Source organism: Mytilus galloprovincialis, chromosome 9, assembly GCF_965363235.1.
Source record: "Mytilus galloprovincialis chromosome 9, xbMytGall1.hap1.1, whole genome shotgun sequence".
Classification (NCBI taxonomy): domain Eukaryota; kingdom Metazoa; phylum Mollusca; class Bivalvia; order Mytilida; family Mytilidae; genus Mytilus; species Mytilus galloprovincialis.
The window spans coordinates 43,044,017-43,156,885 of record NC_134846.1 but is presented as its reverse complement, the minus strand read 5'-3'; the positions used below and the strand labels follow the sequence as shown (position 1 = coordinate 43,156,885).

Below are 112,869 nucleotides of genomic sequence, written 5' to 3'. Positions count from 1 at the left end.
CTTTATATTTTTCATTTGGTAAAACATTATTTTGCTCGTTCATTGATTTCAAAAGTGCATTTGATACAGTTTGGAGAGCTGGACTTTGGCAAAAGATGCTACAATATAATATTCAAGGCAAAATATTGAGAGTTATACATAATATGTATCAGAATATCCAGACATGTATTAGAATGGGAAAGGATATTTCTGCATTTTTTAGTTGTAATATAGGAGTGAAACAAGGGGAGAATTTATACCCCTTTCTTTTTTCTCTCTTTTTGAATGATTTGGAGAAATTTTTTATGATATAATGATGTTAAAGACCTTGAAAATATATCAGATTAATGCAAAGAAACCTTATTATGTTATGTAAAAATATTTATAATATTATATGCAGATGACACAGTTATTTTATCTGAGTCAGAGGAGGATCTGCAACATGCATTGACTGTTTTTGAGCAATATTGTAATGAGTGGAAACTCACAGTTAATACTAGTAAAACTAAAATTGTAATTTTCAGCAAAAAGAAATTCAAGGTTAAATCAGATTTTGAAATCTATGGTAAAAATATTGATGTATTAGACTCATATACTTATCTGGGTATTGTATTCAATTATAACGGCTCTTTTTGTTCAGCTAGAAAGAAATTATTGGAACAGTCCAATAAAGCATTGTATGCACTATATAGAAAGATAAGAAATATTGCAATACCCATAGATATACAGCTAAAGCTTTTTGATTATCTTATTCTACCTATAATGATTTACTCTAGTGAAGTATGGGGATTTGAAAATAAACAGGGATTGGAACGGATGCACTTGCAGTTTTGTAAACATATTCTGCACGTGAGGAAAAGTACGCCAAATTTTATGGTTTACGGGGAACTGGGTCGTTATCCCATTGATATTACTATTAAGCTACGTATGGTTATGTTTTGGAATGATATGCTATCAAGTGAGAATAAGTTATCTTATACTTTATATAGACTTATGATACAACTTCACCAGAGTAAACCCACACATTTTAAATGGGTTACGTACATTAAATCCATTTTTGATGAATGTGGTCTTACTTTTATATGGAATGATCAAATACCTATGAATAGAGAAATATTGAAATCTCTTGTCAAACAAAAACTTGTTGATCAGTTTATACAACAATGGTTTTCTGTAATTAATAATTCTTCAAGAGGAGAATTCTATGGTAAATTCAAAAGTATATTTGAATTAGAACCCTATCTTTGAATTAGAACCCTATCTACTTCGATTGGGAAATACTGATAGATTGTATATGGCTAAATTTAGATGTTAAAATCTTAAATTCCCAATTGAAACGGGAAGATGGAAAAATATTTTAAAAGAAAATAGGATATGTAATCAAAATATTGGCGACGAATATCACTATTTGTGTGTTTGTTCACATCCTAGTGTATCACTTCTTAGACAAAATCTTGTACCTAATTATTACCTACAATATCCTTCAAGGCAAAAATTAATCGGTTTACTTTCATTTTGCAACATAAAGGTGTATAGGAAAGTATGTACTTTCCTTAGAAAGATTACTTATTTTTTGTAGATGCAATTTTTATACATTTATATATATTTATGTACTCACAATCACTGATTAATAAGAAAGAATTCTGTACATATCATATGACTGTCACATGTAATCCTCTAAACTCAATAGGTATTATATCTATAATACTAAAATTACGAGGTGAAATTTGTCAGCCGTCATCACGTAATAACGACGAATCACAGAATTCAACTTTATATATAACTAATATAGTACAAAGGTGTAGATTAAAAATTACACCACTCCAGGCCCTTTTGTTTTCTTCCACGTAATTAATATTGCCAATAATTAAGAAGTTCCGGGTCGAGTCCGCTACCGATACCAATAGTATATTCACCTGTTACCTATTACCTTATCTGTACGTTCCGCATCTGACAGGCGCACCACCAAACGTTGTATTCAGGACTAATATGCTATATACACGGGTCATAACCACAGGGTTGACATTACTAAATTGTCAAATTGTTACCTATTGTAGTATTTTAATCAGTAAAACTTTCTAAGATAACAATACGAATACTAAAAATCTGGGCTAAAAATAAGGCGTATAGGTACAGTTTTCAATTTGTTAGTGGACATGACGTAAAACAGCAAAGCAAAGAATTCAACTTTATTTATAACTTATATAGGACAATGCTGTTGATTAAAAAATACTCCATTCCAGGACCTTTTGTTTTCCAAATAATTAATATTACCAATAACTGATAAGTTCCAGTTCAACGGGTTCAAACAGAAAGACTTGACAGCAGAGAAAAACTGTGTATCTTATAATCAACATGACTTTATCAGATGACAATACTAATACTAAAATAAGGCTTGCGCATATTTATATACTTTAATTCAGCCACGGACCCGTGATATCACGGGTGTGTTCTAGTATAATGTATATGTCTCAATGTCATGAAAATCACGTGCTATTATCGTACACTACTCTGCTGTCGATTTATATGTATACTTTATCATGTTTTGACCTCTTGTACACGTTTGTGTCTGAGGAAATTAAATATTTTGTCTTTGTCTTTGTCTTGACAAGAGAAGCGAAACATACCATGGGACATTGAGAGAAAAAAAGGGTAGAAAAATGTCAAACTATCAAAATTAATGTTTTGCTCCATCTTTCACACGCTATGAAACAGCAACAACGATTAGATGTAAATGTAAATATTGAAATTTTAAACATTAATTCTGTGAATGCATAGTTTACAGAAGTCTGATATAACGTTGAAATTTTATATCCAGTTTTATATTGAATTGAATGATAGTAGCTTGCTTTGTAACTTTTGTAAAGTCATGAATGAGATGAAAATTCAGTGGTTATACGTCAATGCGACAGAAACCCACCGACAAAAATAAGAAAAGGACTTCAGTCGAGTGACTGGTGCCAATACATCAGGTAAAAGTGTTAAGACTAGTTTCGGACTCAGTTGAAATACTGCTTATAGTTTAGGAGTCCATGTTGTACTAGTTACGTACATGCAAAGAAGGCGTCTTTCATGTACAAATTTTCTTGGCCGGCCTAGTTTATTTTTGTCATTTTCAACACTAACATCATAGATTTTCCACTTTAAATGATAAAGAAGTAATTATAAATATAAATATAAGTATACAACTTGCATACCTGTTTGCTCTTATGATTTTTTTTTATAAAGCGTAATACAAACACAAAAATCGGAGGGCATTTAAAACTAAGTTGTCACATCATGTTATCATGATAAGCCATAAAGAATATAAGACTGGGGGTCAAGACTCACTTTGTCAAGACTCGTATTTGCGCAGTGTCAAAAATCTATCTTAGGTCCGGATATTCACCGTCAATGGATCTAGATATTATATTTACACGTCACGTTTTTATTGCATGCCGTTGTGTTATCTGTTGACACTTAAAAAGACATTTCAGGTAAAATTGTGTATTTTCAGATTATATCTTCAAATCAGGTTTCAATTATGTTGCAGGAAATTGACGGCAAATCATACCAACGAAGCATATTCCTTTGTGTGATCTCTGTATTGATAATTTACATGTCATTCAAAATCCCGATGTTTAATTTTTGTTCTTAGAAATTTTGAAAATGACGTTGATTCAGTAGACTGTACTTTATCAAAATGTAAAGAGTAAACAGTTTTATCATTGTTTACTATTTGATCAATAGTAGAAGAGGATCCAGAGGGATGGGGACCCGGCCCCGGCCAATGTGAAATTTGATTGATTATAAAGGTAATCAATGAAGCATAAGTTAACTGTAGCGGGACCCATCTTATGGCAACCAGTAGTCCCCCCCCCCTTTTTATAAAATGTTCTGCCGGGATTCACCACTAAATAGTATACTGGGACAATTGAGCGGATATCATTTATGTACAACTTGAGGGTCTGAATGGGAGTCCTTCATTTCTGTGTTATATAAAGTTTTTTTAGTCCAAATAATTATGACGTTTTGAAAGGCTATGCTATAATTTTTTTCACACCTTACATCGACAGGAAGGCGTCAAAGCAAAAATTTAAGATAGCCTTCCAAGACGTCATAATTATTTGGACTAGTTTTTTTTTATGTCTTTTCTCATAGATTTTTATATTTTTTTTGCACATTATTTTCTATTCTTAATATTTTGGTCGTTATGTTTTAGCAACCCGTATTCTCTTTATTATATTCGCCGTGGACACAATTTCGCCGTTTTATGATTTTGAGGTGTAAAAACTTAAGAGGATGGTTGAAATGGAAGAAATATGCCGGTAAATTATATTTTTATAACAAATATGATTATTTTTGAAAATGAGAATAAATTTCGGCATTTACCGCAAAGGACCGAAAACGGACAACGATTTTCAGCCAATTCCCTGACTGAAAAAAACGATTTAAAAGAAGTAATTCTTTGACTGGTTGCCCTAAACTTCAGATATTTTACAACTTTCAAATGTCTGCTATTCATCTATAATGAAATTTATTTGATAAATCTATACTATTAAACGAGAAGACCTCATTTTGGGTGTCGCTTCTCTTCCTTCCACAATAAATCAATCATCATGCATCTATGTCCTATAGGTACATTGGATAGTCATATTTGTCATCCATTCATATGGTTATTCAGATTGAGTTATTTTGGGAGAAAAACGAGAAAAAAGGCGTCCGGATATGTTTCCGTCATTGGACGAAATTTTAAGTCATATTAGACTTCCGGTTTGCGTTTTTCTGTATACCTTGACCATAGTGTATATACTACGAATAAAGAGTATTTTCTGTCTGATATCATTTTCAAGTTAACTATCCACGGCGGTCACAGAGTTTATTAGATAGAGATGGTCTGTATAATATATCAATGACCGCCGTGGGTCGATTATTAAACTGAGAAGTAAAAGTAAAAACAAAATACACTTTATAGTAATGAATGAGAAAAGGGGGGGCAGGACCTTTTCGGGACGTCGGGATCGGGTGCTTTTAAGATCGGAATTTCGGGATGACGGGATATTTAATTCTTATTACATTCGGGACCTCGGGATTTCATGTTTGTACATGTAAGCCCGGGATATCGGGATCAGGAACCCTACGACACCACCACCCCCCTTTATGAATGTTCATAATATACAGTTAAGCGCTAAAATTATTCATGTGTTATTAAAATTAATAGAGAACATTTTTGGGGGGAAAAGGAGGAGCCGGGCTAGAAAAACAATTGTCCTGTCCCAAAGTACCTATGACTTTTGATACCTTTTCTGAAATTCTCCAGTCTTTAAATCCTTTACAAAAATTCATTGATTACAAAAAAAAAAGATGTGGTATGATTGCCAATGAGACAGCTCTCCATAAGAGACCAAAATGACACCGAAATTAACAATTATAGGTCACCTTACGGCCTTCAACAATGAGCAAAGTCAATACCCATAGTCAGATATAAAAGGCCACGAAATGACAATGTAAAACAATTCAAATGAGAAAACTAACGGCCTAATGTGTGTACAAAAAACAAATATATAACACATAAACAAACGACAACCACAGAATTACAGGCTCCTGCCTTGAATGTTCATAATATACTAAATGTATGTTCATAATGAAATAAATAGAAAACCAAAAATTGGGAATTTTGGAAATAGGAGGAGGGATACAAAAAACTTTTTCCTGTCCCCAAGTACCTATGACTTTTGATACTTTTCCTAAAATTCTCAAGTCATTAAATATTTTACAAAATTCTTCCTACAACACTTTACATACTTTCAACCACGCTCTGAATGCCCGCGATTTCGCGGGTGTGTTCTAGTATTGTTTAAAGCTGCAGTTATTTGGTTTAAATTAGATGTGTAAAAACGGCGAATATGTGACCCCCGTTGACAAAACATTAGGAAATTTCAAACACCCTTTAATCCAACTTTTCAGATGATTTTTCTCAAAACAAACACATTTTAAAGATAAGAATATTTTGCATGTGAAGTTATCTTCATATAGAAATATCAGTATACTTCAAAAACATAAAGACCTGAACATAAACCGAAGAAAACATGGAAAGATATGGTGAAAATGAGCACCCCACTCTAATATTATTGTTTTTGTCATTTTTCTGTACATTAATCATGCATAACACCCTATTCTGTAAACCCCGTCAGGCCATGCAGTATTATTATTTTTTTTTAATTTTTGGTTGAATAATCGGCCAAAATTACAGAGAATCAATTCGACGATTTATATTGTTGTAATTGTATGCATTCAGTAAAACTTCGTGAAATGAATTAAAAATATAACAGTGACTCAGTCGGAGTGTGTTCATTTATGATTAAAAATTACAATTAAAACAAAACTTAAAGCATACGGACAAAACTTTAAGCACACGGTTAATAAATGCAAACAAAACTTACGACTCCGCCCCGCCCCCGGTCTAATCTATTGATCTTTTATTAAGCTTATTTTTTTTTTGGCTTTTCCGGTAATTCAGTTTTTTTTTGTATATGTGGTTATTCTCCTCATAATTTACACAAATGTGTCATTTTAGTTTGGTAAAAGATAAAGCTGAAAAATATCTGTCCTTAAATCTACATTATATGAACAGAACAGTAAACAGTGAAATAAATCCAAGTAAAATTCAAAACAATGTCCCACTCCCTTATCAAATGACAAAGTCAAAAGCTCAAACCAATAGGGAACTACTATCATAGTTCTCACTTGGTACAAAAAATTATGTATGAATGAATAAAATAGTATTATAAATGAAATTGTGTTTCATTATCAAGAGCTTGACATTTTTGGAAAACTATAGTGCTGAATTTGAAATTTTCCTCCTTTTCTTTCTCTGAATAAGAGAATATTTACGACTTTTGCTGTATAAAAACTATATTTGTTAATAAAACTAGAAGTAAAGTGATCGAAAATAATAATGAAAATTCCAGTTCAATAGAGGTGCAGTTTTTGGATGCATAATTTAATAAGGTTCAGCGTAAATCCGACCGTTGTTTATTTTCTTTTGGACTGTATCATCATGTCTTAATCGTGCCAGGTCATTTTGTAGAATACCAGATTATACTATTCATATGGTATGGGCTTTGCTCATTGTTCAAGGCGATACAATACAGTGCCCTATCCGGGTTACTTGCAGCATTGCCTTTGGTCTATGGCGGATAATTGCCTCATTGTCAATCATACCACGATTCTTTGGTAACAAAATTATATATTTTTTTATCATGTTTGAAATGTTTTTTTCTCTCTCAACAGAATGAATACATCTGCATGGCTTCTTGTTGTCTCCCTTTTGATGTCTATCGTACATGAAGTTATGGCGGGAAGCTGTGTACAGTCGTCTGGTTCGATCAGTGGATGTAAAGATATTGGCGGGAAATGTGAAAATATAGGAGGCGTTTGTTTTCAAGGCTTGGATGAGACTTGTTGCTGCTCAGAAGCATTAGAGGAATGTGAAGCCGGTCAACCTTTAGGAGGAAGATTCGAAACAAGAGAAGACAACCCTCATTACCAAGAACAAAATGAGTTGAACAATAAAAGAGTTGAATTGAAAAAGAAAGAAAGTGAATTAGAAAAGAAAGAAAATGAATTGAACAAGAAAAGAGATGAATTGAACAAAAAAGGAGGAGCAATGAATAATAAAAGAGATGATGTACAGAAGAAAAGAGATAAATTGGAAAAGAAAAGAAATGAAACCAATAAAAAAGATGAACTTTAAAGTAATATAAACAATATTTACAGAGTTTATATGCCTTTCACTTAAATTTCAGGTTATAATGTTCTGATCATGACCAAATTCACTGACTAGTACATGATATAGTTTTTAACATGTTATCATCACACTATATTAAAAGATATTACAATTTTAATTCTTTTTTACGTCTGAGAGTTAGTAAACCAAATCACACCTATTAGTAAATTTGAGCACTCTGTATCTTTTGTGACTCTTGACGTTATTTTAACTACAGTAACTGCTCTACATAGACTAATTTTTGGCAACACAATAAACTAAAAACTAAAAGAATGTGTCCCAAATACACGGATGCCCCATCCGCATTTTCATTTTCTATGTTCAGTGGACCGTGAAAATAGGATAAATCTCTAATTTGGCATTAAAATAAGAAAGATCATATCATAGGGAACATGTTTACTAAGTTTCAAGTTGATCGGACTTCAATTTCATCAAAAACTACCTCGACCAAAAACGTTAACCAAAACTTTAACCCGAAACGGGACGAATGGATGGACGGACGCACAGACCAGAAAACATAATGTCCATAAATGGGACATATAAATATGGCTGACATCAATCAACGACACAAACTGAAATACAGGCTCCTAACTTCGAGCAAACTTTCGAAAAAGAGTAGGCTAATGCCGCTACAAGGCAGCACTCGCACCCGCAAAGTGGAAAGGGATTAATATAAGTTGCAAACACTTGTTCCCAATCCACTATAAATAAATATGTTTCAACTAACTTCGAGCAGGCACATGCAGACTGTTGCGTAGTTTTTGTGAGCGCTCAAGTTCTTTATATTTGTATTCGTAAAAATAGTCACAGCTATGTGTCTGGGTCGATGAATGGATCTATTTTTCTATTTCAAAAGAAGTAGATATCGAATTTCATGTAAGTACCATTCTGACAATAGAATTCAGATAACACTTACATTATATTATAAAGTATTACAAATACGAATGAACATATCCTATAATAGTCATAATGAAACGAGCTAGGTCACAGGCACTTGGAGAATGGACCTCCCATTTTCCACATTCATGTATAATATATATATATAAAAGTCTATAAAAAAGACCAACCAGCAAATTTACTATGTACCGGATCGTCTAAAATAGTTAATATACACAGTCACGTATATTGAATTATAGTGTTTTGTTTATATTATGATATTCAGGATTTTGGATTAATCGACCAAAACTTACCTGTATTATTACTGATCTATTTTTACACCTTATACATTATGTATCAATATAGTTAAAACTTGTGACACTTGAAGAAGGCCATTTGTTGAGCCGAAATATTTGTCAACACGAGACTGATAATATATTTACATATTCTCCATAATGTTTTTACTTATTCAATATGTTCCTGATCTTATGCATACGATTTTTACATTAACAGAAGTTAATATTATATGATGACGCCCTATTCTTATTTTTCAACGATAAACGCCTCTCCCCAAGAAAAAAATTAGAAACTGGGGAGTCAATTACCAAAAGAGCACATAATCCAAGTCAAACTTAAAAGATGTTTGAAGAATATTTTAATTTATAACTAATTATGGGTTGCTGTCAATCAATTAACACTCGTCGTCCTACATTATGTCCACACTTATATTTTGTCATACTTTTCTCCGACTGCTTATGATGTCTATACACTAAATCATTTGGAGATGCTCTGGTTGATATAACTGTCTCAGATGACATTGTTGAGCTGTCCGATGAAATTGAGTTTTGAACTAGATTTTACTTAATGTGATTTCTCTTAGATTGCTACTTAATAATTTTGGTCTTTCTGAGAGATGTGTATGTGCGTATTTCAGATTGGATAAATCGAACTCTGCCCGACTGATTATAAAAGTTTGTTATTATAGGTTGCTGTCAATGACTAAGGGAGGGTTAAGCGCCGACAAACATATTGATGTGCCAGCCGTTTGTTTGATGTTGTCTGCCATCTTTCATTGTTTAAAAAATCCTACGTCATTTTGTCATGACAGGAAACTTTTATAGTTAACCAATATGATATTATATTGTATTGGTTAAGCTCATTTGGGGAAAACCGTACCATGACCTGTTGTTGCTATGTCCTTCGGTCTTTAGTGGACAGTGTATCATTGCCAATCAAACCCCATATCAGACGAGTGACTAGATATGGGAGACTAAACTTTGCTGTGAAATATTTTAATTCAGCAGAATCTTGATAATTGATACTATATTTAATGTTTTCGTCCTGCATATATGCATGAAATATTTGCCAAATGGATATTTATCAAACAACAATCCATTATATAATCCCAAATCAAAGCAACCTGATCTTGACAAGGGTAGTGTCGTCTGTTGAGGGACACATATATAGAGTTCACTTTTGGTGAACATATCTTTATAGACAGATACCAGTTTTTAGCAATCGAGTAAGGTTCTCATAGGAACGATAAATAAACTGAACTCGTGTATACATTTTGCCCTTAAGAGCCAGCTGAAGATGGACTCCCGGAGCGTTATTTTCTCTCTGAGTTGAGGATCTATTGGTGACCTTGGACTGTTGTCTAGACCATTTGGTCGGGTTGTTGATCTTTGACGCATCTGCTGTATCATTCTCTATTCTATTCTTATATTTGACAGCATAACAAAAAGATGCATATGTAGGATCATAAGAAACAGATGCACCTTATATAATGGGATTAACTTGAATAAATCTGACGTTTATATCAAAAACAACAATAAAATAATTAATCGCGCTAATTGAGCATGACGCTTCTCGATGGTAGAACAGAAGATGCAATTGTCTTATACCTCTTCAATTTAATAAGGTTAGACTTTTGCCGACCAAACTGTTGCTTACTTAATCAGGATCACCTTTATCGCATGCAGTCAAGGTCAATATGTTTTTATTCCTTTCCAGGGTCACAACTGTGTTTTTTCCCAATGGTAAGCAATAAAAAATACAAAATTAACCAATGATATCTTATCTAATATTATGATAGCCTTGATAATACATTTGTTCTTTTCTCTTATCTTTCTCACTCTCTGTTAATTGATTTCAAAGGACTTACATGAACAATGGCTTCGAATGTACCTTGGCCCTGGTCAACTGCTGATAGTAATGCCATGAACAAATATCAAAAAGCGGTAAGCGCACTTTACGAGTATGATGAAAGAAAAAATGCGGGTTTTTAAAATTATTGTTTTTTGTTGACAAGATCAAACGAAAAAATCTTATGAATTTAAATTTACTTAGTATAACATCATAATATGGACCTAAACTGTATAACGCTTTCAAGACGTATAAACAATGATTTAAGGAAATCATATTTTTCTAAATTAAGTATACCAGAAGTTTAACTAATCTATATCCAAAGAAACCTCAAAGCTAGATATAAAATAACCAAGCTTAAACGTGTTTTTGAACAGATGTCTAATTAAATAACAAAATCATTATTTCAGCATTACATCATACATGTGGTCAATTTAAGAAATTTTCATTTGGAAAAAACAAAATACCTACAACGAACTTCCTGCAACGCGCTTGAAGTATACATCGGTATGTCTTGGTATCCGTCGGGTCTTATTCAAATGGTAATGATCGTTTGTATACGTTGTGTTCAAACTGTTGACCAACAACCTCCCCACCCCCCCCTAATTTTTTTTAAACTCATGTTGCGTTTTCTTTTAAGCTCCATCACTTTTTTACTAAAATTTACAGTTTGTTTTATGCAGAAGAAACACGAAGTGGAAAACAGTTGTAAGAGAATTTAACAAATCTGTGATCATCTGTAAAATGACTAAAACTGTCAATTGATTCATTTGTCTATGATACCTCTTTGTCTAATTTGGTGTACAGCGCTTCGTCTTTTAAACAGTGTATTTTCAATATTTTTTGACTCGAGCAACAAGGAAGAGACATAGGTTGTCGAAATGCGCATCTGGTGCCGAAAATTGGTACCATTTATGTAAGACCATTTGAGACCATGTTATACCATTTGTTACATCCGTTGGTTGCTGTCTTATTGACGTACACCAAACATGTTCTTTTATTCACACGGAGTGTGCTCTACCGAAAACCAATTTGACATCTATTCTGTGCTAAATTATTGATTCAAAGAGAGATAATTTAAAAAGTTAATTCGACTTTTCTATAGTATAAACAGATAGGTGGGTGGCATCTCCCTCTAAACAATCCGTATTTCTAGATCTCCTAATGAAATTTGATTCATCCCCATATTTTACTTCATGTTCTATGATACTTAAAGTCAGCAGTCATTTTAAGGAAACTGGCACGTGCATTAAAATAAATGTATCGCATTGGAAATTTGTACTATAGACACATTTAAATGTACTGTCTCTATTATCATTCAAATGAACATGAAGACTGAGACAATGAAATTTCGATCTTGTAAACACGGATCAACAAACCAACAACAAACAGTATGGAACCGATTGCTTATTTCTTTTTTATAGATATTGAAATATTATTTCGTCGATATTTTTGCTGTTAACATTACAATCTATCTGCTATAGTTTCCACCAAAACGCATTACAGTGACCTGACTGCTAGTGTTGCTATCCGACTATTTCAAATCATTCAAAATTCTGACCAAATTGCAATTAAGAATTGAATGCTTCTTTTTGTAAATTTATTGGGGTGTAAAAGCGTTGACCGAATTACATTTTGAATAAAGACTTTTTGAAAGTAAAAATGATTATCTCCCATGGAAACTTCCTACAAACATATTGTAATTTCACACATATTTTACTGAAAATGAAATGTTTTAATTTACATAATGTATGATTCTTGTGAATTTAGAAGACTTTTCGAAAGAAAAACTATATGAAAACTTAGTTTGGACATGTTTATAGGAATTCAAAATTACATTGCACCTTCAGCATGAAAATGACTATAAAATATCTAAACAAACTGATAGACAAAATTTCACATCAACAGTAATGCGGAGTTAATGTGATATAGAACTGTAAGTATATTTTTATTGTATCACCTTGCACTATCACGACTTGACTGATTAGCTACAGCATTTAGATCAAACTCCTGACCAAAAGAACAGTTTGGTTTTATAAAACAAATTGCAATTTGGTCACAATTTTGAATAAGTTGCAATAGGTGGAGAGCAACACTAACAGTCAAGTCACTGTAATAGTGAAACAGTAAAAGTCTATAACTATAAGGAGTTGGCTTCCGATTTTGGTCATGTTTACATATTTGTAGATACTCTTTTATTTTGCTGATAACAGTTTCATTCGATCTAATAGTTTTCCCGAGAAAAAACCCATAACATGAAAAAAAGGCATGAGAGGGCAATTATTATTCTTTAGACTGACGATCTCGGTCATGATGACTGATTGATAGATTTTATCCTGATGACCTGTTTGCCACTAAAAATGTATGTCCTTCTATCAGAACTTTCAAGATGATATAGCCAAAAATGTGAAATATAGGTAAAACAACTAGCAATTAAGGGCAATAACTCCTATATAGAGTCGAATTAATCGATCAAGATTGTAAGCCTCTCGATAAAAGAGGGACGAAAGATACCAAAGGGACAGTCAAACTCATAAATCTAAAACAAACTGACAACGCCATGGCTAAAAATGAAAAAGACAAACAGAAAAACAATAGTACACATGACACAACATAGAAAACTAAAGAATAAACAACACGAACCCCACCAAAAACTAGGGGTGATCTCAGGTGCTCCGGAAGGGTAAGCAGATCCTGCTCCACATGTGGCACCCGTCGTGTTGCTTATGTGATTACAAATCCGGTAAATAGTCTAATTCGGTAGGTCACATTCATGATAACATGCATTAATTGGGTTGGACTATTTAACGAATGGTCAATAAATCAACTATAAATCGATAATATAGATTTTTTTTTATATTTGCGAATGATTTGACGACTGTACTATACGTTCTTTTGAATAACAGTTACCTTGTTTGATTATCGTGCAATAACACATTGACAATTTGAACAAACTCTTCGTATATATCATACATATATATCATAAATTGAAAAAAAAAACTACTTTTTATACTTGAAAACAATATTAAGTGTTTAGTAACAGAGAACAGGTATGCAATACAGATAAATATGTTACTACCTATGATAAAGTGATTGCAGAAGAAGTTCTATAATACATAGGATTGCCATGGTAACTAATTTTAAGTTTGGATGCTTCGAGTTGTTTCATTGCACACATAGGGGTTGCGTAGGATAGTAAATAACTTGTATTATTTGTGACATTCATTACGAATAAAACAAAGGAATTTTCTTCCTTCTGCTGTGATAGACACTACTTCTAGAGAACTACATGTTAAAGTCTTGCCAAGAAAATTAGTTCTTTCTCTCTGTAGCGTAGCTTGGAACAATTCTGATTTTTGCTGAGTTGCTGTTCCGCTAGATAAAGTAAGATTTTATTACTTTTTTTCTGTAATTTTTCGTTTTGCTAAAACAGTGTGGTCACTATAAGTATTTAGACTAAAATGGCATTACTTTTGTTTCACCCTATATTTTTTTTTAAGAGAATTTTTGAAATATATCAATTTCGTTAAGGATGTAACTCGAAATTTTAAGACTGAGCTCATTTTACTTAACACTTATTAGCAATTTGATTTAATAAATTATAAAACTAATTTTTGTACTAAACGTTTAAACGAAAACTGCTGTTTACCCTCTAAAATGCATATACTCGGTTCAGCCTTTGTCTTCAATCAAATTCTTATTTCTTCTTTGATAAATATCAGTTTTTCATTTATTAATAAACGATTTGATATTTTGGCTGAAATCTGTTTAACTTTTATATTTGTATGCAAACCATCGAAGGAAACGATTCTTTTTTGAAAATGTGCATTATGCCTGCGAATCTGTTTGAAGGGCATGCTTACGGTGAGAGCAACCCACACATTGCACATAAATCAATAATTTAGATACATATGAAGTTTTGTTTCCAAAAGAACAATATAGCTGGAATGTTCCATATCATTATAAAGTATGCATGTCGTGTACAAAAAAATGCCTTAAGAAATGAAATTATTGATTTATGTATGGTGTCTAATGTATACTCTTGGCTATATCGTGGTCTCCAGTTTTGATAAGTGGAAGAAGACGGAGTGCCCGGAGTGACCCATTCACCTAGTTAGAAAACTGGCAATACAAAGTCAATACAAATCCTAAATAGGTCAATGGGTCTCTCCAGGCACTTAAGCTTCTTCCACCAACCACAGATACTTGTACATAGGCACTTGTTTCTTTCCATGGGAAGATGGACTAAGTCTAGTATTTATATCATACGGATAGTCGAACTTCACTTGAATATATTAAACAAGTCAAGTGCCCGGCCTGTGCACAAATACCAGACTTATAATTTTGAACAGACTCATTATGTACCCTTGAAACATGAAAGTCAAAATGGCAAAAATAAAGTACCATGTTGAAGAGCATAAGGGACAAAATATTTCGAAAGGTTTTGCAAAGATACCAGGCTTAAGTCAATTACCTTCTCTCCCGCCTTAAACATCAATAAATCTGTATATAGACCGATAACGGTTTATTGTAAGCCTGGAATCCTGACTGACGCAAAGAGGAGGTTCGGCCAGGTTCCCAGGCTACTGTTAAATGAGCAAGCCTTTTATCAAAATATAAAACAATCATAAAATATATAAATTAGTCTATTTCTGCATGTATTCATATGATTAATTGTTTTCGTCCCTTTGAATTCCATCATTTACTATTCTATAGGTAAACCACGTACAACTCTGGGTTTTGGTATTGAGTATAAGTACGAGTTCGCTTTGAAAATCTTCAAGTCAATCTCATAATTTCTTTATATTAATGTACCTAATCTGAAGGTATGTTGCTTAACTGATTCTTTATTTAATTTTCATTTTAACAAAGTTTCCACCATTTTTATTTCGCACGTGTCTGAAAAAACATTAAAGTGTGATTGTTAATTAACTGTTTAATTACATTTTTCATTTTGTTTACTATTCCAACAATAACATCTGGATTTATTTATAAACATAAGTAAAGGTCGATGAGGTAAAGTTAATACTAAATTTCCTGATATATTTTATGGTAGCAGACTACCGTTGAGAGCGCGTGCCAAGCTTACGTCGTGTGCTCTACATACATACTTAGGTGATCGACTAATATATTAATTTAGTTTATTTTGATAAGTAATACAGTATCATGTCTGCTGATGCATTACAATGTTTTCGGACAACACAAAGTGCTTATTAATAATAATCAAAAGATACAACAATAACCATTGTAGACAGGGATATATACAAGGTTGTGTAAGCATACATTGCTGATATTTGTAAGCGAAAAAAAAAACCAGTATTATAATGAAATTGAGACAGGAAATGGGGAATGTGTCAAAGCGACAACAACCCGACCATAGAGCAGACAACATACAAGACTGTGCCAGTGTGCATTTTTGATTTTCAATAAATTTAATCAGAGATTCACGCGTGTAACTAAAGGCATGCGGAAGGCGTTTTTTGAATAAAAAGTGTATTGGTTGCTAATGAAGCCAATTTAAACATAATCTGCTCTTCCGAAAAATTAGATAAATAAAAAACAGAACATGATAAAATACATGTAAAAATTACTTAATAAAAAGGGATCAAGTCGTACAGCTTTCTGTTAAAAATATTAAAAACCAATAACGTTAGAATAACATTTTCTACACCCCCCCTTTTCACGTTTTACATACTATGCACATTATATTTCTGCATTTTTTTTTATAAGTTTTTATTTCTTCTAAGAAGTATATGCTTATAGCATTTCCGGCTTTACCTCGTTAGCATAAGTAATTTTTTTAATTTTTGACAGATAAATATGCATAAATTTAAGTTTTTTTTTTCAAAATGTTAGAACATGTTTCAATTACTCATACACTGCTCATGATGTTTACAAAATCACAAATAAAAACAAACAACAACGAGAAGAAAATAAATAAAACTAAAAGTAAAAAGTAAGCACTCAAAAATAGAATATTCCCTTAGATAATATAGTGAAATGCTACATATATATCTTTCCTATGTCATTATGTAATCTAATTTCATGGCTAATTAAAATGATTAGAAACAGCTACAAGTAGATTGAGATATATAGAAATAATTGTTTACTTTTCTGCTTTCTCTCTTCTTTGATTTATCCAATTAAATATCATGTCAACTTCTAAGAGGAAGATCCCCCATACATCACGAGGGGCCACCGAAGTAATGTATAAATGATTGTCAGTTCTGTGTGAACGTCACATTCCGAAGAAGCAGTCGGAGGGTAAACAAGTAGTGCACACGTTAATAGGTATGTCTTGTGTGGGTTAATTTGGTTTATTTTGATTCCATCAATATATGATAGGAGAAAATAAAGTAATAATAGAAAATACAAATAAAATTGTAAAAAATGTGTGGGCGACTTTGTTGTAATAGGAATTTGCAAGTTGTTTACTGCGTATGAAAGGAACATTGAACTTTTTTAATTTCGGGGCATACAAAAATTCAAGTAAGATTTATTTTTATTTTATTTCTAAGCACAAAAATTATGATGACCAAAAAATTACATCATTATTTGCGTCAATAAAATTCAACTATGCTACTGTTATTCAAACTTATTACACTTTAGCATACAATTTTATTTTTTTAAAGTAGTGTTCGTCTAAATGCGTGAACAATACATTGTCCAGTTTTATGTTAAGTATCTAGATGATAAGGAGACGTAATGTTGGAGGTTGTTGATATCTGTTTTACACTTTTACTTGCAATGGAGATATCTTTTTGTTCGGACTTTGCTTCTTGCAACTGAACGTCTATACCTTTGCGGATTTCACTATCTGAACTTCTGAAGTAATCTGAATGCATGATGTTTTAAAAGATTGAATGCATTATGCATTATTTTTAAAAGAAATACTTTAGAGCTATTTTGGAGTTTTACATGTAACTCACGCATCTTCTTTAAAACCAAAGTAGATTTCATTGACGAAAATCGCAGAATGCTTTTTTTTTTAATCCCAAATTCTTAACTTTTTCATAAGCAGTTAACATGTTTAGGTTCATGCAATATGGATAGGTCATACCAATATTATTCGTTCATTAACATAATAGTCAAATCTCATGGATTTGGCTGTCTTCATATACCATGTATACTGACTACAAATATATGCATCATTCGATTACTAAGGATGAACATGGGCTACTTTAAAATGATAAATTATGTTTCGTTTTCCTAAAGTAAATTCCCTTTCCTGTAAAATTTTACACCAAAGTCTGTACCCCGGTCATTTGCGTGCTGTAATCCTATTTTCTATTTCATCTTCACCATTTGCAAAAATCATCATTTAAACACAGCTTCGTCCCCCTGTCTACTTTTTTTACATTCTGATTTGACTGATATTTACCTACAATGTAAGTGTCCTATTCCAACACCGAATTTGAACCATTGTACATGTAGTATTATATTTAAACGTAATGTCCTTGACAAATTCTGTACAAGGAATTCTAAAGAGTAAAATTATCTTGATATCAACCGACTGTTCCATATTGCCTTGACTATATATTTTCAGTATTTTCTGCTGCATCCATATACGGGTTATTGTTTTTATGTGTTTTAGTGAAAAAAGGGTCCAACCCCAGCACACCCATTTATTGGCAAACAATGTCACATACGGTTAATTATGTGTTAAGTTTTTCGACCTCACACTTCTGATACAGTAATTTTTCCAACTCTACTGTTGATCTTGGCAAATGCTTTAAATTCCGTGTTACCTAAGAGAATTTTACGTCAAGATTTAAAGTGAAGATTCTGTTATGTGTGACCGTATATTTTAGATTTACGGATGTTATGCAATGTCTCCCACTGTTCCTTTATATTTTTGGTAGAGTCATCATCAATCATTCGTTCATTGATTCAGAGGTTAATACGACAGGAATTCCATATATACATACAATTTCTATAAATAAATAGCTTATTAGACTTTTTCTTCGTTATTTTAGCATTTGATTTCAATTAGCAGACGAGGAAATTAGCGTCACTTTGTATTACTGGTGAACCTTAACTATAGATCAAGCTTGATCTTATTAATCTTCCTAAGTGGTCAGTTAATTATTAGTGACCAGTGAAGTAGATAATATGTTTGAACTGGAATGTATCTATTTAATGGTATACACGTTTATCATATGCAGAAATACTTTACATTGCTGACAATTTTCTTGCGATTTAGATCCCTCGTACGGACCAAATGACCTGGGTCAGTTCAAAAATTGAGAGCAGAAGAATGAATATTGTTACAAATATTTTCTTTGTACAATGTTGTTTTACTAAATATGATGCTAAATTACTACAACAGTTTTAATGAAAACATAAGATAATAAGCAATTGCAATTGAAGTTTCCTAAATATTTGTCTTTGTCAAAAAAAAAAATTAACGCGAGCAAATTTAAAGTTGCCATTAAACTTGTGGCCCATTCCCCCCAATGTACATTATATGAAAATAAAACGATCTGGTGTAATAGCCAATGAGACAACCCTACACTAAATAGAAGTTGTTAACGATAGTCTTCAAACTATCTTGGACAATGATCAAATACCGATACCACATAAGGAACATGACCATATCATAACCGTTAACATTTTAACTTGCACCGACTGGGTTTTGCACAAATTGGAAAATAATCAGTCAATAAATTTGATTCGACTGTACGGGACTCCATTTTATACATTAAATTGGTTTGAAATACTCAATGCGAAACGAGTACCACAGCAAAAGAAATCAGGCTACATTTATTACAAAAGATAAGTGCATACATGTATAACTCTTGCAATGATATTATTTTTAAACATCAGAATGACAACATGATGAGTCATATTTTTTTCTATCTTCTGCAAGAACATACAAAAGTTCTTTTCATAACCGGATTTTGAAGACGGTTATGAAAATAACTTTCTTATATTCTTGCAGAAGATACCAAAATATACAAGAAATATCATTTTAAGGAACATAAAATCATTTTGAAGATAAAAAAAAAAATCAGAACAACAGATGACTCAGCCACTTTTGCTATTAGTTTCTTTTTAAAAGATTTTCATCTTCTAAGAGTAAGAACATCCAATGCATTATACAATTTGTTGTATAATCAGTATTTTGTATTAGTAATTGTATTTGGATGTGTGCCATAATATAACGAGCCACAACTCAAAATGAATATGAAGTGCCTTTGCTTCTTTGCGGTAGAAGCGAAAGGGAAATCTCCTGTTTTCTGAAGATTAATATCAACTCAAATATCAAAACAAGCAAATGTTTTTTATTCATTGAATATTCCAGTTCACCCGTTAACTATTTCAGTGTCTGTTTAAATCTAAACCAGTCTATCTTAGAATTTTGTAGATTTTAAAAATAAAGAACAAAAACTATTGACTGCATACAAGCTGTGCAATATGTGTGATTTTGTTTAATCCTGATCACAGCTCCGATAAATGTGCACCTGTCTGGAACTAAGATTAACGTGTTTCCTTGACAAAGTCGCAATTACGGTGACTTTTAGATAACTTGCGTTTTAGAATGAATTGTGACTGACGTTTGACTAACAACTGTACATAATATTAATACATATTTTACTGTAGTGCTAAACTTTTTTTTAACAAATCTTATATAACGCTTCACTTTTGTACCTGTCTGTGTCCTGTATTCAATTGACGTGCCTGTTCATTTGAGAAAAAAGTTTGCATACTTTTGTTATCTAACAATTTTTACTAAGTTGAACCTGACAAAAAATGTAACAAACTAAAGGTTAGGAACTATGAATAGTTTGCGGGCACATGTGCCTTTAATTATCCGGATACTCAATTAATTATACATCGGTAAAACCTGTAAAGCTTAGTGTATCTGCTGAGTAAGATATAGGTATGATAATATCACAAAAGACATTAACTGTCTGCATATACAATATATAACAAAGTCACAACGAGCTTCTTCTATAGTATATTACAACACTGTGTCAGATGAAATTATGTTCATTTTTGATCGAGCGCAAGTCTTTATTTGGTGATCTTGTTTGATAGGATCGATCGAGATTTCATGCGTGAAAAGCTGAAAATGATCTATGCGGGGTGACACTGGGTGCTCATTTCCTAAATCACGCTTTTTTTGTGTTATTTTGTGTTTTTTTTTGTGTTATTTTCCTCACTTTATACTTTTCTGTTCCTTCTTTTTCCTATATCCTATCCCCTCTTATTTAAACAGTACAAAATCGTAGATCGCAGGGAATCTGTCTGTCCCTCCTATTTTTAGTTCACCTTGCACACTGAGCCAATGGAGCTTTTCTCCTCATTTGGCGTCCGTCGTTCGTCGTCTGTTAAATTGCTCTTACTAGTAATGACAAATTTGACCTTTTTTTTCATTTTTGCATATTTTCTTGAAAACTGTGATAGAGAGAAGCATTAAATTGCAAAAATGATTAGCTGACAATTTCTACAAATAAGTCTGCCATGGTCGAAATCTTCAGTCGGTGCCTTTTAAAGTTATTGCCCTTTAATTACGACTATTACATTTTTGCCATATATCTACGGTGGTAATAGATAAATGGAAACTAAAATACACATAAATGATCAGCAAGTCATGAACTACAATGTTCCGACGACTCCTTATTGACGATTGCATCATTGATTTTGCATTTTGCCTTATATTATTTAAGGAATGAATGTAATATTTTTTAATCTTTTTGAAATAACATAAAAAATGTGGTGCACACTGAATAACCCGCGTAGCGGGTTATTTTAAAGAGTGCACCACATTTTTTTATGTTATTTCGAATAGACAGATAAAATATTACAGTAACTGTTATTTCTTATGATTTAATTCTAAATTCCATTTTAAACTAGAGCAAACCATGAAAAAAACGTTGATGACGTCACGGTCACATGACTAAATTATGTCTATGAGCTGATAAACAAAACAACGTCAGCCAATAAGAAGACGCGTTACATTCAAAATTAAATTATTAAAATAAAAGAGATTTAAAATCGTATAAAGGATCATCAAATCAAAATCTTCAAACAAGATTAATTTTTTCTGATTAGTTAGTAGACTGTCAATCTTTACAGGAGTGATTGCCCTTAAATGGGTATTATTTTGTGTTTTGAGCAAACACTTAAGAGGATAGAGAGACGGAAGCATTACGTGATTATCTTAATCTTTTCTTTCCTTATTGATATGTAACTTACTGTCCTAGACAGCACGTTTGCTTATTATAAAGAGCTATTAGGACCCTTGAAAACATTTGCCTATGCAACAAAAGCACAGTACAATTTGTAGCCTTGTTTAGAAATAGAATATATACTCCACTTCCTTTCTCGAAAGGTTCTATTCAAAGTTGTGAATTTTTTTCTTTAGACTTTATGTGTGTAGCTTCGTCACTTTTACTTATTTTTTGTTTTTGTTGTAAATAAAGGCAACAGTAGTATACCGATGTTCAAAACTCATAAATCGAAAGGAAAAAAAAAAAAAAAAAACAAATCCGGGTCACAAACCAAAACCCAGGGAAACGCATTAAATATAAGAGATGAATGACGACATAACGTTAAAATGTAACACACACAGAAAAGAACTAAGCATTAGACAAAATCCGATGAGAATAACAAATATAACATAAAAACTAAATACAAGAATATGAGATAGAAAAGTACCGTGTCACGTCTTATAATAATGTGAATTCACACTCAAATATAAGAGGAAACAAACGACACAAAAGAAACTACGCAAAAATGTAACACACACAGAAAAGAACTATAATATAACAATGACCATATTCCTGACTGGGTACAGGACATTTTTTAAAGAAAAAATGGTGGGTTGAACATGGTTTTGCGGCATGTTAAACCTCCCTCTTTCATGGCCATGTTAAATATAACATCAAAATGACAACACAACAGTACAGGACTACAATACAAATACATAGGAAAACACATTTGACAAAGAAACACACGAACAATAGCTAACATAAGGCACCAGTTTTAAAATTTAATACGCCAGAAGTGCGTTTTGTCCACACAAGACTTAAAACATCCATGTACAGGTCTGATAGTGGTTAAAACTATAAGGTTTTGCCATATATACATTTAGTATTTCCTACGGTTTAATATGTTTTGTCTATATATTTGTGTTTATGTTCAACGATGATACCTTTACTGTAAAGAAAATCAGATGAAAAAAAAACACCAAAAAATTCTAAAGTTTTTGTTTTTGTCCATGATTACCAAAAAATAATAACCATACTGTTATCTTAATGATATGTTTATTTGTAAATATTTCTTCAATATCCCGAGCTTTTGACTTATTTTTTTAAAAGGCCCTTGACATTATCTTAGGCGACAGCGAAAATTGTTCAAGCGCTTGTGAACACTTTTGTATTGGACGTAGGTCGTTCAACTTACCACTATGCTTTTTACAATTCAAAGCTTTTCATTATTTCGTAAGATAAATTGAGGTAATAAAGTTATACAATCCATCGGTGTGAAAACATTATTTCGTTTGATGATGACAGGTCATGACATATTGAGGAGCCTCTATATCATATCAAGTGAACTGATAGAGTATTATTTTCAGCAACAAATTTCTTTGATAATCTTTTTATCGAAAGTGATAAAATTAATATTTTATAAGCTTTCATGTTCTAAATAATAATTGAAGAGTGTTAACGTTTCGATTCTTTTAAACTCTTGGCGTGTAGTCTTTAAAGATAAACTATGAATTATCAGATATACACAATGAGTTGCATCTGTTCAAATTATGATGGAGGGTCTGCATGTCCATGTTCAAATTGAAAGTATGGTTTAATTTTAAAAACAGTTTTTTTTTCTTCAAGTTTCCATTTCCGTTATGATAAACTGCTTATGAAGATGCTTTAGATGTTCAAAATTTCACTTGGAATTTACTAAATTATGTTTGTTTTCCTTATTCTGTTATAGTAATAATTAGAATAGCAACCAAATATATAAAGAAGAAGATGTGTTAAGATTGCCAATCGACAACTCTCCACAAGTGACCAAATGACACAGACATTAACAACTATAGGTCACCGTACGGCCTTCAACAATAAGGAAAGCCCATACCGCATAGTCAGCTATAAAAGGCCACGAAATAACAACGTAACACAATTCAAACGAGAAAACTAACGGCTTAATTTATGTACAGAAAATGATTGAAAAACAAAAATGTAACACATAAACAACGGCAACCATTGAATTACAGGCTCCTGACTTGGGACAGGCACATACATACAGAATATAACTTGGTTTTCCTTTCAAATTAGTATTGTACCGGAATCGACATCGGAACCTTTGACGCAACAAGCAACACTCGCCACGCGAAGCCACTGTTTCGATCCCCTCCTTAAATCATGATATTCTGTTATTATGTTTGAATCTTAACTGAAACAATCCACTGTGGATCGTTTGAATTGTTTAAAATTTTCTCATTACGGTGCCTTTTACAGCTAACTATGCAGTATGGGTTTGCTCACTGTTGAAGGCTGTACGGTGACCAACAGTTGTTAATCCGTGTCATTTGGTTTATAGCGGAGGGTTGTCTCATAGGTAATCATACTCCCATCTTCCTATTTTTTTTTATACCGTTTACTCTTGCAATTACTCATTTTGTTGTTTTTGTGGTATTCATGGAAGATGACTCTCTCAAATTAGGGAGATCTGTGTAGCGTAGTGCCCTTGACATAAAGATTTATGTCGGTCCTTCATAAATTGAGTAAGTATACCGAATAGTGGCTTATTAGAAAATACCAAGCTAGTAAATCTTTCGTCATACAAAAAATAAGTTCATTTTTAAAGCCACACACAGGTGACATAATTCCTACACAAGTTAATTTGAAAAAAAGGTAAACATAGTGCTGCAAATATTTTTCATTATCTTCCAACAAACATAATTGAATTAGGAACAACACTTTCAAAACTTAAACTGTTTAAATAAAGCACACGTAACTACAATTTATAATTCTCCACTATATATATATGCATTAGGGATCCCAAGGTTGCAAAAAAGCCAAATCCCGTAGAAAGTTGATTTCGAATCACGAACTTAAAATAAAAGATATGGTTAATGAATGGAATTCTTAGTTCATAATATTTTTTTTTTAATATAAAAATTACCTTTAGACCCTCTATCATAATAGCTACTAGGCGATCAACAATGCTGCATAGCGAATCTAAATCCTACTTGTCTATTATAACAATATTTATTTTGTTTTAAAGATGTTAAGTCTTTTTATTAACATTAAAAGAGAAATGATGAAAGAGATTTTTTTTATGTCGGAAATAAAACTTTCGGGTGAATATAAAAGCATCAACAATTCTGTAAGCGATTATTTTGTCTAAATTTTGCTAGGATTAGCGCTTTGTCTAAATTAATTGATAATAATTGAAATATTTATTAACGATGTGGATAAGGAAATATTGAAAGAAATATATTAACGGAATTTTAAGTGCTTAAAGTTGATTTAAGTCATATGCATGGAAAATATGGATTATATAAGTTTTTTGCGATGCAACTCTCGTTACTGTCTGCGTGAATTTGTGAGTATTTTAACATAATTTGCACATTTCATCTTTTTTTAATAAAAAATCTTCATTAAAAGATAGAGCTGTGAATACAGATATACTTATCGGTCGTACATCTTCGTTTATTTCTTGTTCACAACACATTTTTCTTCTTCTTAAATTTTCAAAATCAAGGTATGATAAGGTCTAGTGAAACATACATTTTTTGTGTTTACTTTTAATCTTTAGGTTTATTTAAACAATCCTTAAAAAATAACAAAATAAAAGAATTGAAAACATCTAAAAACGTTCCATCCCTTTTCCGTATACCCATGCATATTTATACCCACATCGGCTATAATTCTCTAGGAAAGACAATATATCTGACATGATTAATAGCAGAATGTTCTAATGGATTTTATCGACAATGCTACGTTTCATTAGTTATGTAAGCCACAGTTCCTCAGCGTTTTGCCTTTATATTTAGAGAAAGAGGCCAATTTTCTAAAAAAAAACAAAAAAAAAAAAAAACGTCGACTCAAATCATATATGGCTAATGCCATACGATACAGTTTTAAGATGATTACCTCGGAAATTCAGATATGAAATAAAAATATTCTTTTATGTGCTACTTTTAGAGTTGGATGAACGAAAATATCAGATATTTATCCAAAATTTATATCTATTTCTTAGGTCTTATTTTAACGTTTTTGTTTTAAAAAATATTAACACAGACGGATTTTTGAAAACCAATATAAAAATCTTCTATATGTTAGTATGCTATTATTTTGTGTCGCAAATAATTATTAATTTTTATTAAATTTTCCTGATTTCAGTTAATAACTTGAAAAAAACCGCCTTTTTTTGCTGTCATATGTCACGTGATATCAGCGGGAAAACCAAGAAACGGATCCACATTTCTATCATGTTAGAATTAATTAATGGAAAAATAACATTAGATCAAATCACTTCATCAAATTTGTTTATCTTGTAAATGAGATAAACCATAATATTTATTATGAATATAGAATGTAATACTAACAGAAGACTGATAAGTTGAAAAAGCGTAAGATTTCTCTCAAACCAATAAATAAGACACGAAGAAGCAAGATTGCAGAGAGTAATACTTCATTAATCATTGAGTATTGAATACCTCTTCAATTGTAGATAAAAGAGATAAGTTTATCATTACGATTGCACATTAAAATGAGTTATTACTCTATCACCCGACATACGGTATCGATAAAAGTTCGAACATATGTAGTGCATTTTCAAAAGTGCACACGAACTAGAATAAGGAAGAGATCAAAGACGGGAGGTAACCCGTTGCTAATGATTTTGACGACTTGTGAAAGCATTGATGCTATATTTATGAGAAATTAATGCCAAAGACATGATACAACCCGGTGTAGGAATGGCGCTATGTCTTTATAATCAACGTTCGTTGCTTTTATGGATATTACATAAAGGTGTTACTTCGCATTTTTGCTTTTTGGGTTAGAGATTAATAAATAATAAAGATATACAAAAAATGTATATAATGGATCACTTATATAATGCTATTACACCCTTTTCTAAATTTCAAAAGATAATTAATATGTGGGTTTACACTCTTTAATTTTAATTTTAATCTTAAATTTATTGTTAAGTAACTGAGTGATTTATGTAAGGTCTCATATTCTGTATGCCAGTTTTTATGTTATGTATTTCATAAAGGATGGAACTACATAATATACAGCAGCTTGTGAGGGTGTTGTTTCCCTTTTTGCGATCTTATTTCTTCTTCTATAATGTCTGGCGATAAAAGTATGCTACTTAATTATGTGTTTGACCAACTCCTACTTATAACAAGTCATTACTCAATGAAACGAGTAGATCATGAGCTTACGAAAGTTTTATTTCCGAAAATCAAAAAAAATAGATAATCATAGACGATATCACAGATCGCTATCGTCTTATCTCAGGTTTTAATGACTTTCGGGTATCTTCATGTGAAACCTTCAAATATATAACGTAAACAATTTAAGGGCCCCGGTGGCTGAGCCATATAAGTAATGCTTCTACAACACTGTATGAGTGGCCTATTAACACTGATATATTGTGAGTTTGAACACAGAACGTAACAGGTGCCTATTTCAGACTTAATTAACTATTAACTTCGATTGGCAGTTTTCCTGATGAAGGGATGTGGTCCTCTCTAAGCACAAGATTTCCTCCACCATAATATGTCGCCATGTCGTCACGATATAGTTAATAGGACTGACAATGGCGCTTAACAGTAACAATCAATATTTAATCAAAACAATTTACAAAATCTTTAACAACTTTTTTATCCAGTTGGACAACACCACTTTTCTTCATTTTCCTTAATATCCTGGAAAGTACACTTAATTGAAGGAATATGTTTTGAACTCTGACATGTAACTGTAAATGTAACTGTAACTCTACTGAAATGATCTCCAGTCTGATATAAGTAAAAAGATGATGTCAGATAGCTTGATATAATAGTGATAGGATATGATACAATAGTGATAGGATATGATATAATAGTGATAGGACTTGATATAATAGTGATAGGATGTGATATAATAGTGATAGGATAATTCAAATATCATGTACGCCTAGACTTAAATTGTACTATATGTAGTAAATTTGCCTTTCAATTTAACTAAATTGAGACATGTAGGTTTGTAATAGGAATAGATCATGTTATTTCAGACAAGACCCTTGTTTGAAGTAAGACACGACACTTGTTTAAAGTAAAACACGACACTTGTTTGAAGTAAAACATGACACTTGTTTAAAGTAAAACATGACACTTGTTTAAAGTAAAACTTGACACTTGTTTAACGTAGGACAAGACACTTGTTTAAAGTAAAAGTAGTGTTGCTCCTATTAATTGAGGATGAACCGAACAAACATTTGCAGAACTGCAAAAACGATGTAGACATGTGGTATGCCAAGGACAACAGTACAATAACGATGTATAATCACTTAGTTATGTAAGCATTCTCTTTGGAATCCATTCAAACGTACTGTCAGCAAATTTGGTTGTATCTACGAGGGGTTGATTATATCAGTGAGTGATGACTTCTTGAACTGACAAGAATGAAAACAAACCAAGAAAACCACAAGACGAAAAGGTTGCTTATATATGCCATACGCTTGTTATGACACTGTAATTAAAAGATAGATAATGATTTTAATTGAAAACTTGTTCTTCACATAGTTTTTTTACCTGGACCATGAGCAAATCTGTCATTTATAGTAGAGAAAAATGTACGAAAGAAATGCCAAATTCGAAAATACTGAAAATATTGTAAATTTACCAATTATAATTCCTTAGATAACCATGGGTGTTGAGTAAGATACATGAAATGATCCGATTTCTCAGCGGCGTTCTTTTTCTATAAATAAGATTGTTACGTAATTTTATTTGATATGTATGCTTTCCTCCCTTAACATTGATCCATTGAAGAACATAATTATATTCATGTATAATTAAAGTGTCCAAATAACACAGTTGATATGATATACTAGTATATATTTGAGGTCTTGATCTACTTTTTACGCTGTCATTAAATCCGTTCCAAAGTTATGATGTAATACACATATCAATTGTGCTAAAGATGTTTTCTCTTGCTTCTAACCTTAAAATTATCAAAACATATAACAAAACGATATGCAACAGTTGTTACATTCATGTGTTACAAGAACGTACGAATCTACTTTGAATACTACTACAACTGTACCATGGGAATCTAACCTACAATATAAGATCAATTGTACAGTTAGGGATTTTTTTTTAATCAACCGTGTTTGGTTTTAACCGTTTGTCAATGTACCAAAGTACTCATCCCGCCTCAAAAGTTATTTGATGACGATACCTACAATTAAAAACCTTGTTAATTTAGACCCACTATCGTATGTTCTGAGGTTTGGCTCTCGATGAAACACGAAAGCTTGAATCTGCTGCCAAATTACTTTTTTTCAAAATGAAGAATGATTTGCAGGTGATAAGATAAAAATGGCGTAAGGTTAATGAAAAAAATATAAATACACGTCAGTTATCTGATATGAACATTGATAAACATGAAGAATTCATTACTTGTAATTTTAAACGTATTTGAATAACGACATTTCAATATCGTATAAAATGAATTTATCAATTCGCAATTTCAAAACAAATTACCTACAATTTTAATAATATGATAAACAGAAACTCGATATTTTGAATAAAAACAAGAAACTGATATTTTGAATAACAACAAGAAACTCGATATCTTGAATAAAAGCAATTATATTCGGGTAATTTATGTATCTGTGTGAAATAAGTTTGTTTAAAAAAATGTTTCTGATAAAATAAATAAAACATAAGTCTAGTGAACAAATGGCACAGGTGAGGGATGTTTCCCTTAAGCTGCTAACAATACATGACATACATAGTCAAAACATAGCGTTCACGTCGTATGATGCCAGATATCTTACAACGCATTGTTTTGATATATATTTATATATTGAAGCTTTATGGTTAACATGAGGTCATATGAGGTCATATGTCTAGAAGTTCTATACAAATATAACATTTTAGACCATATAGTAAAGAGTAAAAAAGAAAGTCTTCAAACTAATATGAATTAATCAAATTTTTCATTTTATTCTGTTTATGTGTGATGCTAATTCATGATATTTGTCAAATTTAATTGCAGTTAAGATTTCATATACCCGTGACTGTCTATCCCTTTAATTCGAAAAGATCTTTTAAGTTTCTTGTCAGCGTAGCAACTAATATGTGCCTGTCCCAAAGTCTTGAGCCTGGTATCTAGTGGTTATCAATAATTGCTGTTTCTTATATTTGTTTTTCGTTCATTGTTATGTATAGTTTGTTCTTGTGTTGTTCCTTTACACCGCTGTTGAAAGTTAGGAGAGATGGTTATCACCTGCAAACATGTTTAATACCGCCAAATTATATATGTGCCTGTCCAAAGTTAGGAGCCTGCAGTTTTGTGGTTGTCGTTGGTTCATGTCTGTCATTTTGCTTTCCGTCAATTGTTTAGCTGTAAACCGTAATTTTTCAGCCGAGTTGTTTCATATTTTTCACGACTATACGGTATGGGTAGAAGACCGTACGGTTGCCTTTAATTGCTATCGTTCACTTCATTTGAACTTCGTAGGATAGTTGTCTCATTAATTATCATAACAAATCTCTTAATTTTTATAGTGTATCATATTTTACTTTTCCTTTCGTACAAGAACTTTTTACTTTTAAAGTGGCCAACATTCATTTGCAATTCGTTGTCAATAGAATGAAATTTTATGTGACTGTCCTTCAAGTGACAGGTTTAGCTAGCTATAAAACCAGGTTTAATCCACCATTTTCTACATAAGAAAAAGTCTAATAATAGTTAGGAATATGACAGTTGTTATCCATTCGTTTGACGATTTGAGCTTTTGATTTTGCCATTTACTAAGGGACTTACTTTCGCTTACAATTTTCTTCGGAGTTCAGTATTTTTGTGATTTTACTTTTTCCATACATTTCAAATATAAACAACTGTCTTATTATTGCCTTTATTTATTAAGGTCATGGTGTACGAGGATAAGGTCATTGACTACTGAACGTTTTCTTACTTTTCTGTTTCCTTATTTATTTTAAAATCATTAAACACCAATGTATAATATTTACATTTTTCTTTTCTAGTACAAAATGCCGACAGCTCAAGGCCTTGCTCCAGAAATCAAGGATTGTGACGATGGGTCCATTATCGTACAGTACAAGCCATCCAAAAGTGGGACCCATGAAGTACAGATGTCATACGAGGGGTCTGCAACCGAGGGTAAGTAGTACTCACCAATAAAGGCATTCTCTCAGACTTGGTGGCCCTTGACTGTTTTCTGGAATCTGGTAGATAAAGGCAACAGTTGTATACCGCTGTTGTAAAGTCATAAATCGATTTTGAGAAAACAAATCCGGGTCACAAACTAAAACTGAAGATAACACATCAAATATAAGAGGAAAACAACAAAATAACAGAAATACTAAAGTGCAACAACAAAAAAAAAAAAAAAAAAAAACAAAACAAAACAAACGACATTGCAACACACACAGAAACGAACTATAAGATAACATTTTTTTCTGACTTTATAGAAATGTTGTCTCTTGTACACATTCCCCGTTTCCATTCTCTATATTATTGTAAACAAAAAAGTATAATACAAATACTGAATTTTAAGGTAATTAAAAAAGGGAGTGCATTATCAAAGCTGAAAAAATCAAACGTTATCAATCAACGGAACGGGTGAAAATCAACCATGATTATATGTCAGGAGGGTAAATACCTCTTCCGAATCAGACTAGATATATTATGTAATATATTAAATCTAATTAAAAAAAACAAAAAAAAAAACGATAAGAATTATATCATAGCATTTAATAAAAAACACGTTTCAGAAGAAAAATAAATGCATAAATTTCAAACTGTTTTATCGCAACAAAAGTGTATTCCAATTTTAAGAAGTATTTTCAGTAAATAGATATTTTATGGATATCATATTGAATATACAAAACTCAACCGTTTTGAAAAACTGGAGTATTTATGCTCGCGTGCATTATTGGTTTAGGACCAATGATCAAATGATTGGTTTCGGACCAATCATCAAATGTTTTATCTTTACTGCGGATTTTGATTTATGAAATGACTCTTTGCTAACTTCGAAGTTAGAATGATTAAACATCATTGCTAATCTCAGCAGCCATTAATAGTTCCATGTATATCAAATTTGGGATGAATTTAATGTAATGAAAAAAACAAAACTAACAAGATTAAGTAAAAATAAAAACATTCGAAATTCACAATTAAAATGGCAGAATACACATACAGTCTTTTCTCATTTCCATCATCACTCTGATGCATTCCAAATATTTGCAGAAAGTGCAGTTTGAAGTAACTTCAATTTTATGCACCAGAATTAAACTAATTACTGACAGCTTGTCTGTTTTAATTAGGGTTGAAATGTTATCTTAAAGAGTACAAATAACTGCTTACCTAATTCATACTTAACTGATTTGATGTTCGAAAGGTCACTTTGTAAATATTATCAGCGCAATATTAAATAATGGGTTTATACCTATACATCATACAATAAGGATGAATGAATTTAAAAAGACTACACGTCGATTAAATATCAACCAAATATTGTAGAGGTCCACATAGTTTGCTATATTAGACCTGTGTCTATAAAATTCTTATGTTCAGCTCTAAATTGCTCTGAGTATAAAAAATGGATGAAAAGTTCCTGTTTTTCCCTTGAGCTGGGCCAAAGGGAGATTTAGGCATATATAAACTCATCATAGATACCAGGACTAAATTTTATATATACGCCAGACGCGCGTTTCGTCTACAAAAGACTCATCAGTGACGCTCGAATCCAAAAAAGTTAAAAAGGCCAAATAAAGTACGAAGTTGAAGAGCATTGAGGACCAAAATTCCTAAAAGTTTTGCCACATACAGCTAAGGTAATATGAGCATGGTAAAATTTGGTAATTATCACTAGAAATGTAATTCTTTACATACTTTAATGGAAAGATTGAAATGTTTAGATAGAAAATTATAGTGCGAGTGGGGCATCCGAGTACTTTACACAAATTCTTGTTAAATGCTCCTTTACCTAGAACATCAATATTAAGCAATACGCTTCCCTATCTTCAAACTGCTGAAAGGTTAACGAGTTGGTACATTTTTAAGCAACATATAATTTAACACACGTTCAAATTCATGCTGGTACAAATATCTCAATCTGACATTTTGTAATATTTGACTGACAGCGGAATTCATATTTTTCTACAAACTATCGAATTCAACTATGTAAATGACGTTCTTCCGTCACTGGTTCACGCACACACTACTTTCAAATTTCAAAGTCTTTATTCATACAATTGAGCAGTACTTGAGAACAAAGCTATGCTCAACTTTAGAAAGATAAGAGGGAACACAGGCATCATTCATCAATATGAAGCATCCTTTGAATCACTGAAAAAAACTCGGATGAGTCAATTTGCAGACATTTTTATATGAAAGTTACGCCTAATTAAACCTTGTTAACCATCTCAGACAATATGGTGCATATTTCTTCTTTGAAAATTCTTCTTTGGAACAACAAATATGCATAGTTAGGAGAACAACACGCCAACCTGTCATATAGGATTACAGAGGCAATGTATTTTCGTATAATTATTCATCTAACTACACTTCCCGTTGATATAAATTAAACGAGTACAAGAGTAATAAGTATCTTAGCACGTATCTCAAAACCTATTACTGTGGATTTATTTATTTACGTGGGCATCAATTTTCGTGGATTGCTTAAAATTTGTATTTTCGTGGATATTTGATTTCGTGTTTTGGACAATATCTGTATACAAAGCCTATTAAGAATAAGTATTTCGTTAAACATTTGAATTCGTGGTTCACCTGTACTCATGGAACCCACGAAAATTGGTATCCAACGAATAATAATGTATCCACAGTAAATATAAAAGGAGATATACTGGTCGAGGACCAGTTATAGTCTTTTACCAGCTGTCGTCAAATGGCCTTTTATCATAAATAAATAATGATATTCTCTGTTGACATAAAATAGCATTAATATGGTCATATTGATAATTTAACTGTTTACAAATTTTTGAGTTGTTTGAAATATAAATAAACTCATCATAGATACCAGGACTAAATTTTGTATATACGCCAGACGGTTTTCTACCAACGGAGGAATATATTAGATAAGCCGTATATGTTAAAACCGTTGGAATTTGAGTCCCTAAAATGCTCTTCGACTTCGTCATTTATTTGGGTTTAAACAATTTTTTATTTGAGCGTTACTGATGAGTCTTTAATAGACGAAACACAAGTACGATGTACAAACTTACCAGCCTGGTATCTTTGGTGAAATTTTTCAAATGTTTTTTTTAACGCTTTTTAGTAGGGTAATTTAAAGTATAGTTCATACAGCGTACACGTCTTTCCAGGTAATGCCTCCTTAATAATAATTACATAATGATTAGTGCAAGTACGCAGAAAACAATTAAAATGAGAGTAGAACGTTGCCAGGGAAAACAAACCTTGTTGTTACATAATACTTCTGGTAGGGTAATTGTTTTCCGTTAATTTCCCTCTTAAGCATAAAAACAAAAACTAGCACAATAGAAGATCATATTATACAATTGTTTCGGGTAATTGTTAATGGGCCTATTAATGTGTTTCATGCGTTAACGCTTATATTAAATGTCACATTGTACTCTTACCTAACTGTAACTGTTGGTTAGTTGAACAATTTTCATAATTTTATGTCGATATTCAAGATGACATGACAACATAGACATTTCATGACACAAGCCAAATTGAAAGGAGGTTACAAGAGATTTAGCAATAATCTTGGCAGATTCTGAGGAAAAGAGAACAACATGGAACGATTATTAATTTTGAAAAGTTGTTGATATCACAGATACAAGAATCTAAAAATAAGAGAAAAAAGTTTCAAAATTTTTCTATGTATCAATTTTCTTGTTTCGGGGATTATCAACTGAATTAGATGGTCTTGCAGCATGTCAATTTATGAAAATAAAAGAAAGATAAAGGAATGCGATATAATTTTTCAACGGTCACTCTTATTTTGTCTCTTTTACTTGTAATCTGTCAAGCGTATTGTTATCCCGTATGTAAAATCTATACAATTCGCAGATCACCTGAAATTTAATTTATATTTTAATTTTTTTTTTTATGTAAAATTAACATTTGAATCAATCGCTAGTAAATGTACATTGCGACATTTCGTATAAACTTTACCACATGCCAATATATGTTAAACTTCAGTGAAGTATGGTAAACCACATCTATTGGTACATCATCACATACCCAAAGCATTTATCTGATATGATCCGTAGTAATGCAAACAAATGCACATTTCAGAAAGTGATGGACATTTTCCAAATAAAGAAAGTTTTGACGATGTTCTATCTCTAGGAATGTCTAGAATTACTATATTTTTAGTATGTAAAACTATAGTTGCCTTCATATTCATATCAAACAGGTGATCATAAATCAGTAATGTTTTCATTAGCTGAAACTGTTTTACACTAGCATATTTTTAGTTTGAATTGTTTTTTTTTCAAATAACGTTTTAATTATACGCTGTTTCCTTGGTTATACAGCCAAAAGACAAAATAATTATGTTTCCTGTGTGAAGCTACTGTGAAAAAGAAAGGCAAGGCTATTTGTGCATGAACTTGCATAATCAGAATATGATCAACAGATGTAAAACATGTTTGAAAAAGATCAATCGGTTCTTAGAATGACGTCATAATTAATTAATCAAAAATTATGTAATGTGTTTTTACAAATATCTGTTGGTATAATTCAACACATTTTCTTTAATAAACAAAGGATAGGTACACATGTATGCGATGTTTAAGCAATATAAATCTGTAAATCAGAAAAAAAATCATATATGCACATTTCTCAAATAAGACTTGTATTGTTATCAAATTTCAAACAACGTATATGCCTGTAACAGGTCAGGAATTTGACAGTTGGTATCCATATTATTGATGTGTTTGTGATTTGGTATTTGTTATTTGTTAAGGGACTTTTTGTAATGAGTTTTCTAGAAGTTCGGTATTTTTATTTTTTTTTACTTTTTATATGAATTGTCCAATAACATATAAGACGAGAATGAACAAAAACGTTTATTTTGACCCGACAATTGCTGACAATTGAGGACCATTGTAAAATTAAAAATTCCCCAAATAACATTTTTTCTCAATTATGTTATTTATCTGTTCCGTCTTAATCTGCTTAATGTTATAAGACCCAAAATTCATCTTCTTATACTTCCAAAGGGTCAACAAGAGTTTAACAAACACTTACTTTAAGTAGGACTCGCTTTTAACTCTTACAAAATCTTAAAAAGATGCATTAAATTCCCATTCATAAAGTTGGCCAAAGCAAGAAATTGTCTTACATAAAACTTATGTTCTTAAACAATAGTTTAGCATCTCGACATTAAGTGTTCGCTAATTAGTGACCCTTACGAACGGAAACAGTAACAATCTTTCCCTTTTTAATTGTAATGCATGAAAATATCGGCGAACACCCATTTCCAAAAGAAAATAACATAAAATGAGTCCAATGCGCCAGAAATGTCTTTCTAAATTTATCTTCGTCGGAGACACTCAAACTCGGAAAGCGAACACCAAATAAAATAAAATACATAAGAATTGCATTTACGAAAAGTGGTAAAAAGGAACACAACAAAGAGAAGTTTTAAAATTGTTTCATAAAGGAGTTGTAATCCTAATTATGCTTCACTATGATTTCATAAGCGAAAAACATTAATTCTATGTGTTTTATGCGTAATCGAAACCTTCTCAGATAATAAATGTTATATCTTATTTATTAACTTATGCTTCCCTTACAATAAGCAAAACCAGTCTACCGGTAATAATACTTGTAAAGTATATACAAACTCCCCATGTTAATTTCTTTGCTTAATTTATTTATGATCTACATCTATCAACGAATTATCTCAAATCGGTGTTAAGGGCAATTTGAACTTGCAGCGCAGGGTGAGCATTTGTTATTCATTGTTAAAATAAGAAACATAATTTAATGAAATGTAGAGTAACAGTTAACATGCTGTTCATTTTTTGCTAGAATTAACTATAGCGTATTAACATTATATCAGGACGTTTTCACCATTTGTTAATTTTGTTTCCACTTATATCAAACTACAATGATGTCTTCAATAAGAATTCTCATCTATATTTAGCTAGGAAGCCACAATAAGTATCTTATTTTCAAGGGCATATGATACTAAAAATGTTTTCATCATTTCATCATTGCTTTTTGTTTTTGTGGAAAATAATGCACATGCAAAGCTAACAGTTTCCAGAGCAATACATTATAAAGTCTTGCTTTGATGTGAAATTGTTGTTTAGATAGTAAGCTGTAAAATGCATCCACAATTTCTGTTATATCTCAATACCTGCCCCTGTCTGAATTCAACTAGGATGTTGGGAACAAACTGTTGTGTAATAGTGTCGTCAATTGGAAAAGTTTTTTTAGCACCTTGATGTCAGACGTTGCTGCATGTTTCGATGCTCAACTATTGTCCCAGATTTCCAGAAGTTTGAAACCACTAGTTTGAGAGGGAGTCCTTAAAGTTGAATTGTTTTCTTTTGTTATGGTTTTTAACGCATTTATTCTATTCGTCTTTTGACCTTTCTTGTCTCTTTTATATATTGAAAAGAAGATGTGGTATGATTGCTAATGAGACAACTCTATACAAGAGACAAAATGAAACAGAAATTAACAACTATATGTCATCGGTGGTGGTTAAAACTCGTCAAAGTTACGAAGCTTGTTATTTATTACGCTTGACACCTCTGTGCATCATTTATATTTGATATTTGACAGAGAAGAATTTACATCTAACTTTTAAAACAATTTTTCGTGTAAAAAATAGATGACAAAATGTTTAAAATTCAAATATTGATATGATCCTCTCTTTGTTATTCAGGAAGTCCATTTTCATGCGTTGTCGACGAAATCGGCGGCGCTTACGTCACCGCCTTTGGTGCTGGTCTCGTTGGTGGCATGAGTGGACAAACGCAAAGTTTTACAATCACAGCCAAAAAAGGAACACTTGGTACGTATTTATTCAAAAGATTCGACCATACTGATAAATGACAGATATATACGTTCTTTTTTACAAACCTGACGGACATGCATATGATTTAAAAGATCTAAATATTTGTACAATCTAATAAGCTTTAACCTAAAAATGGTTAAGAGTTTACTCGTTTATTATTTTATATCAATACGCTTTGGTTGAAATTAAATTTATTCTTACAGTGAAAATAAGCTATGCTGGTATTACTTAAAATGATACCTCTATGATAACGTTTTATATATGTTTTAGGCGACATTAATATCAACATTGATGGACCAACAAAAACTGATTATAAAAGACAGGACAGTGGAGATCGGTGTGACGTCAAATTTATGCCAATGACCCCAGGAGCATACAATATTGATATCAAATATAAAGGAAAAGTAATTAAGGGATCACCCTTTGTATCCAAAGTCTCAGGTAAGTAAAGGCGGCTATGATCTGTCTATTTGTATTTATTTTTCTAATGCACATCTCACTTTGGATTTTTCAATGTACACTAATTACCATCTTCTTAGCCAATATTTAGTAAAAACGTATTATATAATTCTTCTTCTAAATTGATTTGCGTTCTCTCGTGTGATGTGATTCTAAATTTAACTATAACGTAAATATGTCCATTATTGTCATAAAAAGGCGACCATGTCTAATTAATAACGTCAGACCCGAGATAATCATCGCATTTTTTGGTTCGTTGAAAAATAAATTTTAATCGACGTTATTTGAATTCTGTTGCATTGTTATCATTCGCAGTTACTTACACCTTATCTTCTAATTAATAATCTATCTAATTTAGTATACATATCGTTGAAATCTTTTTTTCTATATGAAAAACGTTTTCGGTTGAATGAAAATGGAGTATCTAACTTGATGTCACAATAGAAATGTTTATGCCACATTCGTTGAAGTATTACCATTTTACAATGCCGGAACTTTACATATGTTCAAACATATGAGAAATATCTATTTACATACCGACTGGAATCTCGTGATATTTATAAATAGTATTATCAAAATAAAAAAGTGCTATAGAATGTCAAGAAATAAACAGTATGCCATATAACATCTTGGAAAAAATGTCAGCTAAAATCGAATGACTTGTTAACCTTCAGTACTGTTTATGATCCTCAACAATATCTCTAAGAATATAAAAATCACAGAGAGGGATTGACTGACACTTTAGAAAAATAAGATTATAAATGAATTATCAGAATTTTTCTGCCATGTAAACATAACGCGTTACAGATGCCATCTGTCTAATAACGAAAGAAAATGATGAATTTAGAAAATAAGAACAAATAAAAAGAAGAAAATGATGAATTTAGAAAATAAGAACAAATAAAAAGAATGTATACTCAGAACTTTTTGTTTTAAATTTTTACTCTACGCTTCTTAATGGCATGCTATTAAGTCTAAATATTGAGTGTATCTATTGAAGATAGGTTCAATTTCAAATATTCTTTCAATACTATTGACCGGCGTGTGTGTTTTTTCTTTGATTTGATCACACTTAATTATCATGCGCTCTATCGTTTCCAAATTGCAGCTTCAAACTAATATGCTGTCTCCTAAAATGTTTTTTTAAGAAGAAGAGATACCTACCATTTATGTTCGGCTTTCTATTCTGACTTTGCTATTCAGCAGACAAAATTATCTTTCTGTTCATTATTTTGTATCAAAGTGTGTAGTTTTAAGGAATTTGTTATAACACTATGAAATAGTTTCATTTAACGATTTTAAATTCAGTTTCAACTATATCTAACGATTTCACGTCAACATTTTCCCTTAACATGTCTTATGCTGTTGTGTTGACCTTAACCTTTTGAAAATCTTAATGTTTTTTTGTTTGTGTCACATCTTATGCTTATTCTTTCTTTTCCTACTTTCCTTCGTTAATATATTTGCAATAACCACACCAACAAGTATAACTTTTTTTCTTATTAATCAATATTCAAACCATCAAACCATTTCCTATCATTTGATATTGTAATCGATCCTTTTGTTTTCCATCAGTTTGTACAGGTGGTCTTTATCATAATGGTGTACTTCTAAGACCCGGTGAGTTATACTAACATCCTCTAAGATCAGGCTGGATACAAAAATCTTCTTTCCCAATCTATTTTTTCTCCATCTACAACAGAGCCTTAGATATGAAGTGTCTCCTGTCGAGAACTGATAACTTGCAAATTTAAAGTATTTAATTATTTTTTTTCATATTTTTTTTTATACTATTCATGTGTTATTACTTACTGGAATAGTTTAATATAGTTTTCTATCTTAACTTAGTTTATAGCTCTTCTTTTTAAACTTTTATTTAATTTTTCACAATTTCTCATTGCGCGCACACTTGTGTGATCTTGTGGTGTGGTCTTTTATTCCAAGTTAAACTATTGTCCTTTGAGTATATATAGAATAAAATACATTAGATAGATTGATATATCTTTAGTTCCTTTGTTTCTTTTCTGAAATAACTAATTAATGATAAGCAACATTTTTTCTAGAGATATTTTATAATTTTCATGTTACACACATTCTACATCCCGTAATAAATCTCACTAGTGAGGAATATGATCGTTGTTTTATATTCGTATGATGGCTCTGAGCGTTTGATTTTGCCATTTGAGATTTTCCGTTTAAATTTTCCTTGTTCTCGTGTTACATACAAAGAGTTGAGGTTATTTCTCCAAACTATGTTCTCATGTTCTCATTCTTAAAATCTTTGACTTGTGGTAAGAAATGTAGTAAATGGTCGACATACATATACTTTAAGGGTCTTTGTATTGTGGTAATGCTTTTATCAATCTGACTAGGCACAACTTGTTATCCAGCCTCTAATATGATAACCATAACGTATAATACTCACAACTGTATCAATATTATTTGACCATGACCCTATTAATTCATTATAGTTGATATAGTCATATATATCATATTTTTCAAAAACATTGCCTATTTATAACATTGTAGCATTTTATTGTTCATTTGAGTTTAAAAAAAGTCAAAAAATAAATTATTAAAAAACAAATTTTCGAAAACCGTCTATTAGTATCTTTGTTAGCCTATTGACGAATACTGACAGTAAATTTCTGATTTTTAGTTAATGTTGTTTGAAGTTATTCATTAGGTCTAACATGCAACTTATTTACAAAACAACTAATAAGTAATGGTTTCAGGGAACATTAAAATATCCACATGTATACGACGAAATGCGAATTTCAAAATAATATTGATGATTGCGCGTTAATAGTATTGGCTAATTATATGAAATTTTGAATTTTAATAATTAGTTTTAAAGAACTCAAATGTACATAATCCTGTATATTCAATATTTCCGTTATATTTTTCTATATTTTCTATAGATATATATGTAATTATAATTGCATGTTGATTTCTTTACTGTGTTTGGTAGCACAGATTTTTCTTTATTTTAGTAACATACAATTTTTAGAATGAAAATTAGCAGCGTATTTCTTATTGTATATTAAAACTCATATCGTATATGAATATGCAGCGCAAAAAATCCATTGTAATTTTGAGGAACAATGTAAAGAAAACGCGACCAATTTCATTTTCATTTTGTTGTTAAGGCTAACTAAAGTGTTGCATTGTTCTATTTTCGCCTCCTTATATGTTCTATGTACATGTAATGATACCCAATAAAGCATTACCAACATAAAACTATCACACAATCATTTATGACGCCGTTTTGGACGATTACGCGTTTATTTTCTCCTATAAGAACAAACCTTATTGCCTTAGTTTTTAGTCGATTTTAAGATCTGTAGGTGTTATGTCTTTAAAGTTTTTTTCCTAACTCGTCGCAAAATTAGGACGAAAGTATGACATGTACAATTTAAAGCTTTTTCAAAACCTCATACTGGTTATATTTCTGATTCCAAACGTAAATAATCGTTACAGCCCTATCAAACTGATTTTTGAATATTTGTTATAATTTGTTTTACAGGTGAAGGCCGAAAGAGATCACAAATTTCCTTAGGGAATGCTAGTGAATATGCTTTGAATGTAATGGAACCAGATATTGTCGATCTCGTAGGTTCAATTAAAGGCCCAAAAGGAAACTTTGAGCCATGTATCCTAAAGAAATCTAAAGATGGACATTTATGTGAGTATGACGAGCTTATCATATAACCATCTTCAGAATCAAATTTTTAATCTTTATTCGAATATACTACAGCTGAAGTGAAATGATTCTCTCAAAATCAGTTTCATTTATCATAAATTTGGTACTTCTAACAGTACATTCACATCTTAAGACAGTTGCAACACTTGTTCGTATTCCTTGTTAACTATATAATGCAAATCATATGTTTTGTGGAATTTTATCTTTCTTGTTTCCCCTACATTTTTTAATTCTTATAATATTGTTGTTTTGAGATGGACCGTCACCTTCTCCTACATTTTATATTATTCACGTGTGATCTTTACTGAAAACTTCTCATTGTTGTTTTGACAGGTATATCATCGTTTTCTCCAAAAGTAGCTGGTGATTATAAAGTCCAGGTCTACAGAGATGAGAAAAACATCAAAGGAAGTCCATTCCCAGTGACTGTACACGATAACGAACTCGCCCATGCAAGCAAGGTCAAGATCAGCGGGGCACTAGAAAAAGCGATTGCAAATGAGTCAAATGTTTTAAACATCGATGTGTCAGAGGCAGGCAAGTATAGATATGTAGAAAACACATTTAAAAATAAACCAAATAAACTTTAAACTGGATGAATAACAATTTGTAATTTTCGATTTCATTTTTTGTTGTTGTGAAGCCCAGCGAGCTTGATAATATTTAATTCATGTTTGCAAAGATGGCAATATCAGTTTCTTGATATATTGTATTTTTAAATATCTAGTGGTGTAAATTATTCGTAAACAAAAGAAACGTGTATTATAATAGAAAAACAAAGGATATGGGGTATCCATCCATGAAACTAAATCAGTTTATGCACAGAAAATGGATAAAACACACAAAAAAAAAAAAATGCAAAGAAACGGCTCTTTTATTGCTGATCGTCATCTCAAAGTCACAGTGAGGACTTCGACACGGAACAAAATACTCTCACCTCACTGCCAGTTTGAGACGACCTCTAGCACGGACTTGAGCGGAATTCTTTGAAGAAAATTTTTATGGATAGAGTTTGTCCAGTGTAAAACCCCTTAGTTTTTTTCTTACACACGTAACTGTATGGTATAATTAAATGAATCTATTTCACAGGGTATGGAGGAATCACAGTAGTGATTGAAGGGCCTCATAGGTCAGAAGTCGATTACGAAGAAATCGGAAACCGCGCATTCAAGTGCACTTACAGTCCACATGAACCAGGAATATACATTCTAAACGTTAGATTTGCTGATGAACACATTAAAGGTAAAGATGGAAGCTAAAGGAAGTTTAAAATATGTATTTACCTTGTCTTAATTATCTTTAAACATATGTGAAAATATGTATAATAACAAAATTGAATTATGACATGTCAGAAGCAACACGAATGTTTATCACTCACATTCATTAGGATTTTCTTTGTATGGAGCGCGGGAAGGTCAAAATGCGGAAATGCGTATAGTGTTATTCAAAATCAATTTCTCAGCCATGCCCTAAGTGCACCAATGAAGGATTGACAGGCACATCAGCAGCTGCCCTTAGTCATGCACTACTTTTGTGGTCGGAAAAAAACTTGTCACGTGTTGACGTAAAGCGAAGGTAGCGCTCCTCCCCTGACGATAGTTTTTGTGGTCTACGAGATATCGACCTATCCTGTACAGTTGCAATTTGTCGATATCTTTTTGTTAGTCTCTAAACTGTTGCCTTATGCACATTAAATCGAGCCAAGATGTCAGCAACACTCCTCCCGGCATCAACCATTCCAAGAGCTTTCTGGCGGTCATTTTCGGGATTGCCTGGTTGAGGGCCCATGCAATTTTTTCAAAGGTGTTTTTCTTACCAATGGTGTGTTTCTGAACGTTAGTAAAAAAGAAATTTAAAATTTCGTTTTAAAAGTACAAGTACAGAAGGTAAAACATCAATTACACGTGCAAAGCTGAAATGGCGCCAAATCAATCATCAGGAAAAAAAGTAAGACTGTTTTTAATTACAGGTAAAACTAAGGATTATATCAATGATGTTTAAATATTTTTTTTCCAGAAACAACAAAAAAAAAAGTGTTGCTAAACTTTTTTGGCTCGGTATAGAGATGATTTTAGTATATTGTTAACTAATGGTATCATTCAATTTAATCTCTAAAAGAAGACGAACATTAAATTGTTTTTTTGTGAAGAAACAACCATGGCATTGTCAGTATATTTTCGACCTATGAGTTGGATTGTCCTTTATGTATCTGTCGCTTTTCTTTAAAAAGGAATGGATTTTACTGATATTTGTTTCAATTTACACTTTAAGTCATCATGCTTACCTTCGGGGACCAAATGCCGTCACCTGCCATTTTATGCCACCGTTATTACTGCATACTAATGGTAATGTCCGACAAATTTGTGTCTTTCATTTGTTAGGACTCAGTACTGTTGGTTCATCTGAAGCTAGGAAATAGCGAGTTTTCAGTTTTTTAAACATATCATTGGAAGATTTATAATGCATTACATTTAAGAACTCTTAACGGTCGAGACAAGAACATATCGTAGTGTTCTTTAAGGCACAATTTGTTTTGCCTTGTTATGCAAATTAATTTAAGCGAAATATTCAAACTTCAAGTATTCTAAGCATGTTTAAAGTGTATACCAACTATCTATATTTAAAGGAAGTCCATTCTTGTTGAACGTTGGCGGTGAACCTTCTGGTCGTCTCAGAGAAACAATCGAGAAAGAAATGGTCCAAGCAGAGCCGGTGAAGAAAGGAACTAAATGTGAATTCCTATTGAAAATTCCAGGTAAGAATTTCTTAAGTCATTTTCAATAGTTTTAATGATAAAATTACATAGTACGTAGACATATATTAACACATCTAAAGACTATTCCACATTACAATGCATATTTTGCTGATAGAAATTTTAAAATGGTTTCATATACTCTGGTTTGTATATATTTAACATTTTTCTATAATTTTGTATAGATTGTTTTAACATGCGAAGATTTTGGTAAAACATATTCAGATGAATAATAAAAATGATTTAATTGATACTGTGGATTCGTTGTTTTTAGATGCCAATGTTTTTGGATTTCTTTCGTATAAGGGAAGTTAAATGTTCAACGAATTAAATCTTTTCCGAAGTGTTGTATGAAGACTTCAGTAAAACCATGACATTTAATATTCAAGAAAGTGTAAGTTTTCCTCAATCAATGAAAATTGATTGCCACGAAAAATGAATGAATCCACAATAAACATTTTCACATGTACCCTCGAACTACTGTTCTGTACAAATGTCAAACAATAATTCTAAATCTACTGACTTGTTTGTAAAGTTTTTTTTTTCTCGAAAAGTGTGAAATTTAAATTGATTATTAATTTAGATGAAAATATACAAACAAAAAGTAGCACACAATATTCAGTTATTCTAACCTATATAAGTGACATACAACATTTTGAATTATTTTAACATCATTGTGCATCTCTATCAACAACAACATGAACAACTCATACACAATAAACGATGGTTTAATTTGATTATATGCCATTTCAGGAACTAATCCCTTCGACATGGAAGCATCAGTGACCGACCCATCTGGTACAACTGAATTGTGTGAGATTATGGATGAAGATGACTTCCACTACCGACTGAACTTCACACCGCACAAAGAAGGACTTCATACGCTTAGTATCAAGCACAAAGCTCTTCATATTTCAGGTAATTTTTTTATTTAAGTCGAGACCATGTAAACTACTAAATATGTTTTGTATGCAATCTTTTTGGAAATTTAGTGATGATTTAGTTTCATTTTCCTTTTTTCCTTATTTTATTGAACTATTTTTCAATGTTCATGTTAAGTTACCGACTTACTTCATCATTCGTAGCATTAATAGAGTTGTCCAAAACGCTCTTTGTTTTTTCAGTTATTACCTGACTAAAACTTTGCTTGGTTTGCAGTATACAAAATAGGATGGAACACTAGGAAACGTATTTAATTTAGTAATTATTTTTATAAATCGTTTTTTTTTATTCTGATTCAAATGTTAAGATCCTTACTTCCAAAAATTATTTTCTTTCTAAGTAGATTTGTAAAAATATTTTAAATATTACATAAATACTTTTTTTGCAGGCTCTCCATTCCAGTATTCTGTTGGGCAGCTTTCCTCTGGTGGATACCACAAAGTACAAGTAGGAGGACCCGGGGTAGAGAAAGGAGAAGTTAAAAAAGAAAGTACGTCAATATTTTTTTTGGTTCTTTTTATCATTATGTCTCTATAACTTTTACATTACATCTCCTATTATTACGTGTTTCGTTATTGTGAATTACACGAAGCAAGTCATAGTTTTAGACCTCAAACAAATAACGTATGAAAATTTTTAGCATTTTTTGTTAAAGATTTGGGTGAATTTTGCCGGCAGATAGCGCAATGCTGTGATACCTCATGTTTAGATTAGTGATTAAACTATAACAGATATATATATAAGAAGATGTGTTATGAGTGCCAATGAGGCAGCTCTCCATCCAAGTCACAATTTATAAAAGTAAACCATTATAGGTCAAGGTACGATCTTCAACATATAATCCTGTTTTTATCGAGTTACTGATTGTAGCGTAAATCAGAGAGAAAAATGTAGAACACTGAATGGAATATTAATCAGATTAAAGATAAATAATGTGTTTGACGTTATAGAGTAAGAAAATCACAGTAATTTACTGAAATAGTACGTATTTTTGTTAAGAGGCCAGCCGAAGCACGCTGTTTTTGTTCTTTGATCGGGTTGTTGTCTCTGTGACACATTCCCCATTTCCATTCTTAATTTATTAAGCATGCCTAAAATACAGTGACTAAATGCTAAATTTTATGTATTACCTTTCACAGATCACTTTAACATCTACACAAGAGAAGCAGGTGCAGGCCATTTGTCATGTGCTATTGAGGGTCCTTCAACTCCAAAAATGTTTTTGGAACAGAGACCCAATGGATTTTTAGGTTTATCATATAAGGTTGAAAAACCAGGTACGTCATGTTTAATCTATTGTCTTGTAAATTGTTGATAGATGTTTACACATTGGACAAACAAAACCAAAAATAAAAAAAATAAAAAATTCAAAAAAGAAAGAAAAGGAACGACATTTTATTTTTGATTTGATTTCCTCTCTTATTGTCCGGTATATTTTTTTTTGTCACAAGTGTGTTATTTTATCATGTTGAGTATATACTAATTTTAATCAGAATAATATTGTTAGTATTGAAAATCACCAGGGAATTCCCCTAATTAGATTTGTTATTTTGGACGAACATCTTTTTTTTTAATCAATGTTTTTTGTTTTATTACCAACAATATATCGTTATGTGTTGTAAATATTTCACTAGTAAACCAACTTTCATTTGAAACTGTCATTTTGGTCTAAAAGTCCTTAAAAAGTTTAGCAATACAATTATTTTGTCGTTTTCAATCTTTCAGTCTTTCAATCTCACGCTTATCATAAGCTTATTCAATACTATTCTGACAATTCGCTTACTGTTGATTAGTTGTGTTTTACCGGTACTCATTAACAACATTCTGAATGCCTGCAAGATACACACATATCGAAAAGCCTCTTCTATCCATTATACATTTTTCATTATATCAGTAAAAGTAACTACACAATGATATTAAAAATAAAAAAAAAACCGTTCGCAGTTCATCAAAGCACTCTGAAGTATTTAAGTGTACATTTGTCAGGTAAACCTTTAATAATTTCCATTTAAAAGCAACACTATTCAATGTAAAAATTTTTACATGTTTAGACGTCAACAGTGATAATGAACTTGATGCAAAATGATTTATATATTTTCATAACTGAACTGAATGCATTTTTTTATATTTTAAAAGGAATGTATGGTATTCACGTTAAATTCAATGACGAGCACATACCAAATTCACCTTTCATGGTCAACATTGCTCCAGACAGTGGTTTGGCAAGAACTGTTACAGTACACGCTTTGAAAGACAGAGGACTCGCGGTATGATATATGAAAACGTTTAAAAGGAGCAAACTGCTACCAAAACTAAGTTTTTGTTCTTTTTCAATATTTGTCTTTAATACTACGAACAATGTATTTTCCCTTTAACGCTTTTGTCTGTCGTTACATTAGTCTTAAAACTATGTCCCTTCTTTTAGAATTCATTAATGGACGCAGCAAATTGGGTATATTCTACTTAATAGGTTGATTTGAATAGATGTCTGATAAACATATGATTAAACAATGAAGATGTATTTTGATCAATGTTTCTTTAATAATACAAAGAAAAGTGCAAATTTGATTTCTTTTTATAAAACTTTATCCATGGCTATAGCTCGATAATTATTTATACCAATACTCATTTGCGGAATTGTTTTTACATCTCAAAGTGAACTTTAAGTGTTGAATTCGACACTTCTAAATCCGTTCATTTCGAGATATCTGGTTAAAAAGGGAATTAACTATACCTTGTAATAATTGAACATAAACCATGTACGTCTGTGTAAATGTATGAATAAAACAACATTGAATCGTGTATATCATAACTTCAGGTCGACAAGGCTTCCACATTTACAGTTTCATACAACGGCGCAAAGGGTCGTTTACACGCATATTTACGAACCCCATCTGGCGGTCATGAGGACTGTTTCGTACAAGAAATGGATGACGGAATATACGCGATTAGGTATATTCCAAAGGAAAATGGTGTTCACTATATTGACATAAAACTAGATGATCACCATATTCCTGACAGTCCTTTTGCCGTCATGGTGGGTTCAGCTGCAGCTGATCCAGCTATGGTCTGTGCCAATGGTGAAGGTCTTGAACATGGAAAGACTGGTAAGGAAACATAATTGACTTGGGATAATTAAGTATTGTATGTCATTGTTTGATCTGATTGTTGAAGTCAAATCACTTTCACATGTGGATTTTTTTTAAATCAGTTAAAATAAATTCATTGAAAGCACCGGTACACACAATGTAGAAGGAGGTTTTTACGTTGTCAAATAGACAAATTTTAAGAATAAGTTTATTCAAAAGATAAATTAGTCTACATTGATCGAATCTTTTTTTTTCGTTTTTTTCATTGAATATTAATTTACTGGTTATATAATAATAAGCTTAACATGAAAAATATTCCATACACATTATACATTCAACACACACTAATAAAAATATACTGTAAGCTAAGCTACAATATTGCCATGTTTATATAGGTATAATATTTTTGTGTACGTAACGCAGAATCACTGTCAGAAAGAATTTGAAAATACAGAATTATAATATACAGAGTATGTTTAATATTTTTAATATTGTTTACTGTACAAAATTTTGTAAGCGGAAAATTCATACATGTGAAAGTGATATTGGTTTCTTTCGGGCAATGGTTATCTCGCGATAATTGCAAATTCAATTTATCGCCAAAGTACCATTTCCTTACCTCTCAGTAAAAACAGAATTTCTTTAATATTTATGCTTAGATTTTTAATCATATCTTAATACATCATTATAAATGTCTACATTTTTGTATTTTGTAAAAACACTCAAAGATTTGGATACTTAAGAATTATAAAGGCAACTTTTCAGAATAATTTAATGATATATTTAGGCAGCTATTTTGATAGAATGGGTTTCTTTTCTTTAAAATAATCATTCCTTCATTTGACAAGATCACATTTCCGAATGATTACAATCTATGATCAAGTAGAAGGACACATTAACGAAATATCAACAATATAAACGGCAATACTGATTTCAGTGTGCATGACAAGTCCTTTCTTAACTTACCATATTTGACATTGACACGATTTGATGTTTAGCAACAGTTCGAGAGGTCAAGACGTTGGAACGTTTTATATCATCAAACGGTACAAGCTGATCGAATTGTAATCAAACTTTAGAGTTAGGGATATATTAAGGGTTAGGATAGGGGTTAGGGTTAGGGTTAGGATTAGGTATAATCATATTTGTTTATTTAAATTAAAATGTAGCTTTGAGGATGATATTACCAATGATTAAAACAAAAATGCTTTATGATTATTGCATGAATATTTATTGAATAGCAAGAATTGTAAAACTGTTTCAAGTATATTGTTGTCAATGATGACGTAAATGATAAGAAGCTTATTTAAATATTTGAATAATGCATTGTGATATGAAATATAGACAGAAACGGGGAAATCAATCTGAAGAAGAAAGGTAAGTAACCGTGTGGTGACAAATAAATTTGATTAGAATATATAACTTCAAAAAACATTTCATATTTAAAATATAATAGAAAGTATAAGTGAGACTTCTACCGGAGAAATCCATGTAACATGATTTTTTGTTACGATGCTGAAAATCAGTTTAGTTTTTCTCTTATGCATCAGTTCTAAGTAAAAGACGTTGATATTCTTGATGCAAGTAAACTACAACAACATAGACATTCATTATATGTCTCGTATTAAAGAAAGGTTTGATGGTGGCAATAGTTTTTTTTTTAAATGTTATTAATGCATATGTATAGCATATAAGCGTATTTTGTAGTTAACACATACAGTTCTCACTATTATATTGTATTATTTGAAACCCTATGAGTTAAATCATTATATTTATTATCAATTCATATTTATTTCTTAACCTTAGTTGCAATGTCATTTGTCAACATTATTACTGACTTTGTACTGTTCTGTAATATAGGTGCAAAGAACAAATTTACAGTCAGAACGGCTGGAGCAGGATCAGGTTTCCTTGCTCTCACTATTGACGGTCCTTCCAAGGTGGCTCTAAGTTGTAAAGAAGTTGACGATGGTTATGAGTTCAGCTACACTCCATTTTCTCCAGGAAAATACCTCATTTCTATTAAGTATGGAAATATTAATATAGCAGGAAGTCCATATGTTTCTGAAATCACAGGTACACTATTTTCGTTATTTCTAAGTAGTGTTTTTATCTTACATAAGTTGAACTATTTATCTTTAAAGTAAACACCAATGAAAAATATCTGATCGTTTAGCTTTTGTCCAGCATGTGACAATTTGTCGAGGGATACAGATATTGTAACCCTAACTTCCTTCGTCCTCGTCGTTGTCGGTGTTATAATTAATGTTTAGTCTGTGCTCAAAGTTATTATAGATATCAATTTGACGAACTTTAAACAAAAAAAGGAAACTAAAAGAAGCTTTTATACATGAGCGAAAGACGTACATGTTTATCACTTTTTCGTATTTTCATGATAAACGATAGGCATTTTTGCGGTTAACATTCAGTCAAAGATGTAGATGTAAAATAATTTTGTAATAACATTAAATATTTTGAAACATGAAAATAAGCTTCTCCAAGAACACAAATTTTGTTTTTGTATTTTACTGATGTTATTCTTTGTCAATCACCATCAAAGTTTAAGACTGACATATGTTATAGCAAGTAGGACACAGGGTGCGGTTGAACCGTTTACAATTTGTTTCCTATTGTTCATTTATTGTCAATATGAAAAGTTATCAATTTGTTTTTATATCTGAATATATTTTTAGAATTCCACATAACTGTAGTACTTTTAATAAAAATTTTCAAACCATATCTTGAAAAAACATTCTTCAACTTTTGCAAATATTAAATGAATTATAAAAAAAAGAATAAGCATCGGTCAATCCCGAAAGATGACATACCAAAACATAAATGCCCCACATATTCATAATGCAGTAGTTGATTATAATATTAACTAGATTTTAATCTTTATTTTCTTTTGGTGGATCAATGAAAAATCCTTACGAGGAAGAGGGGAAAGAGGAGGGGCAAGGTACGGTACTAGCAATGCACCGGATTTTGGCATAATGTGCAAGTGACGCACTACTTTTATGGAATATTTGATGCAAAAAAAACCTTTAACTGATCATAAGCTATTCAGTTTGGCTTTTTTGGTTTGTAAATATAATGACAGGTTTTTTGCTTTATTCTTCCTCATTAATTATTCATTATTCAATCCCAGTCTGTTGAGGTATATTTTTAATAGAAAAGGACATTTCGGGCAATTTGCATATATTACTTCCTCGTATGAGAACTAAATCTGGTGTAGTAGTTATCTATGTTTTTACCTGCTAGGCGCATTGAAGTCAGATAAAGACATACATAGTCATATATATTCGTCTCCGGACAAATAACTTGATGACATAAAAACCAAATATCTGTGAACAGACAATTTTGGGGTTGACATTTTTTTGGGGGAAATTTTCCAATGCAACATCAATTATTTACCAATTAAAGATGTTGCCGGATAATTCACATGTACATAAATGAAATTATGTTGATAGATATGTTAAGATGCAAACATGTATTAAAATTCTTTGAATAAATCAAGTATGTTAAAATCAAGTATATTGAAAAATCATTAGGTCATCGAAAAACAGGTCAGAAAAAAAAATGATGAAATTGTTTTCGGTGAAAGAAATGGATTTGTTAAAATGATGATGGTATACACAAAGAAATTTAAGTGTTGTGTATTCAGTTCAATATAATACATTTTATTGCCAATTATTGTATTTTTCCTCAGCTCCTCCTGGTAAGGTACACAAATTTCTATCGCTGTACAAAATAAAACAATAATTTGAAACTCTGGTTTGACAGAACGGCTTGAATCACAACAATGTAATTGTTTGGAAATGTTTATGTATTCTCTGAAAAATACGAATAAGACTTTTAATTATCAAAGATTGTAGTAAAATATTATAATAATTATTTTACCTTGAAATCTCTTCTAATTAAGATAAACTGTGTAAAACGTTTTATTTCTTAACCATCTGGAACAAAAAGTACTTATTAATTGAAATATCGATTTATTTGTGATATTTGCTATGTCAAGCCAGGGATCTGTCTTTGTTTACGTTCCTACCATTCTATTTTCGAGGTTGTACTGTTCTGAATCCATCAAATACATTCCATCATTCCTCAGAGCTGCACAATCTTTATAATTGACAGGAACCTAAATAAATGGTCATAACTATAACAGCTATAGCTCAATTACAATGGAAACTTTATGAAACAAACTTAATCATATTACATGCATCATGCGAGATATAATACTTATAATTATTGCGCAATATATATATGGTCAGCAAAAGTCCTTGTCATAAAACATTGTCATGTATTGTTCGCTATCTGTCAGCATTTAGTAAACCTAATTCTTAGTAGTTTATTCATTACCTAACAAAGAAATGCGATCACCTTTTGGTCAATTTTAACATTATTCTTTATAACATCTAATAAAGTATGTTACTTTTGTTGCTTATCGCTTCTTTTATAGCTCACTTAATGCTTATCTTATTTATTCAAAAAAATAATTACTTTCAAATTTCAATGAATATTAGATGTATAAAACGTTCTCGGACGTTATTCATAGTAATAAAAGACAGTTAATCCTGGTATCTATGTTGAGTCTAATAATAGTATCAGTTTTTTTCAATTTCTCTTATGATAAGAATCCAATTTGAAAGCTCTTAAGAAGTCTTGTTTTAGACCAAGCGTTTAATTGCTAATTTTAGTTAATTTATCTTCCCTTTACTCTTAAAACTGTTGCTTTGTGTTGCGTGTTTTATTGTTTACCCACCTCCTCTTGTCTTGTTTTGTTGTTTTTTCATGTACTTCTTTTTAGAATACATTACAGAATGCAAATAAAGAAAACGGCAATTCCTTTTTTTCAAGTTTATTATAATGCTGTGTTGGGTTCATTTAAAATTTTTAGACAACCTACCAATTTCACACGAATAAGTCATTAAAAATAGTTTTATTTTCTCTCAAACTTTACGAAGAATGTATAATGAATATGGTTTAATCGTGTATTGATTTTTTTATTTAGATTTCTGTTTAGAAAATATATTTTACTAATTTTGTGTACATTCAACTAACATTTACTTTCTTATATAAAATCATAATCCTTAAACTAGCTTTTAGTTGTATAGTGTATCATTGATTGTTGTTTAGATGATGGAATGTCAAAAGTATTGACATATTGATATACCTTAGGCAAATATCTTTTAAATTTTATTCGTCTATCACCTTGTTACCATGAGTGTATTTTTAACATAGTAGTTGCAACCCCGATTACTCTACTGACATTCTACACTATATTCAACCTCCTTCGTATTGCAAATCATAGATTAAACAGTTCATCATCATTGCAATTTTCCTTACAATATGGAAAGGGTACTTTACAATAATATCTAAATGTACTTTAACTCTATTTTTTGGCATAGACAACTTATAGGCAATTGAAAGCTGTTGAAAATGAAAACACTATGTATGTGAACATACCGAAACACAGAGATTGGACATTAAAAGTGTACGCTTTATCTCATTACATTATTTGTTATTATTCAGGTCATTTTTATTTTTGCTATTGAGTAAATCATAATATTAAGTTATAATTTTTTTTTTGTTATTGACTACAGGTTCTGGACGTAAGCCATCTCCGGTAAATGAACAGAGTACCATGGTGGTTGAAACAGTCGAGAAACAACCAGGTCAAAAATCACTAGCAAGATTCAAAGGTGACGCAGGACGAGTTGTTGTTCGTGGTCCAGGACTCAAAAAGGCAGTTCCTGGCCGTCTACAAAGCTTTACCGTTGATGTAAAGGATGCTGGTAAGGATATGTGTTCTTTCAACAGAATTATAAATCGTTTGTTATACTGTTTACGTTTTAAAAGATGTTTGCGCTCATTTCTTTAGTCAACACATAATAATCACACTACAAAGTTTGCACTTACTTTGCTAGAGAAGGTAAATTATACATCTTATATTGGATTGGGATTTGAAAGACAAATTAAAGCTTTTATTGATTTTCTACAGAAAAGCGGTTATTTCTTCATAGCATTTCAATTTAACGCTGATATGTGTGTGTGGTATCTTTCTACTTGCACAGATAACGATTGTTTTCAAATCAAACGACCCGCATTCGGTTATTAATATTCCATTAAACTCTGTTTATCAGTTTTTGAAAGTATATCATTGATAGATTGCCATCAGCTGGAAATGCATTAATTTTTGAAAGAATAGAGATCATTATTCATTATATATGATTGAAAAAAGACCAAATACACACCTATACAATCATTTGTAATATGAAATACTTCTCAGTTTTCAAACTATTTATGTAGTGTACTTATATATTTACCTTTGTTAATCCACTACAGATTGAATATAAAATAATTAATGATTTTAAGTGAGTTGTACATTATTTTAACAATTAAATACGGTTTTACATACCATTTAAAGTTATAAACGTTTTTACTTTAGGAGCAGCCATGCTTATGGTTGGAATGATTTCACCAAGTGGAATTGCAGAACCCGAGCTGTTGGTCAAGAAAAACACTAAAACTGAATTCACTGTCAGTTTCAAAGTACAGGAAGTCGGAGACCATACATTAGTTGTAAAATATGGAGATGAAGATATTCCAGGCAGTCCTTTCATTCTTCACGCAGGATAAAACATTTCAAATCTATTTACAAACATTTGTTGCTTTTTCAAATTTTCAAAAAGTTGTAATTATACAGAAATTTACGATATTTATCTTTTACCAATTGACAAAGACAACCGTGAGAATTCAGTGTACTGAAATTGTTTTATGAAATTGTACATAGAAAATCTTTTATATTCGTAACAATTAATTTATTGTATGACTATTTATATCCCTCTCCTTCCCTAGACTAGTCCCTGATTTGACATGTTATTAGAAGTTGATTATTTATATATTATATGTAAAATGATAACTAAAGCTAAATTGCATTATATTTTTGTTTATAATGTATCACTTAGTTGATGTTATTAAAATATGTGATATGAATTTTCCACATTTCAATATAAACTTTCCCTTGTGATAGTATGGAAGATATGTTGGCAACTGACTCAGATTTGAGTACAAGGATTGTTGTACTATTAACACGAATAAATGTTTACATCACCATATTATAGTGTTTGTTGAATTAAAAGAGGATTGTTATCATAAAGTCACAGTTTAGAATATTTTTTTTGGGTAGTTTGAAACAAAAAATTTAAGTATGTTTAGTTTAACTTCACATACCACATCAATGTATTACTTGGGAAGCAAAGTAATTTAAGCAAAACATTGCTTTTCGATTAGTTGGTAATAGTATATATTTGTTTACTTCAGACTAACACCAATACGATGGAGGTTAGAGAATTTAGTCATTTTGAAACATCGCAGTGACACTTGATCATATTTTGTAAAAAAAATAGTTAAACAAGGGACACCTCCTTTTTTCTTTGTTTTACTGAAAGCCATAACAACATTAATGATGAAAAACCAAAACAATCAACTAGTCTTTAGTAAGAGTATTGGACTGTTGGTGACCTTCTGCTGTTGTTTTTTTTTCTATGGTCGGGTTGTTGTCTCTTTGGCACATTCCCCATTTCCATTCTCAATTTTATTTGTAGCCCTTTTTTTAATTTCATATGTTTTGGAGTTTAGTATGACGTCTCTGAACTATATATAAGAAGATATAGTATACATGTTTTATTAAGGGCCTTCAGCTGATGCCCACCTCCGGGTAGAGGGATTTTACCGTGTTGTTAAAGCTTCGTCTGTTATCTGCCCTTTGGTCGGGTTTTTGTCTCTTTGACATATACTCCATTTCCATTCTCAATTTTACGTGTATGACACAAAATAAAAATATATGAGCTGCTTATACAAAAATTTTCACGTTTACTGCACATTCATTTGATATTTGTTTTCCATTTTACCTTTCTATTCCCAAGTGTTTTCATCAATGAGTTTCATCAATGAGGTTCAATAACTATGAATTACTCCACTCAGTAGAGATCTCATTCCGTACCATACCGTATAGTCAGCCTTCAGGTTGCAGTCTTGTAATTGACTGCTCCATAGGCTTACATGTTAAACAGCTGATCTTTGAAATAAAATAAAATAAAAATGCTACATAGAAAAACAAATTCATGTTCATATCATGTATGTTCTAATGTGAAATTGTGATTTAATCGAAAAAAAGTGGGTCTTGCCACGAAGAATAAAAAGTTACGTAACCCTGAAGTCAAAACATTATTTTTCTACTTTCTGTTTGCTGTATTTACTTGGCCGCACCACTTCCAGTGAACATGATATCCTTCCACTTTCCTGGGTTGATATCCCCCAAAAGATGCAAGATTTTTTTAAAGTCTATATATTTGTTTCAATTCAGCATAAACCTATAATCAAACAGAAAAAATTGAGTTCAGAAAAAAATTCAGAAAAAAGGCACTATTTTGTTTCCCTCCATGTTTTGACATGCACCGGAAACTGGAATTGTAATACAAGACTGGTACCTATAACAATAATGACATGTCTTAAAAAAAAAATAATCATTTACTTAGTTTCATTAAGTAGCCATATTTGAACATAAAAAATGCTATTAAAAGAACTGTTTGGCTGTATTAATAAAAATAACCCCACTATTATAGCAGTACCCCTTTCTGAAAACTGGCAAAATTTGGAAATCAGTCATGTCTATCAAATGATCTGTAAATCTAATTCTAGTCTATCTTTATGAATGTTTTCTTATTATTTGTATACTGTAAAGCTAAAAGAGTATTCTTATCTATCATTTTTATTTTTTTCCTTCTGTTTGATTGAAGCACATTCAATAGTTTACCCCTCCCCCTTTTTTTCAATGAAATCTACCCAAGTGGGCCTCTTGTTTAAGTCAAAATTGAAAAACTACCCAAAACTTTTTCATATTGAAGAATTTGCTACAATACAACTATCTGAACACAAGAAAGACCATACCTTTCTCTTTATTGCCTATACTGGTCTTTATACATGCCTACTATATCATGGATTTTAGACTGTACTTGACACACCAATGCATATAAAATTTGAAATAAAATTCAAGAAAAAACAAAATGAATACTCAAGTTGTTGTTTTTGTTAAGAATATTGATTATGTGTTACACCTAATCACAAAAATCCTTGTCACGAAGGATAGTTTTACTTTTTAAACAAATTTTTAACCCAAATATGGAAATTTCATTTAATCATGCAGTGCCGCAGACAGGAAAAGAAGTATAGACTCATGAAAAATTAATATTTTTTGAAAATCTTTTCACCAAAAGTTCATTTTATACATATTCTACCTAAATGTAAACAATTGAGCCATACAAATAATAACCCTAAAGAAAAATATTACTTTTGTATGTAGCTGTCTCTTTAATTTTTCACTAATTTTCAATAAAACAGTGCAACTAGAATTTTCATCACAAGAAGAAGATTTCATGGAATTTTTTTTATTTCTATGTTCTTTTTAATTGAAAATCATGTATGTAATTCCATCAAAATCTCAATTTGCCTAAAACTGTTGTGCTTTATATCTATAAATACTTTTGAATGGTGTCTAGTATAAAATAGCATAATTATTACATAATTTCAGTTTTTTCAGTATAACTTGATACCCCATGATTTTTTTCTCTTAAGAAGTCCTTAAATCGTGATGTTTAATCATTCTGGGCACACAAAAGTCCACATGAGCTACTTGCAATGAACATATGAAAAAATTACTCCATAGGCTTACATGTTAAACAGCTGATCTTTGAAATAAAATAATTAAAATAAAAATGCTACATAGAAAAATAATTTCATGTTCATATCATGTATGTACTAATGTGAAATTGTGATTTAATCGAAAAAAAAGTGGGTCTTGCCACGAAGAATAAAAAGTAACGTAACCCTGAAGTCAAAACATTATTTTTCTACTTTCTGTTTGCTGTTTTTACTTGGCCGCACCACTTCCAGTAAACATGATATCCTTCCACTTTCCTGGGTTGATATCCCCCAAAAGATGCAAGATTTTTTAAAAGTCTATATATTTGTTTCAATTCAGCATAAACCTATAATCAAAAAAAAAAATTGAGTTCAGAAAAAAATTCAGAAAAAAAGGCACTATTTTGTTTCCCTCCATGTTTTGACATGCACCGGAAACTGGAGTTGTAATACAAGACTGGTACCTTCAAATGTCCCGACATGTACAAATTCAAACGAGAAAACAAGTAACGGCCTAACTCATAACTATACAACTTACCAAAATATGACCAACATGAACTAACGACACCCTATAAACTACTGACATCTGATTTAGGATAGGAACATCAACATGCGGCGGGGTTCAAAATGTTTGTGTTTACTCAACCCTACCCATATATATTATGGTGTTTAACAAGTCATTAACCCAAAGACAAAACCGTGTTATACTAATAACACTGAAGTAAAAAACTTTAGAAAAAGATGAATGCATGTTGGGTGAATACATTCAAATTTTATATAGTTTGGGTCGCATTAAAAAGTAAAATCACAAAAATACTGAACTTAGAGGAAAATCAATTTGGAAAGTCCATAATCACATGGCAAAATCAAATAACAAAACGCATCAAAAACGAATGGACAAGAACTGTCATATTCCTGACTTGGTACAGACATTCTCAAATGTAGAAAAGGGTGGATTAAACCTGGTTTTATAGCGCTAACCCTCTCACTTTGATGACAGTCTCATCAAATTCCGTCATATTTGAAATGTTCATAGACATTTTCCAAGTCATTTAAACGGACATTCATACCGACAACGATTCCTCCACTCACTATGAACTGGACTCCTGATATTGTTTTGTTCGTATTGACTCGTGACGATTGGTAAATTTACACTGAAAAAAAAAAATATGAGGGACCGCATAAGAGTGTCTTAATATACCAAATGAATAACCTTGTAAACTCGGGTTTAATCAGCAGAGGTAAAATACAAACAATTTCATTATACTGTAGTTGGTTGATATAGCTTTTTTTTCGGAATCTAAGATTTTTTAAAACTTTATGAGTGGTCATGGATAAACTCTTTTCTACATTTTTTTAGAGACCTCCCTCCCCCCCAAAAAAACCCCAAACAAACAAAACTGTACAGAATACACTTTTGAAACATCTTTGTAGATCAGAGCGTTGCTGCTTATCTTAGGAAATGTGGCGAAGTTGAATTCATTACTTTCGAATATATTTACGCATGCTATTATGAGTTGGTTGACTGAATTTCAATTACGACAACAGATATGTTCCAATTGTCATAAAAATTATCCTGTCATATTTTCTTCTTAAGTGACGTACCTTTTTTCGAAACAATCTGTTTCACGCACGGAGCAGTATCAGTTATTCTTCCGGAGCACCGGAGATCACGCCAGGTTTTAAGTAGGATTCGTATTGTTAGGTCTTCAGTTTTCTATGATAGGGTTTTTGTCCTTTTGTTTGTCTTTTCATCGTATTTGTTTTGCCATGGCAGTGTATGTTTGTTTTCTACTAAGAATATTTTTCTGCACTTATGAATTATGACACGAAGACAAGATGAAGTCTTAATGAAACTTTTTATTAACTATTTGAATACAGAAACATTTAAAATATCTATCCATTATAAAGAAAAAGACTATCCATGACATTTAGACAAACTACAGTACAGATTTGTTACAAACTGATGTGATATATTTTATCATCAACAATCAACTTTAATGCCATTCAAAAATTCAGGTGTCCAACATTCCCTCTACAAGATTGACTGCTCATTGTCATCCTCCTCACTAACTTCAAACTTTGAAACAATTTTCGCTTCGTCTTGTTCCAGTGTTGTTGGCGGAGAAGAATCGTTAACTGGACTTGGAGAGTTTACTCCCAATGTGATAGTGTCAAAATCAAACCCTTCAATAGATGCTCTGAAATAAAAGAATATCGTTACAAAAGTCCTTTTTTTAATTTACAGCTGAAAAGATAATTAAATAGTCTTGAGGCAAACAGATCAAAACATTTGGATGGTTTACGTTGTATATCACTTACCGCCACTAGAAATACTACAATATATTAACATCACAAAATTTATGCAATTCTCTAGAAATAAAATTATTATTTTCTTAACATTTGTGTACTTGTCAGATTTTCTCTATCTATAATGGTTTTAAAAAAAAAAGGATAAAATTGGCACTTTCCATACACTCCTTTTTTATTCAAGAACTTCTTTTGATATATTGAGTAACGTTCATGTATTGGTAATTTAAATATGCTCATCATGTTTCTTATCGTATACTCACATTGCTGTTGGGTCTAATACAGGCTTACTAATATTATAACAGCCATCGTCCATTATATAGCCACTATCAAAAACATTACTCATTTTATACGAGCTACAAAAAACTAAGTCGTATGTAAATTAATATATAATCGCAGATCTTGAAAATACAATAGGCTTGATATCTTGCGCGTTGACCTTATTTCCGCTGTTGTAACCAGTTAAAAAATGAATTCTATAGACTATCCATGATGTCTGTAGTCAATAACGTAATACTCCAATTTTTTATCATATCATGCCGATCATTGGTATTTATATAAGTAAATACATCATTTGGCTACCACGTTGTCAATGCACGAAACTACTAACCTTTTTGTCGGAATACAACATGTTATCTTCATGCCGTCTATGACGTAAGGAAACTAGAACTAGCAAGGCGACTAACATTTTCTTAACATACTTAAATGAATTTATTGACTTATAGAACATTGTAAGGTTTGACGTATCTCGATCTCTGAACCTGTCTAGAACAGCCAACTTAGTTGAAATTGATATTTAGAAAATTTCTTTTAATGTATAAGTGAGGTGACAAAGCGACACGAATGACCCAGTTTCAAAAAGTTGAAAAATCTGTAATTTCAATAACACATGTGAACACAAACATGATGGTAGTCTCACATATCAAAAATCAGCTCAAAATGTGAAGACGTTTAGAAAAAAAGTCTGTTTAACTGTGATTTTCAACAATTTTCAAAGTTGTAAATTTTGGCCAAAATTAACGGAGCGGAACAAAACTTAAACTTGATCTGTAACTCATCTTGGTTAACTCACATGCAAAAATTCATCCCAATATCTAAAAGAGTTTATATAAAAAAGTCCGTATAACTGTGATTTTCAACAATTTATCAAAGTCCAAAGCCCGTCATTTCAACAAAAATTAGCGGAATGACGGAATGACAGAATGACAGAATTTCGGAATGACGGAATTTCGGAATGATGGAGTTACGGAATTTCGGACTTACGGACAAGGGTAAAAATATATGGCACCGACAACTTCGTTGCGGGGTCATACAAATCAATTCCGACATAGATATTAGTTATCAGTGAATTTGTTAGATTTATATCCCATGGTTTTATAATATATTTTATAGGATATCATGCACTTTTTGAAGGTTTTTGAATTAAGGCCCTGGTTCTGGTTAATCAGGAAAAATGTATATATGAGCAAGTCCAAAAAATTGAATGGCATGGCACTTTTTACGATTCTAAAATACATGTTGCTTATTCCGGAAAGAAGAATTAGTGTTCTCATGGATTCTTTGACTTATGTAAATCGCATTTTCCGCAGATTAAAACATATCGTTTTATTTGCCACAATGCAAGTGTAAATTAATACTACATTATTTAACATACCCCTTTTGTCTGCAATACAACACAATAGCACCCACCAAAATACCAAGTATAGTACAACTTGTACATACTGCTAATATAATGCTCACTGAAATGAAATTATAAAATAACTTTAATATCAGCATCTGTTTTTGTACTGTAAAAACATAAATCTTACTTACAGCTTAAACTAGTTGATGTGGATCTTGTCATGTTCAATATATATCTAAAGCTCTAATATAATAGTTAATTAATTGTGAAAAAAAAATCAACGCGTCTGAAAATTACAAATATGTAAATTGTCGCTAAACTCTAGTACTGTTAATTTTTTTTTGCTCAGATTAATTAATTAACGTTTAATAAGATCAACAATTAAAACTTAAATTGCTTTAAACGTGTGTCCCTTCAGCTTGCGTGTATATGTCGGGATTTTATATACTATTCAACGGTCACGAACTACCTAATTTTCATAACAACAGCTTTGATAGTCATGATTGCTGTTTATTATTTTACGACACGCCATAACGCTCACTAAAATGAAAGCCATTCACTAACACGGTCGGTTCAATAAACACCTGTAGGTAAAAAAATAATATGTAAAGACTTCTCTGTGTGTTGTATTAAAAAGGATGTACACAAGTTTATAGATTAAAGACATATTAAAAAAAATACTCACAAGTATTATCTTCATCAGATATTGGTAATGGTACTTAAATATAAGAAACAAAGTCATTTACAACATACAAAAGAATGAAATTGCTATCACGAAAATAAGAAGAAACCGTTTAAAGTTTTAATAAGAAATTCCGTATAGAAGTTTTCATGAACTTTGTTCAATATCTAATGTCTCTTTAATTTGATAATATGAAATACCTCAAACGCCACTGATGTCACAATATCGGTCCAATGTAATAAAATGTGCCTTGGTAACCCCAAATTGTACCCATTGTTAAATTGCTAAATACATTAATGAATGTTAATTTTCTACCTTTTCTACTTTTTTTTGATTTTTGAATCTTTTAAAATGTTATTCTTTTATGTATTTTTTTGTCAATTTATCCATTTGTTATAACCAAATATAAACAACATTTAAAATGTTGGTCACTGTTAAAGTAACTACTAGATTAAAACACTCCAATGATTTCCAATTGATGTGTAAGAATTGACTCCCATTCATCGGTATAATACTCTTCTCAGCAAAATTCAAATGTTTTAAGAAAAAAATCGCCCCGAAAAAACTACTACAGCTCATAAAGGTATGTCTGCGTTGCCAACACAGGTCTACTTTCATCTTCAGCAATACACAATACAAACAATGTAGACAAGAATAGACTTATTGCCAAAAATCTTTAATATGTTTAACTTGTTTCACTGAATATATTTTACGGTCGGCACTTTTTTTTTACACTTTCTATCTTTTTAAACTTTGTCAAAAACACAGAAAAAGTAAGCCATTGGCATTTCAATTCAATCATATATGTTTGAATCACATAACCACATTGTACTAGTTGCTGATTTTGGCTTTTTGATTTGTGTATCAGTTTTTTTTATGGTTCACAAAATAGGCAAACATGCAAATTGTCATATAAGAGAATGAATCACCTGATGTTAAGGCCTTATTTGAAGATCTTGTTGTGCTGATAATTTTTTTCTCTTTAACGTGACTACTAGCTATAGTATCTTTGTGTTCCAGTTTTCGAAATTTTTGGCAAAACACTCAGAATGGGTAAAATTTAAAAATCATCATTTTAAGAAAAAAAAACTCCAATGAGGTGTCGACTGATGAAATTTGCAAAACTATTGACTCGTAGTTTTTGTTTTCTGATTTTTATTTGCTATCTATAGTGTTTATTTGTCTATCATGGGTTTTCTGATGAAATACAAAAATGCAAATACAGTAAAGTATCCTTCCTTTGACTGCATTATGCCCCAATGTTCTATGTTTAGTCATGTTAGCCATGTTGATTGGCAGGTGGGGTCATTAGTACACATCTTTTGACAAAGAGACTCAAATGATGAGTATGGATGAGTTTGATTCAAATTGAACCAATAGATTTACAGGAGTTTTTTGTATTGTTTTACGAAGAGCGACAACTTTCTGTGACACACTACAGACGACTGATGCCAAGTTTTGAAAGAAAATGCAGGCGAAGTGAGCTTATAAGGTCGTTATGTTAAAAGAGCAGAGAAAAACTAAGCAAAATCATTCATATTTGTTTTATCATACATACCACAACAGTCATCAATAGAAACAGAGTCCGTTCCTTCTGTAGTCATTCCCTTAGGACATGACAGACAGAACGTTTGGCCATCTTGATCTTGATATGTGCCTTTGTTACATGACAGACATTCATTATTTGAAGCGAAATGGCCAATGCTACAAGGTACTATAATAAAGAAGCAAAGAATTGCAAAGTGGAGTTTATTATAAATTACAGTTACATATAAATGCGTGGAAGAAAGACTATTACAGTTTAGTAAAAATAAAAAAAGTTAAGAATACGCTCGTATGGTTACATTGTATAATGAAATTTCGAGCCTAGCTTCATTTAGGCATTCTATCCGATATAACAAATAACCGGAACCAATGCAGAACAAACAACACTTATTTTTAACACTTATATTGACAATAAGCTTGATTTTAGGGGAAAATAAAATACTCTTCTTTGATCGAACTAGTTGTTTAAAGACTGTATAACAGAACTGTTTCATGTCTGAAAAGAACTATCAACATATAATGCCTATCGCAATAAATAATTTCGCCTTTTTTATCCGTCATAAAATATTGAAATAATAAATGCACGCAATAATTTCTGAATTTAAGGTCAGAAACTCATCAAAGATATCATGATTGGAATTTTATATTTGTGCGTCTGACACATTTCGTCTGCAAAAGACCCAACAGTGACGCTCGAATAAATAAAAAGATAAAAAGCCCAATAAAGAACGAAATTGAAGGTCATTGAGGACCGAAAACCCCTAAAAGTTTTGACAAATACAACTAAGGTAATCTATTCCTGAGGTAGGAAAGCCTTATTATTTCAAAAATTCATTCAAAGTTTTGTGAACAGTTAATTCATAATTATGACGGTTTCCGCTGGCGATTATAATTCGTCATTGAAAGAATTTGGCGAAAGAAATATATATATAACAATTTATTTTCAATCATCTTGTTTATTTACTTTTTTCGGTTTCTCGGAGTTTACCTGATCGGACAATACTCGGAATTCACCTTGAACTCTTTAAGATTTTGACAGAAAATCAATAATCAGCTGATTGCGGTTTATAGATATCGACAACAAAGGACTAATTAATAAAGGTGTTGATTGTATTGTTTGACAAAACGATATGGTTAAATGGCGTCCGTCACATGTCACATAAAGAATGTAATAACCATTTTGCGACGCACGTGTTTGAAGCAAAATTTTGACGTCTCCTCTCCTTCTTTTAATGATAGACCAGAAAAGAAAACTATTATTATGTCAAAAAATGTTCAAAAGCAAGAAAAATCTGATTTAAAACTTTATCCTTTGACTTTGATATAGATATTTGATTTGAGTGGGTACTTTAAAGTCGTTTCAGTGACACAAGTGTTTCAAGCATATTTTTGCTTCTCAACTTTTTCCTTTACAATGGTCTAGAAAAGAAAACTGTCGTTATGAAGAAATCTATTCAAAAGGTTGGGAAGATCTGGGATCAACCTCTCGGATGAGAGTAAACCCTTTAGTGTAATGACTACACCTTAAATGAGGGATCAATTTCTAGTGATAAACACTTTTGTTTTGTTGTAAAAACCACTTCTTAGTACAAAAGGGCACATATTAATATTTTGAAGAAACTTTCCCAAAGAACTTTACATCTTTCTGGTGTAATATGGTTAAAACATGTCCAAGAATTTTGTAATATTCCGGGACTTATATCTTCTTTATTTTTAAAAGTAAGTGGCCCCTTTCTTTTAAAGTTGTTCAAGATATAACAAATTTTCCCCGTTATCAGTTACAAATAAAGTTCTTCTTTTTAAAAGTAAGTGTTTAGTGTTACTCGTTACAATATAGACTCTAAGATAAGTTTGAGAGAATAATAATGGACAACAATAGGACAAACTCATCTTATTTAGGGGGTGGGGAAAAAAAAAATTTTTAAACAAAAATATATATATGTTACTTGGCGAAAAAAATAATAAAGTGGCGAAAGAGGTGGCGTAAAAAATAATTGACCAAGGGGACACCCTGATTATGACAATGTCAACGATAACAAAAATGCTGGCTACTTACTTGGCTGGTGATAATAGACATAAAATAAAGCGGTATTTCGTTTTGCAAATAGATGTGCTTTATCTAAACAATTTACCAAAACACCTATCTAAAAAAATATAATGAAATATCTAGGGAAAATATTTACCGCAGTATGCAATAACAGGAACTGTGCCAGATGGACAATTTAAACTGATTGCAGATGTAGAACTATTCTGAACAATTTTATATATTATACTATTTTGTTGAAAATCTAACTCAGTTCCGTTTTCCAATGATTTAAGTTCGGTGACGGCGTCTCCAAATCCATAAACACAGGTCTCCAGTCCATCTGAAATTTAAATCATACATTTGTTACATCGAATTTGTTTAAGTAAATTCTTCCTGTCTTGACGTTATTCATTTAAAAATAAGGAAAGGTTTTATGATTGCAAATGAAAAAAAAAAAATCCACCGAAGTTCAAATATAGTGGAGTCAAGCAAATATAGGCAACCATACAGTCTTCATCATGTTCAATAATGAGATAAATCCATACCGTATAGTCGGCTACAAGTTCTGACATAAAGAATATGAAACGACAAACACTGTTGTGATATTCAATTGTTAGCGGTTAGTATTGATAATTATAATCTTAACTAAAACAAAAATGTCACCGTTTTTTTGAAACTGGTCTAATAATGACATACTATACATTTTGCTATTTACAATACTTACGTGTAGTTGTATCGCATGTTAATTTCACTGTAAAACCCACAGAAGAGTTAGTGTCTAGATTCTTTAGTGGAATGTCGCAATTTATAACTTCATTGCTGGTTATGGTACAGATGTTTGACGTCACACATGTAAGTTGCAGGGCAGCTGACTCAATTATAGCCGTTATGTTGTTTTTGACATCGGCAGTGGAAGACGTATCACATCTCTCCATGTCATAATATGCTGTATGATTGACGTGAATTTTTGTTGATGGAATAATCTCTGAAATTATAATCAGACAGTAACACATTTTTATTTTGGGAAAATTATGCAATTTTTTTTTTAGATCGCTGATTATTTAAACATTATACGGAGTCCTCCATTATGTATCATACTTGCATAGATATAACTTTCATCACTGTTGTAATTATATATTACAAATCATTTTGTTTTAATGAATTACCTCCCTTTGTATTTGTAGTATATCTAGTATCATGATCGGACATAACTATTAGCCTAATCTTTGAAATGATTATTATATTTTTGTGTATAAATAATTTAAACAGCATTCTGGTTTAGTCAGATAAAAGTTTTAACAATAGAACCTTAGATACTGCCAATCATAAAATTTTCAAACCATTCGGATATAAGAAATATAGTTCTTCCTTAAACTATCTCTTTGTCAACAAAAGTCTTGATAATACATAAGAAAAATTGCAGGATTTAACAGAAATGTTAGATATCATAATAGACTTCAACAAACTTTTTAAGATAGGTACCCCGAAACTCCAAAACGTTAGTTTGATTGACAACCATAGTATTAATCATGTTAATATATTTCGTTTTTTAAATTCTACAATCCTATCAAAAAGGTCAAATTGCACATAAGTTCAAAGAATAAGACAATATATGTACCTGTACAGTAAGGTAGTCGACCATACGGGTTATCACTTGTCTGAAAATCCCAATAGTAGTACGTTTCATTTCCACACACATATTCTTCTTTAACGTCATGGTCAAAGTCAAATCCTTCGTCGCAACTAAGTACACAAGTTATTGTGTTGCTGTTATTAACACACGACAATGATGAGTTACCTGGTTCAACTAACTCTGTACATACTAAAGAAAAGACAGAGGGCAATTATTTTATCATATAGCATATATCAGTTCATAATTTCAGAAAAGCAAATCATACAATTAAGAATGATTTATATTTCTTTCTAATAACTTATTTTACTTTTTGTTGGTGCTGGTGATTTTATATCTTTAACCCTTCGAATTCTCAACTGGTGCTACATTTTTAGAATATTTTATTTCCAAGCTAATGTCTTCAGATAAAAAAGATACTTGCCAATATGATCTACAATATAAAAATGTACTGACAACTGACGCATTTATTACTTTTCAATTTTTAGAATTTCAAGGTCAAAGGACCTGGCAGTACCTCGACAAGGTTCTAAGCTGCATATTTCAATTTCTGTATCTGATCCTTCACACATTTTCCCTCCATTATCTGGAAGGGGATCTGCGCATGCCCGCCAACGTTGGATTGTACCATTACCACAACTTACGGAACATTCTGTCCAGTTATCCCAGTCCGACCAACTGCCGTCAACTTAAACAAGAAATTTATCATTACAGACAATGTATCGAGAACTTTCTTAAAAATTAAAATATCACTTGATGAAAGATATGCACAATTTATCATAAAATTTCCTTCAAAATTAAAATATCCCTTGATGAAAGATATGTCACCAAGGCATTCGGTTTGTAAACACCTTAATCAGGAATTGTCGAATCAAAATATATTGAGGCCAACAATACTGGATGAGCCGTATGACCAAAAAACCTATTTATATAATATCATAGATTCGAGGAACAAATATGGTAGAAATTAAGTTTACACATAATGAAGAAATATATTTAGTAAATAAAAAAAAAACTCAGTTCTGTTTGAATTACTTCAATCATATTTTGCATTATGATATATCCTCTTTTGAAAAATTAGGAATGGAATAAGTTGACCATAAATCTACTGATTCAGTTGTCATGGTCATGCCTTCGAAAAGATCTTACCCATTGTAATTTCACATAACTCTCCTGTGTACCCATATTCGCATGAACACGTATAATAATTCACTTCATCTATGCAGGTTGCATTATTCTGGCAGACATGTACAGCACAGTCATCAATATTTATGTCACAGTCACTGCCCGAAAAACCAATATCACAATCGCAAGAATATCCCCCAAGTTTGTCAGTACAGCTTCCATTTAAACAAGGATTTATTTGGCACTCATCATAATCTGTAAAAAAATTACCACATGTTTCATCGAACTGAGTTCGATCAAAGATATCAAAGTGAAAAAAGTAAGCGATGGAACTATTTTACACGTACCAACTAAAGAATATGAGTGCGTCTTTCTGAAAAACATTAAACAATAATAAATCTGCATATACCTAACCAATTTACCAACAATGTATGTTTTTAACTAAAAAAAGGTTAAAGAAGAAACCACAAGCATTCCTCTGGTCACCTTTGTTTTAGCTGTTGTAAAATACGTTTTGTATTTTATGTTGTCTCTTTTTGAAGAGTTTCTTTTTTTTTGTCAGATATGGTGTACGAATTATTATAGACGGACTTTCAGTAGGAACTAAGTTATATAACCATTACCCATAACAACACTATACATAGATATATACTTGCCATCACATTTGGAGGGAATATTTATGTACGCATTCATTAGATTGCTATAAACAAACTCATTCCAGTTGACGAATCCGGAAGACACACCTTCACTTTTACATTGAGAATACCTATGTTCATTATTCATATACTCTTGCTGGGGAACTATGCTGAACTGTGAAATAGCTCCCATGAAGTCATCACCTGCAATAATATAGAATCAGGACTGTAATTCTCTTGGAATATCACTATTTTAAATTGAAAGTCTTTCAAAAAGATAGGGAAACAATGATTGATCATACAAGCTAGTCAATTTAGCTATAAAATATATTTATCGATTCAAATAAAAAGCGAAATATAACAAAGGGAGAAAGTTGAAAATAAAAGCCATGGCTTAAAACAGAAAAGACAAACAGGCAAACAACAGTTAAGAAAACACAACATTGCTAACTATATATTGAGAAACACGAAACCGAACACTGGAGGTAATATCATGTGCTCTATAAGAGTAGGCAGATTCTGCTCCGCATGTAAAATCCATCGTGTTGCTCAATGACGCAAATTATCCAACAACGCAAATGAAGGTAAATATAATAAAAATGAGAAATTGTATGATTGCCATTGGGGAAAATATCAACAAGTTATCTAATAACGTAGATATAAACAACTTAAGTTCACTTACTGGTTCATTGTGGCACTCTGTTAATGGTTTCATAGATAAACAATGCTATTGCTTAAAAACTTGTTTCTCTATGCAATACCTGAATTACCTAGCTTATTTTCCAAAGAATTAACAAAGACTGACATTATTAACTTACAATAATGTATTATAATGATAAGAAGATGTTCAATGATTTAGATAAATGCTCTGTATTCTAAATAGCCCCGAGTCCCATTTAGTTTAGTGTTGAATCGTAACTAGTACTGCACAATAATTTCTTCAACTGCAAGACGATTGTTGATTTCACGGTTATGTTTTACAATCGAATGCAGTCAAAACAATATCTTGTAAACTATGCTTTGGCATAACTGTATGAATACTTGTTGCTTCCAAATATACAAAGTAAATTCAGAATGTTGTGTACAATTTTTCAAAAAGTCAACTGATGATATGGGTACTTTCATAAGGACAACTAAAAGTTTTAAACATCATTCTATTTTTAAATCTGCTTACAAAATTAGACATACCTCCTAAAGTTATATTCAAGTCAACATCTTGGGAAAAGTTAACGTTGCTTTCATATAGTTTATGCAGTTCTCCATCAACAAATAATGAACTATCATTTGTGCTTATATGTAATGCAATGTGAAACCATTTCTTTGACAAATCAAGACCATCAAAAGCTTCAGATGAGTTTCTGTTAAATAAAATAATTATACATACATAATACAATGTAAATCAATGTATCAAATAAAAACAATGTATTTCCCCTAAGTTTTTTTTTAATGTTGACCCTTACCGAAAACGTGAATCATGGTTGGATTCGTTTACTTTTCGAATTCACGTGAAGATGCAATAAAGAATATGGTTCCCTTCATTGGTACATCATATCATTTCGGGTTTTTATGCACGTGTGCATAGCCTATCAATTTAGGTTGTGTGATCAATATTCATTTTAATTTTAATTTTTGTTTTTTACTGATACTTTAAACTGTCTAGCTGCATTTAACAAATTCTCAACTAGAAAATATTAGATTAACATATGTTTTTTTTGTGTAAAATAACGGGAATGCTAGAATCATACATACATGTTAATAGTTAAAAAAGCAGACGTCAATTCAATGTGGTCAGATGCAGAAGAATCTACGGCGAAAATAGTTCCTCTGCATAAAGTTTGACAGTGTATATGAAAAGTCAACACAAATGGTGTTTGAAGTGGAATGCCAGTTATTTGCAGCTCTGTGTAAGCAGATTCTGTGCTGTTTGGAAAAACAACATCGTAATCTGAAAAAAGGTCATTTAACATGATCTATTAAAAATCAGTTGGACAATGGTATGATAAATGTGAAAATTATTTAACAGCTAAAAATATATGCTCATATAAACGAAAAACTAGTGTTCAATGCTTTGAATGACATAATAAAAGAAACTTAAACTCTCATCAAATTCGACACTTTCGTTAAATATTTAAATCTAAAAGTCATTGATTCAAGTTAAGATCAATAAATCTTAACATCTTTAAAGAATAGGAATTCGTATTCATTTTCGATTGTTATAATAGTATCAAAGTGTGTTGAATTTGTACTGTAACAACTAATATTGTAGATTTTTGAAAAAATTCAATAATAAATTAAAGCCAGTAAATCCGATATCTTACCAACACAGTTCGACACATTGTCACTTTTCTCCATCAATGTGATGCGATTTCCTGGACATTGCTTACAAACTGTAGAACCATAGTCGCTCTCGTAATAACCAACATCACATTCTACACATGGTGGGATACCAGTCAGAGACCAGGTACCAGGTTCACAAGCATCTGCAATACAACAAATGCTTTAAATTCGTGTTGTAACAAACCTATTTATTTGCTAAAGTCTTTTAACGATGCAAACGAAGTAAGTGAATTAGTGTCTAATTATCTAGTTTAATTACTTTGATTAAAATAACAAAACGTAAACCAAAAAAAAAAAACCCAACCTAACCGATGCATTGGCTAATATTGTTCTCATTCGTTACTATTTTGGTATCATCGCATATGGTATTAGGCGATCAAACAAACTTAATGTACGTTGATCAATTTAATTCGTTTTTTTAATTGAGCGTTTATGATAATAATCGGTACCATATGAGAATAGAAACATTTCGGCCAATGCGATGTATCCTTATTAACCTTATAACTACATGCTGTCTTTTGAGATAAAATAATCTCAACAAGACAGATGTTCAATCGATACAATTTTTTTGACTGCAGCTATATATCTTAAAATAAAATATACCCAAAACGTAACCTCACAAATAAAAAACTAATACAAAATTAGTTGAGAATGTCATTAACGCCTAACCTAAGATTTATTCAGGTAAATCTTACATCAAGACCATGTGCTAAGTTTGTTAAAAGAAATATGACTAAAAGAAAGATGTGAATTGTTCTAACATGTCGTTTCCTTACATATTAGTTTATAATATATACTTGGTAATAAAATATTAAAAAAATATGTTTGAAACATTTGAAAACCAAACTTATGACAATTGTCTGATTAAAGTATACAAATTTGCTATGGCACTCATAATTATTCTTCTGTCATACACATAACAGTACCTTCGCATTCGAATAAATCTTTAGCACCAATTCTGGCTGTTGTCTGAGTATATGGACACGGGATACAGTCATCCTGAGCAAAATGTGGTTGGTAAGATCCTCTGGAACATGTACTACAGGCATTTGAACTGCCATCATAAAACGTGCCTTCTGGGCATGGTACTTATAAAATATAAAAGGATCATGCTTAAAAGGCAAAATAGGGGAAACAAATGCATGTCTTTTAGAATAAACTTCATAATTACATATATTATCGATTTCAATACATCTTCAGTGGAGTTATTTTTCAATTAGTTGATCTCAAGTCACAGTCATAAATTATTAGAATATTCAACGTTTTAAAAAATAGGACTGGTTTAAAGGCATTATAAAGTCGCTGCAATTTGTGTACCGAAACTTGCATATTCTGGAAAATCTCTATTAATTTCTTATTTCAAAAAACCATGATGAAAAAAATCTAATTGTGGATAACTCAAATGACTTTATCAGTATTTACTCGTATCACTGTGCAAACAAATTTAGTTGTATGTAAAGAAAAAAAACATCATAATCATAATATCATTTTTTTATGTTTATACAATAATTTCTAAAATTATATTTCAAGCAAATTCTGTTAATCGGAAAGTGACTTTTTTTTTTTACAAAATATCCGTTTACTTCATGAATGGAAATATGAAGTAAGTGGTCATATTATCTCGTCAGCTGTTTTGTTTTATAAAGAATGGAGTTTATTTGATATTCTGTAAATTCATAAAAGCTATTATCAAAATTGGACTTACCACAGGCAATAAAAGTATTGAATACAGGAACAGAATTTGCAGGGCAATCTAAAAGTAATTCATTTGATGTCATTTCAAGAAGATTAGCGTACTGGTCATCGCTGGTGAGAGTAAAGTTGTCCGATTTTAGATCTGTTTCAAGGGAGGTAAAAAACTCTGTAAAAGTATTCACTTCAGCTTCATATTGCTGTGATGTAAAAGTATCATTTCCGGACTCGAAATAAATTTCTGTACTGATGATCATGGTATCTGTTGTTGACCTTTTCTTCTGTTTTTCTGGACAAATCACCTGTGTTTAGAACGATTACACAAGTTGAAAAACGCAAAGTTATCCGGGAATGCAAAATAAAAAAATAAAAAATATTTGTGGATGTAAACATAATTTCTGATGTTCTAAAGCGATACCACGTATTATTTCCGACGATAAAGCAGACGTTGGAATTTGAATAGAGATAAATTTATACGATTGGTGGCACATGAAAAAAAAAATTGCCTATCTTCCAGAGCACCTGATACTATACTATAGAATATATATAAATTGGGAAAGTTTCAAAGTGTCAAAAACCGACCAAAAAGCAGTTAACAGTCGATGGCCGTTAACAGGTCTTCAACAGAATGAGAAAATCCAGCACCCATAGGTTGACTTAGCTGGCTCGTAGATAAAAATCTACACTAGTTCAACGAAAATGCACGTCATACTAAACTCCAAAACATATGAATGAACTCAAATTAAAAATGATAGGCCAGAGGCTCCGGACTTTGGATAGGCAAAAGAAAAGTGGTGTAGTTAAACATGTTAAGTGTTATCAACCTTATACCTCTAGTCAACATAGAAAAAAAAACTCACAGCAATACGCACAGTAAAACTCAGTTCAAAAAGCCTAGTTCGAATTCGTAATTCCGGTGCTTTGGTTTTCAGAGTTTTACTTTGTGCTTTTATATTTCTCATTTAATTTGATCAATCAGTAATTTCTACTCTAGACTTTGTCATGAAAACTGCTTATCAATTCTTTGCATTTATTTTAGAAAATTAAAATTCAAATGACAGATGTTTTACCAATTTGTACATTGTCTGAGGGCTAGACTAGAGATTATTGCCAATTCATTAATACTAGATGCCAAATTATCTAATACATATTATCACCGAGTAAGGTCCTTTTTAAAATTACTCGGTTGTTTTTGGCTTCGTGTTGCTCAGTCTTTAGTTATTGTTAAGTTATTTTTCGCAATTTTTATCGAATGCCATCTCGATTATTTTGTTCGACTTAGAGTTTGAACGATCCTTTTGTATCTTTTACCTATTGATAAACTGCTCCAATAGATATATTAGGGACATTTTCGAAGTAATTATGGTGACAATAACGAATTTGTACTCGATAAAATGTGTTTTAACTAATCACTAGCAGCATATTTGGCGGTCTTAGATACTACTCAGACACGAAAGGAGCCATCTGCTTTGCTATTTTACGTATAGTGTCCTTCTCCTTATTGTGATAATTGGACTGTGTAGTCGTATAGTAGGTGAAGTATTCATACAATGAAAGGTTTTCCATGTCGATACTTCCGGTTTTGTGCCTTCTGGAGCTGAGTAATTCCACAGCTTTCTGTTTATTGCTCTCATGTGTTTTCTAAATTGATTTTATGAGATTTTAACATCACTAAATTACTGAAGCCATGATTTGAAGATCAATTGGCATCATGTAAAATCATAAAAATATCGAACTCCGAGGAAAATTCAAACGGAAAGTCCCTAATCAAAAGATTCATGCGTTTCAGAACAAAAACAAGAACAATCATAAATGCAAGAAAAAGAGAACACGGTCTACTTCAGGGACTCCATTTTTGCAACCACTCGAAAATGAAGTTCTGTTCAATAGGAAGAGGTAAAAAGTAAAATAACAAAAATATCGAACTCCGAGGAAATTTGAAAACGGTCAAGGACAGTCTATTTGAAGATGTGTGTTATGAGAATGATTGCCGTTATAATTATAATTGATTTATAATCACCTATCAGTGTCACTAAACTGGGATGCGTTCAATATAGTAGCAGCTACGTAGTGATGCGTAGATTTTGACTATTGAACGTGTAGCTATAGTCTAGCTGTTACATATATATTGATAGAAGCTACGTAGCCGCTATTTAGATACAATGATAACCTCATTGGTTGATATCTTTGGCGGAAGTACATGTGATACATCCTCATTCTTTCAATATCCAAGCTGTGGGAAGGTCGTGCTCCACGTGTTGTCGGCAAAGTAACTATATTCTTTAACTTTTACTTACATTTGCCTTGGTGGCAATATAGCCTTGGCGGCTTTAAGACCTTGGTGGTCATATATATATGCCTTGGTGGCAATAGACCTAGGTGGTCATTTATAAATGCCTTGGTGGCAATAGACCTAGGTGGTCATTTATATATGCCTTGGTGGCAATAGACCTAGGTGGTCATTTATATATGCCTTGGTGGCAATAGACCTAGGTGGTAATTTTTATAATTTTTTACATTTGCCTTGATGGCAATATTAAATTAAAAATACTAGCATTGGGGGCGTCAAGACCTTGGTGGTCATTTATATTCGCCTTGGCGGCTTCTTGATAGAACTAGATGGTAATGTTTGACCTTGGTGGCAAAATATTTTGGGATTTGGACCTTGGCCCGGTAGTTATTATCAACCCAGGTGGTCAGATATTTGTTATGCCATAAACGTAGGGCAAAGTGCTATCGCTATATAGAATATATGTGGAAGTGGGGTCTCTGGCCATTTTGGAGACCTGTAATTGAAAGGAGAATAATAAATTGTTTATAGCTGAAATAGTTTCTTTTGAGTGTTGTGGACTTTTCATTGATCATTACATCGTACATACTGATAGAAAATGCTCTTTAAAGACTTGGTTAAAAAGGAATAGAAATATTGAGAAAAAAAAGTGGAATAATTTAGTGTGACATGTCACTTGATATTATTGTTGTTAACCAGAGTGATGTGTATTGAATTATGAGGTGTCTTCGTCGAGGTCCGCGTTCAGCGGTCTGTTTGATTGTAAAAAAATTTGAATAGAATGTATTTGTTTTCAGATGTTGTTACCTCTGATGACTGAAGGAGAAGCAATATGACATTGCACGATAATTCATGTCAATGAGTTCAAATAACCTAAAAGGAAAGGATTTTTCTGATCAGATATGGTGAGAACAAATTGCAATTAATATTGAAGTAATGTTTTGATTTCTGAAGATATTAATTATATAAAAAAATAAATTAAAAAAAAATGATTTGGAAAAATACGGATATAACACTAAATTATGTATGTCTGTGTTGAGAAAGGCAGAAGATGTCAATATGGCACGGTATTTAAAAAAAATGTGATGGAAACAGCTTTATCAGTAATTCTAATAATTTGTCCGTAATTTCATGTTTACTATTGGATGTGTATATAATTTCATTGATGTGTTAAAATATCAGATAAATCTTTTGTCTTGGAAGATTAAATAATGTACTATTTTTTGTTTTGTTTTATTTAATAAATATAATGTTGAATGATTTTGTATACTAGTAAAAATGTATACTAAAATTTTATTTATGGTTGAATTTTTTAATTTAAATTTCTTTGTCTACAGTTCGAGGGACACTGATTCCCTAGTGGTTTTCCACGTGGATTGTAGGCAAAGGGATTTTTCCTTTTCAAAGTGTGACTAATGCTGTCTTAAGTACAAATAAACAACTTGTTATTGGTTAATATATTTTCAGCAGAGTTGTCAAGAATCAAGTGGAAATACAATTGCCAATGTTCCTGATTAGGAAGTAAAAAGTGTGTTTGATTCAACAACACTTAAGAAAGAGACAAGCCAGCATAGTTTACACTTGGAGGTGAAGTCCCTTTGCTTACAAGCTTTCCATATGCCGAAGATGTTATTAAATGACAATGTTCATTTTGATATGACTTCATTGCCTTAACTCAACTTTTAAAAGTCCATGTGGTCAAATTCATGAGAATTTATTGAATTATGAACTATTTATAAAGAACTGTGTACATGAATCTTGAAATTTTTAGAAGTGTTTTAAAGTAATTAAGGAATAATATTTAATAAAAGTGTTGAAGATATTTTTGTTTTGAGTATTGGGAATACTATTCCTTAAAGGAAAGCCTTGCTAGTGGTGTAATTTGAGATTGGCCTGCAAATATGCTGTATGGACTATAGAGTTTTATATGCCCATAACTTAACATGAACTGGATGCAAGATTATATCAATCACTGAGGATATGTGTATAACCTCATTGGTTGATATCTTTGGAGGAAGTACATGTGATACATCCTCATTCTTTTAATATCCAAGTGGTGGTTGGTTTAAGGGCTATGTTTGGTCAGGCAATACATATTGCCTGTTTGGGTTGATGAGGTTCTTGATAAGTTCCCCCCTCTCCCACCCATATTAAAGTACCAAAATGTGGATTTGTTTTTATATTCATATTTTAATATTGGTATTACATGTATGCATTTTGGGTTGATGAGCACGAGACAACATTAGAAAAACATAAGCATTACCATGGGATCAGGTTGACAAAACAAACCTTCGCTTTATCGATTTTCAAGGGAAAGGTCAAATAGGGCAAGTGTATTGGTATGTTTGTGCTTACTGTTTTATTACAATGGTAAAAATAAGATTATATATCTCTAATGACAATACTGTTGATTATAATGCTTCATTTTATGAGCTCCAGAGTAGTTATATAAGAAACAACTGCACACTTTATGCAATGAGCTCTTGTGCATTGCATTGCGCGTAGTAGTCCACGTTTTGGTTTCTGAAACGTAAAGATATTATCTTGTATTCGGTTCTTTCCTCTAGAGTTTTCTATGCCCATAACTTAACATGAACTGGATGCAAGATTATATCAATCACTGAGGATATGTGTATATTGAAATTAACCCAGCTGATATACAAATCAACTGAGCGCATGATATGGGACGAATAACTTGACACTTCATTGATGAGTTCATCCCGAAACACCTGTCTTTAGATGGACTGGTCTTAGATAAACGAATCGGTTAAACTCCGCCCAGTCAAGTGAAATAAATCAAGTAATACATGGAAACTTTAGAAAGATTCAGATCAATATTTCCTAAGAATGCATGAAGCCTAGTTTGTAATTAAGATAATTTAAGAACCTTTGAAATAGCCCTGAAATATATTTGTACAGAAAATCAACAATTTGATCCAACTGATTATAATACATCGTAATCAGTCATTATAGAAAAGTATTAACACAAATATTATGAATGAAAAAATAAATACCTTTATGTTTCCAATATTACATTCAGGACTCCTGCACATTTTCTTTACCATATACGATCTGGAATTTTGAACTGCAGCCATAAAGTTTTCCTTTATTTCTGTCTGAGTTTCTGGATCGTTGCAGTTTCCAGTGAAATAAAACTCAGCTGCCATTGTAACATATCTACGTGTTGAGTTTGCTGTTTCTAATGGTAGAATAACAAAAAACTTAACATTTTATTTAGATAGTATTTTGTTAAAAAAGAGAGGCGAAAGATACCTAATGGACATTTAATCTCATGAGTCGAAAATAAACTGTAAACGCCAGGGCTCAAAATTAAAAAAAGACTCTCATACAAAAAAAAAAAAGAACACAAAATACAACATAGCAAACTAAAGAATAAACAACACAAACTCAACTGAAAACTGGGGGTGATCAAAGGTGCTCCTGAAAGGTAGGTTGATCACGCTTAACTTGTGACCACCATCGGGTTTCCCATGTAAATACAACCCGATAATAAGTGTTAATCGGTAGCTCAAATTCGGGATAAGGGGACGGGATTGGTGTAACGACATAATGAACATATCCGCTTTTATAAGTGAAACGGATATTCAATAACGGTCAATCAACACGTGATGACTTTCATTAATTTTACGTAGGGGTCATTTCAATTTCACGACTTTGAACTCATGGTTAATAACTTTTTTTTAATTTTGAGCAGCAACCCTCTATTAAGGAAATTATGTTTGGACATACACGCCCTGGAATATCAGATCAACTAGGAAAGTATACTCCGTATGAAAGCACTGCTGGAAAGTTGCTACATAGAAGAAGAAAGTTCACAATTATAAAGGTGAAATTATCTTTTATTACGTAATGCCATCGCTGTCAATGCATTTCATGCTGTTTTTTTAAAAAATTACATTCGTTTCTTCATCTTTGCGTTCTTATTTTAACAAATTATCCCACATTTCCTTTAACTAATTATCTGTGCGTATATACATTTTGTTAAGCCATACTTACGATGACAGTCAGACAACTTTTCGTGATTCGTCCAAGTTCCATCTTCTATGCAAACCATGAAATTTGGTAACGGTAACGACGCAAGTACAGAATATCCCTGAGAACACAAGGGATGACAGAACCGTCCACCAACCCACACGTCACATGCCATAGCTCCATTGTCCGGTGGAACAATATCTGGACAACCGTTAGATGCTGAAATTTGAAATTTGTTGACAATCTCTTTTAGCATTAGCAGATAGATTAACGCAAGTTTTCCTGTATATTCTGTTAATGCGGTTCTCAATTTTCCGAATCCATTTCTTCTCATAAATTATCGTACTTTCATGTAAAGCGTTTAAAGTTTTGAACTTACATCAAGGAAATCAATTTAACATTTGAAAAAGATAGGCGGAATAAAGTAGAGGGACAATCAAAATCATTAAATAAACATAAACGAGGCCCCTCATGGGGGGGGGGGGGGTCCTAGTAATCACATAATCACCATTTTTTTGCCAATATAATCACATAATCATTAAATATTTGCTTATCTTTAGTAATCAAATAATCATAAACTAAAAATACAGTCCTAGGTAATCAAATAATCATGAAATATTTGGCTTAATAATCAAATAATCATTAAAAAAACGGCCAAGTAATCACATAATCAAAAACCCCATGAGGGCCCTCATAAACTGACTACGCAATGGCTAAATGAGAAAAATACCAACAGACAAACAATTGTACACTTGTCCTTTTTTTAACTTATTTTTATTCGAGCTTCTCTAAAAATTTGGTATCTATGATGATTTATTCCTGCTTGGTACAGGCATTTTACAAGTAAAATAGCCTCCATCGAAAAAGGCTGTAACAGCATATTGTGTCTCAGTGGTATCAAAAAGGATGGAAAATTAAAATACTTTACGAAGTGCAATTTTGAACTTTTAATGTCATATCCGTTTTAGAGGTCAATAGCTATTTAGGTCGTCAGATGAATTAAAAATTTAGATTAACATTTGTTTTAAGATAGCACAGTAGTCAGTGCATTCTGGAAATTAGCTTATGCTAGAGAAATAACCAGAACGTGATAGAAATGGATTATTTACCTGTAATTGCCAATATATATATTATAAAACCATATGTGTACAATGTGTTTGTTTAAATATTTGGATTGTTGCCTAATTTATTTTCAAAGTTATTTGAACAATAGATGAAATCTTACGTTTACAGAACGGATGGAAATCCATAGCCCAATTTGCATAAGGATCGCTTCCATTTCTATAGCAGTAGGCATTTTTTGTTCCAATTAAAGCCGAGTTATCCTGACATGAAAAAGCACATTCGGAACCACGTCTTGTTCCTGTACAGTTTAACTTCATATAAGGAAGGGGATATAACTTAGGACATCTCAGTTCTGTAAAGAAACAAAATGGCATAAATGTCTGCTGTGTTAATAAGCAGAAAGAAACAATATTAGACATAGTAACAAATTGTATAATAGGAAGATATACTTGAATAAGATATACAAGTGGACGGAACTTACCAAACATCAAAACTATGTTTGTCTTATACAAATAAGGTTATGGTTTTTAAGTTCTTTAGCGCTGAAGAAGTACAATCCAGGGCTAAGGAAGTATAATGTAGCGCAGAAAAATGTACGGAAGAATTCAAAATGAGTGCTGAATACTAATGTCAAATCTTCAACGCTAAATAAGTTAAGTCTATCGATTTAGATGTGTTTTAGATCGTGTGCTGTAAAATTGACTACATTATGGAAGATGTGAATTTAAGCGCTAAAGTTTCAAACGTTCGCTCTAGATGTTGTCCAGAATTTTCATTGTCAGCGCTTAATTTAGAACTTATTTAAAACTAGATTTTACACCTTCAGTTCTTGAGTTTACATATTGAGCGCTAGAATTTTAATCATCAGCTGTGGATTTTGCATATATAGGACCAAGCTTTACATCTTCTTTTTTGCATTAATAATACATATTTTTAGTTATATTAATACGTCTTCTAATTGCTGATTTATGGTCAATCTTTAAATAAGATTTCAAAGAACTCAACTAAAAAGAGCATTCCACATTTACATTTTTTAATTCTATCAATATAAGTAATTAGCAATAATGAGTTATTTTCTTACGTTTAATCACAATGTCGAATGAACACTCCCTTCCTTCATTGCCTGCTAAATCTCGAACTGTATATTTGACATTATACGTATTAACTCCTAGTTCGGAGGCTGGCGGTGGACCTAGTACTTGTGTAGGTTCCAATCCCTTGTCTTTGTTGTCTAGAACTACTGGTTTGTCCCATGAGATAAAGGCAGTGTCTTTATTATTTCCAGGATAAAACATTAAGGTATTTGGACATTGTTCGATAGAAGGAGGCTCAACGTCTATAAAATGAACAAAAAATATATGCTAGGCCTTTATAGTTTAAAATGAAAGATCTGTGAAAACTTTGTGTTGTTTGTTTTTTTCTGTTTTTTTTCTATATTTATTTTGCTTTTAATCAAACTTATATTAAATGGACATTGACGGCTATTAATCAATTTACACGAAATTTAGAATAGAAAGACAATATTAGAGCACGATCCGCCAGTTGTAAATCTTGTTAGTCATTTGATAAATTTGGAACACTTATGTGATGTGTATACATGTACCATGATACATAGTACAAAGTCTGACTGTAATGAAAATACTTTGTTATGACATTTTTCTTTGAAAATTCAAATAAAAGTTGTCAAACAGTTTTACAAAAAGCTGCTTTGAAGACCCATTGTGGCCTTCGGCTGTTATCTGCTCTTTGGTCGGGGTGTTTTTTTTTTGACAGATTACCTATTTCCATTCTCAAATTTATTATAAAACAGTTAAAAAAGAACGAATATTGACGTTCAATTGAAGTAAAATAGGTTTCGTGTTTACCAGTCTTAGACTTGTTAAATGACAGTGTTATTTACCAACACAATCCGGATCGTCTGTGTTCCAAGATCCTGAGGCCAGACAAACTTTAGTTCTCCTCTGATTTGTAGGGATATCGAAACCTGCGTCACACCCAAATGTACAAATTGATCTGAAGTAAAAGTCTTCTGTGCACGTAAAACTAAGCCGACCATATTGTACAATTTCTAAACACTTCTTTTCTGTAAACATTAGAATATAATTCATTGATAGAATCAAGAACGTCAACACTATAAAGAATTACTTATACTAACAAAATGTCAAAATAAAAACACGATATTTCACCAATGTGTCGAGCTCAGACGATTATTTATCGAATAATAGTCCTTGTTTTTTTTAAACGACAATTTATAGCTCATTTACTTTTCATGATAATTAAACACAATGATCAAGAATTGAGTTCAAAAATCTTCTAACACCAGACGTGTTTGACCAGACGCTACAGATGTGGTTGAATGGCTAATTGACGTTTAGCCGAACTCGAAAGCCTAGAAACCTCGTGTAAAGCACATCTCTTTTCTAAGGAATTTTGAATTTTATAAATAAGCGCAAGCATTATACACGTATAAAAATGATGACTGTTTTAATTTCTTAAAAAGGTGCTCTCAATTGATACCAATTTTTATTTATAAAAGGCAACATCATCCTAAGTTAACAGAAACATGATAAGTTGAGAATCATTTTGGTATCATATACTCTTATACAAACACAAGAGTTGATTATAGTGCTGATAATTTATTGGCTAAGACGAGTTTGATTCCTCTACGTGCGTTTCGAATGAAAGTAATCCATAATGTACGAAAGTTACTAATGTCGTATGAAAGCAACACAACTTCATAATATTATAATAGGTCTGCAAATTCAATAAATAAACAATATTTTTATGGAAAAAAATCGAAAACCTCATTTACGAAAAAAAAAGAATGTTGGACTGTATAATAATATATGTTCTTGTTATACATGTACAATATTTATTGAAATTGACACATCAAAATTGATTTCAAGTGGAATGATGATACGCAAGTGTATATTTATGTTGGGAAACAGTATACGATCACGAGATATATGTTTTAATTACATGTATGAAATATGAACCGAGGAACCAGGAAAAACAACAAACAAGAGTTTCCTGTATGTATCTTCCTGATTGAGACTTACTTTCACAATATGGCTCGTTTTGACTTGACCATTGACCTGTTTTTAAACACTCTATTCGTGATGGTGCTCCCTTTAGAGTATGTCCCTGGTAACAGCCATACCGACAGACTGCTCCGTACACCATATCACTACTCGGATGACAGACTCTATATCCATCTGGTATGCTGCCCGAACGCTTCGGACATCGTATGACTAGATGTTCAAATAAAAATTCAGAAAATGTGAATTATAAAAATCTCCTTTTTAATTCTTTAAATTATCAAGAATATTTTCATATTCAAATTTATCTCTATATAGTAATTTGTATTGCATGCTTTGCTTATAGATAAAATAATTCTATTTCCAATTTAAACTGTAAAACAGTTATGTAAATGCACACATTCCAAAAGTTAAATTTCAGGACCCATTAGTGTTCTTTAGGTTATTGGATTTTTGTGGAAATGTTTCGATTAAACTAGACTTTTCGTATGTACATGTTTCTGTGAATACTGTAGATTCATTGATTTTTACGAATACAAATGTTCTTAGATTGATAAAAATAATGTAAATGCATGAATATTTTATAACGAGGTCTATTTAAAGTTATATTTGAACATTTAAATTCGTGGTTAACTTTACCCACGATACCAACGAAAAATGATGAAATCACAATTATATACTTTTTGTTCTTTTTTGTCATTACTGTATAAGCTGTTCATAGAGTAGCAAATATGATGGCTCCACAATGCAAGGTGGCATTGACAGAACATAGGATAACTTCCAACTCTGGTTTGGAAGGAAGAAATGAATTCGACTTACTCTTACATGTAGTTTGATTTTGTAGGCACTTCATATGCTATGTATTACCTTTCACATAAATGTTAAAATTGCATGTAGCCATATTGCCTGCATGATCTCGAGCATAATATCCAACTGTAGTGGGTCTACCATCTCGTTCAAAGAAGGGATCACCCGATCTATAGGGCCCACTAATATGGACGCTATCAATAAATGAAAAGATAGTCTTCTATCATTTTAAAAAATGTAAAGTAACATTATTGTGACATGAGTTGGTATGAAAAACTACGAGAAAGACGGATGCGTACAAATGCCATTCTATGAAATAAAGATTATTCATTCCTTTTATTGAAATAACATGTATCGCGTAAAATATTTCGTAAAATGTGGAAGATTTATTTAAATTAAGAATGTTTGTGTGTTAAATTCAATTAACTTACAACTAACATAAGTTTGATAAAGAGCTGTAGTATAACTGCTTGTTTTAATGTATATTTTAATATGCCTATTATATAATGTATAATTGATATGTGACCCAATTATAGAATGAAATTAGTTATAATTCATAATTATATATATATAAGATGCAATCAAGTTCGGTAATATTTTAAAAATAATTTGCTTGCATTCCTTGTCATTTATTAGAAAACTACGGAAGCCGTAAGGGGACACACAGAACATTAGAAAATATTTTTTTTTAATTCGAGATCACGATAAAACATTACCGTTTTACCGAGATCTCGATAAAAAATATATCGTTACCTCGATAAAACGAAATTGTTATATCGAGATCTCGGATTATTAAATCGTTATCTCGATTTATTATATCATTATCTCGATTTATTATATCGAGATCTCGGATTATTATATCGAGATCTCGGATTATTATTTCGAGATCTTGGATTATTAAATCGTTATCTCGATTTATCAAATCGAGATCTCGGATTATTATATTGTTATCTCGGTTTAATATATCGTTATCTCGAGAAAACGAAACTGTTATATCGAGAACTCGTATTTTTAAATAGTTATCTCGGTTTAATATATCGAGATCTCGATAAAAAATATATCGTTATCTCGAGAAAACGAAACTGTTATATCGAGATCTCGGATTATTATATCGTTATCTCGATTTATTATATCGTTATCTCGATAAAACGAAACTGTTATACCCCTCTTATTGTCATTGCGGCACAATTTTCAATTTTGTCAATTTTGTTGAGACAAAAGTCAATTTTGTTAATTTTGTTGAGACAAAAGTCAATTCTGTCAATTTTGTTGAGACAAAAATCAATTTTGTTGAGACAAAAATCAATTTTGTTGAGACAAAAGTCAATTTTGTTAATTTTGTTGAGACAAAAGTCAATTTTGTTAATTTTGTTGAGACAAAAGTCAATTTTGTCAATTTTGTTGAGACAAAAGTCAATTTTGTGACGACAAAATTCATTTTTGTGACGACAAAATTCAATTTTGTAACAACAAAATTGACTTTTATGTGACAAAATTGACTTTCGTGAGACAAAAATCAATTTTGTTGAGACAAAATTCAATTTTGTCAATTTTGTTGAGACAAAAGTCAATTTTGTCAATTTTGTTGAGACAAAAGTCAATTTTGTTAATTTTGTTGAGACAAAAGTCAATTTTGTCAATTTTGTTGAGACAAAATTCAATTTTGTCAATTTTGTTGAGACAAAAGTCAATTTTGTCAATTTTGTTGAGACAAAATTCATTTTTGTCAATTTTGTGTAACAAAAGTCGATTTTGTATGCAAATTAGTTCACAGAAACCAAACTAAACTAATTTGAATACAAAATTGACTTTTGTCGCCCAATTTTCAAATTAGGTAACAAAATTCAAGTCTGTGTAACAAAAATGAATTTTGTCATGACAAAAGTGATTTTTGTCCGCTGATAGATAATTTTGTATGACAAAATTTTAATTTGTAGTATGATACAAATTTTGTTAAACTGAACTTATTTTTGTTGAACAAAAGTCACTTTTGTCCGTACAAAATTGAATTTTGAGTACAAAACCACAAGAGTCCCATTCGGCGCCCCGTACTTACGGCTTCCGTAGAAAACCTATACAAACGCACGCATAAAACAGAACGTAAATAACAATAAAATCGAGATCGACTATGTCTTTTTATGCTTTCAGTTAACAAATTGGGATTGTAACTAGTGGGTGTATTTAAAAGACTATTAATTTTGACGATATGTTATTTAAAAGGTCTTTAAAAAATATTATCCTTTATGATTTTCAACAAATGATTGCAATGCAAACTTAAACCAGCATTTTATCAACCAAAAATAAACAATGTTAAGATCATCCAGTTAATTTAATAAAACCTAGTATGTCTGTCTATGTCATCCCGGGCTGTAGGAGGCTCCCAACTGACAAAAGCATGATGCTTAAATGGAAGAGCTGAAACTCTTTTGACATATGGACAGTTGATTATTTGCGGTCTAATTGAATCTCCTGTTAAAAATAGAATCATTTACAAAATATTGAAAATGTCTTTCGTGCGTATATTCAATAACATATTTTAAATTATAGTACTCTCTTTCTCTGTCTCTCTTTCTCTCTGTCTCTCTGTCTCTCTCTCTCTCTCTCTCTCTCTCTTTGTGTAAGCTGTATTAAAAATACTAGTGTAAAACCATTCATACGGAAAACCAACGGTAGAATCTATTTAAAAAACGAGAAACGGGAAACACCTATGAACCACATCTACAAACGACAACTGCTGATCATTCAAATAAAATTGAGAATGGAAATGGGGAATATGCGCAAGAGACAACAACCCGACAATAGAAAAACAAAAACAACAGCAGAAGGTCACCAACAGGTCTTCAATGTAGCGAGAAAATCCCGCACCCGGAGGCGTCCTTCAGCTGGCCCCTAAAAAAATATATGCTAGTTCAGTGATGATGAACGCCATACTAATTTCCAAATTGTACACAAGAAACTAAAATTAAAAGTCCATATTAAATGTGGATATTGTTACTTTTTTATAGATATCTATCTATATGTGTGTATATATATGTGTGTGTACGTGTGTGTGTCGTACGATGCCTACAAAGTTTTACAATATCTATGAACGATCATATCTTATATCTGATACAGGACCATTTCCGTCTTTTTTTCACACCCGTTCCTTTTTACGAAAACTAAGAGATGAGAAAAAGAAAAGAAAAAAATAACTAACGTGGTATAAGTGCAGGTAAAAGGAATAAACTGAAAAGTAACATAAAAAGTCCAACAACCAACTGTCTTTTTTTCCTCTTCAGAGGTTTCGCTAGTCCTTTGGTATCTGCTGCTAAAGAACCTAATAATGGAAAGAACAATGGTACACAAATTGATCAACACTGAATTATATGGTAGATTTATAAATATTATATATGTGAATGTGTGTGACGTTGAATGAAGTAAACTATAATTACCAAACAATTTTTTTCAGATATTACTTTGAAGTTTAAATAAGAAATATTAAAAAAGATATAGAATTTTGTTGATGATTATTTGAAACTATGTAATACCTGTGTTATAATACATAATGTACAACTACCGGTATTGCAATAAAAATATTCTCTGACGATCGTACATGCTTATTCTTTTTCTTTTATAATGTCCTTGCTTTATCAAAGCACTTGCAGTAACGATATATTACATTTATTTTACAATATCTAGTATGTTGTCTATCTAAATTTATTTCCTAAGGATACAGATAAATAATTGGATGCTTACAATCGTCATCTTCTACTATCCATTGTCCGTTATAACACAGTGCTAAGGAAAACTCTTTCGTAGATTCACATTTAACTTTTAACAAGATTCCATGAGGAAGTCCATCGTTAACGTTTGAATGAGCTGGTTGAACATGAAAATGGTCTGTCAATGTAGATACCGGACACTATAATAATATACATCTAAATGTTATGTAAAGACAAATACTAGACACAAGGGGTTGAAGTCATAAAACTTTGATAAGCGCTCGGAGCACAAAATCATGTTCGAAACATATTACTCAACATGTTGGTTTGTGGATTTTGGTGGATGAGTAAACCACAATATAAGACATTGCAAAACGTCCTCAGTTAGTTTAAATAAAGGCAACAGTAGTATACCGCTGTTCAAAACTCATAAATCCATGGACAAAAAACAAAATCGGGGTAACAAACCAAAACCGAGCGAAACGCATTAAATATAAGAGGAGAACAACGACACAACATCGAAACGCAACACACACAGAAACAGACCAATCATCAGACAAAACACCACGAGAATAACAAATGTAACATGGAAACCAAATACATGAATAGGGATAGACAAGTACCGTGCCACGTCTTATCTCAATATCTCAAAAATAAGAGAAAACACAAACGACTCAACGTTAAAATGCAACACAAAGAGAAACGAACAATATATAACAATGACCATCTTCCTGACTTGGTACAGGACACTTTTAAAGGGGAATAAAAGTGGTGGGTTGAACCTGGTTTTAAGGCATGCCAAACCTCGCACTTTAATGGCAAAGTTAAATATAACATTGAAATGACAACATAATATTACAGGACTACAATACAAATAAATAAGAGAACATATTAGACACAGAAAAACATGATTAATAGATAACAAAAAGCATCAGGTTTAAAATTCAATACGCCAAAAACGCGCCTTGCCCACACAAGACTCACCAGTGACGCCCAGATATAAAAGATCGAAAGTGAAAAAAGTACAAAGTTGTACAGCACTGAAGATCAAAAGTTGAAAAGGTTTCGCAAAATACGGCATTGTTTTTATGCCCGGGATAAGAACATTCTTATTATATAGAACAATTCATGCTATTGCAAACAGTAAATTTTATCAAATGAATATGAAAGAGATATACACAAAGAAACTAAAGTATTAACTAATTACAGAAAACTAAACCTGAATACATAACGCCTAGATATAAAAGATCGAACGTGAAAAAGGTACAAAGTTGTACAGTACTGAAGATTAAAAGTTGAAAAGGTTTTGACAAATACGGCATTGTTTTTATGCACGGGATAAGAACATCCTTATTATATAGAATAACAATATTAAATATATATATATATTAAACAAAGACACATCGTATGGATCAACCAATTCGTGATGGTGACTAGACATTGGGCCTTTTATAGCTGCTGTTCGGATCGGGCCAAGGCTCCGTCTTGAAGACCAAAATATTACCAATAATGATTTACTATTAAACATACGCATGAATATAGTTTGCATGTCAAGAAGGACACCGGAAAATATAAGCATTTATACAAATGAAAATGTTCTGCAAAGACAATACTGGATACTAAAAAACATACAACCGAAAACGATTTTTCAAAGCAGATACGGCACGCTGTAACCATATAATATTTTTTTTCACTGCAAGTACGGGACACCGTAAATGGCACTTAAAAAGTTTTGTCACGGAAAATATTGGCCACAAATAACATACGCATTAGAATAAATGTATGAAAATTTGCCTGAATAGATGGCAATTTTGAATAAATGGTCTCAGCAGATACCAAACACTATTTTCACACACACACAGCCAGATAAGGGACACATAAAACAAACCTATAAAACTTCATTCTTGACAGATACGGACAAGGCACAAACATATTAAAGGGTAAACAAGACACTATTGTTTAACATGTACAGATGTTTTCCAATATTATTGCTTACATTTGCGGTCCTACTAAAATGTGCACATGAGCGCCAGGAGAAGACATAAAGGCGCCAAGTACAATCCATCGCAACATTTAAAAAACAATCTGAATTATAATGCAGCCATATAGAATTACATACTAAAGTGCAAGTATGGTCAGTTTTGATTGATACGGTAAAATAATTTTGTTGTACAACATGTACAAGTCAGCATACGGTATCAAAACTACTGAAATTTTGTTACGTATCAATATTTTGAATAAAAGAAGGACATGCTTGCACCCTAAATTTATGACAGTCAAGAATTATTGCGAACAAATAATTGTTGTTATTGTATTGCAATATTGCTGTCCATTGTATTATACATTGAATCCTGACATAAAACATGTTGCCGGTTTATTATGCGGGTTTATAGATTTACAAATTAAAGTGCATATATGGTCAGTTTTGGTCGATGCCGTGAATTAATTTTGTTGTACACAAGTCAGCATGAGGTATTAAAACTATTGAAATTTTGTTACGTATCCATATTTTGAACAAAAGGAGGACATGCTGGCACCCGAAATTTATGCGATAAAAAAATTGTTGTTATTATATTGCAATATTGCTGTCCATTGTATTATACATTGAATCCTGACATAAAAAATGTGGCTGATTTACTATATATGCGGGTATATAGATTAACTAATTAAAGTGCACATATGGTCAGTTTTTGGTCGATGCCGTCAATTAATTTTGTTATACAAGTCAGCATTAGGTATCAAAACTACTGAAATTTTCGTTTTTGATGCGTTTTGTTATTTGATTTTGCCATGTGATTATAGACTTTCCGAATTGATTTTCCTCTGAGTTCAGTATTTTTGTGATTTTACTTTTAGTTACATATCAATATTTTGAATAAAAGGAGGACATTATGGCAACCTAAATGAATGCTAAAAAAATTTGTTGTTATTGTATTCCAATATTGCTGCCCATTGTATTATACATTGAATCCTGACATAAAAAATGTGGCTGATTTACTATGTGAGTATATTAGATTTACAAATTAAAGTGCACATATGGTCAGTTTTGGTCGAAGCAGTCAAATAGTTTTGTTGTACAAGTCCGACTAAGGTATCAAAACTACTGAAAATATGTTATTTATCAACATATTGAACAAAAAGAGAATATGCCGGGACTCTTAATTTGTGTAAACAAAATTTTGTAACTGCGAGTACTCTCAAATCGTACTTTCTTGTTTATTTGACCTGTTGATACTATTTGTTACGCTTTTTTCGTCATTTTATGTTAATGTGGATCTTGTTTATATACCAGCAATTGGAATATCTACTTATTTTCACTTCTTCGTACCATGACCATCAAAATTATTCCATTTATCCTTAAATACTGTTCTAGCACTAGTACAGGAAGTTTTATCTAGCTCTAATTGTATAGTTTTATTGTTGATATTCACCCCATGTGTACCAAGTGTTAGATTAGTTTTATTTATATTACAGAATTTTCTTGGTATTCCTAATCGGAATTTTTTGTTTGAACTTTTTTATTTACTTTTGACCTTAAATATTCATCCCAAATAATTTTTATTAACTTTGTATTTGCATTCAGGTATCAAATTTATTAGTTCATAGTGTGTTAATTTATGTTTTTTGATTGAGTTAAACCTAACAATTGATATTTTATCGTGTGTTTTTCTAAGTTGTGATGTTATACTATTGTTTCAGAAAAAGGGAGAAGGTTTCGTACCATTAAAACGTTTAATCCCGCTTTAAATGTTTGCACCTGTCAGGAATCTGATGTACAGTAGTTGTCGTTTGTTTATGTAATTTATTAGTGTTTCTCGTTGTTTCTCGTTTTTTATATAGATTAGACCGTTTGTTTTCCCTTTTTTGAATGGGTTTACACTAGTAATTTTGGGGCCCTTTATAGCTTGTTGTTCGGTGTGTGCCAATGCTTTGTGTTGAAGTCCGTACCGTGACCTATAATGATTTACTTTTATAAATTGTTATTTGGATGGAGAGTTGTTTCATCGGCACTCATACCACATCTTACTATATCTATATACATGAAAATACACTCAACACGTAATTCAAATATACTGTCTTTTTTTTTTAGGTTAATTTTAATTTCTCTGAATAATATATTCCAAATATTAGAAATCAGCTGATATATAAAATGCCGTATTGTAAAATGTTTTTTTCATATGTTTGCTCAGGTGACCTTATCTTAATTTATCAAAATATGTTTCTATATTTCAAATTCTATGAGGTATTTTCTAATGATTTTGTTTAAATTACTTACATGTTTCTTGTTATCTCTAAACACATGTACGGTAAACAATGTAACAAAAAGAACTACCATCTTTAACGTCCACATCCTGTATCTAAATCATAGATAATTGACATGAAAGTTAATAAAAGCATAGGTTAATATAAGGTTTGAAAATCATAGTTTCGATGGACGAGTTTTGGTGGGTTATATCCCTTGTTCAGAGGTATGCTCTGTAAATTATTTGACGAAAATTTAGGGATAACCTTTATACATTTCACTGAAACAATGAACTGCGTAAATTCTTACAGAAATAACTGTTGCTTAATAGATTACATATAACTTTACAATTTTAAAATAAACAAACATATTAATATTATGATTATAAAGTTCTAATATATTAGAAGCCATGAATTATATCTTTTAATTCAACTTACCCTTAAATATCACAGGACTGGTATAACATATTAATTAACTTCCAAAATGAGGACGTCGTCTCTTGTAGGAAGTCATATGATGCATAATGCAAATATGCACAAGTAGATATAATATGATATTATATTTTCCAAATGCACCATTGATTTGTGCATACTAATATTCGTCAACAGATCATGGTAAGTTAACATTTTACTTATTAATATTTAAAAAGGCAAATGTGTATTGGATAGATATTTATTCAGATACACTATATGAACATTAAGATTTCCAAAGCTACATACAATTAAATAAATGAAAATGTATAAATTGTCTTGTTAAATGTTGTCAAACCTAAAAAAAAGTCATGCAGATCTTTTTCTTCTTGTAAACGCTTTGGCCGTATATATTGAATTAAATCACATTTCTAAATAAAGTATTATATTCCCAGGCAAATATTTTAACATTCATTCCATCTATATCATATCACAGATTCTTGTTTCTTCTTTAATGTAATAAGGTTTTTCTAAACATATGACGTATTATAATTGTCAAGGAACTGCAGAAAACTTCAAAAGTTGGATAGATTTAAGAAAAAAGAGCCACATTAGCAACCAACACTTGAAATCCTCCATAATATACCCTATAAAACAACAATGTTTTTAACAACAGTTACTATCAACCTGATCGTGATATTTTTGGGAATGTGCCTGACCACTGTGATTGATATTGAAACAAACTGCAAGTGTTTCACTCTTACGAAAACGTGTGAAATTGAGTAAAAAGTAAATATATTTCAGATTCATCGAATTTATATTGACTGTGTTCGGATGAAAATTGGATTTGGGGAGGGGTTGTGGGGTTTAACTGTTTATAAATGTGTATAATGAATAAAACATGTAACTTTTCAATGCATTTTCACAATTTCCTATATCAATATGGGGCACCGATTTAAAACATTGATATGCAGATTGAAATCTATGAAATAGTTGAACAAAAATAAATATATCATATAGAAATGTTCACATCAAATTCGGAGTTGCTTTCAATGCAATTTTTTCTCTTATTTTTACTCTGTGTCTAAAAATATAATATACTAAAAATTTTTTTTTACTGTTCTGGTATATCAAATGTTCCATGTATTGATTATATTGATCTTTACCGTTAATTCTGCCATTAGACTTTTTCTACCTCACAAAGTTTTAAATATTCAACATTCGGTTTTTTGTCTTCGAGAAGGATAAATTGTAACTAACATTATCAAGATGCTTAAGAGAAGTGTTTTTGAATAAAAAGTTGGCACTCTTATGGTGACCAACTACAAAATGGTTCCTGCCTTTGTTCATAAGAGTTTGATTTCATTTGATACTTATTAAGAAGAAGAAAAAATAATTTCAAGGTAGCAGTATCTTTACTTTCCGCTGTATTGATGATGTTCTTTAACCGAATAATTCAAAAGTAATTCACTAGGTTAAACGCATTTATGAAAACGAAAAAGTATACTAATGATATATATCAACATAAAAATCTTATGAGCGATGTCGTAATTTGGAGATGAATAAGAAACGCACAACTTTATACGATATAATTTTCCACATCCTATTTCAATTAATTATCCAAAAAGGTCTTTAGATATACTATCTCTTGAAATCTCTAATGTTCAATTTGTACACTGGGGACTGGATAGCAAACGAAATACTTAACACATTTCTTTTGCACATCATATTTCAATTTATTATCCAAATTATAAGTTAATAATTACTATCGCTCGAAGTAATTTTTACATGAAATATTGCCGAAAATAAAACATTGTACTATATGCAATTAACCAAATGAATCAGTGATAGAATAGAAATGAGGATCTTTTAAAAGTGAATCAGTATACCTATATCTTAAATAGCTTTCAATATCATTAAATGTAACGGAAAGAACCATCAATTTTGATCGCGTGCAAAAATTGTAATTAAAGACAATAAATATAATCAATGACAGTATCTTGTAAAGGCTTAATTAAAATCTTCGATTGAAACTCAGTGTAGAGTCTCTGTAATTTAACATTTATTTATTTGATTTAAGATGCATATGGATAACTACCGAGCTCCAAAACGGAAAGTCTCTAATAAAATAGCAGTAGATGTATTAAACAGTTATATACATCAAGCGAATTAAAAACAATTGTCATATTACTCACTTAGTACAGGTATTTTCTTATATAGACACTAATGGATTACACCTGGTTTTATAGCTATATAAACCTCTGTCAATCATATATAAATATATTGACTACAATGTGTGTGAAAACAGACATAAACGGTGAAATGACAAAGATAGGGGTACTACTGTTGACAAAAGCTATAAAACAAACAATTATGTCTGAAAAAAATAAACATCATATGACAATGCACATGAGCAAACATTAAAGACAGAGATATCACAATGATGCAATGGCATAATGTATACATGTAAGTTACGAGCCACGCCAAAATAATACTACCAAAATGAACTTAATAGTAAAGGTTAATAACTTACAAAGATAAATAAAACAACACTTTAACACGTAATTAAGATAATAAATAATGTCGGTATCTAGAATCTATACTTGTAAAGTATACAAGGTCTTTGGATCATCTAATGCAATTTATTGCGATGAAAGGACGAACCCTGCTTTGGTTCATCAATTTTTGCTTCTCTAAAAGGCATAAACATCACCTGGGCATGCTTTGGAGAATGTTACAAGAAAAACATGTATGCTTCTTGATACCTTTTTATTATAATGTGTTTGTTCAATATTTTTCATGTTGTAAACATTGCTTAAGAAAAAAGTTCAATCTCAATTATACTTTCAAGATCTGAAGTTCGAAATAACAATTTTTTATTGGAGGAGCTGGTAGGTGGTATTTTTAAAACTACTTCCTGACAAGGATTAGAAATAAAAACCTTTTAGAAATATATTTAATCAAGCAATAATATCTAGTGTTAAATTAGGTATTTTTTTGACAGAACTTTCTTGGTATTCCTAATTATTGGAAAATTTTATATACACAGAATTAGTAAACCTAAAACGACAAAGTAATTTTTCATTTACCTGTATCTATTATGAAAACCGTTTTTTTTTTCAAAAGTGATTTTGTTTTAAGGGTTATTAAGTATTTCGCGGTGGTGTCTTGTCATGGCTTTATTTGGACTTGTTTGTTTGCTTTTTGGCCTTGAATGTTTGTCCCTAATATTTTATTAACCATGTATTTGCATTCAGGTATCGCATATCAAATTTATTCGTTCATAGTGTGTTAATTTACGTGTTTTTTCATTGAGTTGAGCCTTTCAGTTGATATTTTATCGTGTGTTTTTTTAGTTGTAATGGTATGCTATTGGTTCAGAAAAAGGAGAAGGCTTGGTACCATTAAAACGTTTAATCCCTCTGCAAATGTTTGCACATGTCCTAAGTCAGATTAGGGAGCTGTTAAGCCAAGAGTTCCAAATGGTGGAGTTGAAATTATCACTTCGTAAATTTTACGGACGCGATCACGAGTTGGTTGACCGTTATGGAACAAACGTTTCACAAATGATAGGATATGGTCCTTTCGTCGTAACTACAATCCCCTTACCTTTAATGAATGTGACCTACCGAATTGGACTATTGCCATATGAAGAGCAGAATCTGCTTACCCTTCCGTTTTTGGTGGGGTTCATGTTGCTTATTCTTTAATTTTCTATGTTATGTCATTTGTACTATTGTTTTTCTGTTTAATGTTTTTTTAGCCATGGCGTTTTCAGTTTATTTTTGATTTATGAGTTTGACTGTCCTTCTGGTATCTTTCGTCCCTCTTGTATGTGCATGTGAAAATACAACATTTTAAAACTAGTGAAAAATATAAGTACCTGTAGTTTGTTTGAAGTCTCTGAAAAATGTATTCCCTATACTAGTATTTCACAATATATTGGGTTGTTATTGAGGTGACCGTGTGTAAGCTAAAAAAAAATATATGAATACTTTAAACATTTTTATAAATTTTCTGATACAATGGCATGTTTGGTTTTTTTAAATGAAATTAGGAACGTATATGGGGAATGTGTGCAAAGAGAAAACAACCCAACCAAAAAGCAAAAAAAAAAACCAGCCTAAGTCCACCAGTACAGCGACAAAATGCAGCAACCGGAGATTGGCTTAAGCTGGCCCCTAAACAAAAACGTGCACTAGTTCGATAAAAAACGTCACACTAAACTCCGAGACATATTAATAAACTAAAATTAAAAAAGAATACACAAGACTAGCATAAGCAAGAATGCAGTGGGATGAATGATGTTTTGTAAGATCTTCGTCTCTCTCTTCCTCTCCGTCTTTAACGCTAGCCAATGTAGAATAAACAAACACGCAGCAATTCATACAGCGAATCTCAGTTTTGTAGAAGTCCAAGTCCGATGCTTTTATAGTAAACAGAAGAAAATATACAAAACAACAATGATACATAAATCAATAAATGACTACTATAAAAAAGAAGATGCGGTATGATTGCCAATGAGACAACTATCCAGAAAAGACCAAAATAACACAGACATTAACAACTATAGGTCACCGTACGGCCTTCAACAATGAGCAAAGCCCATACCGCATAGTGAGTTACTGACATGCCCGCTCACGAATTCATAGATTGAAAGATCAAACATAATCTTCCCACTTGTGATTTAATAGCATCCCTTCAAAAAATATATACATTTTATTTAAGGAAATATTAATCCGAAGCATGTCAATTACTTGTTTGAAAATAAATATGTGTGTTTCCGATGCAAAGATCCTATGAGTTAATCAATGAAAAGTAAAATATATACCATTTTTCTTGACCTTACTATAGGTTTGTAAATACATCCCTTAGTAAATAAAGTCATCATAGATACCAGGACTACATTTTGTATATACGCCAGACGCGCGTTTCGTCTACAAAAGACTCATCAGTGACGCTCGAATCCAAAAAAGTTAAAAAGGCCAAATAAAGTAAGAAGTTGAAGATCATTGAGGACCAAAATTCCTAAAAGTTTTGCCAAATTCAGCTAAAGTAATCTATGCCTGAAGTAGAAAAGCCATAGTATTTAAAAAAAATCAACATTTTGTAAACAGTTAATTTATAAATATAACCATATCAATGATAATTCATGTCAGCACATAAAGTGCTGACTACTGGACTTGTGATACCCTCGGGGAAATAAATCTCCACAAGTAGTGGCATCGACCCAGTTGTTGTAAATAAACTCATAGGTTATAACCATAAAGAATTGAATATGAATAATTTGATCATACAAGATGTCTGTTTATTGAGTTATGTACACGAATGATGTCCTTGTACCGATGATAACAAAGTAAGTAAATGAGATGACGAAAAGGGAACGTCAACATCTAAACATGGATAATTAACAAAAAATATGAAAAATAATCTCTTGCATTGTAATTTATATATATAACAACCGAAAACTCATGGTTCAGATAACGTAAGAATGGCCCTTGATACAGTGATTGTCATTTAAAAAAAATAATAACAGAACTTTTTACTGATTATTTTTTCGGAAACATATGATTATTGATGAAACGAAATTAGTTTATTTTTTAACAAGTTACCATAAAGAATTGGATGTGAAATATATCTTAATATTATTAATTCGTATATTTTAACAAATTTGATTCGTTTAGAGATAGTCACATGTTAAACTATATTTTCGAAGGTAGAGAGAAAACGGCCGATAGCAAAAAACATATTGCACAGAGCATATTGCACGATTATTTTTAGAATATCTAAAAACTGATTTACTTTGGGACGTCATGTTATCAATTTCATGTTATCGTTAAACATTTTGATACAAATGATATCTGTGATTGAATATTTGACGAAAAAAATCATCAAATACATAATATGTCAAACAAACAAAAATAAATAAATTAAATAACAACTAATATATTGTTGTTGTCAAGGAGACAATATGATATCTATAAAATTCAAACAAAATCAAATGATGATTTTGATACAAATATGCATAATGGTCTGAAATAAATAATACAACAATATAGACTTTGTATGAGGTCAATACAGGATATATCGACCCAAAGAAGTATATCGACCTCGGACTTCGTCATCAGTCAATATACTTCTTTCAGATCAATATATCCTTGTATCGACCTCATACAAAGGCTATATTTGTATAATATTCAAGATGTCTGATGCAATCAATATAATACATGTTGAAATAAATCAAACGTTTTACTAGCTACAAATTGTAAACTAATTGAGTTTATCGTAAATCACTCATAACTGTAAAACTTTTTTTCAATAATAATTAAAAAAAAGCATTTACTTTTGTCGTTTTCCCCGTAATATAATAAATGTTTTATCAAAATATAGTTTGTTAATCTCTGTGTCATAATTTGATGCAAATCTTATCGGTTTTTTTTTCAACACTTTCAAAATTTAATATGGTAAAATTTGTTTACTTGTAAAAGTGTTTTTGTCATATTTCAGTTTTATGTAACAATTAAATTTGCTGTTTTGATAGATACTCACAATGATTTCTAAAACAATAACCATAGTATGACTCGAATTGAAAGATTACAATATTTGTTTTAAGTTTACAAATTTAAACCAACCAAAGTAAGTGACTTTAATTTTTCTTTTATTATTTCATCCACACGTAGATCAACAGACTGAGTGTTCGGTAAATCGAATAACATTGTTAACCTTACAAATTGAGATTGATTATAATGAATCCATCTATCTTTTATTGGTTTTAGTTAAGAAGACAATCTAAACATTATCATGAAAATATATTCTTCTTTCAGGGGTGTATTCATTGGCTTTTGGCTTTGTTGTTTTCGTCATTTGGTTCTATAGAATGTGAACGTACCTCAAAATGGGATAGATGCAACTGTAGATGGAAAGAGTGGAGAGCATGGGGGACGTGTAACAGCGAGTGTAATGGCAAACACAGTCGATCACGAATGGTTTCTCATAGTACAAGACCCTATGGGTGTGACGACGGATTCGAAACATGCGCTACACCTGGCTCGGGATGGGACTACTCGAGGTGTAATACATTTTGTTATAATGGAGGAACATCAGATGGCTACAATTGTAGATGTGTAAAAGGATATTATGGAGACTGCTGCGGATTGCGTAAGGATTTTTCAAAAGCTATATGATAAACCCTAATTTTCCAATAGATTGTAAATTCTGCAAGCTTGATATAAGTACTGAAAATACGAAAAATATTGAGTGCATTTATTACTCCGATTTTTGAAGAATTTACTGAAATACAATATAGACGTTAACTTTTGCGATTTCAGAAGTATTTTTTAAAAAGTATAGTAAATGTGCACTCGAAATAACTCATTGCCTTACTAAAAAAAACCACCGCAAGGTCATGATTATGTATTGTATGCATTTTACCGAGAGAAAAATCTGACCTTCTCGAAGTGCGTATCGGGTGCAGCAAAATAAATGCCAATGGTATTGAACAAATGTAGCGCAATTCATATAACTCTTAAAATGATTAAAAATTGCATATATTCTTAATATAATTAAAAATTAATTTTAAGAAATAGACAAGATTAAAGATTCAAAAATATATTATCCACTTCAATTAAACTATGACGCGGAATTATATATGGTAATATATATTGAATTAAGCATATGCCTAGTTGAATTTAGGAAATGATTAAATCATTTTAGTGTATGCTTAAATAAATTTAGCATTTGCTAAAATCAATTTAGAATATCAAGCTCATCAGCCAATGAGTGCAACCGTTACATAAGGGAGTAACAAATTCAAGTACAGAGGGGAGGACTAAAAAGAATATTTTTATCCTGACTCCTGCCCCCCTTCGAAATAGGTATCCTTCAAAAAGCACACTGTCTCGCGCTGTTCTTTATTCAGAGAATATCCTATGCTAGGTGGGCCTCGGTTAGCCACTTAACATTAATGTATGATATTCAGCAAACGTTGTCGCCTATGAGAGAATCAACTTTCATATAAAAAATGTTATCTTTAAATACTAGACACCAGCATCGTACATGTAACCCCTTCTGAATAAATATGTGGTTTTTTTTTCGGTTTTCATATCATAACAAGTCCAGTCTTTTGTGTGTTGTTACTTTAAGATAACATAAATGAGCTTGAACATATTCATTTTCATTCTGACATTTTAAATGCCAATTTAATTAGATATTTATTTGATTTTTAGCTGAAATAATGAGACGAAGTGGTACACAGAATAGAAAAATTAGAACTTTGAACAAATTCGAAAACACCAATTTGAGCATGCAATTCAACAAATACAGTCAATGAATTGCTGAATTGCTGAAACTTCAAAAATTATTAATTCCATTATTTTCGTGGACCTTATTTAAAGTTTATTTACGCGTTATCGGTCATTTGTGTTTAAAAAAAATAGTTGAGAAATCGTTACGAGGTGTTTACCAAAGCGAATAATGCGACTGGGCGAGTATTGCAACAATAACTTACAATCTACGTGTAGTATATGAAATATTTATATATATGATTACAGTTTTTACTGAAATTTCTGTAATTGATCTTTCTTTTTGTTCATTCTTAAAAAATCAATAATATCGGAATTAACAGTTAATCTCACAAAGTAACTTTCTAAACAATCCATTCTTTTGTTGTTTATATCATAAGCTAAGTTGTAACAAAATAGAATCAATGAATCAAACGATTTGATCTACTAATAATCAACTTGACCAAATGAAAAATCTTTATTATGAAAAAAAAATCCCGAAAATATGGCTAACTGTTAAAGGATTTAAGTACTCATAAGAAAAACTGACAAAGGCATAGCAAAAAAAAGGAGGGAAAACGACCATAGGACAAACAACTGTTTTCAAACCGCAACACAGAACACGTAATACTGAGCAACACGAACCCCTTCATAGACCGGGGCGATCGCAGATGGTTTTGAAGGGTGTGAAATCAGTCGTTTTGCCCATGTAGGTACAAATGCGATGATGTCGCATTTCTTGAAAAGTGATGGAATTGAGGTCACGACAATTTGAACATACCCGTGTCTATGAAGCACATATTCCATAATATTCAATTATCTCCGTAGATGATGTACACAACATTTTCGAAGGAGTGACCTCATTTGTTTTTTAAACAACATAAATAAATATTTATTTCAAATATTGGGTTGTTACAATATCCTTCAGGAGTCCAAGCTCCCCCTGATGTTCCCTGTTACAATCCACTAATCACTTAGGGTAGTGATTAGTTATAAAATACATACTACATTTTGTTCATCAAATATATATGAAATAATATCACTTAATCACTTAATATGACAATTCATTTGTTTTCTAATAGTTGCTAAAACATTACTTTTAATTTTCAAACATACTCTTTTATTGAACTCATTGAGAAAAATTGAGAAAACATTGACATGTTTTGTCTTTTGATCAGATATGTAGTAGGCTTTGAAAACTGAAAAACCCACAATTGTTAAAAAATAGTTAAAGTCAAAATATTCTTCTTCAGATGTTTTATATCCAAAAACTAAGTGTCTTAGTTTTATCTTAAAAGTTATTTTACTGTTCTTTAAAACTTCATTTATTTTATTCCAAAAAGGTTTTAAATACGGACACAGTATAAAGAAGTAATCATAATCTTCTCCTTGTGTACAAAGATTAAAAGTTTCTTTGTAGGTAAAATATGTTGTAGTAATTTCCATCTAAAAATTCTAAGTTTATTTTCTTATACAGTTCTCCTATAAAAGCATGCAAAACAAAACTTTGATCGACTTGCTTGCTATGTTTGCTTGGATGTTTGCATTCAATAGGTAGGCGGAGTTTCAGTATATACTGAGATTTGAATGGACATGAATTGAAGTTAATGGTAACTGTCCAATCAAATTCCCGTGTATAGTAAACAAACTACATACTTGCTGTTTAGAAACACATCATCTATATCAAATATACGCAGCCATTTTTTGGGTCCAATAGCTGGTTCAAATGTTTTATTTATCAGAGACTTATATAAAAGTTTATTTGTTAATGCTTCTAATTTTATAGGTAAACCATCCAATATAAATTGGTTTCTTTTTATATAAACAATACTTTTTATAGAATTTTCCGATTTTAAAATTGCTGCCCAGTCTTTTGGTATAGTTTTTTTTACTAAATTAATTTCAGTTATCCAGTTTGATTTATTTTTTAGTTTATTCAAAATGATGTCTTGTGAAATACAGCCTTTTTCGTCTATGATATCATTTACATAAATAAGATCGCTTTTAATCCAATTTTGTAAAAATCTAGCTTTATTTTCAAATTTAATAAATGTATTGTTCCATAATATTTGTTTTCTTATATCTGTAAATGTTTCTGTTTTTTTTGTTAGAATTTCACCAGTTGATTTCCAACATTTAAAAATATCTTTATAAAAATCTGGGATATTTTTAATGCTTTCGTCTGTCTTATCCCCACTGTTTGTTTGAAACACTAACCAGTTTGAGGTATAATTGTCCACCCTCCTTCACAATCATTTTATTAGTCTTTTTACCCACATAGCTTTTAAAGCAGTGAAATAACTTCTTATATCTATCATATCCAATCCCCCTTTTTCATATGGACCAATAATTGAATTTCTTTTTACTTTAACTGGTGACCTCACCTTAAACTGTTGGAACCTTTGATTTAAAAGCGACCTCATAAACAGCGAAACGTAGCAGTATTCTCGTTAATTCTTGTTTTAAATCATTATATATAATTGTCCCGAAAATCTTTTAAATTCTGTCCTATATATGTTTTAAATCATTATATATAATTGTCCCGAAAATCTTTTAAATTCTGTCCTATATATGCACTTCATATATGTAATTGTTCAGTGTTTCGTTCATACCTGGAATAACTACTACAATTAAAAACACATCATGTTGATGATTACTGTCGTACAACTTGGAAACGTTATGAACATTATAAAAAAAAATTAAATTGGGGCATATTTTAGAGGTAAACTGTGGAAATCCTGGATCTATATCGAATGGCAACTTGCATGGTGGTACCTTCACTTATGGTAGAACTGTTAGATACACCTGTCATAGTGGATACTTGTTGGTGGGCGGATATTCTAGTAGACGGTGCCAACTGTATGCTCGATGGAGTGGAAGCAAACCACGGTGTGCATGTAAGTAAAGTAAATCAACATAGAAATATCAGATACGAAATTCAAGTTCGGGCACTTCTGCTAAAATTAAACGTCATATCATGGTTCACGTATGTGGCCTTCCATATGATTTAAAGGATGTGTTTTAATTTGTAAACATTCCAACGTTGCAAAAAAGAAGTTTACCTTCGATTTTCAAAAAGAAATAGATGCATATTTTTATTTCAAGATCAAAATGCCTCGAGTCTAAGAAAGGGGAGAGGGGGAATATGTTCAGTGTGGAATCTTTTTGGTAAATTTCAAAATGTAGGCTTTGTGTTCAGTTCATCGTCTTTTTATCATTAACACTAATATGCTTCATTCTTAAACAGTTAAAATAGCTACGGACATATCACGGACGTTATTAAATACGTCCGTAAAACATTCGTCTCCAGAAAGTTTTCCGAAGAAATAATATCACTTCCTATAAACGATTTTTTCTGTATTACAAATGTTCTAAAATCCAGATTGTTGCATACCGTCATGAATTAAGGATAAACTGCCTTGCAAATATAGCATAACCTTGTCTTTTTTTTGTTTGTTACTTATTGGCCGTCTCATAGTAAAGGTGCCAAGCATGATGTATCTTTAAAGGTCTATACAAGTAAGTGTCATATGTAACGAGCGATTTGCACAAATCTCATGATCTTCACAAGTGCTTTTCAAAGTATTTTGATTAAAAATATTGTACACTCTACAAATACGTATAAAGAGTGCTAAAAGTCGTCAGCAACATACAAGAGTCTATATATAAGGTATGTTAATCTCTAACTTGTTACAACTACAGCTGTGTATGCCAATCTCTTACTTGTTACAACTACAGCTGGGATATGAATGTCTGGTAGGGTTAAGTTACCTTTTGATGTGTACAAAAAAAGGAGAAAAACAGAAAAATTAGAATTTTTGGATGATATCTCAAACAAAGACTTATTGATAAGAATAAGTTTAACACTGCGGAAATACATAAAAGGACGTTTCTTAGAGTTTATAATCTTTTTACAATATCGGCGTCTGTATCAAAACTTTATCATCAGAAACAAATGTGGTATGGATTTATACCTGTACCATTTTTGGGAAATCCAAACACAATAAGACATATCATCCAATTTTTTCTTCACTCTTGAACGTTTTACGCTATTTGACATTGAGTAAGCATATGGAATATCAAATTATACCTACTTATTATTTCTTTTATTCTAACATGGTATGACATAGAAGTGTTGGACAGTCAAACATTGTAATCAATATAGGCCGAGGGCACCCTCAAACTAGTCAATGGGTCCCTTGAAACTTTTTAAACCCTTAGTAATACTGAAAAGGTCTGGCTATTTCGAAAAAGAATATATATGGTGTTAAGTGTTGACATTTGACATTTTGACAGATAAAAGTCAAATGTCACACGACTTTTAAAAATTGTAGGTGACTCATCATATGTAGATGTTACATTCAAGTTGTTATTGAGTCTATGTCAATTGATTGAATGTTTTGTTACGGACAGAAAATTTGAAGAAAAAAATATTATTCTACATTAAGGTCAAAAGTCAAGATGAGATAAAGATCAAAGTGATTAAATACACACAACACTGTCTCGTAATAATATACCTACACACTAAATATTACAAACCATGGCCAAAGGATAAAACAGTACTTACCCAGAGGAATAGGAAACACAAATTGCAATAAATTTAATAAAAATAAAAAATGACGAAGGACAACATTTGAGGAATGAAACATATAGCTAGACAGTAACATTATATGTTATTCAGGTCTCAAACATGGTATATACTGTGACATTCCCGGCTTAGAGTTTATATCCTCTGAGCCGAAGCTGAAGGAGATATAAGCCCTAAGCCGAGAATGTCACAATTTATACCCTGTCTGAGACCTGAATTACACATATTTTACGGATTGATTACGGATTACCCCTGGTGTTTATTGTTTCTTTTAATATTTTGAAAATCCATTTAAATGCACCTTTTTTATCTTGACAATTCTTTTTCCATTAAAAAATAATTTCAATAAAGTTTTTAGATATCATATTTTCTGTTTGTATGTTTGTGTGGCTTGTCTTTTACAACACATATATTAAAAAACCCAACCTGATATGTTAGGCATACGTGAAGGATTTTCTAATTCGCTGGGAACATGATTTTATCGTGTATTTAATAATATATAATAACACTTTTAACATTAAATTTAAGTATTAAAAGTGGAAATTGCGTCATTTTGTATTAAAAATGTTTTATTGACTGAAGCACGTCATTATTTTCCCTCTGTGAGCCTCTGAAATTCCTTAGTGTTCTGTATAGCTTTGACTACGTCACATAGTAACCGTTGTTATGATGATGTTTTTGAGGTTCCAATTGGGGATAAAAACGTCTTATATACCCCGATAGTTTCCTGAATATATACTGACATCTTTGTGTTAACCTTGACACATTTGTAATCCGTAATATATATCCTTATTTATGTATGGGAAAAAGTGGTGAACTAAAAAAAACCAACAAAAGTGCATATATACACTGAACGATGTCTGCTTACTTTCATTTTATTCAAATGTGTTTCGGAATACTATATTTTCTATCAATGGTTATCATATTCGTTGTTGTAATATTTTTTTTATTCAGATTATAACTCCTGTTCAAGTGGTCCCTGTAAGAATGGAGGAATTTGTAAAAACATACCTGATTATTATCACTGTACATGTATTAATGGTTGGTCTGGTAAAAACTGTAAAATTGGTAAGTACAAAATGTATTATATAGAAAATGGATAAAATTTGATTTCTCTGGTTACAAATAGTTCATGGCTGTAGCTAGCAGTTTTTATTCAAAAGGGATAATAGCAATAACAAACGGTATTCGACAGTATAATAGGACACGTCAAACGCAAGCAAGCTCAAATACACCCTTCGAACCCGAAATTCGGGGTTATTTAAAGTTTGTTTCGATACAAACATTTTCTTATTTATATTTTCATTCTATAAAATAATAGATTATTTGTCTTCCTTCCATGCTGTTAAAAAATGTCTCTTTTAGGTTCCAAAGGTAATAAAAATAACCACCGTTAATGCAAGTATAAGATAGACATTCATCATGTGCAGCCTTTTTCTCTTTCCAATAAACCGAATTTTCAAGTAATAGACCACTTTCGAGATTGCCCTTCACCGGAAAAAACTCCTCAACTATGTGCGCCTTTATGATGTCATTTATCAGATACAAGTGATCGCCTGTATCCCTGCATTATGTACGTTCATCAAGCGTCTAAGTGTTCGTCAGTGAGCATGATAAACTAGAAATAATGTTTGTTCTTTAGGTATTAATCACAATTCCCAAATGAGAGCAGTGCTGATTGTCACTTATGAGAATTCAATTTGCCGAACAATTCGTACAATATAGCATCATATTCTTCCAACCACTCGCTCAACATAGGAAGTGACGATGCCCCTAAACGCACGAATTATGTTTCCTAAAGGCAAAGTTTTTGACGAAAATACATCGTACTCGAAAGTTGTCTATTGTCTCGTGTTTTGGTTAACTTTTCTTTTTATTTCATTGGTAGCAGGGACATACGTTAATGATATATCACAATATTAAGCTCTATCCTCCTCCACTTGTATATCCTCTTCCCGATAGCAGTATTGCATTTGCAAATGCTAAATCAGTTCATCATTTCAGTATGTGTACAAATATATGTAGTTGTCTCTTTTTAAAGTACAATTTATTGTCTATCCTGCCACTAAATGTCTCTGCATTATTATACAAGAAACGTGCTATGTTGAAGATTTAAGTTGATTTGCGCTTTTTAAATGAGCACTTACTAGTGCAATATTCATGGAGAGTATAACATTGACGCTTGATTTAAGTAGAAATAATATGATTGACATAAACTTCATGTACGCGGATTGAATTTGTTTGTAGATTTTTTGACGTAGAGTAATAAAGATGCTGCGATTTTTCGTTTGAGTTAAAACTAGTATTCAAATCATGTCCCTTTTGGGATATCAGCAAAAAGGGACACAATCATTTAAAATGTGTAACAATGACACTATTCGCACAAATATACATATGTACGCACAAAATTATATATTGTTTTAAATCAGTGTAGGACGAGTTATTCATTTACCCCGTTTTTCGTACGATTAAACGCAGTTTAAAAACAATATTGTTGTGTTTATATCTGTACAAACATTCACTTACACCTAATTAATCAAATACAAGGTACAAAAGCATTCAGTTGTTCACTGAAAATTTGGTTTTTCATTCTTATATAATATGCATGTTTTTAGACAATGTTATCTGCATCATTCGACAAATCTTTCTTCCAGATATACAGCCACCAGTAATGGAAAATTGTTCAAGCGACATGTACATAAACACATCAAGAATTGAAAATCTAGTTAAATGGCAGATACCAACATTCACCGATCCCCATAGCTTTGGAATCAAGGTTACCGCAAACTACCCTTCGAATGAGTTTACATTTCCATGGGGAGATTTTAAGGTTAGCTATACAGCTACAAAACCAACGAACGGTTTTAGTACAAACTGCTTGTTTAGCATCATTTTAAGGCGTAAGTATGTTTTATCATCTTTGATCAATTTTTATGACTTCTTATTCAATTATAAATTATAAATGTATGCATATGCAGATCGATAATTGGTGAGTTTAAATTTTCCGAAAAAGCAACAATTCAAGTTATTGCGATGACAAACTATTGTTTTTCGCGTACCCAAACTACATTCAAAATCATATATTTTCCAATATTTTACCTTATTTTCTTTATCTTTCGATAATATTTGTTAGTTAGTATAAATTATAAACACAAATTTTGCGATAATTACTCAAAGTTCTTAGTGTTACATAATTTCTTAAATTTAAAGCAATGTTTTGATTGTAAAATTCTTAAACACTCCCATAAAACATAAGATATACAGATGAATACAGTAAGAGTTTGGATAAACTGATGAAAAGGACAACTAAACAGTTGTTTAATATATTCCTCATAATATTGTGTAATCACTTGAATAATAATTTTGAATTGGTATTGAATTTTCCTTCCACGTTTTAAGATTATTTATTCATTATCATATTCTAGCAAATCCATGTCCTACAATAAATGTTCCAGTGAACGGAGCTTTAATATGCAACAACTGGAGAACTGATTATGGCCAGTTTTGTAAATTTTTCTGCCAAGAGTCTTTCACTGTACCACGTGGTGTTATGGTGGACAACTTTTATGTTTGTGGAGCTTCTGGAACGTGGATGCCTTCAAATACAATTCCCAATTGTTCAGGTAAAATATTAGAATGAGACGATTTACGGACTATCTTGAGATAATCAAAATTTATACTTGTTCAAATTTTGCTAATTAGTTGGCTGCGTGCAGATGCAATATTTCATGCATGTTCATAATGAATTCTATCGAAAACTTAAAACAAATATATAAGGATAAAATCATAGGAATGCGCATTCTTCCGGAGTGGTTTTTTCACAATCATATTTTGAAATATATTTTGATTTATAAATGTAAGGTTGAGTAATATAATCAAATAATAAAACATATTCTGAACGATTCTACACATATGAGATTCAACATATACACAGCTACTTTGGCATAGGTACTATTTCTGTACTAAAATATGTAGTACTGGAAATTTGCTTTTAATATTTAGTACTATCTCTTTACTTTAAAATTATTGTAATATTTAAGTACTTGTATTTTACAGTACTTGATTTGTACTAAATATTTTGGTACATAAATTTTACAATATTCCATGTTTGAAAACAATAATTTTAAGAGATTAAAAATCCTCAAAATGCTTAAAATGTAACGATAGCAGGGATGGGGTAATTAAAATTGTAATGGTAATTAAGTGTAATGCATTACAATTTTCCATGTAATTGAATGTAATGTGTAATTGGGCATATTTTTAATTACATGTAATGGTAATTTAATTAATTACATTGAAAAAAGCATGTAATGCTCAATTAATTTTAAATTACATTTCAATTACATGTACTTTTATGGTGTTAAAGATAAGGATTTATGTTTAATTATATAATGTCTGTAATCTATTCTGAAGTTTTTATATCATTTATCTGATCTACAGATTTTGTCTTAAAATTAAAAAATGTGAGAATCATATATTATAGTGCTGTTCCGTTTTTTGAGAAAGATCTTTTAACTAAATAGATTGACAAGTTATAAATCACCTTGTTAAACACAACAAAACAAAATGTGTCACTGTGAAACATCTTCCTTAGACAGTTCATTTAGAATTTAAAATCACTGATGTCTGCATACAATCATTTTATCAAATTAGTATACACAAAAGGATTATAGAAATAAAAATTAACAGCTGTAAAAACAAACAGCAATTAATCAGATTACAATGTCCAGGGGCAATGCCACTATTACATGTATTTTATCTAATTAGCAAAATATTGCTTATATTTAGACATTATATACATTGTTTGTACTAAAATAAATTTTCAATACTGTGACAAGAACACTTTTTCAATATTTTTAAAGTCAAATAATTTTTTTTTTAATTTAAATGATTTCATTTCTGAGATGTCAAAGTACCCCTTGATGCATTGGCAAGTTAATAGGAACAAATTCCCTCTCCTTTCAATATGATGATCTTCTAATCATAAAACTTCCATGTTCTGATCAAGCAATATTTAGCACATTAGCTCCTGTTCAAAGACTATTTACAATTGCTGTTTTCAGACCAGACAGATTCAGACCAAGGAGGTTATATTAGAAGGAGAGAGGACGAAAGAGGATAATATAACCTCCTTGTTCAGACTAAATGACAAAACATTAAAATAACTAAATTAATAATTATCAAATGCAATGCTTAAACTATGTTTATATGAATATGTTACACATGCATTTATATATATATACAATGTACATGTAAAATATTGTTAAAAAATATCATGATGAAATGTAATGTGTAATTTAATTAATTACTTCAGTAAAGTAATTGTAATTTAATTAATTACATTTCAAAAACTGTGTAATGTGTAATTAGTGTAATTGATAATTTTTGCAATGTAATGTGTAATTTAATTAATTACATTCCAATGTAATTGACCCCAAGTCTGAACGATAGTAACCAAAAATCTGTAGCACTTAAATTCAAAGTACAAATTAAGTACTGTAAAATACAGGTACCTAAATATTACAATAATTTTAAAGTAATAAAATAGTACTGAATATTAAAAGTAGATTTCCAGTACTACAGATTTTTAGTACAGAAATAGTACATATGCAAAAGTAGCTGTGTAGTAGAAAAGATAATTCTACTTATTTTAAATGGATAAAAACATGTAATATCTTTTAAATGTTTTATTTCAGTAACAGTTACAAACTTACATGGAGGATATAGTAGTGGTCCAACATATTCAAATTGTTCTACTGATCGTAGAGAAATGCAGGAGTTTTACATAAAACAACTCAGCCAATCTCATTTCAGACATTTTTGTAAAAAGTTTCAAAAAGAATGTATCCCAGAAAATGTTTCAGTGAAGTGTTAAACGAGGGTTTTGGAATTTACGGCCTTTAAACTTTGTTTTACTTTTTAAAAAATCATGTATAATCATATTGTAGTTATTCTATATTCCTTGGCAATTAAGATATAAATATATCCTATACTAAATCCTTTATTATGAGCAGTATGTAGTTAGCTGCTATTTCAGGTTATATTGCAAATTTTGAAAAATTACTTGTAAATCTATATAAAAAAAAACTAGGCAGAGAAGCCAGGCTAATAGTTTTGTTTGACAGACGGATTTTTTTATTTAAAATACTCAACATTGTCGCTCTCAAGTAAAAGGTTAAAATGCCAAAGTAAGTACAGTGTTGAAC

The 112,869-nt window shown here is 31.2% G+C and overlaps 3 protein-coding genes across 4 annotated transcripts; 2 read left to right on the top strand and 1 right to left on the bottom strand.

Moving 5' to 3' along the window:
* Nucleotides 1-13,927: 13,927 nt before the first annotated feature.
* Nucleotides 13,928-56,062, top strand: LOC143045040 (filamin-A-like). Of its 2 annotated transcripts, none has more exons than XM_076217328.1 (16): nt 13,928-14,152; nt 30,996-31,131; nt 37,868-37,996; nt 38,270-38,440; nt 41,985-42,143; nt 42,495-42,698; nt 43,251-43,403; nt 44,788-44,916; nt 45,667-45,831; nt 46,244-46,345; nt 46,995-47,132; nt 47,992-48,122; nt 48,674-48,962; nt 50,805-51,020; nt 54,548-54,739; nt 55,393-56,062. In XM_076217328.1, the coding sequence occupies exons 2-16, from the start codon at nt 31,002-31,004 to the stop codon at nt 55,581-55,583; spliced, it is 2,499 nt and encodes an 832-aa protein (XP_076073443.1). In that variant the 5' UTR covers nt 13,928-14,152; nt 30,996-31,001; the 3' UTR covers nt 55,584-56,062. The 2 variants fall into 2 exon arrangements, with proteins under 2 accessions (XP_076073443.1, XP_076073442.1); XM_076217327.1 differs by lacking the exon at nt 13,928-14,152 and adding an exon at nt 16,920-17,059.
* Nucleotides 56,063-60,486: 4,424 nt separating this feature from the next.
* Nucleotides 60,487-93,496, bottom strand: LOC143045038 (uncharacterized). The gene is made up of 27 exons (XM_076217325.1): nt 93,420-93,496; nt 89,178-89,343; nt 88,639-88,758; nt 87,782-87,911; nt 85,503-85,636; nt 84,657-84,848; nt 83,498-83,680; nt 82,679-82,933; nt 81,758-81,949; nt 80,557-80,751; nt 79,554-79,738; nt 74,263-74,551; nt 73,484-73,645; nt 72,539-72,700; nt 71,970-72,165; nt 71,409-71,578; nt 70,242-70,424; nt 69,610-69,840; nt 68,978-69,148; nt 68,449-68,652; nt 67,555-67,815; nt 66,988-67,170; nt 64,818-64,973; nt 63,263-63,295; nt 62,611-62,695; nt 61,220-61,312; nt 60,487-60,847 (listed from the first exon to the last, which is right to left on the bottom strand). The coding sequence occupies exons 1-27, from the start codon at nt 93,492-93,494 to the stop codon at nt 60,682-60,684; spliced, it is 4,572 nt and encodes a 1,523-aa protein (XP_076073440.1). The 5' UTR covers nt 93,495-93,496; the 3' UTR covers nt 60,487-60,681.
* Nucleotides 93,497-93,886: 390 nt separating this feature from the next.
* LOC143045035 (E-selectin-like) lies at nt 93,887-112,660 on the top strand. Its single transcript, XM_076217318.1, has 7 exons — nt 93,887-94,000; nt 100,621-100,954; nt 104,796-104,972; nt 107,618-107,731; nt 109,318-109,563; nt 110,089-110,286; nt 112,360-112,660. The coding sequence occupies exons 1-7, from the start codon at nt 93,998-94,000 to the stop codon at nt 112,536-112,538; spliced, it is 1,251 nt and encodes a 416-aa protein (XP_076073433.1). The 5' UTR covers nt 93,887-93,997; the 3' UTR covers nt 112,539-112,660.
* Nucleotides 112,661-112,869: the final 209 nt, after the last annotated feature.

Bases quoted from the DNA above. Each gene is read 5' to 3' on its own strand.
- LOC143045040 (XM_076217328.1), top strand. From the start codon at position 31,002: ATGCCGACAGCTCAAGGCCTTGCTCCAGAAATCAAGGATTGTGACGAT. The intron at 45,832-46,243 runs GTAATTTTTTTA...CTTTTTTTGCAG, and splicing joins CAAAGCTCTTCATATTTCAG to GCTCTCCATTCCAGTATTCT. The intron at 48,123-48,673 runs GTATGATATATG...TCATAACTTCAG, and splicing joins TGAAAGACAGAGGACTCGCG to GTCGACAAGGCTTCCACATT.
- LOC143045038 (XM_076217325.1), bottom strand. From the start codon at position 93,494: ATGTGGACGTTAAAGATGGTAGTTCTTTTTGTTACATTGTTTACCGTA. The intron at 71,579-71,969 runs GTATGTATGATT...TTTATTTAACAG, and splicing joins GCTTTTTTAACTATTAACAT to AAACTCATCTGAAGCTTTTG. The intron at 69,841-70,241 runs GCAAGTATATAT...ATTTTTTTACAG, and splicing joins TATTCCCTCCAAATGTGATG to ATTATGATGAGTGCCAAATA.
- LOC143045035 (XM_076217318.1), top strand. The intron at 104,973-107,617 runs GTAAGTAAAGTA...TTTTTTATTCAG, and splicing joins AAGCAAACCACGGTGTGCAT to ATTATAACTCCTGTTCAAGT. The intron at 107,732-109,317 runs GTAAGTACAAAA...TCTTTCTTCCAG, and splicing joins TGGTAAAAACTGTAAAATTG to ATATACAGCCACCAGTAATG.